Source organism: Balearica regulorum, chromosome 2, assembly GCF_011004875.1.
Source record: "Balearica regulorum gibbericeps isolate bBalReg1 chromosome 2, bBalReg1.pri, whole genome shotgun sequence".
NCBI lineage: Eukaryota > Metazoa > Chordata > Aves > Gruiformes > Gruidae > Balearica > Balearica regulorum.
The window spans coordinates 132636703-132780881 of NC_046185.1; the positions used below are offsets into that span (position 1 = coordinate 132636703).

At 41.0% G+C, this 144179-nt stretch overlaps 1 protein-coding gene and 2 long non-coding RNA genes across 4 annotated transcripts; all 3 read right to left on the reverse strand.

Annotated features, from left to right (window-relative positions):
• Positions 1-17294: 17294 nt before the first annotated feature.
• On the reverse strand, positions 17295-88615 carry LOC142600789 (uncharacterized). Of its 2 annotated transcripts, XR_012834350.1 has the most exons (6): positions 88308-88615; positions 23359-23396; positions 22949-23082; positions 21302-21451; positions 19097-19216; positions 17295-18387 (listed from the first exon to the last, which is right to left on the reverse strand). It is a non-coding gene; the product is annotated as an uncharacterized LOC142600789 (long non-coding RNA). The 2 variants fall into 2 exon arrangements; XR_012834349.1 differs by lacking the exons at positions 17295-18387; positions 19097-19216; positions 88308-88615 and adding exons at positions 20062-20568; positions 23596-23733.
• Positions 43191-46373, reverse strand: LOC142600788 (uncharacterized). Its single transcript, XR_012834348.1, has 3 exons — positions 45903-46373; positions 44858-45744; positions 43191-43224 (listed from the first exon to the last, which is right to left on the reverse strand). It is a non-coding gene; the product is annotated as an uncharacterized LOC142600788 (long non-coding RNA).
• An 8965-nt stretch (positions 88616-97580) lies between the features above and the next one.
• STK31 (serine/threonine kinase 31) lies at positions 97581-140216 on the reverse strand. Its single transcript, XM_075746013.1, is given in 25 exon segments — positions 97581-98108; positions 98110-98283; positions 103205-103273; positions 105204-105329; positions 108128-108277; positions 109087-109173; positions 109414-109539; positions 110144-110269; positions 110630-110710; positions 111652-111753; positions 112783-112914; positions 113401-113520; positions 114575-114691; positions 117191-117370; positions 122633-122755; positions 129252-129411; positions 130279-130394; positions 132390-132558; positions 134060-134409; positions 136120-136278; positions 137021-137095; positions 138090-138188; positions 139603-139655; positions 139741-139779; positions 140157-140216. Coding segments are annotated over 24 exon segments (2940 nt in total). The 5' UTR covers positions 139769-139779; positions 140157-140216; the 3' UTR covers positions 97581-98090.
• Positions 140217-144179: the final 3963 nt, after the last annotated feature.

Genomic DNA, 144179 nt, shown 5'->3' on the forward strand with positions numbered 1-144179 from the left:
TTCATTTATACCCTGATATGCATATTTGAAATGGCAGGCCTAAGGTTTAGGAGAGGGTCATACACTTAAAATAGTGTCGTACTGACTGTACTGGTCTCACGGAGCAGGGACACATGGGAATGTCTTGATACGCTCCTAAAAAAATGTCCAAATGGTTTTAGCTGTGCACTGGCCTGATGCAGTTTGACTGTATCTTAGCTAATGGCTGTTTGCTCCTGCTAAATGAATGAGTTCCATCAAATAAACTCCATGTTCAGCCATTAATTCAATAATTCTGACATTAGGAAAGAAATGTTTATCCATTGTTCCGTGGGTTTTTCTTTGCACACTGGTGCAGTTTGGAGCAAAAGAGTATGACAGCTGTAACAGTAAGGGCAGGCTTAGTTTGTATATGACAAGCATAACAAGAATATGGATTACAAACTCTGGCATTGAAACATACCTTCTAAAGTTCTTACACTGTTAAAACTAATTATCTATTTCATATTTTAGTTCTTATCATTTCCTGTTAATCTATTCACATAATTTTCTGTCAGGCACTAAGGTCCTGGTAAAGTAAATTAAAATACATCTTCAACAAACATGACTGAAAATTGATTCTGCCTGATTTAAGTACATTTATTCTTTTTTGCTTTGCTTGCATTTTGACAATATGTTCTTATTTACTAATATCATACATTATTTTATTAAAATTAGTGGTGATATTATTTATGCAAATAGAAGCAATTGAGCAAGATGTGATATGGTGCCCCTCATTCTACCGCTGTGCTATCTGTAGCCTCACCTGTTAATTGTTGCCTGCTGAGAGACTGCATAAGTAAATACGGAGTTACCTGCTTTGCAATCATCATGATTATATTTGAGTTTAAGATCTTGTGGAAATGCCTTTCTTTCTGCACTCTCCCATGAGACAAGGAACAGACTTAAATACTTTTGGCTCCCTCTATGCATTACGCTAACCTCCACCCAAGGCAGGAAAAGACAAAGGGCTTTATAAGAGCTGTAGTACTTGAATGGGAACCAAACTCTGGGAAGCGTCAGCGTGGGTCAGACGAAGGGATCAGCTGCAGGCTGGAAGCCAAAGGCAGCATGCTGCCAGCCGTGCTGCACCTACAGTACCAGGGCGGCTCTGCTGATAGCTGGAGGGATGGTCTACAGAGAAGACAGCAGATTAGGTGTTGACCCTGCTCAGATTGTCAAAAGCTTCAAGCAATAGCTTCACAGGAAAGTACTTTGGTACAGCTTTTGGCTTTTGCTCTGCTAAACGCACCCAGCAAAGCACAGGCTACACAGGCTGTCCACCCTTTGAATCTTGAAAGGTCTGGATGTGAGATAGCACTGTTGTTGTTTATATAGGCTTGATCCTTCCATTCCCATTTGTTGCCCATGTGTGTTTGAAGCAACTGATGTGATTAAGCTGCCATTTGCCAGCACTTTGCATTGCCCCCCGCCCCCCGCCCTCCCAATTTCCTGGCCACCTGCCAATGGGAGACTGTCACCTCACTGCTGAAGAGTCAGCACTCATTCACAACAAATGTATTGGCACTAAATTCATCATTTTTACATAGGGATCAAAGTATTATTAGTCAAATAAATGTAATCATAAATCAGTGCAGACTGGTATCCTTCACTGAGGAGGAGGAAAGACATCCAAGATACTCACAAGTCTCATTTTTCTAAGGTACCAATCCCCACAGTATTGTCTGCAACCAGATAAAGTATGCATGTCTGTGAAATTATCTGTACGTCTGTTTCTGGGCATATAAGAACATGCCAAACCTGTGATCATTTGCACACTTCAGTATGTTTAAACAGAACCAATAAAACATTGTTCTCAAGAAACAAAATCTCAACTGCACAGTGCAATTCCCCAAATCTTTTTTGTTTGTTTCATAGTGGACTTGATAGATATTGTAAAACCTGCTGAAATTTCTCCAGTTATAAGAATTGACATGATCACTAAATATATTGCAAAGATTTTCTAGCATTTGCTTGGATATCTGTTCTGCATTTTTCTTATGTTCTTAATTGTTCAGAGCAGTTCCCCATTTCTCAGAAGTTTCCAGACAATTATTTTTTTGTCAAGCAGAACAAAATCACATTCAAAAGATGATCCATTATTTAAAGGTGTTAGATCAAATCAGTCCCTACTGTAACTTTCTCAGACTCCACAGTGCTATTGAATTGTGGTAGCTTCACCATTGTAATGAATTACCAGATCTGCTTTTAATGTACTGACCTTGCAGTGCAAAACTAATATGACATTACTTTTGCATTGTCATGATGATATTATTATTGAGTTTATATTCCCAGGTTTTAGATATTTTTGTTCAGTACAGGTAACGGCAATATGTGAGCAAAAGTCAAAAAAATCTCCCCCAAACCCAACCAGATAGTTGGAAGCACACAGGAAAACCTTTGGTAACATTGGCTTATCTTGGAGTTATAGCTGCTTTCACTACTGGAAAAGACCATACTAATTCATCTGCCACCCAGGCTATATAGCTACTAATAGAAATAGATTTAAATATGTTGCAACAGGACATGGTAGCCTATTTAATTACAGCGTGCTCATCTGCTTAGCTCGTATCAGGGGCAGAACTCTGATCAGCTATGTTTGAAAAACAGTCTCATATATTTTCAGGAGAAGCTTTAATCTTAGTGCTTACCATGTTTGCAACCAGTGTTCTCAGCATGTTTCTGCCTCCAGAAGATCTTAACATGGCCACTCAGTCATGAGATGGATGATCGAAGTACAGTACAGGAAACAAACCAAAAGGAGACCCTTGGAAGCTGATTGCTCAGCTCTGCATATTTTCTAAAAGTTACACATTTATAGAATTGGTCCCTGCCTTTCTAGGGAGCGTGAAGAAGAGTAAGATAACCCAAATCCAGTGGGTTTGGATACTGAAGAGGATCCATCCAAAGGGGCAGTCTCATCACAGTGTGGCATCACCATATGACTGGGAACGTTTTTCAGCCCTGTGCAGCTTTTAGGGACATATTATTCCCATGATGGACTCCCAAAGTCTCATTTATCAGCAACTTTGCTGATATGATATAACAGTGCTAGTACGGGTCAGACTCAGTCTGGGTGTATTTCCCTGAAACTATGTTTGTCTGTGCTGCTCATTACCGAGCATCTCTTAAAAGGCAGTGAATTCACCTCCACAGTGCCCTGTGAAGTGGGAAAGTGCTGGTCTTGTGTTTCGCAGAGGAATGACTAAAACCAGCGGAGATGAAGAACCTTTGCCAATGGAGCCCTGGTGGGAGTGGGAACACTGAGTCGTTTAATTTGCCAGGGAAAAATTCCCCATTAAAAGCAAGTGCATCAGAAAAGTCAATGAGCAATGTCTTTCAGTCAAAAAAATATTTTGCAGTGTCTTCTGTAGGAGTTCAGTAGGCATCCCCTGCTATACCGCATTCTGCGTGGACTAGAAACTCCGCGCACATCCCCTGAAGCTATTGCTACATGAGCAAGTGGTCCCCCAGGAATCACACAGCCTCCAAATCTCACCCAGTGACTTTGGCACCCACATCCCACCTCAACTGCAGTTTAGGTCAAACTGAGACAGCATGACTTTTGCTTTTTTTAGTTTGCTAAATTAAAACTACTCCTGAGGTCAGCATGGGCGCCAGGATCAGATTGTGTCGCATGTCTCTGCAAGCACGGATGTTGAACAGACTAAATCTAAGATAAGATCACCTCAAATGAGGAGCTGCATCTTCATTGTAGCTCTGAGGGACATTCTGCAATTTCCGTGTAATTTCATATTTCTAGGGGACCAGGTTTACACTATAGTAGGGCTAGTGTAAGAATTGTACCTGTTGGCGATTCCAGAATTCCTTTCAGCTGACTTCAGCACTGCTGGTAAAGTTGTGATAACTCTTATCAAAAATACATTTCCATATGGAGGAAGTTGTGTCTACTAAATGCAAAAAAATAGTGCTACTGCAGAGCATGCTGTAAAAGAAATTATCCTCGCTTGGAAAGTGTCTGGATGTCAGTTTTACATCACTTTATGTGAATTACCTCTTTTGCAAGTTTTTTTAAAAAGCATAATGCATGCAGTTTACAATGGTTTACAAATTTATCATAGAACACATGTGAAAAAATATCTATGTGATAGTACAGATGAAGATAATTTTCTTCTCATTGTGTTCAGACTCCAACAGTATTGAGCTGAAACACAAGGGAGCATCCCAATGCGCCCTTCCCCAAGCCATGGCGTCTGCGCAAACAATCACTAGCATCTGGTCCAGCTTTCCTTGATCTTTTGTTTGGGTTCTCTAGTAATTTTTGACTCTATTTGCAATCCCAGGCTTTTCTAATCATTCTAACACAATTCAATAGGTTTGTGTTTCATTCTTAAAACTAAAACTGTTACTGCATCATTTATGCCGGCAAAAGTCTGTGCTGGGGCCTGCTTAGCAGTCCTCAGGAGGGTGCTGTCTTCACTGGGGTTTAGCCTGGGCTCATGTAATTTTTATTAAAGTATAACATCACCTACATGCATGCTCCCATGAAACACTGATGAAAGGGGAGAGGGCGGAGGAAGGCAAACCTCCATGTTCCTTTTTGTCTCTGCATTTACGTTGGTAGTTCAAATGATGTTGAGACATTGTCGAGAAGGACATTTCTGACAGTGAAACCGCAACAGAGTAAGTCTCAAAATTAACCTCATTTTACAAACAGGTAGAAAGAAAAAACACAGTAAGCTTTAAAAAAAAGCAACCCTGCTATTTAAAGTTATGCATGCATTTCCGGCGATAAATTCTGGCTGTCGTACTGGAACAGCAAGGCCACGGTTACCACAGAGTTTCTCCTCAGACATTAGCTAGCTTGGAGGTGTCCCTATGAATAAGTCAGGCCTTTTGAGATCCGCTGAGCTCATCTTTGAGAGCTGACTGCCCATGATTTGTGGAGGTGGGAACATGCAGGAAAATGACATACAACCACATAGTAGAAGTGGCCACATCTGTGTTAGCAACTGCAATGGTCTGGGGCAGTTCTCTGGTCCTGAAGGCAAGGTGCCAGCATAGACTTTTTCTACACAGCTAAACTTTTTTCTCCTTCCTAAAACAGAGTAGTCTAGTCTGAATAGCGTCTCTCTGTTCTGGTCATCTCTGACAAGTGCCACCTCTTGGAAGCTTACCATTTACAGAAGTCTTGGCTTTTATTTCATTCGTTGTTTCATTTATTCATTGGGATTATTTTTTAGGGAAGTTGCTAGCCCTCATGAGTCGGGATAAAAGGATCAATGGGCCAAATGTGAACGACCACTTGGAGATGTTCAAGACCACCAGCTACGAACCAATTCTTGCTTATTATAAAAGTGAAAGTCACATTAAAAAAAAAAAAAAGCCAAAAGAAATAAAATAGATGATGATATAGATATGAATATAGATTATGAGCTAGGAATTTTAACACAAGAAAACTGGTAAATGAAGCAAAAGGATGCAAATCTAAGGTAAATAGGGCTAACAATATTCAGAAAGACATGTTGAACATAAAGGGAACAAAAGGAATCCTAACAGTGGAACTGGAAATTATAAAATTGCCAAAAATAATCCAGAAAAGACAGAAGTGTTCAATAAATAACTGTTGTATATTTGGCCAAGGATCAGATGATGTGATCATTTCATAAGAAGATCATGAAACAATTTTTACTCCAACAGTGCATGAGAAGGACATCAAATAAGAGCTACTGCTTTTAGACATAAAAGTCCAAAACAAGCACATGATAATTTAAAAGGACTTACATGAAAACCCCTCCAGACCATAAGTGTTGATTTTTCAATAACTCTTGTAATATTGGGAAAGTTCTAGAAGATGACAAAAAGTAACATAACACTACTATTTAAAAAAAAAAATAATTAAGAGAGAATAAATGATACAACTCACATAATTACAAGATTGTCAGACTGACTAACATCAATCCCAGGCAAAATAAAGGAATGGCTGATACAGGACCCAATTAATAAGGAATAAAAGGGAGGCAGTATAATTATCGTCACTCAGTGGGGGTTTTTGGCAAATAGATCCTGTCAAACTAACTTGATATCTTTCTCTGATGAGATTACAAATTGGCTGATAGAGGTAATAGTGTCGCTATATTTGGGCTTCTACAAGACATTTTATGCAGTTAGTACCATATATTGCAAAAAAACGTTGATTAAGAACATTATGAATCAACGCTGCACACATTAAATGGATTAAAACTGGCAAGTGGTTACATACCAGAATGTCACTGTAAAAATGTGTGGGTTTAGTGAGGTTCAGTGGGGATCCAGTCCTACATGTTAACTTTTTTGCCTGGCATGCGGAAGAAAGCATAAAGTCATCATTGATGAGAACTGTAGATAACACAAAGAGAGGGTGAGAAGTATATAATTAAGATGATAGATGGCTGATGCAGAGGGATTTATGGAACTTTATGATGCATCAGAGGTGATGTATGATATTACAGCACATCAAAAATACACACACACACGCTTTCTCCCACATATACACAGACCAGCAGGAAGATGCATGAAATAGGGAACATAAAAGCAAACATTCAATGCTTAGCCAAATTTTACTACATGGCAAGGTGGACAGAATTAAAAAACATGGTGTTAAGACCAGCTGGTGGTCATATGTCTAGAAACAAAGGAAGGAGGGCATCTCTGGGGACTCAGTTTGGAGAAACATTGTCCCGTATGAATATGAGATCTCATCCAAGCAGGAACGTAACTCCCAGGAAGGAACATGTGTTCTCAGTTCAGTTCTGTGGCCAAAAAAGGAGCCCCAGATCTCCTAAAAAGATGAGGAGCTGGTCCTGGTTTTGCACTGAACATTGATGCAGTCATGACTAGAGTATCATGCCCTGGGAAGGACATTGATAACTGAGAGGGATCAAGGCAGCACTGGGAAAGATTAAGGAACAAGAGGAAGCATCTGTTAGTAACACTGCAGGAATTCAATCTATTTAGTTAATGAAAGAAAAGGTTAAAAGGTAATTTCATGAGTTTGTAAGTACCTGCAAGGGAATACAACTTTGCTAATGGGTTATTCAGTTCAGCAGACAAAGAAAAGCACGTAGATGAAAGTTAAGGCTGGAAATATTTACAATGGAAATGAGATGCAAAGTATGGTTTTGGTAGAAAGCAGTCTTTGGAGCACATTTTCTGGCAATGGCAATTTTTAAACAAAGACTGAATGTTGATCAAAAGCCAGTACTCTAGATCAAACACAGATCAACTTATGAGAGTCCTACTGCCTGTGGTACACAAGAGGTCCAGACTGTAGGACCTACTTCTGCCCTTACTACCTATTTATGGTGTAAAACTGAGTGTAACTTGCATAGGCATGTCTCCCTGAGTCTGCAGAGAGCCTGAAATAAGAAATCAAAGAGGTCAGCACTGCCACCAGGCTCAGTAATGTTAGTGCCATGGCTTGCTGAGCTGGAGTGCCCAGTACATCAGCAGAAGGGTGTAAATCTAATATTAGGAAAGAAAAGAAAACAACCACGCTCCTGCAGGTGTACTGCAGTTGGCTGTTGAAGCAGTGAGCTGCTGGAGACCAGTGACCTACCACCCCATTGAGGTGATATAGCATACTGGGGAAAGGAATAAAGCTATAAAATGGGATTCAGTGACTCCTAAGACCCTAAGATGGTTCAGCTCTCCCTGGAAAGTGATGCTACAATGGGGCACTCACCCTTACAAATTCCCTCACAAGAACTGTGAATTCTGGATGCTAAATCTTATGTCCTTACTTATCAACACTACTGTCATAGCACAGGTATATTAAGAAGGGAAAATACCATTAGCCCTGTAAGAATAACATGCAGCAGATAAACAAAGATGAAGAAATAAAAAACAGTCTATAAATTATGAAAACATTTTTTATATCTATTATCAAAAGGTACATGTACTGCAACTTATAGAGTGATGGTTGTAGAAAGGGTATGGACACAGGAATCACGGGAAGAGAAACGAAAAGAAGCAGTAAGAGGAGTAATTCTTAATAGAAGCAGTTTGTAATAAAAGGAAAAGCCATATCTAAGTCTGTGTTGTGTGGTATATAGTTCAAGATTTAATCTAAATGTACCAATTTTCTTCACAAAACAAGAGGTGATATTCTAAACTGTCAAATTAAATGGAAGGAAAATATTATCTGCCACCCACTGCTTCCTGCATTTTGATAGTTAAAAACCTTCACTTTACTTGCAGAGTACTTTAATTTGAGCCTTATGTTTTCAATGTCTCTCAGATCAAGCTCCTCATCTCCCTGAATTCTCCACAGATTTGAGGCTGGCGTGAGAATAAGAGAGGCAATCGCTCGTTGTTAACAATGGCAAATACAAAATAAGCAGGAAAGAGACACACTCCTTGCCAGGCCTTGTAATTACAAATTTGGCTTGGTTCATGCAAGTTCAACTCAATCCAGATTTTTCTGTAAATGTTGAGGGTCCAAATCCAACAGAGAAATATTGCTGGAATTGTACAAAGGATGAATTTAACCCAGATGGCTTAATGCCTGTGTGTTTCTCATGTGCATGTCTCTGTTTGGTTTTGTCATGCAGGAAATGAATGCACAGATTATAAACTATCAACAAAAGCATTTTATGAGGAGCAGCTGGAAATTTTTGCCAGTTCCAAACACATCGCAGGTATGGGTCTTTTCAGTCAACGCACAGACTTTTTCAGCTTTTGTGCTAAATGCTTCAGAGCATGGGCACAATCCAGTTATACTTTTTACTTCTTTCCTTTGGTTCTGCTTGATGAACTATTTTTTCTGCAGCCCCACCACAGGGAAAGCCTCCCGTGCTCAGTGGAATGGCTGACTGCGAGCAAAATGATCACTGAACTGGTGTTCACATGGAAGAATTTGATTCAAAAGTAGGTAGTAGATACTCTCAAAAAGGGATATTTCCAAAGCAGTACCAGACCCCAGAAACATACAGAGGATGAAGTGAGTCAGAGGGGTCCTCCAGCCCAAAAGTGTATGTCACCATGGCAGTTGACCTTTTTCAGCTTCAATTCAGGATGTTTGGTGTTGCAAATGCTTAGGTACATGCAAAAATACAGCATAGGTACACAGTGAATATAGGGTAAAATCAACTAGACTTTATCAATCATATGAAGGCAAAGCCAACTTTAGTCATGTTAAATTTGCCTACACCTTTTCTAGACTTGCACATTGCATAAGTGTGGGCTTATATGTGCACTTTTTAGCATAAACAGTTTAAAATTTTGGCTGGATGCACGAAAGTACCATGATTCCCTCCTATGCACAAGCTAGTTCTTTAGGTTCTTTCAGATCTGTTTTGACATTCTTTACTCTTTATCTTTGACCAAGAAGAAAAAGGTGTTGTGTTTTTTTTTTTCTTTGTAGCATTTATGCATTTGGTAGAAAGAAACTGATTTTTTTTTTCTAGCCCAATTAAGCATATAAATTACCTCCTGACTGAGAATTTTACAAAATCAATTACTGAATAATTATTTTTTGACTAATAGTACTGTCTCTTAAATGCTTAATGCAGGGGTAAGAGAGGCTATGATATTTAGGGAAGCGATCAATTTCCACAGTATTAACTGGTAATTCAAAGGTGTGGTTCAGCTCCTTCATAATCTGGACAGGTTTGTCAATGCTCTGAGAGTCTGAGGACTGATTCAGCTCTGCATACTAGTCTTTTTTTAGAACATATGCGGTCCTTGGCGGCAATTCTAATCCATTCAAACTTTGGAGAATTTCTTTATCAGTCCTTTTTTATGCTAAAAGTGTCTATAAACCTCTCTGTGGTCTGTTAAGTCTTAGAAAATATGAATGTGAAACAAGGAGGGGATTTTTTTTTCCTGTTTTTGCAGCGTACGAATCTCCTCATTTTAGTTCAATGTGGGTTAGTCAAACCTTCTCCCTCATTTTTAGGAAGAGAGTGATTTTGAGTAAGTCACATCCTTCAGGTCTCTTGCTACACCAAAGGCTGGGGAGCTGTAGATAAAGCTATAGTCTTCCCATAGGAGAAGTATCACTGCTCCTATAGCTCTACTGAGCTCCCCTATAGTGATGCCACTCTGGGACCTCATTATCCACCTGTGGCTGAAAGCAGCCCCACACTGAGGCAGACAATAAGCTAACATTACAGATTTCAGAGGCTGCAATCTCAAAAAAACAGGGCAGTGAGTACACAGACAGCTCCATCAATAGTCATTAAAATGAGGGTACCTAACTGATTCTGGGAAATTATATTCAAATATTTAAACAAGACTCTTACCATCCATAATGACCGTAAAAACCCCTACAATGAAGCACTACCCCCTTGTAATTGCTGATTATATGCTGGGGTATTCAACTGAGGCTTTTTCCTTATTTGCCTTATTATCACAAAATTGGGCAGAGATAGTTAATATAATGCACACAAAAAAATTAGACCTCGCACAGAGCAATCTGTACTTTCCTTCCTCATTTTTAGGTTTATTAGAGATAACACTAAGCAATTTCATGTTAAGGCAGAGTGAGGCATAATTGAATACATTTTCTCTCATGTTGTGCATTGTTTTATATAGCAAAAATACGAAGAACGGGTTTTCATTGAACAAAAATAAGGATCACTTCATTAACATCTTAAAGCCATTGCCAAACACAGAGGCATATGTGCACCTACCCAAATTCTCCAATTTTTGTTTGTTTGTTTGTTTCTGCTCATACCTCAGACACCCACATAGTTAAGAAATAGATGGGAAAACAGCTCTTGAAAAACATCTCCCCTTCTGGGGTAGAGAGTTGTTCACATTATAGCAATGTTTACCCAAAATTCTTGCGACACGTCATTAAGACATGCAGCGCATGAGCAGTGGTATCCTGCCATCTACCTGCAAGATGCATGAAGACAAGGCTGTGGTCCTGGTGCTGCAGGAACCCACTTTCACCCTTATCTTTACACGCGGGGTGTCCCCCTCAACATATCCTCAGTGGCTGACCTTCAAAGACAGCCTGCAAGAACAGGGGGGAGGGAGATTTAAAGTTTTTTTATATCTGCCCGCTCCCAGTCCTGGCCTAAAGAGTCTCCATGTTCTTTCTGAGACCTGTGGATTGGGAGGCTATGGTAGAAATCACAGGCTCCCCATGTACTTTCTTCCCTGGACTGAATGTTACCCTTTTTAATCAACTTCTTGACAACAGTTGGGTTCCAAGGTTGAAACTGGCAGCCTGCAAGCTCTTTCTGTTGCACAACAGCATCTGCAGGACAGATGTTTTTGGATATAATGATACCAGAACATATTTTTAGTGAGTGTTCATGAGCTGTTTGCTGGATGGTAGCCCAGTGTGCCTCCAGGTTCAGCTCAAATAAAAGAGAGAAATGGGGTGCTTCAGCAATGTCCACGGAAAAATACATGAATGGTCAAATCCTCAGCATGAGAAAAGAGAAGAAAACACAGGCATTTGATCTTAATCAAAGTGTTTCCATTGGGAGCTCTCTGCATCATTATCTTAGCTGTCCCCTTTCTACTTTGACCCCAAGCAAGTGGCTGGAGAGGAAAAACCTTCAACCCAAAGTCTCTGTGAAGCTTGGTCCAAGCCTGACACCAAGCACAGCCCGTGCTCTCTGGGTAGCCCTTTCTGAGAGCTGGCAAAGAGGTGCAGTCAGAAAGCAGGGAAGTACAGGTGCTGTTTCCCTCCAGTCGCTAGTCATGACGTAGGAGAGGAGTGGAAAGATCACCCTCACAAGGGCTGCACTAACTTGTTTTTCCTTCCTGCTGACTTGAGAAAGGAGGACCTGTGCCCGAGAGGAAAGGCTGAGACAAAATGGGTAGTGTTTGTTTGTGGAAGAATGGTAAATAGACACCTTTCCTCTTTAGGGTGGGCAGTCATTGTGCTGGCTTGTGTTGAGTGTCTTCACTGACAAAACAGTTATTTGAAAGGGATCCTCAGGCGCCACAACCAGATGCGCGCTGTGTGTGCATCTTCCTGAGCTATCAACTCGGCTGGTTTTCAGCCTCTTATCTACCTCTTCTTCTCTCTCACCTTTAGCTGCATAAACAAACATGCTTTGCCAAACACTAAGCGTGATTTCACTTCAAGGAAATATTTCTCATGTGCTTTCTATTGATTCTGCGGAGAAAAAGAAGAGACTTTATATTACTTAGTATCCATGCACTTAAAAAGTAACTGAATTCTTCTTACAAGTATAATTTTAGTCAAACAAGTATTCTGAAGGCTAGATAAAACTCTATTGTTTAAATTATTTAAACAATAATGCATTAGCATACTAGTATGTTTGCATTAATAGGAAAAATTAGTAGATTCAACAGTCAAATGTTCTAGTGCTGCTAATAAAAAATAAATTAGCATAATGTAGCCATTCTAATTTAATAATCTTCAGCTTTTTATGATATGCAGCAGAGTAACTAAGCCTCGTTTGTTGCTTACACATACACATATTATACATATAAATATATTTGACATCAGTTTATATGCACAGCTATGTTCTTTCCCAAGGATTCATACATCAAATGATATTCAAATTATATCTGGCTCCAAAAAACACCCTGCTGGGATATTCAGTAATAAAATTAGTTCATTCAGAACTATTAGTGATCATTTTCAAACAGGAGTTATAGAAATAAGGGAATACGCATATTTTGTGTGATTAATTGAGACATTTTATCTGCCAATGCTTCTTAGAATAGCTAATTGGTTTTCTGGCATCTGTGCATGGTAGATCTTGGTTAGCTGTGCATTAACAAAGGGCAACTCTCTGACCCTGCACAGTCAGACATCATTATTTTCAATCAGACCAGTCAGTTTCTTGGGTAAATTACAAATCCATCGAATATTTCTGTTTGTTGTGCCAGTCAGGGAGCTCATACATTTGACCCAAATGGAACCTCGCTCACTTTCTGGCATTAAGAGATAAAAACTGAATTGAATTTCTTGTTTGTTTGATGATGTCTTTTAGAAAAATTGCCACCTACCTTTTTGTTTAGAAAAAAGTCTTTTTTTCTTTTTTTTTTTTTTTTTTTTGGCTTAAAGTGAGAAGAAAATACACCTCTGATAATACCTGTGAGTATTGCCTTACCTCTCAAAAAGATACCACTAGAAAGGGCAAACTTAGCCTTGACTAGCTGGCATATTTAAAATAAAGTATTGCTGTAATCATCTCTTTAAAACTTGGTGTTGAGTGAAGTAGGTCAGGAATAGATTCTGGCTTGGAGCAGACGTGTCTGCCTGCAAAAGTGCGTGAAGTCACCCCTTCCACTTTCAGGTACAATTATCCTGGTATTTAGCCTCAAGTCAGTAAAAGTAAAAGGATTGTTTATGTTTGATCTCTTTGTAGGAGCAAACAAGCAGAGGAAATGAAAACATCCTTTAAAACTGTTCAAGTCAACAGCAAACCTCCTCTTTCCCTTCCTCTTCCCACTTTCCGCTCATTTCCTCTCTTAAAGAATAACCAGGGAAGAAATTACGATGACGGTGACTATTTGTTAGGCAAGAAATGACCAAAACCCTCTGTTTATAATGCTAACCTTGAAATAAAAATAATAGTAATCATGTGTTAAGTCAGCTATTTTTTCCTCAAGCACCTGGTATGCTTTATTCAACACTTGGTTTAAAGTATTTACAGATTGTCTTTGAGCATATCAAGTAACCCTTGGAAAGAAAATGCTACAGTATGAGGAAGATGATGTTGGTCAGCAATCGGAAGTCCAGGAACACCCAAGTGAAGGTTTTGCTCTCTCGGTTCAGGCACATACAAAGAGTTGCCTTCACTTTCTCCCATTTCACAATCAGTGTAATGCAGGCGTTTGTGGCAAGGTGCAATGCCTGTGTTCCCAGGAGTCAGGACACCAGCATCCTTGCTATTTATATGCCCCTTAGGACAGGACAATCAGAAACCTGAACTTTGAGTTCTCAAAGAGGAGACACCAAAGTATTTTGACTGTTTGTGGATGCTTCAGCCATGAGGTTACATGCAGCCACGTGCTGCTGCCATCTCTCCAGTTAGCATCCCAGAGAGCGCTACATAACACACCAGGGAAAGGAAGAACATATCACCGGCATCGAAACTTATGTAGACACCTAACTCAGCCACTGAGATGCCTGTGCTGCAGGAGCCTTGTCCTAGCCACGCAATGACAAAGAAAGGCCACATGGAGAAAGGTAGACACACCTCTGCAGATAGTCGGGGCCATCCAAGTTAAAGGTTCACCTCTCTCCAATGACTTCATAGTGAAGTTAGCCTTGAAGCCGTTATCTTCCAGCTTCAGGCAGAATTTAAGAAAACTGGACCATGCAGCTTATTTTTCTAATAAACCAATACTTCCCTCTCCTTCGCTCTCTTTGTTGAGATACATTTAGGATTAGCCACCTATGAGCAGGACACAAGGCTTCTTATGCCAGGGCAACCTCTTCCATGGTTCTTAGAATGTTTAATTTTCTTCAGACTCTGACTTCTCAGTGTAGGCCAGGAGAAGCTTAGAAATGGCTATTATTTGCTGTAATATGAATGAATTAGAACCAAAGGCCAGATCCAACAGTTTTCCAGGGAGACAGGATGGCCCAGTTGCCTGGGCATTTGCCTGGGGTTTAGGACAGCTGGTCTTCCCTCCCCACTTCGCCACAAACCTCCTCTGTGCCCTTAAGCAAGCTGCTTGATCCAAATCAAAGGGCTTAAGCTTCCTTGTTTTCAGATTCCCATTGGTAAGGTGAGAGTCATGGCTCTTCTCCACTTCAGAAGGATATTGCAAGCATATTACATGAAAAATTGTGAAGCACTACAAACATGAGTATTTAGGAAAACATCAGAAGGGTATAAATCTCTCCCTGCTCCCAGACTAGCCTGCTCTTTCATCTTTTTGTTGCTGATGAGTTGAAGTAAAAATTGTAGCTGACATATATTTCCCTCAACAAGGTGCTAAAGACATTTCTTTTAGAATGGTGATTCCTACACAAAACCCATTTCCAAGGTCCCAGCTCCAGATCCATGTGCAAGTCCTATTTTTGTGACTGAATTTCCTTTGGGCTTGCAAAGGCACTTGGAATTCACTAAGAGTTATAGCTCTGCAAAACCACTCTTACTGGAAAAGTTTCCTGTTCCTACAAAGAAAGGAAGTCTTGTTTAAATGCAAAAATTAATTTCCAATAACAATGGCAGTTAAAACATTGTGATATTATCACAATACCATGAAACTAACAATGTCACATTGTTTTTCGAGCAAGAAGATAGGCTAACAATAAATTTGGATTTTAAAATCATTTCCATCAGAATCTAAGTCATTGTTAATAAAAGATTAATCCATTTCATAAATAAAACATTTTTAACTTTTTCCTCCCTTTTTATCAATATTTAAAGTTGTGTTTACATTTCGATCCAGTTTTTTCAATCCAAGCATGTTCTCCCTGAACACTCGTAGGACTTCGCTCTTGTGTATGGTCTTACTCATCTTCGCCAGGGCTGTGCTTCCCTCCAGTGATGGAGAAGGTGGCCCACTCTTTCATACTGTTGTATATGTGCATTAAGTGAAATCAGATTGCTTTTATGACCTATTTTTAAAGCATTCAGCGTTACTTATGTTATGTTTATAAAATTGTGAGTAACAGGGCACATTTTGAAAGAGGACGAAGAATAAACAGGCTTGTTAGTGTATAATTATTGTGTATGAGTTTCTGGTTAGTTGTTTCTATTTCACAGGCAAATAGGATCCACTTGAAAGCTTCAGCATCAATTCAGCTCCACTATTGGTACAGCAGATGAATATTTTCAAGGAGGAGTAGAAATGTCAAGTCCACTAATGAATTTACAGTACAGCAAGAGGAAAACACCATTTATGGATTTCTTTCTCCAACATGGTAGTTTTTATCCTGCAGAATAACACTTTAAAAGCACATTGACAAAATGTTTCTCTTCTCAATGAACAGCCTTTATTTTTAGATTGGGTGCTTATTCTATACGTATATTTAGATTGCTCTAACAAAACTACGTAGCAAATTACATCGCAAAAGTGAGGGTACACTGAAGAAAGCCAAACAGAATCTCATCCTCTAAAACCAGTTTGTCCAAACCAAGGTTACCAGCTTGAGTTCTCTCTTAGCTGTCTGGTCACCCAGCTGCGTGTGGGTTTCCACATTGGCCACCACTCTCTAGAACAAGGGCTATCTGCTCAGACCTGGATGAGCAGGTTATCCATTCTGAAAGCTGGATAACTATATGTACCTGCTACGTCTCAGTCATGACGACGCATATTTGCTTGGGCACGGTGCTGCGCTCACAGAGTATGGCTCCTGCACCACCCAGCCCAGGTGGAGCACGGGCAGTGTTCAAAGAGGCTGAAGCCCGAGCCCAGGAATGTGCCCTTCCATCACACGGTACCTCTGGCTGCAGGGCTCCTGCTCGTGATCCAGGTTCCCAAACCAATGGTAAATTCTTCAAGCAGCAGCAAGTACAAAAACCAGAGGGTGGATGTACTTAGAAGAGAGGAGCATAAGTAAGCCCCTTGTTGGGAATGACAGCATCAGCCAGGTCTCTCCCTGCTCTACAGGGTAAGCGCCTGCATCTTCCTGCTCCATCAGCGAGTCATCACCTCAGCAAGCACCAGCACAGATGTGAGATTCATCATTTACCCCACAAAGACACTCAGAATCCAGAACAAGTTTGTCTTTGCAAGGAGCTGATGCAAAAAGCTGTTGCTCTTTCACCACACAGCCTACCTTATCCTGCATAAACTCGAAATTTGGACAATCACTTGGTAAACCAGCCATCTAGGTTTTGAACATAAAAGCGTGCTGGAGAAATAAAGCAAAGAAATTTAATCTTTTGAAGTCCTCATCACATTGAATTAGTTTAGCAGGCCACGCTTCTGTTCTGTTTGCATTTCACAAAGTGTTTGATTGACTTTGACATTAGAGTGAAATAGATAGATATTAATGAAAGCATACAGATAAGGAGCTAGAGAGACAGATACCAGGATCAGATTGTTCATGCTTTTACACTCACACTTTATACACATATCTATATATAAAAAATTGCTTTTGCAAACATCAGAATGTTCATTACACTATTCAGAAATGGAGGTTTTACTGTGACAATCTGCTGAAAACTGCCTCTGCGATGATAACAGGAAATCAGTCACTTATTTTGCTGGATTGTTCATAAAACTGACAGGCAGGCTCCGACTGAATCCAAGAAGCCTGCACCTGGTCAGAAAACTGTGAGATCCGATAACAGTCTCTCTGCTGCTAATAATTATGCACCAGTTTAATCACCAACCTCATGCTTAGCAAAATGAAAGCATAAAACGGGGTAAATGATGATGCTATAGGTATTTAAATCATACAGCATTTTTTGTTCAATTGGCATGGTGATGAGTTGCTCCTTTTTAAAAAAAATTCTAGATGATGCTGACAGTATTTAAAACTGAGGTTAGAAATTACAGCAGAAGAATCTGACTTGTGACACATGTCATAGAATATGTAATTTTGCTCCAAACCAAATATAGATTGTTGATCGCTTAAATCAATAGCTAAAAACACCTGCAATGCAAATAAGATTAAAACTCTACTTGTTCTTTCCTATGCACAACGGTCACTTCTTTGTTCCCTATTTTGCATTCAAATTAGTTCAGCTGAGAAACATGGAATACAGATGCAAGTTTGATTATATCATTAGTAAAGTTGTCCTGGATCAATTTAAATCTATTACTCTTCAGAAAGAATTGAGATCTCTCTCTGTGGGAAGATAAAAGGTATTTCCAGGCACAAATCTCATCTATTGTTATATGTGTGTGGGTTTTGATTTTGGTTCTTTGTTTGTTTTCCCCTACAAGGAAGATGTACTTTTTTTTTTTTTTTAATTTTATGTTCTCTTAACCATGCTATGCCATCACAGAAAACTCTCTTCACTAGCATCATGCCTCATATTTGACTGGCTTTTGGCACTGGCAAATAGTCATAAGTGAAAGCTTCACTTAAGTATGCTGAAAAAGAAAGTTAAAGGGGAAGAAACCAGGAGAACATGAGACTCTTTTAAGAGCAATAAGGACACTAATCTAACTTCAATCTTAATGCTGAGCTAACACTAGCAAGTGTCCAAGCACCACTTGTCAGCGGCTGATGGAGGTACCAGGTTGCTTTGGTGCATGGTACATAAATGCACTGTGAACTGCTCGTGCAATTCCTTTTACTGTAAAAGGCAGAGCTCTGCTAACGCAGGCTGGCCTACACTTGAACAGCAGCCTTCCTTTTACTGTCATGTACATGGTATTTCATGAATTCTGCAGGGTGCTCCGTATTTTACTCTTCTAGTGGCCTTGAAGGGCCAGGTTAAGCTCAGCGCAGCAGTTCCCGGGAAGGAAGGGGATGAGGAAGGGAAGACAGGAGACCTCCTGCGATGTTCACTGCTCCTGGAGAGGATCAGGGATCACCTGAGCCAGGCTCTTCCTGCACCAGACAAAGGAGAAATAAGGAATATCAGGCAATGTCTGCTGGTAGGACAGGTTGCCTCCAGCAATAGTCCCACTTCTCCCTCTCCAGCACACACACACACACAACTTCAAACAGCAGCAGCAAACCAGGCTCTGCTCTGGGCTGTAACAAGCTAGACAACATGTACAGCTGTTCTAGCAGCATTTTAAAATAATCTATCAAGTTGCTTAGTTTTATTCCCTCTCTTACTATAAGCTTGTCACATACGCAGAACTGGGGCTATTTAACACGTGTACAGAACTGGCGCTACTTGACGTTTGACAGCTAGACAGTTTGAAGTTTTGATCAGCTAAAATATGCACGTCAAAATGAGACTTGCTTTATTTACTTTAGGCCTTCAGAATACACAGAATAAAAACTTAAAATAAATGAAATTAAAATACATCTGTATTATGTGATAAAGGCCTAAGTTTGCCTGAAGGCAGCCTACTGAGCTGCCTTCCAGGTGACTACCCAGCTCAGAAAAGCTACTGGACACAGAAGGACTATTTTTAAGAGCAGCTGAGGTCCATCAATTACTTTAAATTACTCTCATTCCTCTGGAATATTTTTTCCCCCATGAAAAAGAGGTAGGAAATGGCTGGAGCTTTCCAGAGGAGCCCGTAAGAAAGACAGAGACCTGCTTACATGTGAGAATCCAGCCTGAGGTAGAAGGGCACACCATTGCCATACGTCAGAAGGATGCAGAGGTGAGATGCTGCCCAGGCACTCAGGAAATGAGGGATAATACTGCAGACCCTCCCATCTCTGGTTATTTACAAAGATGTATAATTGTCAGTGCTTTAAGCATAATGCTTTTGTAGCACAGATATATTTATTTGCATCCTTTCTGTTCTGTCATTACTAACTAGGTTAAACCAGCAGCATAGAGACTCCCCAGCCTAGAAAATTCCCCAAGTAGGTGTCTGGAGCGATGGATCTGCACACTGTAGGGTTTGGGAGCGGGATGCACTGGGAAATCTCTGATGAGGAACAAGTCCATGGTTGCTGAGTGTCTCCTGGTCTTAGGATGCCCAACACATACTCTGAGGTTGAGAGCAGATCCTGCAGTCTCAGTGTGGGAAATAAAATTAGATTAAGGAGGCTTCTCTGGTTTGGAAACATGTGAAACCAAGAAACCAGTCACATCAAGAGATGACTATTCAGAAGGGCAATGGACCATTTTTGACCTCACATCTGCAGTGAAGAGAAAGGTTGTGCTTAACTGCTAATGATTAATTTCTGTCTGGCTCATCCTTGTTAACCACATCATCTGCCACAATGCTAAATGTATCAGAACCAAAGAGCACTAAGAGATGTTTAACCCCATTTTAGTAAATACACATTTTTAGAACATGGGCAAGACCCGGTGAATTTTGCAGTATTCACTATACTTCATGTTATTACAATCTTCATTGTTTGGGGGGGAAATATATAATATATATAAATACCAACGTATAAAAGGGCAAGGTTAGGGAAAATCACAACAGTTCACGCAGTACATCATAGTACATTCTTAACAAATGTTACCACAGCAGGTTCAGCACAAGACTTTTCTAGATTTATAATGATTTATTAAAGACAAAGTTAATTATTCTTATCCATATTTTTTTCATTCTTATCCATACTGTTTACGACCTGTTCTAAAAGGGATGCTTTTGTTTTAAAATCAGGCTGCTCTCAGCCCTCTGCACTTCTATTTGAAAGTTATCATTAAATGGCCAAATAAAGTACAACAGTTAATTTTAAAGACTTGCTGTTCTATTAATTATATTGCAGTATATAACATTTCTGCACAGGGACCTTCTTCTAATATCTCCTAACCCACTACCTCATGAATTTTAATTATGTGTGGCAAAGAAAAGTCCACATCATTAAGACCATAAAAGATGTATTATATTAGCTCTTCCTACAATTGCCACCACAAACCAGGACCTTAGGAAAGCAACAAACCCTCCTCCAATTAATTAAACAATCAGTATCTCCAGGATTATTCTGTTATCATCTGGTGACAGATGATAACAAGCAAAGACAATGGAACAGCTGGACATGCACGTGAGAGATGTCACAGGCAACACTGCCCTTCATGATGTTGTTTTCAAATGATTTACGGACACCTCCTTTGAAAAAAAAAATGAGAAGAGGTTTACAGGAAACTTAAGTAAGAGAAAATATGCAATATACACTCTGAAATGGAAATGAAATAACAATACATTGAAATAATTCCTTTAGCTTTGTAAAACCCCCTCCAGAAGGCCGCACTGGCACCATCAAAACAAAAGAAGCCATTTTCTCCTTTAGGATGTTTACAGAACCTGCAGCATATGACAGAAAAACCTAACAAGAATGAAGAGTCCTTTCACTTTTCATCTGCAACTATATTAATTTATGTATTTTAATGTAAAATCTTTTATAATTTTAATAACCTTGCCCTTTTATACATTGGTATTTATATATATCTATATTATATATGCATCTAAAAATTTTTACGTATTACCCACAAAGTGCTACTGTCTTCCCTCCTGGGGATACTGCAGAGTAATAGCTTTGTGAGCTAGTTAAGACAAGTCCATACTTCCAGGAAATATTTTCCCCATTTTTATTCAGTCATATAAGCACAAATGTGTGTAACACAAAGGGGACAACAGCTTAAGCACAATCAACAGTATCATATGCAACTGCAAAATGCTGCACCACCATCTCATGGATGGAAGTTTAAACAGGGCTCTTAAAATTAGCACAGATTTATTTATACACACACACACACACACACTCTCTTTGGGGTTTTTTTACACTAATATATCTTTTGCCAGGTGTATTAGCACAGCACAGAGATGTCTTTTGGCCCCTTACCACTGACTTCTGCTGGTGTTGAAGAAGCTCTTCCAGAAATGGCAGTCAACAGCAAGGTAATTCAGTTCTGCCTTCCAGCCTTCACTCATCCATCATCGGTTTAACAGTCCGCTGCTTCGTTTGATGCTTATCAGATTTTTGCCTCTTGGCCTGAAAAAGGAAGCAGAGTTTGTGAAGACTCTTGAGAAGAACAGACCAACTCATATGTAGATACGCTGAGAGACAGATAAGCAACACAGCGAGTGTAAATCACTGTTATCAGAACAGTTGACGTGAGCTTGTCTTTACAAGCACAAATGTTTCACAGAAGGTGCTATGTAGGCAAGGTACACCGGAGGTTGCTAAAAGGTTTTTAAAACCTTAAAAAGCTATTGCTTTTCTTCTTATAATGGAGGCGTAATGTTTTCTACTAATAGTTCCACTTTGCAGTTCACAGAAATTAAGTGTATTCAAGTTCTGAATAATTAATTGTATGGCATATTATAACCTCTTCAAAAGAAATAGGTAGTAGATTTACTGTCTGGATGTTTAACGGATTACTATTTTGCCACATTACTAACCTTGGCATGCTTAAAGTTCATTGATTTAGTGTTTAATGAAACGAATGAGAAAGGGGCAATATGGAGCTCAGCTGGAAAGAATTGTACAGAGATAACATACAAAATTGCAAAAAATGAGATGGTACCCTGCAATTATGACAATTACTAACAAAGGTAGAGAGAAAAAGTGAGATATACTTTCACTCAAGCAGAAGCTGGAAACTGGCACTTTAAAATGTAGACATAATGAATGTTCATTATTTGAATTCATCTTTCGAAAGGTCTAAAACATTGCCTTTCTGAAAATGAAGGCATGTAAAAACAATCTGAAATTCACCCTTCTTTTACGTATCTGGAAGTACAAGGCTTTGAATAAAATCTTATCTGATGCATCAGTACCATTTGCTGTGCAATTACACAGAGCTGCACAGAGCCAGTGAGAAGCAGCCCTCCCAAGATGTTTCTGCTCCAAAGCTGGGTAACAGGAATCCTGGTCAGAGAAAACCCAGGGGTTAAATGTCTGCCCCATAAGTGATAGCTGTTATTTACAGAGCTCCGTAAGACCTGAAAATAAGGTCTTAATGTTCTTATATGGCTAAGAAATAAATGCCATCCCAAGAGTTCAGAATCAAAAAGACAAAATATTTATCATCTCCAGTTTTTAAATTAAGCCATGATTAAATGAGGCTGTAGCAGATCAAACTGGACTTTGAATCCCCCCAGCCCAAGCTCAATGCCTTAGCAGCACATCCATCTTTTCACAGGAATGAAAAAGGAGCCCAGCTGGAGAAATACAGGGGATGTGCAGAGATTTAGCTCCAATCTGGCAGCATTTTTCAGAGCATGATTAACATTAAGAAGTTTGCTTGATGGAGAATACAGCGCTCAGCACTTTGTAGGTTCCAGTCTGTAACTACTACTTTGAAGAAACAAAAAAACTAAGGAAGGAAAAAGATTAACAAGATGTAGATCTTAACAATTTAGGAGCTGAGTTAACGGATGAAACTTGCCATGAAAAGATTAGAGTGTGTTTCAAGGAAAATTTTGGTAATGCCCTTGGAAAATCATCTTCTTGTCTGTGATTACAGCTCCAAAGCAAACAACCTACCTTGGTGTGCTCAGCCCAGTTCACTCTGTAAAAGTTCCATGTTTGAACAACTCAGTTAAGCTACGAAATTCGTGGTTTATGACCTTGAGCATCTTTAAGTGCACCTTGAGCTTCTATGGAACGTAGCAGGATTTCTAAAGAAAAGGTCATTAAATGCCATTTTTATGCATCTAATTATATGATAAATAGGCAAGCTTGCAAATTACTACCTTCAGGAGCGTACGTAGCATAAACACAGTCAAGGCAGTGAAAAGCATAAGCCTTGGCGTGTGTGTCAAGACAGGTTCCAGTCAAGGAGCTCATTGTAAATGCATTGCGGGAGAATCAAGAAAGAGTAAAGTTAAAGACTTAAGTTAATAAAAACTGAGCAAATATCTGAACCATAAATTTTAAAGAAAAATCTGCATTACCAGGATAAAGATGGCACTGGACAGTTGCATAAATTCTCCTGACAATAAAAAAGGCCAAAATATTAAACAAGATTGTATTAATTTCCGTTCATTCTTTTGATTAAAAATACCATAGCATATTGGGAAAAAAATTAAGTATTTCACCATAATTATTTATATAACAACATTTATATTCAAGGATTGGTATCCTGGCTTCCCTCTTTAAATACAAAAGTCATATGTGAGAATGGTGCTTACTGTCAATGCAGGAGCAGCCAGTAGTTCTTAGGTCAAACATTCAGATTAAGTATTTTCTTATTTTGTCTGGTGCTTAAGCTTGGCACATGTGAAATTTCCAACAGGCTACAAACTCGGCAAGGTATACCTCAGGGGCCACAAGTTTCAGGACTGGAACAACAGAGTGATTAATTTTGCAGCATAAGTATTGTGCAGGCAGGACTATGCCAGGTGACAAATAGGAAACGCTTTACATATTTCCCTTCCTACAAACTACATTTCAGGTCCAATCTGCCAGTCCTTCCTCATGACAAATTCCCTGAGAATTCACCATTTTATCTGCAGACTGCAAAACTGGAGTTACTAATAAGAGCAGTAAATATAAAAATGCTATAAACCTCACAATTTTCATTTTCAGTTGTCTTCCCAAACAGCAATTAATCTCCACAAAAAGAAACTATGCTTTCTCCACATTATTAGGCTCCAGGAAGACTTACCATGGCAAAACTAACCTTAGGCATTGGAATGTTGTTTCTTTTACAGATTTCTGTCATGGTCAGGCTAAAAAAACCTACAAGTTTTGTTCAAGTGGCACAGAAAAAATCTTTTCAAACCTCCCATGGCAGATAACTGCAATATGATCATATCACAAAATAACAGATGGATCACAGAGCACACCTTGCCTCACATACAAAACACAATACACAGATTCACAGATTGGTAGGAGTTGGAAGGGACCTCTGGAGATCATCTAGTCCAACCCCCCTGCTAGAGCAGGATCACCTCGAGCAGGTTGCACAGGGTTGCGTCCAGGCAAGTTTTGAATATCTCCAGAGAAGGAGACTCCACAACCTCTCTGGGCAGCCCGTCCCAGTGCTCGGTCACCCTCAGAGTGAAGACGTTTTTCCACATATTCAGATGGAACTTTCTGTGTTCCAGTTTGTGCCCATTGCCCCTTGTCCTGTCACCAGGCACCATTGAGAAGAGTCTGGCCCCTTCCTCTAGACATCCACCCTTTAGATAGTTATAAGCATTAATGAGATCCCCTCTCAGTCTTCTCTTCTCCAGGCTAAACAGCCCCAGCTCTCTCAGCCTTTCCTCATGAAAGAGATGCTTCAGTCCCCTCATCATCCTTGTAGCCCTCCACTGGACTCTCTCCAGTAGTTCCCTGTCTGTCTTGAACTGGGGAGCCCAGAACTGGACACAATATTCCAGATGTGGCCTCACCACAATACATGCAAGTATATAGAGCTAACTTTAAAACAATGCTGGCTTCAGTAGAGAGTATTGCAAAATGAATGTTCCTAAATTTGAGGCAAATTGGGTTGCCAAGCAATTATCACTAAATGTTCATACTGCCACTAAATCTATCAGTGAAACAACAAGAAACTTGCATTTTTCTTTAAATGTACATGCCAGTAAAAATAGAAAGGTAATTTTAAAATATTTTCCAGACTCCGTAATCATTGGTTTCTATTCCAATGAAATAACCAGGCTTCTTTGACTGTTTATTTTGAGTGTTAAATTTGATCAATCAAAATCTCACTAGACATGAAACAAAAAGACCCTACAAACTACGCTAGTATTTGGGTTTGGCATACATGCATGTTGCCAAGTTCTGATTTAACTGCAACCATCCAAGAAAAATAAAAACAGTTCTCTCAGTACATTCATTTTGTAAAGCTTTGTTGTATTTCCAGATGCAAGAGAAGAGATGGCTATGGTCATTCAAGATAATCAAAGTTTAAATGAATTTTCAAATTTACCAGGTTAGAAGTGTTTGACCTAATATCATTTTGCACAAGGAATGACACCTGACTTTGAAGGGAAATGTAATTTTTTTGGAAGTACTTCACTTAATGACTGATAAAAGACTCTGAACATGTCTTTTGAAATATGCCTCTCGTATTGGATGGAATACAGACATCATCAAGGGTGAAATTATTATACTTTCTCATTTTAGCAGTGTTTGCAATTATCTGTATAAATTCTCTTCTGTGTTACATGGAGAAAACGACTCATGCTCACTGCACTGAGGTGGTGGCATTGGTTCACATGAGCAGTCCCAGGTCCTGCAGAGGTAACATCTGACTTCTCCCAGAAATCCCTCAATGCTGCCATGCGATGAATAATCATGTCTGAAGGTAGAGATAAGTTACCTACAAGTTCTCCCTGGGGCAAAATAAGGAGGAACATTTCATTTCTGGCAGGCTGCAACTCCCGAGTCCCTCTACACATCAAGATCTCACTTAAGGTTTATGAAGCAACAATGAGACGGTAGGAGAGACAGAAACCTCCCAGGATGCAATCATTCACTTCCACATGGACTGTTAATGAAGGGTCATTCAGAGCAAGTATCTGTAGAAACGAGGCAGAACAGAAATTCTTTCCAAACTTCCATAATCGATGCAATAGCAGTTTCAATTTAATCTCTCATCAAAGTAAATTGAATATAGAAAATTGGTCACACTCCCTGTCTTGAGATCTTTAGTATCACGTCCATCATTTATACGTCAGGAGGCTTCAGAAACAGAGATCCTGTGTTGCTCTTTAAGTGATGTATTCAGATTTAGTTTAATGGATTATGAGGAGTTCTTATTAAAATATCAGAATTATTGTGACAGCCTGCAACTGCTACAGTTGCTGTAGGAGTTGAGCAAAAGCAAAATATTATCACTTGTGTTAGCCCAGCATGCAGAGGCCCCAGTCAAGAGAGTCCCATTGTGCCAGGCACATCCATTCTTAGCGTGCACATCCTGAGCCACAAAGCAATTTCTGATGGAACCTGTCAGCAGTGCCAGGGAGATTTTGGAGCACAGGTAGGACCAGTGTCCTAAACTCTACGTTTTTGTGAAACCCCTTTTCTACAGAGCAAAGCCAAAAGGGTGGGAGAAAGCAACACCTTTTTACAGCTCTTCTCGCCCGCAGAGCAGTTTGAGTGAAGAGCAAATCAGACCATCTTCCACCCGGGTGCGAGCCCACCACCACTCACAGTCAATGGGAACAGCAGTTACAACGCCGCAGCCAAGCACTGCCTATCAAAGGCAGAGGTAATACCTCACCCAGGTTCCCCCACTACCCATAAAGAAAACTGGAATATGGCAGTGGAGAACAACAGTCCAGCTGAGCTGCTCCTCGCAGATGCCACAATGGTCCCAAAGCTCAATCTCACTTGCATCCCTAAGTGACTTCAGGAAATTCAAAGGGTGCCTGTGACAGGAATTCAGCACAGCCTTCAGTCCAGTGAGCAAATGGGGCTTGGGATGTTAAACATGGCTGCTAGTCATGCTTCCTTTAAATAGCAAATTTCCATGGTTTAGATTTTTATTTATCACATTAGTTCCTAGGGAACTTAGGAATCAATTTTCCCAGCCAATTCCTTATTCAACTTTAAGATTAGCTGCTGTTTCATGACTGCTGTTTCTATTGAACTGCTGTCCACAATTTGATGATTTTTTTTGTGAGTGATTACCATTAATTTAGATCCTTATCATTCACATGAGTAATACAGATCATAGCTTTGTCCTGTCTTTATCCAAAATAAATCTTCATCTACCATAAACTTTAACTGTCATTGTGATGCCCAAGCCACTCAGTCCTGGTTAGGTGTCTAGAATTCATCATATTCTTTTGTAAATTCTACCTAAATAATATTATATACTCTTCAAAATAATGGCAAATTAGCATTTACCCTCTTCTAAATTACAACGATATGAGCCATCAGTTTTAGTGCAGACTATTGCAGCTTTGCGCTGTCTCACTTATTGGAAAGCTGAACATTTTTTATATTCAGTCCTGTTCTTTTACTATTGCCCAGCATAGTCCGATTGACTCAAGATCTCTGTGGTCTAAGAGCTGTTCACAGAACAGTATTTTAATGTTTATTGAAAATAGTTTGAGGTATGTTGTATATACTCAAGCATACTGTTGGGTGGGAGGCCAATGACAACAGCATTCCTGCCCTAGCTAACAACACAGAAGTCACTAGTCCCACAAAATGCATTTTTGTTCCTTTAGGTCTTAATTGTTCTTATGCGAAGAGAGAAGTTACTTCTCTCTTTCCCCCCACTCTGTTCGGTGAAAACTGAGTTTAAAAGAAAGTTTACTGTATGTTTCTGAGAACACTTGGTTTTGAATGTTGGAGGTTCCTTTGTTTTTAGCATCAATAAAGGTCATCCACTCCGCACCGTCATTGACAGGCTCCTGTTCCATTTGGCTAATACGTTCCACTTAGCATCACACACAACAATCAGACATATTCTTAATAGTAGGAAGTTGCAGAAGAACAAAAGGCATGTGTGTGCTATCTAAGATTTCCTTGGAGTGAATTACACTGGATGAATTATTCGGAATTATTCTGAAAAAGAAATTGTTTACTATTCTATCATAACAGATGCTCCAGACAAAGACAAGAGGAAGCTGTTGCAGCCTCTGACTGAGCCATAGCTTTTCACAGCTGAACATGGTTGTGCAAATTAGCTGGTAAACTTTATGGAAGAACCCAGAAAGAAGCAATTAGAATTACAGTGCCGGTTAGAGAATCTGTAGTTTGTAATCAACCAAAATTGTGCAGTTTTCCATATTCTCTGCTGATAATGCAAATGTAACCTTTGAAGGAAACTGCTCTGTATGTAGCACATCCTGAAAGCAAGAAAAAACACTGGAGTCCAAGCAAAGAGCTTGGAGTACGGTAGGTTGTGTATGTCTTGGTCAAGTCATATATGGGCATTACACAGATTGTGAACAAACTCTACAAACTATGCGTTTTGGTCACCGGCACAAGTAACAGGGCAGGACAAGATCCTGAGAGCAAAGCAAGAACCATGAAACACAGACTGGCTTGAGACCGGGGACTCGAGAGCCCATGAGGAAAGACGACTAGAATCTGCATTGTTCAGTTTAGAGAAGACTCAAGGGAGACATGACAACAGCTTTCAAATATGCGAAAGAATGAAGTAAAAGAGGAATAAAACACCACCTCAGGACTCTGCAGACAAGACAGCAATGAACTTGAAATGCAAGCAGAGACAGTATGTTGATATTAGGAATAATCGGCTAATAGGAAGAATAGATAAGTGTCAGAATGGATTGTCTAGGATGATCATAAAATTTCAGGCAATGTGACCATACAGTGTGTCATATTTGCTAGTTCACGGTTATGTAGAGGAGGTCGTCTATGCCACCAAAATGCCATGGAGTAAGGGGATGTATGCATATCTTGCAGACCTTTTACAGATTTCCCTGTTCTATTTTCTTATGTTGCACCAGACAAGGGGAAGAGAAATCATTACTGAGCTCGTCTCATTTCCTAACTACTGAAAATACCCTACTGAAGTTTTATCTGAATTTTGGTTTTATGCAACATCTTTCTTGAAATTCAAGATGGAAAAATTGGCACGTGCTTAGGCTCTGTCTTGGAATATAAAGATGATATTTAAAGATAATTTTCAATATTTTCTAATAATTAAGCTCTACTTCCTTTTACACACACTGAAGACCAGTTATTGATCTGATGTTACACTGATCCAAAGCAAGTGGCTTCCCATCACAGGAAGCATTCCCACTCTTCAACCTCTTACTTTCAGCCACATGCTTCTGGCACATCTCTTGTGTAAAATCAGCTGATTACAAGATCCAGCCCAAGGCAAAGAGAAGGAATGGGTGGTTGATGGTGATCTGGTTAGTGGAACCATACCTTCTGCTATCATCTCAGCATGGCATGCAATTACATGTAACATGATGCTGCATCTCAGTATTAGCTGGTACTACTGCAAGATTATTCATTGAAATGCTGTCCAAGGCTACTGAAGTTCACAATCTTGTCCATTAAAGTATACTGCAGAATCTGGAGACTGGAAGTTCCCACAAGTACAACACAAGTCGTGCAGTATTGCTGCACACTAGCTAGGATTTCCAAACAGCTCCAACAGAGAAACCACATGGAGGTCTTGGACTGAGTCAGAGCAGTGCATGGCTGTGCTGCGTCATTTTAGCCACATAAAAAATTTTGACCTCTGCTACCTCCCAGGCCCATTCTGCAGCAATCAACATTTGACTGCTACTACTTACCTCGCAGGGATGAAGGCAGATTTAATTAGTGTTGTCATCTGCTTTGAAGCCCATTGCTCACTACAATGCATAATTACTCCATAAGTAATTATTATACAAAAGTAGTTTATTTGTCCATACTAAATAGCTTTCCAGGTCATTAAATTAATTGTCAGAGTTTTTCAAGACTCCACCTTACATCATTTAGGGGTTTGCTTTGCTTTACTGTAAATTAGTGGAATCCAAATTCCTGTCCTTCTTATACCAGGGACAGAACATACCATAATATTTATCTGTCCTCCTAAGATTTTGAGCTTGTTTGTTTTCTTTTTATATGATTGTTCTAAATACCAGTCCAGGGTTTGGTTTAGGTCCTATTTATTAATTTTTACAAGGTTTGTTCAGTTTCCTAGAGTACCAGTTAGAAACTTATAAAATGAAGTGAACATTCAGCTACATTATATGGCACAGAGATACAAGGTTCATTGATCCCTGAAGCAAATTAAATACCAATAGTTGCTTTCTCTTTCATTGCCACTGTAGCTTTTTCCCCTCCATGTCTTGATGTGCATTACAGGATGCAACAGAATTTCTCAAGATGAGGAAGGATAAACGTCAAACATATAACGATGAAAATACATAAAGATGTTCCACAGTATTAGTATGTGTCATTGCTTTGGCAAAGAAAGAATATTTGCTATGAAAGTATATTGCCAATACTCTGAAAAACTAGCTACTCACTAAAACTTTTTATTATTTTTGAGATATCTTCATTAATACTGTATACAGAAAAGTTGCAATAGGCAGCATATATCCATAATTCTAGCTCTATGATATGGATCAGAGAAACAGTCATGAAGAAAAATTTTCTGTAGTCTGGGGTTCCAAAGCTTAGAGACACATCAGCATAAACAGCAAAGGCTAAGCCAGCAAGTGGCAAACACTTTATGTTCATGTATAACTTTGTTTATTATATCCTACTACATATAGACCAGTTATCCTCGTAGAAACACAGGTATTTTTTTATCGGGATAGGTTTCAAGACAATCTTCAAAGGCTTTCTTTCCCATTCTTGCACTGGCTACAAAAAAAAGTCAAAACTATAGAATATGTCCAGCAATTAAGATACTTCAGTAGTTGGACCATTTTCAGAGGCAGGCTACTTACTGCTTCCTACACCTTAACATCTTTCTTGTTCCTGCTATTAAAACTGCAGCTGTGGGGTGGCGTATGAAGCTAATAACACTGAGTACCTCTTCTACAAATCTCTCCCATTTGCCTGCTCACCCACATTTCAGAAAAGCCTGCCCCTATTTACAGTGACTGGGCATTAAGATATCAAATGCCAGTAAGGGGAATAATCATTTCCTTCCCCACACTCTTTAAGCTCTCTTAATTAACATGTCTATTGTGCTCCTTATTCTGCACATCTCCTCTTCTCTGCCTGGCTTCTCCTGTTACAACCTGCAGAACACAGCATTAAAAACATCATAAATCATGCAACTTGGGGAACAATAATTTTGTAATCACCTCACTGCACTTGTAACATTAATTTTCCTGAGAGCTTAATTTAAAAGCTAAACATGACACAACAGATGTCGAAATTGGATTTAGATGTTTAAACCAAATAAACACAACCTAATGCCCCCACCATGTTTTGGTCATAAACACTGGTTGTCTTAGGGTGACCCCATCACACTGACGACACAAAGATAAGATCTGTGTTTGAACTGTCTTCTATAGCACTCGACACTTGGCATGAAGGAATGGAAATGGAAATAAAAATTTTAGTTACTTGACGTCTGATTTAAGGCAACTAGCACAGCATTATGAATAAATTTTGTAAAAAACCAATGTAAAAATCAAGGTTTTCTAAGAATTCTTGGATCATAATGTCCATTATCTTGTTAGCTCTGAGTTGTAGAGTGGAAAGCTTTAAAAACATGCAATTAATCAATATAAGCACATCTTTTAGCTCAATTCTAAAAGATCTGGAGGAAATACCGTAAGAGACACAGGGAATGTGCTGTGGCAGGGGCTGAAGCTAAACTGGGATATAGGAAACTTAGACACAAGTTTTGGTCAGGATTGAGGTCCAACCTTTTCCTCTCTTGTTCTAGACCAGCAGTTCCCAAGCAAGGAGGTGAATCCACGTCACAGGGGGTACCCAAGGAGGAATCAGTGATGCCAGTGACACAGGAGGAAGGCAGGCTCAGGGTATGCATTGCATCATATAGCTTCTACGACTCCATCCTCCCTCAGCTGGGAGAGGACCAGCACTGCCATGGTAGCCACACAGGGTCCCCAAGAGCCCTTTAGGCTCCCTGTCCCTGGACACCATAAGAGTTATTAGCACCAGGCACATGCTGACCCGGGGGGGCGGGGGGGTGTCCACTCCCCCTCATTAGCACAATGCACACTGGCACATCTCCCACACAAGAGTGTGTGATTCCCATGACAGAGTCATGATTATCCTTCCCCTGGCTGTTGGTGGTGAACCCACTCATACACGCAGTTGTACAGCTATGCCAACGCAGAGGTTGTCTCACAGGTAGCCATATCTAACGCATGTTTTCTCATGAAGTTCCCTTGTGGTTTTATGCACACAATTTAATGGAAAAATCTTAAATTCTAGCCAGAAATTTCCCTGCAGTCAGTGAATACCCCAGCACAGAAGTATTTCATAAGTCTGCCGCTGCACTCCATAGGAGTTGTGCTGTTGAACAGTCTCAGCATGTAGTCACATGCTTTACAACCTCCCATCCTGGGCTGGGCCCAGCTGGGACAACATCTGTACTGAAAAGAAGCATTTCAGCACTCGCTCCAAGCACTGCAGACAGCACTGTCTCTTCTGTTACTGCTACGACCACACACTTTTCCCATACCCAATTGTCGCCTTGCGTGACCAGTAGCCATATAAAAGTTGCTGTCTCTTCTGGCAGCTTCCTTCAGCCCACCAACAAGCGCTGGCATCTTGTCCAGATTATACTGCACCTAATGAGCTCAGTGTAAGCCATGAGATGCTGGTTCCTTCTCAGCCCCATTAGTCCCACAGGTGTGGGGCCACCATTCTCCTCAGTTTGTGGCGACTCATCTGTCTTGACAAACTTTCTATTCGGTGTCATATAACCCCCAATGAATAAAGGAGTAAGAAGAGAGAACCTCTAAATGCTCTTTAAGGGAGATTCACTGCTCACATCAACTGTCTTCACATCATGAGAAGAGGATCAACCACGACCTCCTGCATTCCACAGGGCTCATTGCTTGTGATACCCCAAGTCCAGAGAGATGAGCAGGGTCCAGGAAACCTAAGAACTTAAAAAAAAAAAAAAAATCAAAAAAGCACAGTATAGTTCTGTCACTACTCACTCAACAGGAGGTACTGATGACCAGGTAGCCAGATTGTCAGCATCAAGCACTGTTAGCCCAAATACTCCTCTCATGACAGTAGTCAGAAACCATTGGCATGGGTTCCCTTCCCTCACATATGGAAAATCTTAAGCAATAATGGGTGTACTAGCAAAAAATCTGAGGGTATAGGTCACATATCATTATGTCTTCCCACTGTATAACCACGGCCTCACTGAGAAATGGGCACGGCACAGGCAGAGTACATTCAATTCACCCCTGTGAGTGTATGGGGCTACTTCCACAACAGGAGGCAGCTCACCGGGAGCCCAAGCAACTTCATCAGCAAAGCAACATGAGCTTACCTCACCCTAAAGAAACCTTCACTCTGGAAGTCAGCAGAGACAGTGGGAAGTACCAAGCCTTCAACACCTGTAACTGTTCTGCTGTGACAGAAACTATGAGAGAGACTAAAAGATCTTTTATAATGTAGGATCCACAAAAAAAATACATGCACTTCAGAAGCAGTCAGTCTAAGGAAGAGGCTTTTATCTGTGCCTTTCTCTCTGCCTCCCTTTCTCATCTTCTCTGCTGTAGATCATGTGCAAATTGCTGTGACCTGTGAAGCAGATCAATGAAGAGGAAATTTAGAGGCCAGCATAAGGATAAAAGAGGACACAAAATTACGATGATGCCCTACTAAACCATCCAGAGAGGTCAAAGTGAGAAGAACAACTTCATCCTTTGAGGCTGCTTGTAACCACAGGAAGCTCCATTAACTCCTGACGGTGCATCATAAAACATTAGCTCTTGCGCTGTGGGATGGATGTAGAACAGGCTCCCGCCAGGAGAGACAACGGCCGTTCTGCGACAACAGCCACTGTGCAACAACCTCGGGACTGCCGCTGGGGCACAAAGATGCTCAAATTTATTGGCAGAATTTAGTCACCTGGGACTGTACAGGTTGCAGAGGCAGGCATGAAAGCCAAAGTTAATATCAAAGAACTGTCACAGGCAGCAAAACCTCCTGTCCCTCACAAGTGCTAATCTCAAACTCTTCACACGTGCTGTATATGGCATCATTACTTAACCTGGGTTTGGAGCTCAGGACTGCTGGGACTGGCTGCTAAGGTCTTCACAACTAACTCACCGAGACCCCTCATTACAAACCCTTCATTTTAAATCTAAGACATAAAAGAGACTGTAAACCCATCTTTTAGGAAAGGTATCACACAGGCTTCAGCCCACAGCTGTGACAGTTCACAACATGTGATTAAATAAATTCTCATTCTGGGAGAACTGATTATCATAAACTGCACCATAACTAAAAATTCACTGAGACAAACACATCCTTGGGTGCCTCAGGGTTTCTATGAAACTCCTCTAGGGGTTTTCTGAACCTAAGATCTTCCAATATTTCTGTTTAAAAGCTGAATACATGAAAAATATTTTGGAACAAACTGCACAAACAGGATACATCTAAATTACATCAATTTGTTTTGATGTTGAGCAATGACAGTTTCACAGAAATCTGTGTTACTGAATGTTTGGCAAGCTCTACAGGAGATACAGGTATATTAAGATAAATTTCTTTGCAACCACTTCCTTCAAACACATCACCTGCCGGGTTCAGGAAAAAACTGAGGCAGCTATGGTACAAAAACTCTCATTAAATGTATTGTATCACAAATGCCTGGAGATTTTGATCATGATCAAATTTTAATCACCCCTCTGGTATATTTCCCTCTAGCTCTAAAATAATGCAAACTGTCTTGTTAGCAGGCCACAAAATCAAGACACACTGCTTTTTTATTGGTGAAGTTTAACTGCAAATTCCATATAGGCCAGCCTTGCCTGTCTTCACAACGGGGTATTTGTCATGTGCCTCCTTTCAAACATTTCCTATTGACAATCATCATTTCCATATATGGGCTCAAGAACTAAAACAGCACTTCAGAAATTAAAAATTGATTTTAGGTCCAAAAATCTGACTGTGCATGAAAAAAAAAAAAAGAATAAAAGAAAACATCCTTATCTCTAAAAGCTTTTTTTTTTTTTTTTTTTTTGCTTGGTTGTTTTCACATGGTTTACATCTCTTCATGTTTCTTGGGATGACGACAGTCACTTTCTGAGACACAATTTGTCTCACACTGACTGCTGGGACTGGCTGCTAAGGTCTTCATAACTAACTCCCCATGACCTCTCATTACAAACCCTTTGGTTTAAATCTAGGACATAAAAGGAAATTAGTTAGGCAGATGCAAGATAGACGTTAGCCATAGCTTATTAGAAAAATATTTTTTAATAGTCTTGATAGGAATAAAGGTCATTATCTTCTAACCCACAGATGGCATTGGCACAAAGCATAAAGGATTATAGCAGGGTTACAACAGGCTTACTTTCAGGTTTTTAACTGGATTCAGTAAGTCTTTTTTTGGGGGGGGGGGGTGTCAGGGAAAAATTCAAGTGAGGTTTAACATATATTTGTACTGCCCATATGTTTTCATTATGATAATTAGCAAAACAGATTGGTTGGGCTACAAAAGTTGTTTAAATTAGATTTTATGATATAGTATTAATGAAAAATACACACCAGAAATAGGTCATTTTTGGTTTCTAATTCAAACAACATTAGAAGCAGGATTTAATTAGCTATTTTTCATATTTGATTTAAAAGGAAGCACAGTAATATGTTCACTTACTAATCAGGGGGTGAGGTTACTATTCACCCTGGCCTTACACCACTCCAGCTTAGGAGTCCCCAGACCCCGATTCCATATGAATCCTGCAGCGAGGACTCCTCGCACAGTGAGGTTGTCCCAGTCACGTGCAACCCAGATCTCCTGTCCTTCCATGCTCTCCTTCACAGACAACCACCAACTTATATGAAAACAAATAGTGATGACAAAAATTTTCAAATGTCCAGTATTTTTGGAGCCTGCATTTTCTGGGTGCCAGCAAAGTGTTTCAGATTGACCAACTAAAATTGGAGGCACCCAAAATTACTGGATGCCATCCAAAATGATGGTCTTACATATCTGGATCTAAATCCTGCAAAACTTTTGAGTCCCCTGCCCTCCCTTCATTTCCTGAGCCCTAACCCCAGACTCTGCAGGGTTTTACAAAACCTGGTACTTTCAGGCGTTTCTGTCTACCTGCTGCATTATCGGAGAGGGGACACTGAGATAGAAACACACGGGCCTCCTACCAGTAATCAAAGACCTGACTTCCCCTTGCAAAATCTCACCTTCACCTGCAACAGATCTTTATCCGTAAATATTAATTTCCTCTAACGGCTTCTTTCAAGTTACCTATGACTTTGTTGTAAAGCATACGTTTTCCTCTTCTTTCCAAAGAAAATGCCTCAGGAACTATGATGTCAGTTGAGGATTTATAGGTTATATATGCTCCGGCCTATGACATTGGGACAACTATTTTTTTCCTTACAGGCATTTCTTGGAAGCTACCTGTGTCCCTGAGGACTGTATGAAATCTTGTTAATACTAATGAGGCAGATGCCCTAATGGCAAAAGGGAATAAACAATACTACCTTAGAAGATTAAGGGCACCTTTCTTTCTTTTCACTGAGCCTCTTTGAAGCCCTATTGTTCAAAAAAGCCTGTAAGAAATTCATATATCTCTCCCACGAGAATTAGTCAACAATTATTCCGCTTCCAAGAGAAATTTATTTTGAGTCAATGTTTTTAAAATCTATCTGATCATCAGGCTTACTCATGCATTAAGGATGATTTTCAGTGTTCAGTAGAAACTCCTGAAACAAGGAGCAATTAGAAACATCTGATTTCATGATGCATTTTCCTTCCAGCAAACCGAGCAACTGTTTCCACAAGGAAAATGTAAAGACTCTCCGTCTCCCAAGCAGTTATTAAGTGTACAGCAGAAACAGCTAAATTTCAAAAGCTGAAATACAACAATAACTTGGCTCGCAATGAAAGTTGTCAAATGACTGAATTTAGTTGTACGATCGTAGAATAAACATAAACATTAACTCAGCTCAACTCAACTAAGTAAAAAATGGCTAACAATACAAGCAACAGCACCCAGCCAAGAGCACAGGTCACAAAGTCCTAGCTTTGCCCTGGGTTTCTTTCCTAAATTCAGGCAAGCTCTGCAATTGCTTTGCTCCTGTCCTGAAAACCAGTGACGGAGCCCATCGCGGCAGGCACAGCTTGCAAATTTACTAGATAAGCTCTGGGTTGTGTGAAATGATGTAAAGGGCTGCTGAGTGTTATTTAAGAATGAACATTAAGAAGTTAATGGTACCTTTTACAGGTGCTAAAAATTGAGCACATACTTAAGCGTTACACTGATGCAGGGACTTAGACCTGCCAGAGTGGATGGGCCGCTGCCATGAGCCCATTTTTTGCCTCCGATCCCCTCCTGTAACCTGTGCCCTGAGCACGACAGAAAAGGGAGAAACATGCAGGTATGTGGGAGTTCAAACAGCATCCTCCGATATGGATCTAAACATAGGAAATGCCCAGTCTCGATGACAGGAAAGCAATTTGTTTGGCCTTTTTCTTTTGCAGACAACAATCGGCCCACCAGCTTGCCATAGTTTATTAAAGATCAGAGGTTAAGGGCAATTTATAAACAGATTCTATCCCTAGCAAGAAAATAAAATGTTAAATAGTACTTTCACCAGTGTTTCAGCTGGTTAATAGTTAAAAAATAAGCAAAAGAGGTCTCAACAATATCCAGTCTTTTCTACATACTGGTTAATGGCTTCTGACACTATAATTTCTTAGACACGGTCTGTAACTAATAGTCACAAAAACACAGCTTTTCTTAGGAAAATTACACAGCACAGATGAAAGGGAGCTAATCCACAAGGCCACACAGATATTACATTGCACTTTTCATTGAAAACATGAAAGATGGCCTGGCTAGAAAAAGTGAAAAATTAAACACTATGCCTTGCTTATCTGTTATTTCTACTTGCCACAACAGGGAAAAAGACACACAAGGAACCAATCCGTAGTAGGGGTCTTAGAAAAGCAGTTCTTACTACTTCACCTTTTTGGCTCTGCCACACAAATAGATGCAGAAATATTATGCCACAAAATATATCTGCTTCTCCTATTTTCTCCTCCTTGCTTTCTTTTGTGATTTCATTTCATTTCTGTCCTTTCCAGATGCAGAGAATTGGCCCTGTGGACACATCGAGCCAGGTAATGTTCACAGGTGAACAGTCTGTCTTGCAGTAGCAGGGACAAGTTTTCTTGAGGGGAAAATGTCAGCATAATTCACCAGCAAGTAAACAAACAGGACTAACAGGCAAGGACTAAATGCAATATGTACTTCCTTCTCACCATCACTAAGAAAAAGAGCCAAAGAAAAGTAAGATGGAAACAAGCAGCAGCCTATGGTGCTAAAATAAATATAATACTTTAAAACAAAGAGAGATTGGAAAAGAGAGAGAGAGAAAGAAAGAAAGAAATTTCAAAAACTAAATTTGAAATGGAATTGGATTATCTTCACAGAGAATCCAGCACTGGGATGTGCCCCATCCAAACACACGAGCAGAGTATTAAGCTTCCTAAATTTAGTCTGGAAATGCTAAACAGCTCCATCAGCAAGGTGTAATTCTGCAACAGTTTCTGCAATGGGATCCGCAGGGGCAAACATCCTCATCAGCTGGTAAGTGGAGAATGAGACGCTTCCCAAAGCCTCCTGTGATAGGAGTACCAAGAGCAGCCGTGGACTGGACTCAAGACTCATGAAGAACTTTTCCATTCCTGCATCCTGGGACAGCAGCACTCAACTCCTCTGCATGTGTAGCGTCGTGGTTATCCATGTTTAGCATAGCAGCATCCAAAATGAACCCAGGCTTTCTTTGCAGGACAAAGAGGAAGAGAGAACCCTCCTGGACAGTTCACAATCTATACGTGTGAGTGGTCTCGTGGCTTCCCAGCATCAGCAAGGGAAGAGTCATCCAACACTCCACAGTGAGCACCACCTACCTTTCCAGCTGACATTCGCTGCTATTTCATCATATTCTTTATATTCTGGGAAAGTCTTAGTGAGCCTCAGGAGAGCCAATGCTTTGCCCCTTAATTAATGAAAAAGGCAGAAGGGGCTGTTTTGCCACCCAAATAAAGTCTTGGGTTCTGAATCTAAAACACATTATCACCTAGTCCTTCCCACTTGCTTGTACTGCTCTGTACATCACCGATTGGGCTAGTACCTGGGCATTTCACAAGAGTTTAACAACTTCACCATTGAAGCAGGGAACCCGACACATCTCCAAAGAGAAGTGGGACACAGAAGGATTAAAAGACTGGTTTTAAGATGCATGGGAGTATGTGGCAGAAGCCCAAGTCTCTTGAGTTATAGTCTCATGTGGTCATGGCACTACTGCCATGTAACAGCAACTAAGTAATGACATCAACGAGGTCATGATCTTCTAGTGATTTTTTCCATCTCCCACACATGGAGGCCCTTCCCTACTCTAGTCTTCAGCCTCTGTACATATCACCAACAACAACTCACTCTTCTGATAAGTTTCACAGAAAGGGAGTAAACAGCATTGTTAATCATTGAAAAAAATAAATATATACAATAATTTATTCTTACAGTATCACACTGTTGCTGTCTTATTTAGACTGTAAGCTTTTCAGAGCTGAACCAGACAATATTTTCTATCTTATTCAGCACATTGTGAGCACCAGTAGAGATGTTCAAAGCCTGTTGCAGTGTTCAACCAGATAGCAGCCACAGAAATTAAGGGGACTTATGCAGCTGAATCCCTTAGTCATCCATTTATGCTTCCCCTTCCTCATAAATCAAAGGACAGGAAAGCAATTTAATCAGAAATAAACACAGAATTAGCAGTACAATTTAGCTCCTTACACTCTTTCCTCATTGCTTTTGAGAAGTAGAGTCAGCAAACAACCAAAAAGCAAAAGAAAAAAGTAATGAAAAATTTAAAACCCTGCTAGTATCACTGTGCTGCAGATTTTATGAAGTCCTATTCCAGTCTGAAACGGGATATTCTTCTAGTTCGGTGCAGTCTGGTTAAATTACTGGATTTTCAATTTCTTAATAAGGATCTGATACTAGTTGTATTACTGCAAAGCTTTGAAATTGCAGACTATACTTAAATATTTGTTTTATACAAATATGCAGTCCAATCGCAATGATGTGGCTGGATCTCCTGTACTCAGCATTCTGTTCTGATGTGATATGTAAATGTGCTTGCTAAAGGACATGACCAGAAGGTCACAGCGATAGCTTCGTAAAAATATAATAGAAATGGGCACCGGCAACAAAGGGGGAAAAAAGCAAGCCAACTACAAAGAATATAGTAATTAATAACACATCAAGCATTACTGAAAAGGTTAAAGACTCCACTGCCTTTAAAAACAGTGCTTCTTTATGGCCCTCCCAGCTTGCAAAAAATGCAGTCAGGAGAGAAACCATCCCATAAGGGCAAATAGAACATTTAGGAGCACAGAAAGCCTATAACAAAAGGTTGGAAAGATTACAAATATTCAAAGAATAATTAGTGAGAGGATGAACAAGAGATATATGAAAACAGCAGACTCCATGAAATTAGCCCTTTCCCCTCTCTGAAAACATGAACAACAGGATATAGAAATACACTAATAAAAACTAATGTGTTCTATGGGGGTGGCAAAAGGTTTCCCATGGGATTATCTTGGTGAAGATGCTGTCAGAAGATCCCATAAAGGTTAAATATCTTTAAAGGATTCCCAAAAGACACCATTTTCACAAAAAAAAAACCCCACAGAAGCCTTTAAGTAACATTGGACATGCTAAAATACAGATGAGAGATTAAAATATTTTTTTAAAAGTATTTTACTGAATAAGCCAAATCGTAATTGCTCTGAATTAGAAGGCAACTTCTCCTCTAGGAAGATTACTCCATAGTGTCTATCAGTGGGACAAACTTTCCCCTTCAGCACCTGCCAATGGTCCCAGCCAAACGAAGAGCGCCATGCTGGTCTGAACCCTTCCAACACCTCCTATTTCATAGCAAGTCTTACTAACTGCCGCTGGCAATTCTACTCCTGGGTATGAAAAAATGATGAACCGGCCTCGGAGTTTACACCAATGAGAAGTTCTGAACATAACAACAGGCAAATTAACAAATACTTTGCAAGAGGCTTGCGAAGAAGAGCACATGTGCTGTGCTTTCCCCTGCGAACACCAGCCTGACCGGCCATGGGGTCTGGCTCCAGCACACGCGATGTCTCCAGCAAAAACCACCAAGAGAGTTGGCTGCTCCTAGAACAGCTCTTTGCTTTCCCCACAATACCTGATGCTGCTCCGCACTCCCTGAGAGTCAGTCTCCATTGTGCCCAACTCCACAGAACCTTCTCCTAAATTATCCTATTACACCTAATGCACTTAAAAATTAATTAATGTTCCTCTGCAGTAAGATGCCATAATTAAACTCTCTCTCTTTTCATTTAAGACTGAATTTAAATGAGGGCTTGATGGCATTGCAGTACAGTAACATTCACAAAGGCAACACTGACCTGAGAACTTTGTGATGGGTTTTGACCACATAATTGCCAAGGCCTTCCCACAACGTCAAGATTTTGGCCTTCAGCAGTATACATTTATAACCACCCCAGCTCTCGGCAATATTGGCTGAAACTCATGCATGCATGATGATAGCGATTCCCTCAAGGAGAAAATAGAAGTCTCCAGGATTTTTTTCCTCCAAACTGATCCTGTCTGTCTATCACACACACCAAGCAGAGACCCAGCCTTTACGACTGACAATGGAAAAGAATAAGATGACATTTCCCGACCTTTAAGAAGCGTTCACTGATCAGCAGTAGCTGCACCATTTCACTCATCTTGTTACTTACTAGCTTAGTTATAAAGAAAAAAAAAGAAAGCTGAAATTCAGAATATTTTGCTCTTTATGGAATATTACAAGCACTGTCCTGTTCTCAGTGCCATGACTACATGTCTTCAAAAGAAGGGGAAAGCCCTCATCTGCTGTTTGCATCCAGCTCCCACTGGACACAGGAGGGCTGAAAGTATCTGACATCAGATAGGACATTAAATGTACATATATGAGAGAAGTGGATTTATTAGCTAGGTTTAAAGAAAAAAGATCAGGTTTTCATCAGAATGGACAGCACCCTTTTTGGTTTTGTCTTTTTTATTTTTAATTAAAGCCTGAATAAAACAGCAGTTAAAAGCAGATAGTCCGAGAGTAAAAAGGGTTCAGTTTGACTCCATACATGCAGTGCAAACATATCTGTAGAGTCAGCCACACTAAGAAATTATGTCTTCAGTGCAGTCAGAGCATGGAACTGCAGTTTATGCACAGACATAAAGATAGCTCTGAACGACCTAGCATAGGTCCTGATCACGCTGTGGCCACAGCAACAAGGACGTCAGTACTAGCTGGCTCTCCAGGTATTCAGCCAGGACCTACACAAGCTTTGCAACTTGCATTAAACCCCACATAATCAGTTTATCCTTTCCACACACAAATTGGACAGGTCAGGGCCACTCAGTGCCTGCACTGACTGACTTGGACGTAAAAAACCATCCTGAATTCAGCATCCAAGAGGGCACTAACACCCTAAATCTCATTCAGGGCATTAGTATGCATTCAGCTCACTGCAAAGGAGTTTTTTGGCAGTTCAAAGAGGAAAGTCTCAGAGAAAGTAAATGACTAATTTCCTTCTCATGAAGACTAACTTCAGCTGAAGATGAAGCTGACTGGAGATTACTCCCAGTTGTTCCTGGTGAACGTCTGTTCTCACAACACTGCCCTTGGGCAAGTGAGGTCTTGTGATGGGTCTTTTAACGTCACCATGGTACTCACCATGCTCTAGGCGTCCTCTCAGCACTTCTTGACACAAACAAATGGGAAAGAATTTGTACAAAACACCAAGCTTTAACACAAACCTCCTCTGCGCCGCCACTCTCTGCCTGTATTATATGATGATTCTGAGCCCTGTGAATGGACTCACCCCGAGCCCTGGGAATGAACTCACCCCAAAGACAGCAATGCTTTCAGCCTGCAGGCCAGAGAAGGAGTTGGGGGAGAAAAGGTCCAGCTGGGAAGCTGGATGGAAGAACATGACCTCGTTTTTTTTGATAGGAGATACTGAGGGGGTGGGAAAAGGAAACAGGAAGGTCCTCCAGTCTCCTTGTCTGGCCAGCCATGGGAACAGTGCTTAAGGGAATGCATTTTGTCTTCTGTCCCCAGGTCTTCTCTCTCATGTGTATATCTGGATTCTGACAGAATAATTAGGGAGAATAATGTAAGAGTTTGGCTTGACCAGAATATTCAGCTCCTTTCCCTTTCTGGTGCCCACTACTACCAGTTTCCCATCATAACCCACTTCCATAGGCAGGGTCATTCACCCACAGGGCTCTCACAGAGATGCTGCAAGTGGTTTGCAGAGACAACTACTTACACAGGTCAGAAATAGGAGTTTCAGCTATCCCAGTAAGCATATGCTAGTGAGCTATCACTCCCGAGTATCAGTTATGTTATCAGGACCATTAATTCTAATTTTTCCATATTTTTAGGCCTTAATTACTCCACTCAGTTCCTTGAGTATAGACAGGCCCTTGTCTTTTACCTATATCATAAATTTATGCATATATATATACACACACATATATATTTACATATGTAGTATATTGATATATTTTGTATATCTACTGTTGTATTTTAACCAAGCAGCATGCCAGAAAAAACAATAATGGTGGATCTTTTAAAGTACAGAAGCAATGATATGAAAAATTGAGAAATAAGATTCAACTCCCAAGCGGTGGGCTGGAATACTTGGGAGTGGTATAACAAGTACCCCTGCCCAGGAACTCTCACAATGGGAGTATCACCTTGCAGTTAAAGACATGTTAGACTCTCATACTAGATTTGCAACATGAAACCCAAAACAATGACAAAATCTGTGGATTTACAATTAGTTTTCAGCAGTACTGTCCTCTTTTAGAATCTCTGCAGTTCCTTTTTATAAGTCTCTGTGGCCATTCCTAAGAATGTCCCCTTTATTCGCATTTTCAATGAAAACAAATTCTAATGGGATTTATTGCTGAGCAAGGGCACAAAGTCAGTAGCCTCAAGGAGCTAAAACCTTCTCTGGTGGTAGCCCTGTCAGAACAATCTTACACATTCTGACTGTTTTCCTAGACAGACACCTAGAGAGATGTATGTTTGGGGCTATGTTAGTCTTCAAAACCCAGTGGCTTCCCTGCTGAAGCTGTCAACACACCACCAGCAAATAAGCACCATTTGTGAAGGCCGTTTCAGTGACTATTCACTGGTTCATTAGGCAACAGACTGATCCAGTGAGGATTTCTCTTCCATGTCTGTAAGAAAATCACATCTACAGATTCATCCTCTTGTTTCATTGTTTCATTGTTTCCTTTCTGTTTTCCTCCTTCATCTAAAAGCTTATTAAATATCTTTCTCCATCTTCATCCCTTCATTCCATTAAATTCACTTCACCAAAGATTATTCTTACACTTCTCAGAGGCACTTAACAATACTTCACAATATTTCCATTACCTTGTGTCTTAACAAGATAGTTCACATCGTCAAAATTGGTTTTAATCAAGCAAATCAAGGAAACAATATTTGGAAAAAATCGAGAGTTTGCACTACCTGTTCAGTGGATGAATACTGCATGTATGTCTTAATATTTATGTTCACCTGTGCTGTGCAGGTTTATTGCCTCTTACATGTACTATTACTGAGGAAACAGGTATGCAAGACTTTGTTACTTTTTACACAAATCAGTAGAAACTCAGGTCCTAAATCAATACAGAACTAAGGGAGAAACTATATTCCTACTTCATCGTCACACTGACTGGAAGGTAAACAAAAAGTGGGATTCACAACCTTCAAACAAGAAGCTAGAGGCAGCACAAGTAGCACAGGTTTCAGACAGACTCCAAGTACCCGGTACATCACCTCTGACTTGTGACACCTCTCAGCATCCAGCGCTCTAAAAACACAACTGATGGGAGGGAACCGGAGAAGTGCCCTAGAAACATGACGAGGGAAAATTAACAGAGAAGGTGGCACAGAACACAGGTATATCCCCTGTGGAAAGGAAGGGGAAAAGGCCAATATCAAGAGACAACTATCGAGGGGATTTTCACCCCCAGTATAATTTGTGCATGAATTTCTGACTTCTGCAAGCCAGTATGGATACACAGCTTCCAGCAGAAACAGCAAAAATACCACCAAACTATAATGGTCAACACAGTCTTTAAGTCTGTGGTCAGAACCAGAGTGGTCATTCTGGAAAACAGACTGCAGGCATTCAGCAACTTCACCGCAAGGAGAGTTTGCCAGGAATTCTGCAGAAAACATTGTATCAAAACTATGTGAAGGCTCTCCATTCATTTTTCTCTGATTAAATTAGTTGTAGAGAATGATACACTTAAATATAGACGAGCCTTTCAGTTAGGTATGCTTTCCATATCCATGCTGACTACCTTTCAAACCCAGTTTGATCTAGGCTTAGACCCATTTCTGACTGCTCTCCTGATGCGTGCTCCAAACCACAGCAATGTGCGTCTGGCCGGCTGTAATCGAGTGGCCAGGCCCCAGGCTCCCTCACACTCTCTGTAAGGAAGCAAAAGTCCAGAAGACTTGCAGATGAACAGGGAGTGATGGATATGTCAGCCACGTGACATCTTCTGGGCATGACAAAGCCCCTCTGTTAGGTGGTGCTGGGAAGAAAGAGAGGACAGACTGCTCCAGGGGTGGACTGCGGATCACTGGGGTGAAAAACACAATGGAAGTGAAGGGCTATTGAAGCCTGTCCCAGACAGCACAGCCCAAAAGGAGGAAAGCTGTGGAATCAGTTCTTCAACAAAAGGGGAAAGCATTTGAGTGCAGAAGGACAAGGGAGAAGGAAACCTTTGGGAATACTCACCAGCAAGCTGCCAGCAAGCTTCCCATCTGAGGGTAAAAGGGCAACGAAATCTGGGGAAGAACAAAGGAGGAGCAATTTTGGTGGAAAAGGCCAAGAAGGTAGTGATACTCCCCTGTCCCCCCATCATGAAAAAGAAGAAGAATGAGGCTCAGCTCATTTCTGTGTTGAAGCCAATACACGATGCCAAGGGAGAGAAGAGGCTCCAGCCGCTACCCAGATGTGCACCCCATCGGCTGAGCACACGGGTGTTCTGGTTCCAGGGGCACTGGCTGGGAATGCAATAGCAAACCTCTTCAGGGATTCTTTGCATATCAGATACACTACGTTTACAGAGTCCTCCTCTTCAGATCAGGTGCAAGTTCTTTGACTCTGTAATTACATGAAAAAGCAGTTTTATGCACATCTAAACAAAGGGACTTAAAACTAATCACAAATACACCAATCAAAAGTTTATTCCCACCACTGTGACAATTACAGCCCATGACCAAGGAACAAACCAAGGCAACAGAACTTTGTAGCGTCATCAGCCTGCTAAACGCATGAAAGCCTAAATAACACATCTTACTTCACATTAGTGAGTGACCACTACTCCTTGGTCAGCTGCCATGACCCATCGGACACCACAGCACCGTGGCAAGTTAGAACAAAGTTTCTGAGAAGTTACTGCATTTCAACAGCAGAATTTAAAAGTTCCTTTTCCTCCATTCCTTGATTTCTCATGAAGACAAAGTATTCCAATTTAATTCTGCATTTATTTCTACCCTGCTTTGGGGTTTTATTGTTAAATAGCCACAAAGTAATCGTAACCACCAGTATCCTGATATGAAACTTTTGCATCACACTTCTCCATCTCCTGGCTTAGCTCAGCCTGATGGCCTTTCTCTGGCACTAAATATTTTTTCTCATTTTTTTCCTCATTTCCTTCATGGTATTTGTGCACAAAATTGTAAATCACTATTTTGAAATAGACTGCATTACTTTTGCAATACAGCTGGATCCCACAACTCCCCTTGAAATCAGTGGATCTACTCATTAAATAATGCACTTCTCAGCTGGAGCAAGCATACCATAGTCTGCCTCATTTGATGACTTTAACCAAAGTTTTCCAAATGGGATATGCAAACTGATTATCTGCTCTACAAACAGTGTTTCAGCAGAAGTAGAAGGCATTAAATCTCCTGAAATTAGACTTATTCGATCAAATGTCCAAAGTATCTTTAATTTCCCTTTTTTAAAAAATAAAAAAACCCATGGCTTGTATTTTGTTTTCTTGTCTTTTTTACAAGTTGGCTATCTTAATTTTTAACTATCTGTTCTACATAAATATTCAAATAGGGTTCTTAATCTTCTTCCCCTAAAAAAACCCAACAAAACATTAAAAAGAAAGGTTGGCCCCTATATACCATGTCAATTCCTACATTCACTCTCAAGGGAACTTGCCTTGCCATACTATTTTTCAGCACATCTCTTCCAAATTTTCAAGACCTGAATAAAAATGAGAAGCTATTATACAGCACAGAATAAAAAGAGATTGCTCTGTAAATTTTCTTAGAAATGACAATGTTTCATGCAAATCAGCACATTTTAACAAACAGATTTGTTCTTCAGCTTCAGTCTGTATAACTGGATTCCACATCAGCTTGTGGACATTTTTCAGATTAATCTCCCTTAATCTTTTGGCCACATAATTTCAGTGTACAGTAAAGATCACAGTAAAGCTTTGGTGCACTCTAAGGAGTCCCATGAGGTCATGGCTCTCCCTGAAGAGCATAATCCAGATCTAATTTCAGAAGGAACCAGGTAGGGTTTACATTTCTGAATGTGCATATGACAGATCTGTGGCCATACAAGAAAAATCCTGCAGACTCTTCCAGCAGTGTTTTATCCCAGTTGTGCTACAGCATCTTTATCGCTGAGAAATATAAGCAATCAAAAGGAAAGTTTACGGTTTGGAATTTATTTTTTTAAATTATTTGTTTTTTAGACACATAGTAAGTATTCAACCCACTGCACACTTCTAATACCTTAGGGGGAAAAGAAGTTTACTTTATTCTCTTTGGTTTCTACACTTTTTTCCTGGAATTTCTCAAGGAGAAACCTTTCCTCTGCTGGAGTAAGGACAGCTGCGGTTACTGCCTCAAGAGTGCTCCCTGTTTGCATGCATTACTGTAAAAGATAGCATCCCTTAAGAGAGATAAGACTCCAGGCTATGAATCTGATGCTTTTTAAAGCAGAGGGTATCATGCCTCTGATCCACAGCTTGATTTCAGCAACTTTTCCCTAGATCATAGATTAAAAGAAAAACACAGCGAACCACTAGCCTCTCAACAACAAATACATCAGTGCCTACAAAACACTTCACTGCTGCTGCCTTTCTCAGCTGCTACATTTCATAGCATTCCTACCATACGTATTCCTCCCCCCAGGCTCAGATATATCCCCCCGCAACTTCTAGCCCCACATCACAGCAGCTTTTGTTTGCTTGTCAGAGGAAAGCACTGGGTGAGGCAGAGTCAAACTTTTGTCCTTGTTTGATTGTAAAGGTCTGAAACCTTTGAGTTTTCCATTTCCTTAACTATATACTGATGAAATATTTTGACAAGGCCAAATTGAACTACGGTTCATAGGCTATGGTAAATTTAATCTTGATTCCATCACTGAACTCTCAAAAATTAATTTTCTTATCTCTAAACCACAGAAATATGAATTAACCAGATTGTGGAGCATCTGTCTTACGTCAAGATGAACTAGCGGTCTAAGCAACAATCTTTCTTCTTTTTCTACTAACACACACAAAGAAATCTGTTGACCTGGTATTTAGAGCATTCTTCATTTTCTACCCACCAGTCACAGCATTCCTCGGAGACTCTATTTGTCATTATCATTGAAAAGTGATTTAAAAGATCTCTGGAAAAAATGCCTGTGCAAAATCCACATGGATGAAATGATTCAATACACATATGTTTTTCACACAAAAGTAAAAAATTTTACTTATCTGTCATTATTCAGTTTTAATCAAGACTTCTTCAGGAGGCTGAATGAAGCCATTTTCTGTAAAACTGTTTTTGCACCTCCTCTTTAACAAAAGTTTTACATGACAATACATTCAAACACAGCTGAAAATGCGGTATTTTATTAGGACTAGATGTTCAAAGTTATGATTAGGGATGGACTTCCAGGGAATAGTAGGAGAGGGATGTTAGGCACCTTCATTAACACCTTCCAGTACAACACACCAAGACATATGAAAATGTATGACAGTGCAGGTATATAAGCACATCACTATTGCATAGACAAATTACTCCAGTTAAAAATGCAGAATTCAAGGGACTTAGCTAAATTATACATGCAATACCCACCTGCTACCTATTTGCATGTGTGGACACATCTGCATACGATGCACTTTAACAAAATCTTTTCCCTAAAGCTTTCCATTAGATTTGCTGCCAGAGAGCTGCAATGTGACTGCACTGCAGCCATCTGCTCATGCAAATGCAATCACTCCAACACTCATGGTTTAATGACACAATCTCTAAGGCAGGAAGACACCTCTTGATCATCTAGAACAACCTCCCGCTCAAAGCAACGTCAGCTAGAGCAGGATACTCAGGACCATATCCAGTCAGGTGTTGAGTATCTCCAAGGATCTCCTTACCCTCTCTGGGAGGGCTGACCACCCTTACAGTAAAAAAAGTTTTCCTTATGTTTCAGTGGAAGAATTTCCTGTATTTCACTTTGTGCCCACTGTTCCTTGTCCTGTGACAGGACAACATCAGAAGAGCCTGGTTCCATTTTCCTCTACTCCCTCCCTTGAGGTATTTATACACTGAGTCTTCTCTCCTCCAGGCTGAACAGTCCCAGCTCTCTCAGCCTCTCCTCACATGTCAAATACCTCAATCACGTCATCATCTTTGTGGCCCTTTGCAGGACCCCCAGGATCTTTTCTACAACCTGCTCGTTCATTCATGCAGGTCTCCTGCCACCTTTGCTTGATTTCCCACTTGTGAGGATGGACTGCTCAAGTTTGGAGGTGATCCTTGACAAATCAACCAGCTTTCCCGGACTGTTATATTAATAACCCATGGGTTATTAATGCCAGTGCTAGTCCAGATACACCTACTCCCCTGACCAAATCACCAAACACACTGGCAGCACAGACTGGCCTGCCATAAGTGCTGTCTTAGGAAGTGGTATCAAACTCAAGGTCCAGCCCTCTTGACCATCAGCATGCTGCTAGAACAAAGTCATTAACCCTCAGGTGTCCTGAGTTATTCTAAGAAAGCTGACAATAAAGCTGTTGTGAAACGTATCCCAAAGATACCACCAAATTTGCACAACAGGGTATATTCGAAGCCTAGATAACCTAAAATGAATCACGTATGATGTGAGGCAATCCTTTATTGCAACAGAAAACATAATTTCTGCATTGCTCGATGCATCCCTGAACTGTTTTCACATTGGACACAGAGCTAGCTGTAGTAATGGCTAGATTTGGTATAACGGCAGTTACACCGCATCAGACAAGAAGCCTGTTTAGCCTTCTATCTTCTCTTTGGCAGTCAAGAGCAGATACCGAAAGAACGTGAGAATATTCTGTATGTGTCCTGGTTCTGCCTGAAGATCTTCCCACTGCCTGCAGTCAGTACCTCAGGACCTTCTGATATCCATGCTCTTGAGAAACAACGAATAACCACTTGCCTTCTCCACCCCTTTATTATTCCATAGATTTTTCTCATGTCTTCCTTAGCCTCTTTACAAGCTGAAGTCCTAATCCAGTTAGTCTCACCTCAGGAAGCAGCTATTCCATGCCCTAGGTCATTCCTGTTTCCCTTTTCTGCACCGTCCCAGAGTGCAGATTGGTTTTAGATAAAGCAATATTCAAGGTATGAGGGCAGCATGTGCTTATACAATGGCAACAAGATGTATCCTCTTCAGTTCTCACCTTCCTCCTTAATTAATTTCTAACAGCTTATTTGCCTTTCTGACCACTGGAGAGCACTGAGTTGGTGTTTTACAAAACCTGTTTAGTATAATTGCTACTAATAAGAGACCATAATTGTCTAGGTACAATTTGTCTAGTGTGGATTTTTTTCCTCACATGAATTACTTGGCATTTAGAGACCCAGAGCTTCATCAGTCAGCCAGCACTTCTCAACTTTGCCCATGATCTGGCGATCCCGAATGACTATATTTGGCTGTTCTAATAAAAATATCTCGCGAGGTGCTCTGACATTATTGTAGCTATACGCTTGATGACCTCTAGCACCGGGGAACTAACAGTCCATTCTCGTCAATCCCCAGATTAAAACCGCCTCTTTACTACAGCCTCTGGTAGTTGGGGGAGACCATGACAGGGTTCAGGATGCTCTGGTTCACCACGGAAATCGCTCAATACCTACAGCTGAACTGGGATTACAGTGAGCATGACTTTGCAAAGATCAGTCTGATATGGCCTGTTGCCATCGTGATGTGGGAAGCCCCTCAGCCAGCTCTAACAACCCAGACTGTGTGCTCACTTGTATCTTTCCACAGACTCTGAGCCACTGGAAAACTAGAGCTGAATTAAATGGGACAATGTAAATATTACTCCTCTGGTATTGCAGCAGTGATTTATTTCCCAAATATTTTCATATGTCTTGTGTGCAGTTTAAATATATATATCTTCACCTATTTTTTTAAAGTATTCAATATTTTCTAGACCTCAGCAGACCTGCATTAATCTCATACTACCTCATCTTGTCCTACAGACTCCCCAAGTACCTGCCCTGTTAAATCAAGGATTTTCACAAAGAGGCTCTGGGAATACAAGTTCAGCTTCTTTACAGACAGACATTTCAAAATCAGACGTGCACCTGCACCCTCACAGACATACATGCACATATACCCCTGCACACAGCCATCACTATAACACTGCAGTGCTATATACACCTAACTATACAGCAAGTGCTAAAAACTTCAGTATTTAAAAATACATTCTTGTCTGCACAGTTTTTCTGAGTGCACCTTATGGAATGTAATTCTAAATGATCTGAACATGTAGGGAATATCTCCAAGATTTCTTCCACTTTCTCCTCCTTTTTTCCAATTAAGAAAATTCCATTGATGAAGATATTTTTTTCATGGTCTCTCCAACAAAACAAGATTGCATGGACTTCTGCTTATCTGAAAATCTGCTGAGGAAACCAGCAAGAAATTTCCCCCTAGAGCTATCACCAAAAAAAATTATCTCCATATGGGGAATTTCATGGTTTTGTGAGCTCATAAAAAACTACAACATTTACTCTTGTACTCCATAACATTTACAATTGCTTTAATTTTTTGCCCAAGTTTAAAATACCGGGTTTGACATTTTACCTCAAGAAAGCATTGCTTAGTCTGCCAAAAGGGAACCAGCATGAGCTCAGGCTTTATCGAGGAGGTGAAATTTTATTGTGCTTCTCCCACCTCTAAAAAATTCTGTGTTGTAAAATCTGGAATTGAATGCATTATTGTATATTCCAAATTCCGTATATACCCAGCAAGCTTATCTAAGACAATGCAGACCAGGGAGGCTTTTAAGCAAAAACTACTCCCAGAGCAAAATCTGACAGGTCTACACAGCTGGAACAGGTTTAAGCTCTGGCTCTAAAATATTTTGGAGTCCTTTTCTCTCTCCATATGAACCCTAAGGACAGAAATTCTCTGGAGTTGATCTAAGCTTCCAAGACCAAATCCCTGAAATTTCAGCAAAGATGATGAGAGCTAATAGCAAGAATTGTCATCCACAGTGAAAGGAGTTCTGTGGGACTCCTCTGGGATACATATATGTGTGTATATATATGTATCTCCCCATATCCATAAGTATGTGAAAAATATTCAGAATGGAATTTGTGGCCATTGCTTGTGGATCACATCACCAAGCTGGTTGTCTAAGGCCAGAGCCTATGTACCTAACCAGCTTTCTTCAGACAAATGTCTCATCATTTACTCTCTATCTCTCAGCATTCTGCATCACTTACTGTCTTTTGTAATGTATTTGTTTAGTATTCAGTAAACCTCTTACACTGCTTTGCTGCAACGAACAACTAGAGTCCTCCTGATTGTTTTGTGGCTAATGTAGTAAAAACAGCTCTTTTGGAGCTTAGGAGGTTTCACAACCTGACTACACAACCTGTATTAACACTGCTTGGAGTCTCCTGGTTTTGCCCAATGTAAAAATCTACCCATTCGTTAGTGTACATTATATTGTCTCTGAACACATCTCACTATAAAATACAAAGCTGTGAAAATCTGGAGTTTGTAAGACTGTAGACCCATATTGCTCTCCTTTTGCACAGATTCACTTGGCCTTCCCAGCATGTCATCTTCTGTGCTAACTCTTCTAGCTATCACGGAAAAAATACAGGGTGGAAAGCCTCTTGTGTTTCACTGTCTCCCCAGATGACCCATTACTCCTGCTTAGGAAAACACACCTTTAAGGAATGTGTTTCTTCAGAGAGCCTTGCATAAATAATCAGCAGTGTTGGCGTTTATCTGTGCAATCAGCCTGTAGCCTGGGCCAAAACTGGCAGTCTTTAAATGGTGGGGCTCCTTTTCTCCTACGAAAAATGTTAGTCTTCCAGGCAAGAATCAGAACATTTCAGATCTAAAGGACTACTGTAAACACTTCTCAAGAACTTCAGTTTGGGAGCCCAGTGCTCCTACTCTCCTTTACAAACAGCATCCTCTGGTCAAATGAACGCTCCAGACAGACACAAACCACCCATGAGTGCTGCATGGCCAAAATGCTCCATGGGAAGTAAAGTCCTGTTGGTTACTTCCACCTCCAGAGGAGACCCCAGAGAGCTATAACCAACAGGAAATATCATAGCTTTCAGCCAACGGTGTTTTTGACAGAGCATTTTTAACCCATCCTATGGGGATATCTGAGTCCTGCTGCCTTGCTGAGGCAAGCAACTTTGTTGACTCGCCCTAAGCAGCAAATACATGAGAAAAACCTTCTTGAGTGATAAATTGAGAGCCTGCAGCTGGGCAGTACCTGATGTGGAACATCTGGAAGAGTTCGCTAAGGCGAACGCTGGGAACAGAAAACATCCAAGCCAGCTTCCAACACAAGGGCACTCATAGTGCCAGCCCTCCAACAGTACAGAGTTAATGGAAAGCTGTTATATGCTGCCTCTGCCTCTTTTTTGGCAGTCCCCCAAATTCATAATTAAGAATGATACAAGTGTGATTAGAATATTCAGCAAAATCTGAATAGTTTATGGTTTCTACCAAGTTATTTCCCATGAATCCAAAGAGCTCATAAGATCATTCTGAATAATAAAATAAGTTATTCTTATAGGGACAAGGTATCATTATCTAATATTCATCATGACAGAATATAGTCATCTTACAATTTATGCTGCAGTATCCAAGATATTATCTAACATCCACTATCAGCTATGTCTTGAACAGCCTATATTACGTTTATTTAAAGAAATTCAGGCAGGTGAGATGTTCTAGAAAGACGCCATTTTCAAACAAGCAAATGGGAAAAAAGGCATTGACTGTTATAAATGTAATAAACTCCTACTGACGTCTGAAACTTGTTACAGTTCACTAACAAGTATAAAGGCTGATTACTATGATAAAAGATACAGAAATAGCTTCCTGTAAAGGAAAGGAAGTACAATATCTACTTTTCATTGTGCTGATCCACCTGACTGTTACTCTTGGCATCTGCCCAACATACTTCCCATCCTTTTTGTTAATACCACATTAATGAAATAACTCTTTCACCCCACCACCCACCTCTCCATTTTGTAATACCAGGCTTTGAACACAATTTAAGAAATAAGGGATGCAATTTGCAGAGCTATATTTACTATTTCTAGGGAAGTAATTTACCTGATTATTTCTTTTTCAAGTCCAAGAAGTTAAAGAAATGATGCAGCACAGCTGATACACCAGTTCCTTCCTCTGGCTTGCTGATAAGAAGATGCCAACAAGATGAAATTTAGCATCATGGAACTAGGCACCTGGGTGCCAAACAGGTTTTAAAAGATTTAATCCTGACAAAATCATGCATAGAAATATAAAATCCACCAGGTACGTAAATCAGTGGTAGAACAGCTAGATTCTTCTATTGTATCATCTTCTCAGCACAAACTAGCACTAGCCAAGAACACATGGCTTGTTTCCCCTGTGGAAAAAAAGCTATTTGGGAATAATAATGGTTAGTATTTGTCAGATAAAGCAGACAGGATCCTGATGTCAGAATATGTATCTGGCAAATAATACTTTTTTTTTTTTGGTGGTGACTTTTCCTGTGTTTTGTCCCTTGCACATCATCAGGATTTTAATCTTGCCTGAAATTTTCATAGCCACATTTTTACTGATGATGCTAAAAGTCAGACATGGTAGCACACAGGACAGGGTGAGGTTCCCCTGAAGCCTGTGAGGAGCTGGGGCAATTGCTCTTCAGAGCTGGCCATAGGTGAGCTTCAGCACCTGTACTGGGGCGACTGAAGCAGGCAGCAAGGCTGAGTCTTTCCTCCCTTCTCTCCTTGCTACTCTAAAACCCATCTAATGCCACTATAAAGCCCTATTTGCCAGTGATGTCAAGATGCCTGAAGAGCAAACAGGGCAGATGTCTCATACTGAGTGCATTTATTCAGGTGAAGTCTTTCTCTTTTTGTTGCTGCTTTTTTTTTCCTTAATTATTGAACAGCAGAGTGGAGTAAATGAAAAAGGGACCTGGAGACACTCTCAGCCATCATTTAATGCTTGTTTTCCTCAAGGTCAAATATATAGTTTGATAATACAGAATGCTGATATAAATCAATTAATAATTTTATATATAAATGATAATTTGCTCCTGTAAAGGTTAGTATTCCTTACTTTGATCCCAGTTTCATGGTGAGACATGTGCAGCAGATCCTTCTTAAACTCTAGCCACAGTCATGTCAGAAAAAAAATTTTCTAGCCTGGGATTTTTTCCTGGGATTTTCCTAAGCCAGAGCATATGAAGTCAAGGATCCAACACATGGATGACAATGCATCTCAGAGTAGTCTCATCTGAAGCCTTTTAGCCTTCTCCATTGAGTCTAAGAAAAGAAAAAGAATAATAGAAAACAAAACATAAATAAAAATTTATTTAAAAAAAATCACAAAAGTAAGAGTACTGGGGTCATTTGAAGCACTTCATCCCCTTAAATTTATCACAATGAAATAGGTCCACATGGTTTTATTGATGCATCCCAAAACTGACAATAAATGGTGCAGAGGAAACATAGGACTGAATTCTTGAAGTAGGTGTGAAAATCTCCACTGGTCTGTATTTTCCCCTATGGAAAACTAGTGTAGTATAGAAAAGAAAGGGCCTTGTGCAACTGTCCTTTTCTATTCTCAAATACAACATACAGGGCACACACAATCAGTTTACCCACCCGTGTGACACCGCCCGGTCAGTGGTGCCCCAGTGGTCCCGCTGGTGGCCTGGCAGCCCGTGACAACCCTTGGGAGGCCGCTGCCAGCTCCAGCCCCATCTGCGGCAGGTGCCTTAGGAGAAGACCTGGATGCTGTGGGCTCGGGGCTGCTGAAGAGTTGGGAGGTCAAAGGCAGACCTGTCCTGACTACAGCCGTCTCATGTGGTTTCCTGGACAGCCCTACTAACTGCTGCCGGTCCCACGCAGAAAGATGTAATTGCTTCAAAACCACTGGCTCCAAAAGGCTCCTGGCAGCTCCCCAAAACTGGCACCTGGCCCAACACCCTGGAAAGGCCACGGGGCTGCTGGGCTGCCAATGCCACCAGTGCCCCAAGCAGGGATGGTCCGTCACAGCTTCCAAGAGCCATCACCAGGGGTGAGGAGCAACAAAAATGCTGGTTCTGCTTCACCATGGGGTGAGGCTTCGCATGTATCACCGAACCGAAGAGAAAAAACACAAGGCCCCAGCCCCACAGAGCTTTACAAAGTGGAGGTCCTCTGTGCCTAAAGCAAAACGTAAAGGACTGAGGTCAAAAAACATTTAAAGAATCTCTTTTCCAATTAATTCAAGCCTTTTTGGTGCTGTTTGCAATTAAGGGATAATGCATTTAATTGCTAATTGCACCAATCAGTCTTGGCTTCCAAAAAGCCAAGGGAAAGTTACTTTTCCCTGAATTCCACTCATGTAATTGGCATGCACAAGCCAGTGTGCAGACTGAAATAGTAGAAGCAGTGGGGGTTTTTGTTGGAGTCTATAACCTCCTTCAATTCCAGGCTGCTTTGATGACGATTCTGGCTGGATTTCTGGTCTCTTGTTGCACAGTAGTTCTATATTGCAAAACAACTAAAAAAATAAAAATGGAGAAAACTTTGCAAAGCAAGGTTTTCTTTATGAAAATGTTCAATCTTCTAAATACAAGAACAAAATACCCAAATCCTAGGGTAAATCTGTAAATTGTTTTGAAAATATGTGACGTGGTTCAAGTTTGGCTATAGCACAGGAAACTAGTCACTCTGGAAGAGAGATGCCAACTATTTTGCAGTGAGCAATGTCATTCAAGTCTTCTGTGTGAGCTGCAAGCCTGACAAAAAAGCCTCACGGTGGTTCTGAGCTGTTGTTATTATTAGGCAACAGCATATGTATGCATCCTTGACACATTCAGCTTGTCAACACATTTCAATCTCAGGAGGAGTCTCAATAAAATCTTTGCCTCGCATGTTCAATAATGGTCTCAAGAGGCAAGAGGGAAAGGGCAGGGCAAGACTGCGGCATACAAACTGCGGAGATCTTGGATTTTGAGTCACCCAAAGCAATGAGAATCAGCAGTGGCTCGCTTAATCTTTTATTTCCTTTCCATAATGAGCCTGCCTCTATGAATACAGTTCTCTTGCCTCTCAGCTGTTATGTGCCACTTCATAAAGCAAACACAGCTTCAAATTTGACACTTTGCTTGTTGTTAGTCTTTGTTCTGAAACCAACTCTCTTGTTGATCTAAAAAGCCAGCGGCTCTCAGCCCCATCCTGACCTCGTCTCTCCAGTGCCAAGGCTTTCTCCAACTTGTTGTTTTTTCAATACTTTATCTCCCACCCCACAAACCAGAGCACCTCCACTAAACCCTACCACATTTGCATTTCTCCCTTAATCTTAATAAGGGAAACCAAACTAGAAATACTACAGGACAGTAACACTGGATCCTCTAAACCCTGGTCTACAGCTGATCAGATTTTTTTCTGACAAAACTTCAACTGTGAAAAATTTTGCAGGACAAGGACAGCCAGTAACAAATTCTACCAGTCACAGCAGCATTACAAACACCCATGGAAAAATTGCTTGCTTCTTCTATCAAATAACTTCTGGGGGAAGACACATTTTGGGAGTTGTCGCTTCTTAAAATCTGCAGCATATGAGCAATGTTAGCTAGGTTTGCAACATCTTGTTGGAACAGCTATATTTAATAAGAACAGCCGCTCTGGATCTGACAGAGGAGCCATCTACCCCACATCCAGGCTCCCACAGCGACGAGCAGCAGATGCCTCCAATACAGAACAAGAACTGGGCAAGTATACCATGATACCTCCCCCAGTGCAACTTCCTGCTTCAAACAGCGCAAAGTTTGGGCACTTCCTCAAACAAAAATATGATCTACTGCTTAGCAGGCAACAGATTTTTCTTCTTTTAATTTTTCTGGTTTTGGGCACAGATAAATCTTTAGGAATAAAGCCTTCCATAGCAGTGATTTTCCACTGTTGGCCAGATGGTGTGCAAGGACGGACCTCTTTTGGTTCATTAGCAGCCTTCACAGACCAGTTCAATACCATTTATTCCTGTAGTATAAAAAGTTGCAATGACAAACATTCCCTTTTACACTATACCATTGTGTTGTTTAAATCATGGGGTATGCGTCATTTCAGAACCTGAGCATTTTTTTCTTTTTACTCTTCAATTTCAGTTAATTTTCAAATTCATGCTACTAAGCTCGGTTGAGGGGTCCTAAATTTTCATTAAAATGGCAAAACAAGATGTACGGTCAGTTTCCAACTTTATCAAATTCATGAATAGTTTCATTTTAATCAAATCTTTCTTTTTTTTTTTTTTTTAAATAGATAGGAGGACGAAGATGAAGATATTTGTAACACTTACTTAAAAAAAAAATCATCTCTTTAAAAATCTTTTTACTGAAAAAACCTTCTAGATTCATGCCTAGAAGTCAGATAGTCAAGAAGGATCCAAATATAAGTATTTTAGCACTGGTGACTGGCCACCTCATTTCATGTAGATCTGCTTGGGTGCAAGACCACCATGAGAAAGTTTTCTGGCCGTTCCCCATTAATCAAGGCAGATGCTGATGTGGCCCATCAGCTCTTCCACACATCATGTCCTCTGCAGAACCTCGAACCGCAGTACTGGGTCCGCTCAAGACACAATCACATGTGTTGAAATGAAGGAAACATAAGAACATATGGAAGAATCACATTTAATTGTGGCAAAGTAATCAAAGGTGCTTTTAGACACTTAAGAAACCCAAGAAGTTTGTTTAGGGCAGTAGCATATTATGTAAAACCCAGAAAACATTACATACACTCAGAAGGATCCAGTCTATCCAGAGATGTAGACTGAAGTAAGGAGATGCAAACAGATCTTAAATGCCTGAAAGACTCCAATGTAAGGATTTTCCTTTATCACCTGCCACTCCTTCATGGTTTTGCTTCAAGCAAAGTGTTCGTTAGATTTAATTAACTGAAAAACACCTGAATATTCAATGCATGGCACCTCAGCCTTTTCATTCAACACTAAATGCTTCAGCAGACTTCATTTGCTATCACTGCCCTTGTCCATAACATGGAGATTCCAGTTAAGTATCTAAAAATATCTGTCAAAGTACAGTTACACTTTGTTTTTGATTCCAGCAGTTACAGTGAGAAACCTTAGGTGAACCCAGTGCTACAGCAAATCCCAAGCGCACATGAAATAAGCCACAATGACACAAACACGAGACACAGAGCAAGCTTTCCATGCGGATTTACTCGTCCACGCTTGGGGTTTGCTCTTTACCTCAGGGTAAAGTCCCAGTGAAGGCAGAGCCAGCATCACTTTTCCCTTGCTCCACTTCCCGGGTTACTCAGCATACATGTCTCGGTACACCAGAGTCAAACATCCTTACTCCCTAACGTGCTTGTCTATACGGTTGCTTCTAGCTCCAAGCAACTGTCACTAAAGCATGGTTAATAATGTATGTAGCCCATTTGTGAATATACACTCTGCAAAATGCTTCAAATATATCATCACTTGCTCACTTTTTAGTGAAGTAAGCAGAGCCATGCCAACTACTCCATTTGGTCGTGCAAGCGCACGGGGAGTGACAGGAAAAAAATGTTAAGAAATGCTCCTAATTCAAGGGTCTGATGATGAGACATTTCCCAGCAAATAGCATTTGGACTTCAAAATAGAAAAGCAAAAAAAGTCCCAACTTTAACAGTGTTAATTTCAGTAAGGTCTGGTAGAGAAGCATGACAAAAAACACTGGAGACATTCCAATATTTACAGATGCAACTTTCTCCTTTTAAATTAGCAAGTTAAGAAGAAAGCTAAAACACAAAGTGCAAAATCTTATTAAAAATATCACATAATGGGACTAATCAAAGCTTAATCGTGACTTGGTTAAATTCACTCGTAATCATTAAAACTGTAAAGCATGTTACTAGAGTGGCTCAGGTCTGGGATTTCCCCCCTGATGACAGTACCAGCAGAAACAGTTAAAAAGCACTCCACAGTAAAGCTAATTGGAAAAAAACCCACAACCAACCAACTTTCCAGTGGTATAGGAGGGGTGTTCAGAGGGAGAAAATTACTGGCTTACAGTCTTAATACGTAAAGGGCTATTTTGAGTGGCACTACCTGTTCCCTCTCTTTCTCCCACACAAAGCAATTGTTCTCACAACGAGCAGCGCTGCCAAAGTTAACAAGGCAGACCCAAACAAGCTTGTTTGTTACCTGACAAATCCCTCAGTCCAGCAGATCAGTCTATCCCCTCCTGGTGCCCTTTTATACCGTCGGATGAAGATGATCTAAACCCACATGGTCACCAGAAGGGGTAGAGCTGCCCCAAGGCACGCGCTCCTGCCCTGTGCCAGCGGTTGTGCTCACACAAACATCTGGTCGGCCAGATCCACGAGCTGACACACAGTTGAAAATTAACCCTGAAATAGAAGGTTGCTGGCTCACTGAAAACAGATTCAGCTTGCTGCACAGCTGCCCATAAGTCAATGCTGGCACAGGGGAAGGAGCAGAAACAGGTAGGCAGGCAAAGGGCAGCAGTGGCCATTTCAGAGGTGGCACAGACTTAGATGAACTTAACCTGTCACCAAGCTACACCCTGAAATGAATCCTTGCATTGCTCATGAGGCCCTGTCTTCCAGGCATGTCAGTTTGTGATGCATTTTGCATCAAAACATGTGGTTTTGGAACAGCCAGGGGCACCTGCCCAGGGAAGCGTGGGACAGACCTCCATCTTCCACCTGAGTATACCCTCGAGAAGTCCTATTCAATCTCCCCTGCTCTATGCCCCATCCATACATTGCAATGATACTTAAATTACCTGGATCCCTACAGATTAACACTTGCAATAAATCACTGCTGTAGAACTTCTCGGACTACACAAAAGCACAAATCCTCCTTTTCTTTTGGTGCAGTTTCTCTCGAGGACATTTCTCTTATGACCACATTCTGTAGGAAGAATCAAAGTTTTCCTTGCTCTTTCTTCTCTGATTTACCTGGTTAGAAGTAATTAATTGGGACATTCGATGCAAGTTACACAAATATGAGTATGTAAGATTAATGCCAAGAGACAATAAATTAAATGTGAAAAATTATCTGAGTTGCATTTATTATCAAAAGACTATCACTCAGTCATCAACTAACTAACTAACTAATGATTACTGTCTTCCACCCCAAAATCTCTTAAGGTTCTGCCTGAAGACCAGGGATCCCTCCTGGTTAGTAGATGACCTTTTTTTAAACTTAAAGATGACAAATAGCAGAATTTGGAAGAAAAGTGTAGCTCGAATCACAGACACTTCAACCACCTGGCTTCATCACAGTATGTAGCAGGTCGATCACAGTCAACTCCCACAGAATCTCACACCAGAGACACAATCACAACCTATACAAAATAAGGGACAGTGACTGTGGGACATCTAAACCACAGATTATCTACAAAACCGTTTCCTTCAAAGGTCTTTCTCAGTGCTCAGGGAAGAACCCTGGAAGTGAGTTACATGGGGTGAAGTTCACTCCAAGGAAGGGAAGGTCCCAGAACCAGACAATATAGGAATATGAGCAGTTTGTAAGCCATTTAAGTCCCATGTAAGCATCATTTTAGAGGCTTGATGAGAACAACCATTGTGTTGGTCCTTATGTCAATGCAACAGATAGAGAAGATGCAAATTAAGTTTAAGATCGTATTTTTATACAGGGCTGTAAGACTTCCACATTATGAGGTCCACAGGATATGCGTATTAGATAATTCAAACAAAAAGCCAGAGAAACATTATACTTTCCAATTTCTGAAAATAATCAGACAACAGTTATCAAAGTTTGAGTTACTTTTTCCCTTTGAAAATAGAACAAAGCAAGAGTTGATGAGTGAGTTGTAAAAATGAATGATTCAGGCTATAACATGCCTCAGAGGAGGTAAACCTGAATTTAAAAGAGTTTTACAAAAAAAAACCCATGAAGTTGCCAGCCAACCAGTAAGGGAGGTTTTGCCTCTTATTTGATTACTGGTATGAAAGTCACTAAATCCCAACTCTCCTGATGAATCACTGAGAGTGGGTTAACATAAGCCACCACTCTACATTTTTTGCTTCTTCAAAGTGATGTATTATGGTTCAATAATTTTTCTTGAGTCATGAAGTAGTCAGCTATCAGCATTAGATTTATTCTCATTTGCTGAAAAGCATTAAGGAAGAGCCACTGTTGCTTAAGCCAAACAATTCAGTTCATTTTTGCTAAAGCAGGCAAGAAATCTAACTTGTTCTAACAACAGAAAAGGAAAATTTACCACAACATGCCTGCTTGTGGTAAATAATCAATAAGCCAAGATCCTTTTCAAGTACCTTGTTCTCACAGCTTCCAGGAAAAGCAGTAAGTCATCAACGCAGTTGAATATCAGAGTTTGAATCTGAAGGGATCTGTTTCCTTGATGATATGATTTATAGCCATTTATTATCACAGTTTGTAATCTCTACCTGTTCATCCATGCCACTCATAGTGGTATATAGTGGACCAATAGTATCTAATAAGTTTTAGCTCTACAGGGGATTTTTGATAGCTGTCAATATCCTATATGATAATAGCATTTCCAAACAACTATATCCTAGACGGAAGCTATCACTAGGCCCTTGCTCGGAGGGAGAGATAGCTATTAAATATACATCAAACCAGCTGCCATGCAAACCTAAAATACAAGAAAAAAAATGATAAATTTATTTACAGAAAATGTCGGGGGGGGGGGGGGGGAACAAACCCCGCAACAGCTCAAGGCTAATGGCAAGCCTAGTTTTTCAAAGTACCTTCACATACAATAAACAACAGCCTTCACAACTGACAGCATCTGCTCTCTGGCCTTTCACAGTTCAAAAGGAAAGTAGGTCCTTCAGAGTGAATCAAGGCAAGGAGAGCAGAAACATAAAGGGAATAAAACAGTCTGTAGCTAACACTCTGTTAAGCACTACTAAAGTAGGAAAAGTGAAAAATTAGCCCTTTTGATCCTGGTACACTGACTACACTGGGGCCATTTTTATCAGATTTTGTCAGAACGTATAATATGACACAAGAAGTACACAACTGATTCGGGATCCAGTTCTCGAAAACGAAGATGCACCTTCACGTTCATGCAAGATGCATGTTGATGGGAATCAGGTGTATTCAGCACCTTTCAAGATTGGGAGCCTGACTGCAGTCAGACAAGAAACACTTCTCTCTTCCATTTCTCCTTTTGTCCAATTTACTCTGAGTGCTGTGTCAGAACTCAGCTTTGGTAGGAAACAGATGATCGGATCTTTGCAGATAGTACCATTTTTGCATTAGTCTGTTCTACCACTGATCACAGAAAGAACGTGAATTTCAGAAATGCTACAAGTGAGGGAGGTTGTGGAGTCTCCCTCCTTAGAGATATTCAAAATCCATCTGGACATGGCCCTGGGCAACCATCTCCAGCTGGCCCTGCCTGAGCAAGGGGGTTGGACCAGATGCCCTCCAGAGGTACCTTCCAACCTCAACCACTCTGTGATTCTGTGATGTGCAACCTCCTCTCAGGTGCCGGTAGAGGGATCTGTAGTTCTGAGTTACAGAGAAAGGCTCCCGGTACAGAGTTAACTTCAGAACAGCAGTCAGAACATTTGAGGGACCCATCTAAGGTACACAGCAAGGAAATTCTGTGTTCAGCCTCAGTCTTTCCCAGGGCTCAAACATCTGTGTCAGTTCGGGATTCATAGGTTTTCTAGATCACACCAGCTTATTTCCAAAGCAGAGTAGGAGCCATTTCAGATCTTGCCTGCAAGCAGCAACAGCCTCCAATCTTTGTACAGTAACATCACTGTCCAAACATCTCGGCTGCAATGCAGACAAGACTTCCGCACTCCTGGCAGTCAGAAGGGATTCAAATGCACACACCTCTGTTCCTAAAGCTACTGGGATTTTGCAGTTGTTTAGGGTGAGGAAGACTTTTAGCCTGCCAGAAGCCATGTTGTCGGACACAAGTTGTGCTTGTTCTAATGGGTGAAATAAACCAGCGATGTTTTTGCATAGAGAGAAAGAGCTGTCCCCACTTCAGCATCATTAGAGCACGGTGCTGAGAAGAAAATGGATGTCTGGTTCATGTCAGGTCTCTCATTTCACATAGATAAATGTCATAACCACCAACCAACAGACTTGGGGACAGGATACCATACAAATCAGAAAAGACAAGAATGAGAACAGAATATTATTAAACAAGCAATAGTAATACAGGACAATATTAATTATGTAATACCTGACAGTTTATTAACTCACTCTCTTTGGGATTCTGCAGTGATAAATCATGAGGAAAGATACAACAGACAAGACTGCTGGTAGCACTTGTGGGCCAAAAGTTTGAACAACTGAACAAGATTTGTTGTGCCTTTGTAGAAACAGGTATTTCTGCATGTCACTTCAAATTTGACAAATTTTGGTAGGTGAACCTACCAAAGAGAGGTATCTAGAGTACTGGACATTAAATAATGACATATTTTTGCAGTTTATAAACTCTATATTTAAAATCCACCTAAATGCAAGCAGAATACAATCTACCCAATGTATCAAGTCTTAGGTTTGTCACTAATAATGAACAGTATAAATTTAATCTTTACTCCATAAAATGTTCTTTCTTTTTCTTAGCACTGGCCATAAAGAAACACCATGCTAATAAAGGTAGCAAGATTTATTTTTGTGGATAGTAATACAAAGATGCTGCTCTAGAAACAACTGTAACATTTACCAAAGGCACCCATAGATTTTTATTTCCAGACAGGAAGATTACGAATATATAGTCTGGGCTGCTATGAAGCACCAATGACAGACAAAACAATTTCTGCATCAAAGCCCATAAATTCCTGTTCAGACACTTGCTTGCTTTCAGAGGGCTGTCTTGATTTACAGTTTTTATATCATATCACTAACGCTCTTGTGTGTCACAATGGCTATTAGCCCCTTCTGTTAAATATGTACCCCATGCGTAGAAACAGCATGTCTGTGTATACTCATATATGGATTATGAAAATGTCTATAAATTAAGAAATCTTACATCTTTGAGGGGAATTAACTGGGCTTACACTGAAAGCCTACTTGAAGATTACCCCTCCTCTTCTCTTCTCCTCCCCTCCTAAATGAAGAAATCAAACCCAAACTTCTTGTTATCTGATTGCAAGGATCTTATCATCTGGGCCAACATTTTGACTTCAATTTATTTGTAAAAGCTAGATCACATCTTCAGAACACGGGCCCAGCCCAAGTCCTGTATAAATATGTCTCCATTAGCACACTATACCCCATAAATCAGCATTTTCATTGCCATTAAGATATCTGAGTGTCTTAATACTTTAAAGGCCAAAAAAAGATTTATTTCCTAGAAATGTAACTGCAGAAGCAGTCTTTGCTTCGCTATGGCAGGAACTTACACTGAAACCAGCAGTGATCTTGCCACAAGTGGACTAGGTGTAGGCTTAGGGCTTGACTAACAGCCAACACACACCCCCCACCAGCTGCTCGTTCACTCCCTGCCCTCACAACAGGACCTATTTACAGGGGAGTAAGACAAAAAGACAAACACTGAAACACCACCTTTCCTCCCCCTTTCCCACACCCAACCTCCTTTCTTCCCTCCTGCCTCCTTCACCCACCCCAAGTGGCATGGTGGTAGGTGAGGATGGGAGATTATGGTCAGTACATATAAAGATGTATGATTATTTTTACATATAAAAATCTGAAGACTGGGTAATTTTCAGAAGTATGAAAATAATCTGTTGGTTGTCCATAGGCAAACTAGAGTTTAGATTTGGTAATCTTCAAACAAACAAACCCCCTAAAAAACCCAAACTAAAAAGGCCCTCCCCATTTTCTAGCTGTAGTCACTTTCTCTCAAGAAAATCCAAATGAAGTATTATTGTAGCAGTTTTCCAAAGGCATTACTCCTTGCTCTGCTCTACTTTTTATTTTTTCCCCCTCAAGTAATGCCCCCAGGTTTTTCTTCTTTATTCCCATCATGGCTTTGTTTATCAGCAGCCTTGCTACAGCAAATTCAAACAGTGCTCCTGTTTCTCAGTCAAAACTGTGCTGTGAGGAAAACTGTGAATAATCAGTGTCGGTGACGTTCTGGAGAGCACCCATGTGGCAGGTCATCTAAATGCAATCATACAGAATAAAATCTTTCCAGTCCTCCTCAGTGCAACTCCACAGTGATCAGTGTTCACAGAAACACACGTATGTCTTCTTCCAGTACTGTATGGCCTGATGGGAACCAAAGACACCCAACACTTGTATCAGCACTGAATCCTGACAATGTAATTTCAAGAATAAACACTCAGGACCATAACATTTGCATCTAAATACATTTCCTTTACTATCTGGTTGGAAGTTACAGTGTATTTTCTTTCTTCTTTTTTAAAATCATCAGTAGTATAAGCAAGTAGCTTCACAGCTTTGAGCTCAGCAAAAATGGAGTGAGCACTTGAAACAATTTCAGGATCTCTGTGGCATACATTTAATCTTCAATGTGTTGGTTTTGGCATCCAAAGTCAAACAACATTTCTGAGATTAGGCCCTAGAGAGAAGGAGCTGAAGAACAAGATAAAACAAGCTGAAGGTTTCATCAGCACAAAGCCAGCGGTGGGTGAAGGTGAGTTTTGAGCAGTGTGCTGGTTTCTTCTAAACATCTGCTAGGACCAAGGGCACTGATTGAACACAACTGTGTTCGAATGGCTGCTCTGACTACAGTAATTAGTCCGACAGTTGCTGCATGCAGGTGTTTAATTACCAAGGTCCTGCTAGCTACGTGTTTTTATTAGATTGGCTTTTTCCTTTTGTGGCCTTTCACTGATGTGTGGTCAGACCTGCTGGGGGTGGTAGCCTTGAGAGAGCATATTTTTGATCTTCAGGCTTTACTTCAGCCATGCAAAGGAAACGGAAACAGAAGCATCCCAGATGCACACAGCCCACGCTGAGCATCCCAATGAGAGTGAACAGATTGTGCAAGGAAAAGTTACTCACTAAGGTACGTCCCGAGGGAGATGGGGATCCCCGCTAACTCCTGTCTCCCAGGACACACGTCACCTTTAACCAGGCACACCAAGACTGGAATATAGTTTTTCCTCATTCAGGACAGCACCCAAACCACGTACACTCTGCCAAAGCCGTTTTAAAAATTTGGTTTATATTTCACACTTGATCGAAACCTCCAGAAGGACAAACTACACCAAAAAGTTCTTTGCTAGTTCCCATAAAACAAGCTTAAACATATAATCCTTTGTTTTATTGCTTTAAACAGTCTCTTAAGTGTCTTTAAAAATCTTGGAGCTCCTTCTTAACCATTTGTAGTCAGCTTCACATTTCTTTGCGGGAAGCACGAAATTCCTGTTTCGATGTTGTGAACAAAATAATCTTCACGCTGAGATGACGACTAAGTGGTTAAAGAATGGCACAACCACCTTCACTTCCACAGCAAAAACAACCAATTGTTTATGTGGTTCGTTACTCTCTCCTCAGGAAGGTAGGTGATTTGAAAGAAACAGAGCTTAGATTTCAGCCAATGGAGTAAGCAATTCTCTTAAACATTTCTGCAAATGAAATCCAATGTTCACTAGCATCTGTGACTGCTCTTTACTCACCTATTTCTTCTGCCTTCCTTTCTATAAATGATGCCAGTGACCACAACTGAACTTCTGAGAGCCCTTCTCAGGGATTTATTCCCAAGACCAGCAGGAGTACACTTCCCTGAAGACATTCACACCAGAAGTTCCAATGCTAAACTAATCACTTCCATCAGAAGTATATCACACATTTTATAAAGACATTTAGCCCTTCTTTAAATGATGGCAGATCCATCACATCCAACAGTAAATTGTCTCCTTAATGACCTTTGCTGTTAATCTTGCGCACCACACACACGCTCACTCCCAAAAATCTACCGCGAGAGATGGCACCTCAGCACGATGTTATCCCCTGAACCAGCCTCCTCACTGCTACAGGCTGAATGCTAATCTTCAGACCCAGTGCTCTCCGCCTTCTGCACAGATTTGGCAAAATTGAGCACCAGCATGGTAAGAAGCATTCAAGCTCTTTCACAGTTTGCAAGTTGGCCAAACAGCTATTCCTGCACTCCCACATGAAGGCAATAGATCAGATGGAAAAGTCCAGTGGATCAGATCTGGCTCAGCTCCATAAATAAGGGACAGAATAAAGTAGCTATCTTGCTGCTGGAGGTGCCACTGGTGTGACCATTCCCACAGGAGAAACAGCATGAGGAGTGAGATGCTCCCCAAGCACATCAGACATTAATGCTGACACTCAGCTGGCCCTTCCCCACCTTTAAAAGCATTTACAGCAAAGTTATGAACCCTCTCACTGTGTGCACAAGAACATCAGAGGCATTTTTATCAAAGGAAGGCTGCCAATCAAGACATGGTCTTTATCTACAGGATGTGATTTAATCAAATGGGAATTAATCCAGGGAAGCCTTAGGAACTGAGCTATGGAGGAGGCCAGACCTGACAACTTGGCACCTCTGTCACTGGTGTGAAGTTGGACGCAGAGTTCTGAGCACCTGAAGCCCATGAAGGATGGACACCTAACCTACACCCCATTCCTACTGCTGGCAGCTTCAGGGTGCCCTGGGATGCCAGGGACAGAAGGCTGTTCTCCTGGCTGCCACGGTTTGGTGCTCAGAGACCTCAGGGAGATGGTTAAGGAAGGCTGGGGTGTAGGTCTCCTCTCAACAGCCATGACGTTGTATGCAAAAGCCGTTCATTCAAAACCTTCTGCTAGAACTACCCTAACCATAAAATAAACAAAACCCGCAACCGTGTGCATAGTGTTTTCTTTACAAAACTGCAACAGAAGCACTGAAGGCTGCAGCTTCTATTTTACTCCTAGCAAAGCAGGAACATCACCTGGTGCTAGAAAGGGCAGAGTACATGTGCGTGAATACTCCCATAAGACTGAAGCACATGGTGACACAGGTTTGCTCCATCCTCGCTACCCAAATTTGTGTGCATACACAAGCTATATATGAAATGCATTTGTGGAAGTGTCAGGACTAATTCTGCAGAGTGCACAATAGTGCTGGGTTTACACCTCGGACCAGCCCAGAAGGTGCTTTTTGTCTCCTCTTGTTTCAGTGCCAGCCTCGGCCCAGAGAGGAATGCCCAGGCACAGTCTGTGGCCGGAGGAGTACGCTTGCAGAGGCCCAAAATGAGAGACCCTTACACCACCTCTGTACCCACAGAGCATACGCTGTCCACAGACAGGACTGAGAAGAGCGGTATCAGACAAAACGTGCCTGAAAATTGCTTTCCGTTACAATAAGCAGCACCACACGAAGAGATTTGCCAATGGAGCACAGTGGGAAATCTGAGATGTCAAAGGGCTGAGCAAGGCTCACTCCAACAATCTCTCATCCACAGACGTGGTCATTTCCTTAATGTAAGGATTTTACGTGACCTCTGTCTTTCCCAATGAAAGCAACATCCCTATCCACAAAGCAGGACCCTTGCTTTTATTCATCAAGGTTTCAGAAACAAAAATACAGGTCTGAGCAATTATCCTTGGAGAAAAAGCAACAGCAAAACTGGAATGCATTAGCCATAAATGAGGCAATTAAGTCTAACCTTTCCTAACCTGGCAGGTCAATGGTACAAACAGTATGCCAGGAGTTATTTGGGTCCTATAGATGCCCTTTAAAAAGCCAATTATCTGGAAATGAGTGACTCTGTCAGATGACAATATAGCAGTCCTTCAGAAAGTGCTGGGAGGGCGGTGGGGGGGTCTCTCCGCCCGGCCCACATGCAGCTTTCCAGTCTAATTGAACAGCTCTCACTGTTCAGAGGAAGGCAAAGGTTTCTTTCAGTGGAAGGTCTTTGGAATTAATTACACTGCTTCTTACTGGGGAACGGTAGGGCATGCTTGCTTGGATGCTACGTCAACATATGAGTAGGTTTTTAAGAGGTATGGAAAAAAAGTACAAAAGCAAAACAAAAAAGAGAGGGGATGCAGCAAGCTGTAGAAGAGTGCCAATTCTGTCAAACATGCCAGAATGAGATGAAACACAACTAACTGAGCTTGAGTTACTAAAAAAAGAAAGCATTGAAACGGCCATCAGGGCACATATGCAGATCATGGTTACAAAACAGGTAGGACAGGCATGCCCATCCTTGAGCAGGTGAGCAGGGGAAAAGAAGGGCCAGTTTGGCTTTCAAAACTGTAATACCCACCTACATGCTATTTCAGAAAGAGCCAGCACATGAATCACATCCCAGGGACTTCTCCAGGTGACATGGTTGGCCTCACAGCAAGTGTCTTAAGGGATTCTAGGTCCAAATATAGATTTAGGCTCAATTATTTTACCTTGGCCCTAATTTATTATTTTTTTTCTAAGTCTGTGAAACAAAGTAAACTCAGGGAAATGTTATGAATGGTTGTTCAGCTACAGCCCTTACCAAAACTATGCTGCCCCTCTCAGACTCAGCAAGAGGTAACCAGGAAAACATGAAACGAAGGCAAGAAAGGCCATTTACCTGCCATCTTGTGTCCTATCTATTGGTCTCTTCTCTCTCTGCTGACTTACCTCCATCTTGCCCCATTGCCTTGAGCATCCATCCCATTTGTCCTTCACTTTCACTTTCCAGTATCCTTAAGCAGCAGAGGCTGTAAAAATGCACCAGAAAGAATGACCATGCATCCACCAGCAGAAAAGGAACAGGACAAAAGTCACTACCTGCAGCCCCTGCCAGCAGGAAGCAAAACCCTGGAGATGAGCCAAAGCCTCACAAGGAGAGCCTTTTAAAGCTCAGCCTTCAGAATGGCCTGGCCAAAGGCTCTGGAAAGCAGATTTCTAAATATTACATCTGTGAATCAAGATAAGCCATACGGCCTACCCAGGCAAGCACTATTTCCACTGAACTGATGAGGCTGCTCAGAGTCATAAGCACTACAGTTATTCACACTGGGGCTGGCCACCTTCCTGCGCCTTCCCAGCTCCAAAGGGTGAGCAGTCTATAGACTATGGTCTCACCGAGGTATTCATCCCTGCTGCTCCGATTACGTCACTGCAACGCATAAAAACCAGCACTATTTTTAACCATTCCGATACAAAATGGATCTGCAAATAAGCAGTATAGATACCACCGGCAGGACACATGCTGCTTTAACGCAATATGCAAACATTGCAGGTGCAGTAACGTGCCTTCTGCACACATGCACAGAGACAGGCCCTGACTACCTGCGTTACGCACTGCTCTCAAGAACTCATCTTCTCCAGACCACTTCTCTTCTGTTTGTGCAGAATGACAGACTGGTTCACTCTGGCTTTACTGACACACAAGACCCACTGCACATGAAAACTTCTGAAGTGAGAAAAGCATGATGCTGTCTGGGGTTAGGAAATTACATTACAAAAGTACTGTTGCTAGTGTAGGCTCTTGCCATTGTGCATACTTGTCTTCACAGGCCAACAAGAATATGAAAATCCATAAAACATCAGCAGAGAGCAGGGAGCAATGGGAAAATATGAGATCATAAAGCAGCGAAGTACTGCAAAATCATTATATGCTTAATTTTGATACAGACTGTACGACTCCAGCTTTGGAAAACAAAACACAACTATCAAAGCACACAACGAAAGTAAAACAAACAGCAAAACCAACCACATCCATCAGGTCTGTAACTACCTGTGTTGGTTTTGCGTGGCAAGGTTTTGGTAGCGGGGGGGCTACAGGGGTGGCTTCTGTGAGAAGCTGCTAGAAGCTTCCCCTGTGTCTGACAGAGCCAATGCCAGCCGGCTCCAAGACGGACCCGCCGCTGGCCAAGGCCAAGCCAATCAGCGCCTCTGTGATAACATATTTAAGAAAGACAAAAACAGTTAGAGAGAGCTTTTGCAGCCAGAGAGAGGAGGGAGAAGATGTAAGAACATCTGCAGACACCAAGGTCAGTGAAGAAGGAGGGGGAGGAGGTGCTCCAGGCGCCGGAGCAAGATTCCCCTGCAGCCCGTGGTGAAGACCATGGTGAAGCAGGCTGTCCCCCTGCAGCCCATGGAGGGAGGATGAGGGGGTGTAGCGATTCCACCTGCAGCCCGTGGAGGACCCCACGCCGGAGCAGGTGGAGACACCTGAAGGAGGCTGTGGCCCCGTGGGAAGCCCGCGCTGGAGCAAGCTCCTGGCAGGACCTGTGGATCCGTGGAGAGAGGAGCCCACGCCAGAGCAGGTTTGCTGACAGGACTTGTGACCCCGTGGGGGACCCACGCTGGAGCAGTTTGCTCCTGAAGGTCTGCACCCCGTGGAGGAGACTCACGTTGGAGAAGGCCGTGAAGGACTGTCTCCCGTGAGAGGGACCCCACGCTGGAGCGGGGGAACAATGAGTCCTCCCCCTGAGGATGAAGAAGCGGCAGAAACACCGCGTGATGAACTGACCGTAACCCCCACTCCCCGTCCCCCTGTGCCGCTGGGGGGGGCGGAGGTTGAAGCCGGGAGTGAAGTTGAGCCCGGGAAGATGGGAGGGGTGGGGGGAGGTGTTTTTAAGATTTGGTTTTATTTCTCATTCCTCTACTCTGTTTTGCTTAGTAATAAATAAGATGAATTCCCTCTCTAAGTTCGGTCTGTTTTGCTCGTGATGATAATTAGAGAATGATCTCTCCCTGTCCTTATCTCGACCCGTACGTATTTTTTCATTGTACCTTTTCTCCCCTGTCTAATGAAAGAGGGGAGTGATAGAGCGGCTCTGGTGGGCACCTGGCCCTCAGCCAGGGTCAACCCACCACAGTCTTTTTGGCGCCCAACGTGGGGCACGAGAAAATCGAGATAAGGATAGTAATGGGAAGAGGTAACGGGCAAAACATTGACTGAACGTAACTTGAGAGTGATATAGTGGTGAAGGGACTAGAGGTAGATTTTGTGTGTAGATTGTCCACTCCTGTTTGGTGTTGTGATAGTGTTGTTTTGATGTTGGTGTGTGGAATTCTTTTTTCTTTTCCTTTGTTGATGTGATTAGTGTTTGTGAAGTTTTGTGTTGAATGTATATTTTAATGATAATTCTTAAATATGTGATTCACAGAGGCGAGGGGTGGAATGTGTTGGTTTTGCGTGGCAAGGTTTTGGTAGCGGGGGGGCTACAGGGGTGGCTTCTGTGAGAAGCTGCTAGAAGCTTCCCCTGTGTCTGACAGAGCCAATGCCAGCCGGCTCCAAGACGGACCCGCCGCTGGCCAAGGCCAAGCCAATCAGCGCCTCTGTGATAACATATTTAAGAAAGACAAAAACAGTTAGAGAGAGCTTTTGCAGCCAGAGAGAGGAGGGAGAAGATGTAAGAACATCTGCAGACACCAAGGTCAGTGAAGAAGGAGGGGGAGGAGGTGCTCCAGGCGCCGGAGCAAGATTCCCCTGCAGCCCGTGGTGAAGACCATGGTGAAGCAGGCTGTCCCCCTGCAGCCCATGGAGGGAGGATGAGGGGGTGTAGCGATTCCACCTGCAGCCCGTGGAGGACCCCACGCCGGAGCAGGTGGAGACACCTGAAGGAGGCTGTGGCCCCGTGGGAAGCCCGCGCTGGAGCAAGCTCCTGGCAGGACCTGTGGATCCGTGGAGAGAGGAGCCCACGCCAGAGCAGGTTTGCTGACAGGACTTGTGACCCCGTGGGGGACCCACGCTGGAGCAGTTTGCTCCTGAAGGTCTGCACCCCGTGGAGGAGACTCACGTTGGAGAAGGCCGTGAAGGACTGTCTCCCGTGAGAGGGACCCCACGCTGGAGCGGGGGAACAATGAGTCCTCCCCCTGAGGATGAAGAAGCGGCAGAAACACCGCGTGATGAACTGACCGTAACCCCCACTCCCCGTCCCCCTGTGCCGCTGGGGGGGGCGGAGGTTGAAGCCGGGAGTGAAGTTGAGCCCGGGAAGATGGGAGGGGTGGGGGGAGGTGTTTTTAAGATTTGGTTTTATTTCTCATTCCTCTACTCTGTTTTGCTTAGTAATAAATAAGATGAATTCCCTCTCTAAGTTCGGTCTGTTTTGCTCGTGATGATAATTAGAGAATGATCTCTCCCTGTCCTTATCTCGACCCGTACGTATTTTTTCATTGTACCTTTTCTCCCCTGTCTAATGAAAGAGGGGAGTGATAGAGCGGCTCTGGTGGGCACCTGGCCCTCAGCCAGGGTCAACCCACCACACTACCCCATACAGCCCCACCCCCCAAAACCCTCTAATAAACATTTATTAGTTTCTCACCCCAAATTCAGATTTACAACAGCAGACTGTTTTCTCCCAGGTGTCCTTTACAGCACCCTTCACTCACCTCCCATCAGCTACTGGTCTGGCTCTGCATGCCAGCCTGTTATACAGGTAAGCTGAACAAAAAGCATCTCCTGGGGTGTTGCACATTTAATGAGCTGGGATCTCCTAACAGAAGTAAATTTACAAATGTTATATTTATTAGAGCTCTCAGTATAAGCAACTGAAATGCATGGACCATTAGTTAAGCTGCTTTTTTGGTTGATTGCTCTATGTTATCAGAACTCCCTATGGTGATCTGTCTACACATTACCCTGTGTTTAATGGCAGTAACTGTCGGTGTACCTGATCTCACAATCACAGAGCTTTACAGTTTCTTTTCTAAGAAACAATATCTCCAGAAAAAGTGACCCTGTGGTCCTTTCAATGAATCGTAAGACAAAATGCACACTGAGCTCTTCTCAGCAACACCCGTCTCCTCTGTCATTAACTTCCCACTCAGTCCACTTAACGCATGCCCCACTGACACTGGACCTAGCAGCTTGTTTCTTACAAGTGCTTAAACAAAGTCCTACCAATTCATCTCTGTTCCCATTGCTTTTTTTTTTTTTCCATTTCATTAACTGCTTAGGTCCTTTTTTCCCCCCCATTTATGTTATCACGGTGGTAGTTTTCATACACCTCAAGCCACCTCCTGTTCAATAATCACCAAGGTCTCAATGCTGCTACCAGCTCCGTGTTGACTCAGCCCTGCTGAGACAGCCCAGGATTGGGTCTGCTTGCACTACGGCCTGGACACGTGCTGCCATCGACTTATAATGGGAAAAGCATTAGTACAGAGCAGCAGTACAAAGCATTACTACCATCTCTACTTAGCACTTTTGAAATCAATAAGAGCTCTCGCTTAGATCTGACCTTTAATCAAGCAACACAGGACAACAGAAAAAAAACCCAAAGCCCTAAGATTACTAACAAGCAGTGCTAGCAAATCTCAAAAGCCTAAGAGAGGACTCTTTGGAAAACAACATAAAGTGTGGAGGGTAGACCTAACCTAAGTATTTGGCATCACTATAACACTGTGCTGCAAGCTCAGCAGAGCACTTTCTTATTTGAGGATGACATGCTGTAAGTCAGCTTTCTGCCATTTAAGCTTTACCCATTTCAAGAAACTGGCTGAAGCTGGAAACCTAACATGAAAGGAAGAAACCTCATGGGTTTTCCTTGGAAAATAAAAATTGCCATTATCAATCCAAATCTTTTTTTACTCCTCCTTTTAAAGGTTTAAAATATTATTTGTTGTTTAATTGCATGTTGGTCTCAGTTGCTTTTGGCCAAAGACTCAAATAACAGGCCAGAACCAGCACATTATAATATCGTAGCCTACCCCCTCTTTCCGAGCTTGTTAACAGGACTTACCACCACCACCACCTCTTCAGTGTACCAACGCCATTCCCCACGGCAATCAATGCCCATTGGGGAAGCACTCCTATTGCTTAAACTCCAGGAGGACCACATGTGCGGTCAGTGCAAATGAATCCTTCAATCCAACTGCGCACAAGTATGTCAGAAGGTGCATGGACACTGGCGTTAAAAACTCTCAGGAGTGAACAGGTTTGACCTCTCTCTGGAAACCCCGCAGCTTCAGGGGAACAGGTACCCAGCTGTCCAGTCACTTGAAAGTGTTACATCACGGCGATGGGTAGCAGGAGGTACCTCAAGTACGAGGAGGGAGAAAACTGGGACGAAGAACAGCACCAAAAATAGAAAACACTTTATCTGAAAGACTCTTAATCAAAAGCAACCCTTAATAGTAATCCTCACAAAACACAATGTTCCTTCAATATAATGTCCATGTAGACTGAAGGGAAATTCTTGATACAACATTTGAGTTTGGAATTGTAACAAACCTTTGCATTTAGGTCTATGCTAAACCCAGTTTGCCTGCGTTCATACAGAAAAAGTAATCAAGGAATTACTTCTATTCATCTGTTTGGGTTATTCTTGCCTCACAGTGCTGGAACAGCCATTGAACTCCCTAATCATTTTTCCTAACAAAACAAAATGATTGCTAATTTGTTTCCATGCTCAAACCTGAAATAAAACCAAGGATCCCACACACTCCTTGTGCAGCCTCTACAAAGTGACTCTTTTTCTTGGAACAAGCTACAGTAACACGGACATTCTTAGGCAGAGACTCAGCAAATAAAAAAAGCAAGAATTATCATTTCCTTTTCTATTTTATATCCTGGAAAGGCAGTCCAAAGGGTTTGTTTTCTTCACTGTAAAACTTCTTGTTTAGCACTTTTGTCAACAATATTTAGGGATGTCAGAAATGTTCCATCTTTTCTCCATAACAACCCAGAAATACCAGGTAGAAAATAGGGTTCTGAATGTTTAGCACCAACAGTTTTTCTTCCATTTGCCAGGATTTTAAAGATTAATCTATTTTATAGACAACCTACAAAAGAGAACTGTAAATGATCTTAAAACAAAGAATCATGCTGCCTCAGTTAACCAGATTCATTTGCTTATAATGTATGATCCTACTAGTACTCTAGTCTTTCATAAAAAATGGGGTAGGCAAGGTAATTTTGCAATATGAAAGCAAACAGAAGCGAAAATTCTAGATGCCATTCTAATACATCTTAGAAGAGTAGTAAAAAGTACAACTCTTTTTCCCTTCTGCAAATGATTATATCAGTCACTTAGAAGCTGCACCATCATTTCCAAATGCCTTCACCACCACAGGAAGTTTCAATTAAATTAGTTATTAAACCAAATTAATTAAAGTTGCACGGTTTCTATATAGATGCACTTGTTTTTGTTCAAGGGAGTCTTACTTGCTTTTGGTCCTCTTTCTAATCATCCTAAGCAAAATCAATATATGAGAGTTGACACAGCCTGTTGGTACTTGAAGGATGAATTCCAATCCATTTAGTTACAGTTAATTTGGAAAAACTTTCTCTATTACACAAAGCCTACCTAAATTGCCATTTTCTCTTGTCTGAGAATCGATCGTTTGACTTGATGACGAGGAGTGGAGGGGGGGATATATCCCTTCACTCTACAGTATTAAATAACTAATTAATGTTTTCCAGGCAACATTTTAAGTGAAGAAAAGGAGAACTTCAGACAATAACAACTTGTCAGAGCTTGAGGAAAACTTCTTGTCACATAACGTGGCCACAGCACTTTAGCCAACACTATGAGCTCCCACAAGCTGCTCCACACAAGGCCTAACACGAAAAGGTTTGCTGTAGTCTTGACTCATCTTCCCTCTCTTCCCACTCCCATCCCACTAGCTTTTCTAAGTGTTTTTCATTTGGTTCTTCCATTCAACAGTTCCTTCAGGTTTTTGTCATGTCTCCTACATTCATTCCTTGTCCCCTCAAATCCTCTCTTGTCCTTCTCTCCCTTTGTCTCCTGCCTTCTCCCAGGTCACTCCTCCTGTTTTTTCTTCTCCAAGTCCCTTCCCAGGCACTCATAAACGTGACTGCTCAGCAGTCAAGCAGAAAGGGAAAACCCAGGCATCAAGGGAACCTTACTGCTTAGGCCTGACCTGAAATAGACTGACACAGGAGCAATTAGAATGCAATTTTATGTAATAAGATGATTTATTCATTAGTACAAGGCAGGGATAAAAGCTTACAGCTGATGAGAGAAGCAGGTTTGTTTCAGCTGTCAGTTCCACCAGCAAAATGTATTAGTCATTTAATTTCTTTTCTTTTTAAACACCAAAAGCATCCTATAATTACGTGTATGTGCCCTTCCTTATAGAAGGAAGCTTTGCACAGAGTTCTTTATTTTCATAATGAAACAGCAACAATTAAAGTGTCATGAGATGATTGGTCTGTCAGTGAGTGACTGACCCACGTATTAGCAAAAAACATTTTAAAAAAAATCTATAATAGTAAGATATTGGACTCAAAATATCTATCTACTCCTCCACAGTAGGAAGGTTAATAAGCATCAGGTACTTCAAGCACACTCTTAGCCAAGAGATCTATAAAAAAATTCAGATGGTTTCGTTCCAAGGACAGCTGCATTAAGAGGAATCAGCTCTCATTTCTTTCCTGCTTTCAAAGCAATTTCAGCACAGACGTCTGAGTACCAACACCTAAAGCACTTCTGAAGCTGGCCTTCCAACCAGTACTGATATAAGTCCCAGCAAAAGATCACCATGAGTAACATCTGCACTGTTGATGGGCGTGTGGAAGAGAATGAGAACCTCAAGGCTTTGGTTCATCACCTCACACACTAGTCACAAAGCCTGAGACTCCGTAGAAAATAAAGAGCACTTCACTTTATCTCTCAGCAATAGCGACAGGAGAGCACACTTCACCCTTTGCAGTAGCTCCTAGGTAGAATTCACATTGCACGGGAGCACATAAAGCCTGTCCCATTCCTATCTGCTGGAGAACAATGGGAACACTTAGACCTCAGCAAAACCATACCTGAACACAGACTCAGCACATAGTAGGACTGAACTGGCAGGAAAAACATGCAGAAAGGACCCTTGCCCAGTACCAAGTCTCCTGGGTCATTTCACCCTCCCCCTACTTATCACAGAAACACTGGTGATAGTTCACTTTAAGCAAGATTCTCAACCTGTATGAACCAGATCCTGCTCCTGCTATTCACCACCCAGCAGTGGAGAGCATGAGCACCACCATCGCACTATTATGGGGGGTTTTGTTTGTTTTTACATGTCAGACCTCAGTAATTATATTAGCATGCATGGCCCTGTTGACATTTCAGACAGTGAGATTAAACCCCTAAAATCCAAATTGCAGGAAGGTAACTGGTGATTTGCGGAACTGACTAAGGCTGGTAGAAACACATCACACACTGAATAGAGTGAGGCTTCAGACCAAAAAAAGTGAAGTATGACAACAGAAAGGTCCCCTGGGAAACGAGGGAAAACAAGGAAGATTATGTTCTGTCCATGCATTTCTCAGTACAAGAAGGACAAGTTGGTAACCCCATCTTGGATAGGTTTTGGACTGCTTTGATGCCTGACTTAGGTAAATTGCTAAGAACATAATTTCATCTTCAAAGGAAGAGTATGAAGTCTAACTTAATCTGCAGAGCAGGTGCTGTGTTTGCATGAAGAGCTGTGATAGGTGGGTTATATCTAAAAAAAAATCTGCAAAGAACTTAAGCATCTCCTTGACTTTGTTTAAAACAACTCAAATTATTAAGTTATGTCATTAAATACACTTTCTTCATGCTCCTTTTGATACAGGTGTCAGAAAAACAAACCCTTTTAAAAATATATACTAACATCTTCCCAGTGTTACAAATCCCATTCATAGCAGCCCTTCCTCCAAGGACACCTCATTCCTCACTGGAAGGAAATAATCCACCACTATCACATACTGACCTTGTGACTCTATTCCAGCAGGAGGCACACACCATGGTGGAAGGGGTGTCGGCCTCTATTTAAACTGCAGAAGTACTACATAGAAGGAAATAATGAGGACTAGTCATACAGCACACAAGACACTTCGTTCTGTACTTTATGGAAAGCATCAATTACAGAAGGGAAGACAGCAGCATCACATGGGAATAGACCGACGCTTTGCACAGACCACAGTGAGCAATGTGACCAACAGCTCGGACTGTTGGCTACAGGGAAGAGATTTCTCAGAAAAATTCCCACTCATTTCAGTCTGGATATACCTTTCATCGTGGCTGACTCTACACTCGTCACTTAGGACAGCACATCCATTGCATTCTCACGGTACACTGTACTAGTTAGAAATGCAAAAGCGTTCCTTCACGTAGGTCACCACAGGCTTTGTCCTGAAACAAGTTACACTCCCTAGAGATTCATCCAGGCACATCCTAAAACCCCTTGCCATTGGATGGATGACATTTCCCTTGCAGCAGCTGTCAGATGTCTTCCACTCCTCTGTGCAGACTCTACACCAGTCTCCCAGTTACAAGGAAAACAGCAGCTCCTTTTCAGTAAATAGGCAATGAGATTTTAACTTTAAAATAATAGCAGGTCTGCCCTCTGTTTTGCTACTTGCTTACACTCTCTAACTTGCCTTAATCTCTCATTTTTCCTCCCAATTTGCTTGTTTTCAGTTTACAGTGACGTACCTTTCTAAACAATTCCCAGACACATTTTCTAGTTCCTACATTCTTCTCCAAAAACCTCTATTTTACACTAAGTCTCACAGTGCACTGGCCAGGAGAGAATACTGCCATCCAGAAGTGATTACACAAGACCCATACACAAACATGCCCACATCCCTCAAATACTAAATGACAGTTTAGTACCTTAATCTCGGTTTCAGATCCTCCTTAGCATGTGCTCCTCGCCTTCTAAAGAGGAAAGTGCTGGGGATGTGCGCAGGCTGGAAGAGTGGAAAGGCTGGGGGTCTTCACCTGAGAACACCAACTGATGTCTGTAAGTAACATACTACAGAAAATGTAAGTGGGAAGTATCTGCTCCACTGCCTCACAGCGCACAGCAAAGGCAATACTTGGATTCAGAGTTAGAACTTCAGAAGTGGTAGGAATGTTTTGCCATCCAATCTCAGCTTTTACCAAAGATAACCAAGTCAGGTACAGAACTAGATACAACTCCTTGTGAGCTGAAAACCAGAAATTAAGTGCCTGCTGTTTCCACAACTCTTGAATAAGTTTCATTAGGATGCCATGGGATCCCCATTCCACAACCAGTTATGACTGGGGTTTTTTTGCTCTTTCCTTTAAGACCAGGGCTCTAGATTCAAGATTTGTCACCCAAGACTTGAGTGTTTCAACTGGAAGTCAACGTGTTTCCATTGGTTCGGTACAGAAATGAGAGATGCCTTCAAAGCAGTCCCTCAGGCAAAAGCATTCTGCTTCTCAAAATATTTCAGAAACCTTCATCTGCTCTATAAGGTGCAAAGTATCTGGCTTCTATGTCAGCAGGTTCTGTGGCAATAAACTGACAAGTCACCTCTGGGGTCAGCAGTGCTGGTGCCTTTCTGCAAAGATTAGCTGTGCATGCCTGACAGTGAAGGACAATTAGTGAGTTTACAGCAGCCTTCAGCATGTTAGCCTGAAGATACAGATACATGAATCATAAACAGGCTCTTTCAGGAAAACATCAGTACAAACATTTCTGCTCTCTATATAAAAAGCACTGCTGTTTAAACGCAGTGCTGTTTAAACGCACAAGGTGCTGATAAGCACCTTAACTGATAAAATACTGCACTGAGGGTGTACTGTAAGAAATAGAAAAGATACTCTGCAAACTTTTGTGCCAAAACATCCAAAAATCAAAGAAAAATCCCACAAAAGCAGGACCATGTCATGCTGGTTCCATAAACAAATTAATAAAGAGAATTAAGTGATATACGCCTTTGGAGAGACTTGGTTTATTAGAAATCTTTGTTCCAACCTGAAAAAGTCATCTCCACTTCTCTCACAGGTGGTAGGAACCAGCATGAAAGCAAACATTGCTCCTGAAGCAAACAGGTGACATGCTGAATTACACTGAGAATGAACAGCCTCCTCCAGCCAGCAGGCAAGGGGAGGCCTTGTACAGTTACGGATTCCACTACACAGAGATTTGCCGTACCTGTGCAATAGGCAAGTGACCGCCCGGGCTGAGGCAGCATCCTGAGGCTCCTCTTGGGCTCTGGGCTTTGATATGCTGCAGAAGTTCACACAAGAAAACCATGTCCTCTGATTTTTCAAAACCAGGTGGAACAGACTATCTGGAGAGGTTTGCAGTCTCCATCCTTGGAGATATTCAACATGCAATCGGGCCTGATTCTGAGAAACTCGCTGTAGTTGATCCTGCTTTGGGCAGCAGGTAGGACTAGACAACCTCCAGATGCCCCTTCCAACCTCATCCCCTCTGTGATTCTGTGATACGCTGGTTCTAAGTGTCTGTTGTTAGCCTAATATTCAAACAAGCAAGCAGTACCTAAGTCAGGGAGAGTAAGTACATCAAGCTAAATCAATTTATCACAAACTTGTTTTGTTTTTTACTTTTTTCTTTTCATAGCATGTGTACATCATATCTGTCTACCCACACACTTGTGACAGTTGTGAGGTCTGCTTTGGCATGCCCTGAGCTGTTCACATCTTGGGGAATTTTAAAATGAAAATGTCAGCTTTCAGATTAGATACATTTGAGTGCCTTTCTGTAACTTTGTCAGCAGCAGAGTTAGGAGATGAAGATCTTGGTTGCAAACAGGCTTTGCCCTAGCATTTACTGGCTCCTGGACAAGAGTAACCAAGATGAATCTGAGCACAAAAAAGAAGTGCACATGCACGTGCACACACACGTGTTTTTCAATCATCACCTCCCAGGAGGTTGCACTTATTTTACACAGCAATGCTTTGAGAAAGTATGAGGATGCAAGCCCCTCCTTCTGCATGAAAATCAACAACTACAAAAAAGATACAGTTTTCAACAGGCATTTTACACAGTTGTAGAAAAAAATTTAAAGGCATCAGCATCTGGAGAAGTTGAATCGCTAACTGTGGTTTGATCTCTGTCAAACAGTACAGATGAACCGTGGATCAGGGTGCCAAGCTAAAGGCCTCATGCTGTAACGAGAATGTTCTGCATCCTTTAGTGACCTGTTAAAGAAAGTAAGGCTTGAGCAGACACCTGAACATGAACAGAGAAGGCTTCTGTGCCACTAGCTAGCATATGATACTCTGTCCTGGTTTTGGTAGTGATGGAGTTAATTTTCTTCCTAGCAGCTGGCATAGTGCTGTGTTTTGGATTCCGGATGACAATAATGCTGATAACACACTGATGTTTTTAGTTGTTGCCAAGCAGTCAAGGACTTTTCAGCTTCTCATACTGGCCTGCCAACCAGAAGGCAAGGGGTGCCCAAGAAGGCAGGAGAGGACACAGCCAGGACAGCTGACCCAAACTGGCCAAAGGGATATTCCATACCATATAATGTCATGTTCAATGTGGGGGAGTTGGCTGGGAGGCAGCACAGCTCAGGAACTAGCTGAGCATCGGTTCTGAGTGGTGAGCAATTGTGCTGTGCATCTTTTGTTTTGTATATTCTTTTGTCATCAGTATTATTATTGTCTTCCTTTTCTGTCCTATTAAACTGTCTTTATCTCAACCCACAAGTTTTGCCTTTTTCTTTTCAAGTCTCTCTCCTGTCCCACTGCATGGGGGAGTGAGCGAACAGCTGTGTGGTTGTTTTAGCTGCCTGCCAGCTTAAACCACGACACACCCAAAGACATGCAGTGGGGGCAAGGGATTCAGTGCAGAGGAAGACAAGATTAAGCGAGACAAGATGCACAAATTGCAGACTGGAAATGAGATGGAGATAAATCATTAAATTAAAGAAAGTGGAACAACTCCTTTTCCACCCTGCTCCTGCATGAGGCAGAATGTTCCTTCGCATGGAAGAAACTGCATGGCTGATGTGAACTGATTCATTAACTTCATCTGGAGAGGACACTGAAACTTATCCGAAATACATCAGGCCAACACCACCTCCTTTTGCACCCATAGATGGTCATGGGACACACATCAAATTTAAGTGGTGTTAATGAACTAAAGCTAATCTGCAGAAAACACTGACACTGATCTCTAAATGATCATTTTCCATGCCAGTACAGAACATTGTTAATGGGAAAAGACAAACCTTGAAATTAAAAAGGTGTCAGTAATACAATGGAAACTCATTCCGAACAAACTAATTTGGATATTTTAGCATGGTATTGCAGTATGAAACTTGGCACCTCACTCTGGAATTCAAAAGAATTTTCTCAAGAATCCAAAGGGTAAAAGTGAGTGAACCTGTGGGGTGAGATGAAGGCAGTTTCACAGGTAAAGCAAAAGCTGCGCACACATGCAAAGCCAAATAAGGAATTCATTCACCACTTCCTAGCAGCAGGCAGGGGTTTAGCCCTGTGCAGGAAAACAGGACTTCATCAGGAGTAACAGTTGCTTGGCAAGACAGAAGCCATCTTGCAAACGTATCCCCTTTCCTCCTTCTTCTCCACAGCTGTTTTTTGCTGAGCATGACGTCATGTGGTCTGGAATATCCCTTTGGTCATTTGGGGTCACATTTAAACCAGCTCAGGAAAAGAACATGGAACGTGTTTAAAAACAAAACAACAAAATAACCAAAAAACCCCCAACCAAACCCAAAACAAACCTACTGTCAAAACATCAGCAACTTTCAACTTTTTACATCGTTCTAAGTGATTAAAGGTGAGATTTATTTTTTTTTAACTGTTTGGTTTTTTCTCAGGATTGTCTGGCATATGAGGTGTAAACTGTGAGGTGAGATTTCACTCCAGTGCTGGAGAACACTATAAGGAAAATATGGACTATACAAAAATTATTTAACAGGAAACTTAGTTTTTTACACATTTTTAGTTGTAAGAGAACTAAACCCCATATTTTAAAAGCTGACAGTGTTTCATCAAATCTTTTAATAATAATTTCAGAAGTCAACATTCCTAGATATTTTCTTCTGATCTTTCCTTAGTCCCATAAAGTGATGATTATTAAATGTTTGAAAGTAGTTTCAACTAATCATTTGAACAGTGAACTTTAGAAAATAATCTCCAAAACCCCCAAGTATTACCTTGCTTTAAAAAAAAAAAAAAAAGGTCTGTATTTCAATAGGTGTTCCTGCCTCTAGCACAACTCAGATTTGTCACAGATAATCCTAGATCAATACTAGCTTAGTAAAAGACATCCTTGTCTCCAACTCCTTTAGTGGAAGGCAAAAGGGAAGAATCTGTAGGCATGGCAGGACAGGTAAGAACTTCCAGAAGACACAATGCAGAACTACATTGCTGAAATAACAGCTAACTGGTTACCTTCCTTACTGGCGCTGGCAAGCCTCAAAAAGACACAGCACAGATGGGGAGAGGGAAAAGGACACAACTGAAGGAGGCAACGGGAAGACCCCGAGCACTTCCCCTTCTACCCACTGCACCATTTCACGCTTCTGTTGGACAGAAACCCTGGCATGGCTAACAAACTCTGACAAATGTTTGACTTATCTCAAAAGATCTTTTTTCATACCGTGTAATAACACAGAATTCCTCTCCATGCCTGTGGAAGGCTGCCTTATTTCAACACATACCTCACAGTAACAGATCAGTAGTAACGTTAGAGAAGGAGTCTTTCAGTCCTGAACATGATGCCCCCTGCCTCTCACTCCAAACATATACTTTTCCTTCTGTTTTACATTAATGGCATATAATTTTCCATCACCATTCCAGTTACACTTTGTAACATTTCTTGAAGTCTTTTTTTAAAAGAATATCATTTCAGCTTTAGTTCCCACCAAGAAATACTAGATGAGTAACAAAAAGCCACAAAATTCACATGACACGTTGCCCAGATATTGCCTAGATGTATCTATGCTAGACCAACATCTTTCTTATATGTTCAGGAGAAATTGATTTAAATATTTTCCAGGAAATTACAAAGTCCTTCCAGTGCACATGTACTTTGGGAATTAGTACAGGAGCCACACGTTAATGCTGTAGCCTAAAAGAAAACGCATGTGCTTTCATCCACGCTGCTCCATTCCAGGTCAGCAACAAAGCATGCATACCACTCCTGTGCAGAAATCAAAACACTCCCAACACTTTTATCTTCAACCAAACTTATATGTTGTAGGTCAACACATTGATTTTAAAAGCAGATCAGAAGCTAGCTAGGCATTAGACCTCCTCGTCACACAGGAGTTGCAAAGCTTTGAGTACACAGCAGGGGAAAGTGACACTGGTCCAAGTTCATCAAACCACTAAAGACAGCTGTTCCAATCCACCTCCACTCAACAAAGCATTTAGACACAGACTTAAGCACTTTCTTGAAGTAAAATCTTTCTGACGAAGTAGGAAAATACTGCACATTCAGAAACAGAGAAGTGGTCGACATGGGAGGGATTAATCTACACCTTGAGCTCACTGGCTGTGGTGGGCTTAGAGCAGCAGCACATACTCTAACTAAACTCAGAACAATTTGTAGGGTCACATCAGATGACTGAAAACTCTTCAAAGATAAATGCTATGCTGATTGCATGGATACAGTGAACAGAAGAACGCTCACTGCCAAGACCGTCTCAACAAGGAAACTGTGAGATAAAGGACACTTTGGTTTCCATTTACTCAATTTAATCAGTGCAAAGATTAAGGTGGGTTTCTTTACCTTCTCCTGGTTCAGGATTCCCCCTCAACCTTTGATTTTCAGGCTTCCTGAGAAAGAGGCTAATAGCAAAAATTCAGTATGAGCTAATGGTCTAAAACATTCTACAAATTGAATCTCTTCTGGACCACTTGGCACATGGCTCCCTTTAAAAAACAAGTCTGCTTGCATCATACTCTGTGTATTATTATTTTTTAATATTACTCCTACCAAGGACAGCTGAACAAAAGCAAGTGTATTTCTCAGAAGTTCACCTCTTTCTGCTGCTTATTCCTCCACCTGAAGGCAGCTGTGACTAGATCATCGTAACTACCTCTGCAGCAGATATGCCAAACAAGCACAGCAGATGGGGAATCAACAGCAGATGACAACCTGTATAGAAAGATCCTGTTTTCACCATCAGGTACCATTTGTAAAAACAAGAAGAGGTATAAAAACAGCGGATAGGATTTTGGTAACCTCTCTCAAGAGACAAAGTCAGTCCCACTTTGAAGCAGATTATTAAGGAGGTGGGGGGGTCCGCTATGAATACTGATGTAAATGCAGCTTCCTGCCCAGCCCGATGACAATTTACCAGCGGGCGGTGTGTTATCTGGCAATTCTCCCCTCATGGCGGATTACACATATAGGCAGTATACTCTAAATAGAATGTTTCCTGACAGGATGAGACATCCGTGGGTGTTTTCAGCCTTGTATCCAAACAAGGCTCGGTATCTTACTAATCATATACCCATAACATTCCGGCCACAAAAGACAGTTACTGCTTGCAGCAATGCATGTGGTAACTAGCTAAGGACAAAAAGGCCTTTGTATAAAATAAATTAAAATGCTTTAAAACTGATTTAGAGATGTACTGAACAAGACTTTACAATTGATAAAGCCTTTGCTGAAGTCATCCTTGCAGGCAGAACCTATTACTTCAAGTGCTGCAGGTCTCTGCAAATGTCAAGCTGCCTTTGGTACAGAGCAAGTCATGTGTGCAGCTTCCCATAAAGAAAGGCCAGCCACTTTTTAAGCATCTTAGGGCTGGAACTGCAGACAGATCTCAATTGCATGCAGTTAACCTAGGTCTCCTTTCCCTACCATCTGCAAAGGAGAGATTCTGACCCAGGTTTCTGCCTTTTCATCTACCCAATTCAAGGTAATCCAAGTTCACACATTTTTTCTTGATGAAACCAATGTACCTAATAGTGATGGCTTAAGGCAAAGTGATAAATTAAAAAAAAAATTACAAAAGACAGAGCCAAGTAGAAGAGTAAAAGAGTTATCAAGCCCATCTTCTACGCCATAGTAGTTATACATACCTATATCAGTCCTGCCAGGCAGCTGCCTTATCTCACTGCCATACTGGAGGCTTCAAGCTTCCTTAAGGCATACATTCCAGTGCTTAACTATGCTGAATTAGAGTGCTTCTTTCCTAATGTCTAACCTTAACTTCCTTTCCTGTAAAAAACAACCCATTAATCCCCAAAGGGCAGAAGTAGTAATAACTACATTTTGTTCATCTCTTGTTCTAGGCTTTTACCTCTCTGAAGACATAAAAATCTCACCCTTTCTTTACTCAAGTCTTTTTTTCTAGTGCATAGACCCTGGTTTGTAGACCTTTAACTTTCTCATGCTCCTCCCTGAACTGTCTCTTATGAGTGATCACTCCTCTTTGATGTGTGATGACCAAGTCTGGAAAGAGTAACTCAGCCAAGGAAAAGGGTATCAAGGAATCCCCATTATTTTACCAAAGAGACAGATTGCAGCACTGAGGTCACTGGAGATGTTTTAAGTCTCCAAAAATCCTGTCTTCTCCAACTGATTTACTCTGACTTTGCTTGGCATTTAACTTGCTAAAGCTAGTGTAACCTGCTTTTGAGGTTATTAGGATAATCAGTGCCTGGTCAAAAGACATCATTTCACATATTCTTTAGAAGGGACCTAATTTTGCAAAGCAACTTATGCAAATGAAAGTGAGTTATTATACTAAGATTTATCAAAACAATTGAAAAAGCAGAGATATTAAACAGTGGTTGATGATTTATGGATCATTCCAGAATTAACATAGCTCTTCTTAATGGCACAGCTCAACCACTTATTCAGAGAGCCCCTCAGAAAACATGAGTGAATGAAATGAAAGCTGGGAAGCAGCAGTCCCAGAGGAATCTAAATACAAACATCAGAATGCATACAGGAATGCATACATGTACAGGACAGTTTCATCTGTCCTGAACACTGGACAGACATGTGGCAGAAGGGGAGCCTGCAAGCATTTTATAAAAATAAGGTTTGTTTCAGTGAAAAGTGCCACCTTTTAGAGACATGCTAGGATTATATTGTTACTTTGTCAAGCCCAGGCCCAGAGCCAATATCCCAGCACTTTAAGCTTATATGATGTTTACCTTAGCATAAGCTCAGAAGCTTAACGAAACCTGAGGGTACTGATTTTATAATGAATGATCATGGTACAACGATGTTGGTCATATATTTACACATCCATAACTTGTTTCTCCTCACCACACTGGCTCCTGAAAAAAAACCAAAACAAACATTACTAGAGCAAATTGATTCTCCCGAATAATTCAAGTTCTGATTTAGTAATGTATATCTACCTACCTATCTATCTAAAGACTGATCATTTCAGTAGAGCTTTTCAAACTTCAAAATGAAGTTAGTAGGTGGCAGGTACTGTTGCTGGCACAGGACCTAAAAAGAAGGGAAGAAATCATGCCACTTGAGGATTTTAAACTGGAAGTGAACTCATAGGGAGTAATGAAATGATTACATTTTGTCTAATTAAATTAGAGACGTCAACCATTCAAGGGCCTGACAGTACTTTTGTAGTAGCACTGACTTAACATTAAGCAAATACTGATTGCTTCCTGCTCAAGTCAGCCCAGGATCACTCTCTAAGTGTCTGTGTGCTGATCTATGGTAGTAGGTCACCTTCAACAAATGAACAAATGTATTTCAAAACAATCTGAACAAAGTATAAATTTTAGGTTGAGGTAGCAGTCATTTGATAATCTGAATGGCTTAATAAGCAAGTGCTCCAGTGAAGGACAGGAAGTTGTTTCGCAGATTTAAGAGGTCAGAGGGACAGATTTACTACGTGTATGCAGAAACCATCAAACCTGCATTCTCTCCTAAGGCTAAGGTGAGACAAGACAATTCTGCCACCTTACTGTTGAGCTATTTATCTGATGACACACTAAAAAAAGAAACGAATAGACTTATGAATCATAAAATGATACTAACCGCAGCAGATGATGAAATTCATGACTCAGGCTACTAAGATTATCATGTTCCAAATTACACTACTTGTATTTCTTTTATGTATTCCTTTGCAGCTAGTATAATTTGTAGTTACCATCAATTAAATGACAGTCATAAATGGAGCTTCTAAAAGATAAAAATGAATCATGATGCTAAGCCAAAAAGCAAATAAAAATGTCAAAAGATTAACTTTATAAATGCCCTGAGGCATAGTATTAAAACATTAACACAACATGCCGGTCTGTCAGTATGCTCTGACTAGAAAATGTTTTACATTTTCAATAAACCAAGTTCAGCATTTTGGCCCGTCTAACAGCAGGAACAGGTTGTTTCCTGCCACTGTGTTCTTGCAAAAGACTAAAGCAGTAACTTCTTGTAGAGTTTTCTCATCAGGAAATAATACTGCTACCCATGCTTTGAAATAGCATATAGATGGTAGGTATAGGTGCTATCATGGACTCCTCGGACGTACTGCTTAGCACAAGTTTCAGTGCACATTTCTTAAGCTTCCCATCAAAACCTGTCTTTTTTTAGAGAGACTTTCACTGAAACACCCAGGAAGGAAAAAGTGGTGTTCAAAAACCAAGTCATTGGTATCTCCTTGAGTTCCCCCCACCATTTCTGTCTCCAGCAGTGGGAGCAGATGACTATAAATGAGGATTTTGATTCTATCTTTAAAGACTAGCTGCTTCCTTAGTAAAATAGTGGGACAGCATGCAGCACACATCCCAGTGAGGCTGGAAGCCTATTATTAAGTTGGAGGAAAAAAGGCTGCTCCATGACAAATCACCCCAGCATACCAAAATGATCTGTCTCACAGTTTATGCACATTAGCAGCCCCATTACTTGCAAATGGCACCATGAAGTAAAGCATCTCCAAGAGAACACCAGCACCAAACCATTCTCGTTCTCTACAATAGTGATGTTTGTAGAGACAATGTAAGGAATTAAGTACTGAAATGCAAAGGCTGTTGAGTCATAACAACTGAACTATGAGGCTGTGATAGCAAAAGACATCCCAAGAATTTAACAGCTGTGCAGATATATCACTGTAATACAACAAAGTCAAGCTCTGGTTAACAAAATATTTCAAGAGTATTAAGAAAAGACCATTAATGTAAACATACTGTTGTCCAACCACAGCAACAACTGTGAGATCTATGTTTCTTCATGTGATGTGTCGGAAACTGTGGCCCCAGCAGCACCTGAAAGTCACACACACATTTTCTCCTGCTTCTTCAGTATACTGTGTGAGCAGGTACAAATGGCAGAGCCTGCCCAAACAAGCCTCAATTCTTCAACACTCTCCAGTATTAAGAGGAGGAGGAAGAGTGTCTGGGAAGGTATTGACTGTGCATGTCCTCTCCCGAAGAGAGGTTCACAGAACATTCTAGTCAAAAAACTTGCGCTATATTCTGTGTGAAACCATTGGAAAGGAGATGGCATGCAAGAACTACCAGAGGCTTGCCTCTCCCCCACTCCCCTGACAGAACTTACTACTAAAAGAAGTATCTTGCATGGGTAACAGTTGGGAGAGTTGAGCAGCCCTGTGGAGAAGGACTTGGGGGTACTAGTGGATGAAAAACTGGGCATGAGCCAGCAATGCACACTCACAGCCTACAAAGCCAACTGTATCCTGGGCTGCATAAACAGCACTGTGGCCAGCAGGTCGAGGGAAGTGATTCTCTCCCTCCACTCTGCTCTGGTGAGACCCCACCTGGAGTACTGCGTCCAGCTCTGGGGGCCCCAGTACAGGAGAGACATGGAGCTGTTGGAGCGAGTCCAGAGGAGGGCCACAAAAATGATCAGAGGGCTGGAGCACCTCTCCTGTAAAGACAGGCTGAGAGAGTTGGGGCTGTTCAGCCTGGAAAAGAGAAGGCTCCAGAAAGATCTTTTATTGGGGCCTTTCAATACCTAAAGGGGGCATATAAAAAAAGATGGGGACAAACTTTTTGTAGGGCCTGTAGTGACAGGAGAAGGAATAATGCTCTTAAACTAAAGAAGGGTAGATTCAGACTAGATATGAGGAAGAAATTTTTTACCCAGAGAGGTGGTAGATACGCCATCCCTAGAAACGTTCAAGGTCAGGTTGGATGGGACTTTGAGCAACCTGATCTAGTTGAAGATGTCCCTGCTCATGGCAGAGAGCTTGGACTGGATGACTTTTAAAGGTGCCTTCCAATCCAAACCATTCTGTGATTCTATGATAACTGGAAGCATATCCAGATGCTATTAAATTCAATATGTAAGTATAAAAATTTATCATTTCACACAAAAAAATTATACAAAGGTGCAGAAAAAACAAGTAGCCACAGTTGCCAATCACTGGGCCAATGGAGAAGTTAAAATAGACAAACAAAAGGTTCCAACTAGATTAAAAAAAAAGAAAAACAAGTTTACAGGGGAAAGGTGACAGCTGAAAGAACAAATGAACAACAGCTCCACCTCCTCTTGCTGGCCAGGACAGAGGATAAAAATTACAGGCAGACAACTGCACACCCGCAACATGAACACTGGCAACAACCAGCCTTCAAAAAGGTGTTGGCATTGCTTTTGAGGAATCGTAATTTTGACAGTCTTACATCTTACATTAGGAGAAGGAAGAAAAGTTGCTATGGATCAGATCTGCATTTCCCAGCAACAGGCTTCAACTTTAAACAAAGTCCTATGAGGTGGAAAAAAAAAAGGGGGGAGAGGGGTTCAAATAAAACCACTTCCAATTCCAGCAGCCGCCACCTGCATCTCCTGATACCAAGGTCAGCAGGCTTTTACTTTGAAGTATTCATCCAGCTTTCATCACAGTAGCTGAACCAAAGCATCTTCACTCTATTTGCTCCAAAGGAATTCTCCTGCTTTGCCTCCTGAGGGAGACCGAATTGATTCTGTAAACTGAGATACTTGTACACTAAGAAATCCTCTGAGTTGTGCTGGCTATACACACTTATGTTGTACATGACTTTCATGCTGCACAAGGCTTCTTGAGTGTTTGTTCAGTGTTTCAGCTGGTAGGACTTGCACAGCTCACAGGTACCCTGCAATTTACCATGGTTCATGCAAACAGAGTGTAAGTGTGCAAATTACCACTTAAGATCCTTCTACTGAATCTCAAGACTCCTGAAAGACAGTCAACTGGGTACATATTTCTTATATTCTCCTTCAAGAATTGCCTGTATCCACTCCTGCCTTGGCAGCCCAAGATGGGAGAGCAGGCAATAACAACTGACCACAGGGTACATAAGGCAACGCTATTAAGAACTTGCATTTCACAGATTTTTCAGGTTCCAGTAACACCACAACAGACTGTCTTTGAGAGCAACAGAGAAACCTTATTACCAGAGTGAGGACAGGGAACAGAAGATAAGCTCAAGAAGTTAGTTAGAAGCTGCAGCAATGCATGCAGGACTCTGTAAGTGATGGAGAGGCCATTATAAATGTTCCCTCAGCCCTTGGAACTAACTACCTGCAACCATGTACTAATTGCAAGGCCCTAACATGCACTGTAACAGCACAGGCATCCTAGGCCACATCTGGAAGAACAAATAATCCAAGACACAACACCTGGTAATGGCAAAACCTGCTGTTGAGACATCTAGAGGAGTATCTTGCATATCAAAGCCCCCAGGGTTCACAACCACCATCATCTCCACTTCAAACAAGGACTCTCTCTCCAGAGCTGTCGAATCTGCCAGTATGCAGTATACTGACACCAGGTGGTATGGCTCCTCAACTATATAGTTGAAAAAAGGAGATCATAAAGAAGCCAGAGAATTGCTAAATTGACAGATTAAACTCATACTACCATACTCAGGATACAAAAAAATTCTAGTCCACACTGGGACTGTCAAGATGAGACAGAACAGATCCAGTCTGCTTGACAACAGTACCAATCATTAAGGTTGCAGGAAAGTTGAATAGCTGGAGTTCACAAGTGAAGAAACGCATATCAGGGAGTTTTGGAAAGCTTTCCCAGCTCTGCTGTACAGCAAGTGGAAGAGGGTCCTACCCACAGGCCTCAGGCAACTAACTAGCTACTGGTAACCCAGGGGGGTAACAAATACAAACCAACACCATGCCTTCACACAGCAGGGCAAATCTTGTTTCTCCCCACCTACAGGTAATATACCTTGCAGCTGTAACACACAGATGACAGACAAAAGGGATAACAAAATATATTTTAAAAAATCATTCCCATTCAAATGGTTTTAACTTATGAAGATGCTTCTACACAGTGTGATCTTGATGTACTGCAAGCCCCTGAAGCTGCCAAAACCCAATTCCACCATCAGAGCCCACGCACCCCCACCACAGTGCAGGCTGGCACTAACAGAACAGAATTCCATGTTGTAACAGCAGATCTGCCCATAATCCTAAAGGACAGGACAATCTGACAGTTGTTTTCAGTCCATCTACCCACGGCGTGTCTGCTGGAAAAAACGCATGTTTCAAGCTAACTGCTGCAGGAGCTGCAAGGGAAGCATGGTGGGGCACATAACCTTAGTGCCTGTCAGTGCACACCCACAAATGTGAGGAAAGTTTTCACCAGTTTTAAGTTGCATGAATGAAGATCTGGCTCTCAAACATCCACCATGGTCTTGAATGCCACAAACCTGCAAGCTACTAGACTCCCGATTTGAAATCGGGATGAATTCATACCAATTCCCTTGTAAATTGGGGAAATGAAGTGACTGCAGATGAAATAACTCTTTGTCCATTTAGGATAAGTCCTTGAGGCAGTTGCCTATGAAGAAATATAATTTAACCTGCAGGTTGTACAAACTCACAGCCACCCTCAGGAAAAGAATTGTTAAAATATTAGTGGGTGCTACTAAGGAGGACTCTGTACTAGCAGAAAGCTATTTTGAAGTACAAAAAAACCTCTTCTCTAAACCACACAGGCAGAAGTGTTAAATACTAATAGAGCGAGCAGCAAACTATATGGAAAGATGTAGTAATGTTACTATGGATGTTACGGTGGGCATGAAGAGTAAGAGGCAGCGAACACAACAGCAGAACTCCAGAAGTGACAGGAGGTGCAGCATTCAGAAAGGAATAGCTCCCACAGCTCCACCCAAACTATATAAATGATGATGTTCTCCCAATCTGCTGAAAGAAGTCCTCTTCCCGAAGAAAAACAGCCGTACCCCAGATCTGTAGGTGATGTCAGGTAGAGCCAGAGGAAGTGGTTGTTTCCAGGTGCCTGAAGAAAGCACTTCCCCTTAGGTGACTTTGGTAACAGATCTACAGCCTAGAAGGCTATTGTAGCTGCCTTGCATACGATGTCCTCAGCAAAAGCTGAGGCTGACATCGACACATGACTGGAGGACACCAAGGTGAGGAGTGTGGAGAGAACACAAATCTGAACAAGTAACAAAGGTAACAGTCCTCATGAAAGGAAGTTGTTGGCACCAAGACCTGGCTTACCCTTCGAGGCCATAAGAAGACATGAATGTCTCAGGCCTATGACAGCAACTGCACTACTTACTTCCCAGCGAAGCAGTACTCAGCCCCTGAAGGTCCCCCACAGACCTGGTCTGTGCAAGGACACTGCTCAGAGCTGCAGAATGCTGGTACCAAGAAGAGTGAAGCAAGTTCCATTTGGGTTTCTTACAAGTAGCAGCAAGTGAGTAAGGAGACAGACTGTTCCTACAGGATCATTTCAAGCTCCCTTCTCTATCCTCCACATTCTAGCCAGCAGAGATGCAGTTGAAAAAAAAAAACCGTCTCTCAAACTAAACAGCAGGCAGTCCATTACCATGGATTAGTATTCAGCTTTGGCAGGATAGCTGTGAAAAATGACCCTGAACCAACCTATTCTCTTAAGGCCTCCAGCAAGTAAGAGACAAAAAGAAAGCCACAGCTACAAAATTACCATAGAAAAGGTTGAAATAGAAACAAACAGAACTGGTGACACTAAGACTGTAATCAACACCTAATTCAAATGGAAAGACTGTCTCATACCCTGACACTCACATGTACCAAAAGGTTTCAAAAGTTTTATTGCACTTTTTCTTTTTTTTTTTTTTAATAATCCATCTCATGTGCTAGGTTCCACATGTAAAAATCATATTACAGCTGGTGAAGAGATTTTTCGAAGAGACTGCAATTTTTTTAATCAAGCATACACAGAGACTTCTGGTTTCAGAAAACCAAAGGTTAGCAGTTTGGGGATTTAAGAAGTACACTTCAGGTTGCACGGACTCTGCAGCAAGAAAACTGGGTAAAAATTTATTCTAATATACATGACGCAGCACAACACAAACCATTGGGTTAGTCTTCCAACCTCTATTCAGTGTTTAACAAATTAAAGTTAGCTTTTTTATTAACACTGAAAGACTGCAATCACATGAAATAGCTAAACTGTTTATTTTCATTGCTAAACTGTTTGTTTTCATTGACAAAAACCCAAGGTATTATTCTTCTGTGATTTCTGAAATGAAAATATTTATCACACTAACAAAAAATTCTACATAAAAAAATATTTTAACAAAGCTTTTGCTATCATTGGTTACATACAAATTAGAGAAATCAAAAAATCATTATCATTTAATGAAAAAAGGATGAAGCATCTTACATGCTATTCCATATAAAATAACAAATTGGTTTAAAGATGGAAAACCAAGTCTAATATCAGAGGCGGATCTGCCAAGGTGGCATCTTCTATCCACTGTGGACTGTATTATTGTACCTGAGAGCTCCCCAACTCCCATGGTGCTGCTTCTTGCCCATTACATTCTGCATTTTTACATTCTTCATCTGACAACATGCAACTTCAATAATTCTTCTACATAATACTCTCTGGCAACAGCACTGTCCAAGAGCAACACCCAGAGGCTAAATATACTGTTACAGCAACTCTGCACATTTCGATCTGTTTCTTTCTGAGAAGAAAGGAAAACCTTCATCAAGATAAGCAACAATTTCCTGTAGAAATAAAGAGCTGACAAAACTCTTTCAATGGTAACATTAACAGCAAAGCATTGCAGGCATACAAACCCGCTCATGAAAAATCATACCTTTATAGTTACTGCAAACAACGTTTAAGAACAAATGATACATACACACACTTCTGTAAAACAAAGCAGCAGCAGTTTTTGCAAATATGTGCATACAGTATTTTGGTTGGCAGCAGCACTGCAAAGGAGCAAGAAGGATGCCTGCTCCCTAGAAAGCCAATCATATTTTTTAAATGCAGAAACACAGAAAAAAGCCAGGCTGCTCTCCACTTCCTTTACCAGTTGTCAAAGCAGGGTGGGTTTTTTTGTTTGTTTTTGTTTGGTTGGTTTTGGTGGGTTTTTTGTTGTTGTTTGTTTGGTTGGTTGGTTTGTTTTTAAACCTTAAATCTTGAAGGCAGTTACTGTAGGGACATCTTGGCTATGCAGTAACAAAAAAGCTCCAGCAAAAAGGTAATAACCTAGAGCATCTTTAAAAGGAACGTGTTATCTGGAATCACAGCAAGAAGAGGGATATAAAACTGGATACAAAACAGGTCACTAAAGATTCATCTTAAAGATCTCTAGCATCTAACAAGACTATTCTCTGTAAATTTAAAGCCTATATAATGGACAAAGAAAAAGGCTGACAAACTAAGAACACAATCAGTAACACCACACTTACACCCCTGAACACTTATTTAGAATAGAATGCACTTGAAAGAAAAGGCAGTGAAGATTGTGTAATCACAAAACATGACTGCATCTATCAAACCTTTTATATGTTGAGATTTCAGATCAGGACAATGATTTCAAAACCAAATAAAACCAGAAGTCTCAATCAAACACCTGATGGAAAAGTTCCTCATCTATTGAGTAGGGTTTGCTCCACTCTCCTCAGTTAATCACATTTTCTTTTTCCATCTATCTTCTCAGAATCATGTTCTTCACATGGCTCATACTTTTCACCTGGTTGTGGTGAAACTGGAATGGCGTCAGCTATGAGGAAGCAATCATCCTTCAGCACCTGCTCAGCTGTCAGTCTGTTACAGCAGAACAAATTCAGGAGAAGAGATTTAACTTTATCATCCTACAAACAGAGGGAGAAAGATTTCATCAGTAAGCAAAACAAGCTCAAGTACAAACAACAACCAAGTATTCGATGAACACATCCTGTAAGTGCTTAGGGCCTGAAGCCCTCACAAAAGGTTGTACCATAGCATTGCCAATGGTCAGCAACACTTCATAGTGCTCATTAATAACAAAATAAGAGCAAGCATTTGGCAGAAGGTCTGTCAACCTAGTGCCAGCAGATTTCACAGAACGGCATGAGTTACTGTATTTTAAAACATCAATTCACTGAACTACTACAGAGAAATACTGCAATTGGTCTTTCTACTGAGAAGGAACCGAACAGGTGCCTTTCACCTACAACTTCATCTTTTAATTTTTGTCATATTGCTTTATCTCTCTACAAGAGCACAGGGAAAAAAGAAAACCAAAGTAATGGGCTCTAAATCAACAGCAGCTATTTTGCTAATAACTCATCACTTACACTTAGGCTCTCTGGATATATCGGAAGGGATTATGTGCCTAAATACTTAGCACATTAACAGTGCTAGTCTCCATACATGAAAAACACAGCTGCTACACATATGCACAAACATCAGCTGTTGAGGGAGGAAGAGCACACACAGGATTTGGACAAGGGGACTGCAAGAAAGACAATCTCAAATGCTGATCCAGAGATCTAGATTACCAAAACTCAATGGGAACAGAATCCTTCCATAAGAAGCCTTGCTTGTTCACAGTCTCCAAGCCAGCAACACCTCTAACTAGAGTCAACAAAACAGCAAAGCACAAGATACCTCTACACCTCTCACCTATCCCTATTTCACCCACACAGAAGAATCACTCTGATGCAAAGGAATGTACACAAATAGTCAAAAACTTGAAGACAGAAACAAGCACACAATTTCCAACTCTTCCACTAATTATCAGAGTGGCTCTAGAGAATCAGCCACTCCCCAAATAATCTGAAATCTTAGTGAAAAGATGCAATCTGAACACTGTTGATCTTATAGGCATAAAGGACTGTTAAATGTTTATAAATCATTTAAAATACTCAAGAGAAAATCTCTAGTTAAGAAGATCCAAATGTGTGCAATGAAATACAGGAGTTAACCACTTCCTCTGCAAAATTAAAAGTGAAGAAAGTCTGAGTATTTAAAGAGCTTGAAAAGCTTCGTGTACTTGCGTATTTGCATTTCATGATACTATCAAATATCTGTCAACAACAAATACCCCCTTCTCACCATGTTCTCACACTAAGGAAACTGAAAATTGATTCCCCGAGGAATACTGCTGTAGAGTAAACATGATGAAGCGTTATCCTATTTCATTATGTTTGCTCTTATTTACCTTTTTTTTTTGAAAACTGGATGCTGAAACACACTGAAGACCGAAGCTCAGCATAGCTAGATGAGTGGCTACAAGATCTTATCTCTAAGCTCTGCTTTTTCTCAACAGTTACCTAACATTAATATCCTTGTTTTAAAGCTTAACATTATTTTACATTTGCTGAAAACAAAAAAAATTTTACTAGTTGCAAGTGTGCAATTCCTCTGGGCACGAGACTGAGATGGAGGGGAATTTACCAGCCTGTCAAGAGCCTGCAGATGGGCATGGAGATTAATTCCAAGTAAGCTGATTATAGATAAAGCACTTAAAAAACAAAATAGATTTTCCCCAAGAACTGGGACAAGGATTAACAGCCCAGAGGTCTAAAAGATTCCCCAAGACACAGCTGAATAATATTTATTAGTATTACATTTCTTAATAAAACCCTCTTGTGTGTTTCTGTGCACCACAGGCAGCACAGATGGCTTTCCAGCGGACTTTGGTGGTTGGTGCACGTGCATGCACACAAATCCAGGATGAATCTTTAAAAACTGCCAACAATGATACATTGATTAGGGTTGTATCATGGACAAGGTCAAAATCAAATGCTGCTTCTTTTTATCAGGGGGAAAAAGTTAAAGAAACTTGCCCTTATTAAAAGCTGTACAATTAATTAATCCTTGCTAAGAACAATAATGGTTAAATTCATTAACTGTCCTTGAGCTAAAGGCAGCTGTTTGCATTTTAGAAGATACCTGCTACGGAACACAGAAGTATAATATCCTGAAACTGGCCATTTAAACTTTGATTTGCATACTTCAGACCTTATTTGTAAAACATTACAGCAGAAATTTTATGGACAACAGAAGTGAACCATTTCCTATTTTTAATGCCCCAAGAAATCTTTTCTATTTCCTTGCATAATTAAGCTTCCCTTATGCATGACAGAAAGTTAGGTTTTTCAGTATCTACGGATTATTATGCATAGTCCTGAATGACACACCGGGCAGACAGTTCTGTACAAGTTTTGTGGCATTCATTTAAAACCCCTAGTTAGCCCTAATGGTGAATCATCAAGTACTGAATCTTCTTTCCTATAGTATTGTGTTTCGAGATTAATCTAATTTTTAATAAGAAACCAAGCAACTACAATGAGCAATAAGAAACTGTCCTGGTTTCAGCTGCAATCAAGTTAGTTCTCTTTCTACTAGCCAGTATAGTGCCCTGTTTTGGATTTAGTATGAGAATAACGTCGATAACACACTGAGGTTTTTAGTTGTTGCTAGGTAGTTGTATTGTCTGCACTATGTCAAGGACTTTTCAGCTTCTCATGCCCTGCCAGGATGCACAAGAAGCTGGAAGAGCACAGCCAGGACAGCCGGCCCAGACTGGCCAAAGGGATAGTCCCTACCACATAGCGCCATGCTCCGTGTGGAACTGGGAAAGCTAGCTGGGAGGCAGAATTGCTGCTTGGAAACACAATGGGCATCAGGTTTTGGGGTTTTTCTTCCACATATGGTGAGCAATTGCATTTGTGCATCACTTGGGTTTTCTTATTTTTATGTATATATATATAAGTTCTCTTATATATATAGAGAAAGCAGCTGCGTGGTGCTCAGTTACTGGCTGGGGTTAAACCACAACAGAAATACTATTTACAGGATCACCTCCCTGCTCAAATGCTACATGTTTTAGTGTTTTATTTTCCATGGTAGTGTCACACTGGAAATAATTTTGCAGGGAGATTTGGTAGACAGTCCTGTGCTTTATCAGTAATGCTTTCATCACTAGAGAACATTGCTGAAATGAAGTTATTAAAAGACATACTGTAGAGGATAAGAGTTATCTAATAAAACACGATTATTTACAGCATTGTGTTATGCAGTGATATACAAGCTACCCTGCCCGGACACTGAACCACTACAGCTGTGTTAGTCTGGTACTGTATCATAACAGTTTCTTAACCTACACATAGTAAACAGGATACACTAAGTCCATAATGAACACAACTTCAGCAGTTTAGCCCCATGCCTTAATAGATTTCTCCACAAAGCAGGCAAATCATTAATACACAAATATAATCAATAAAGAGGGATTTATTATTTGGGTTTCTTTTTTTTTTTTTCCTTGACAAAACAACGCAAGTTTATCTGATCAACAGCAACTCCACTGCTTTGTTTTCTACTTTTCAATTTAAAGTATTTTTCTAGTTTTCTGGAAAATATGGGGATTAACCTCTAACTCTTCCCTATGTTCCTTATAAAAATTCTATCCATAACCTAAGACTTCATTCAAAAACTAAACAGAGTCACTTGCAGGTTTTTAATAACAGTATAAGGCTTGATTTAAGGAGCTTCATGGCCTTCTCAAATCTAGAAAACGCAATAAACTCTCAATTTAAGATCAACAGAATTAAGCATGATATGAGTGGTAGTCCATACAGATTAAAAAACACAAGGGCAATCCACTCAAGGGAGATGGGAGGGACACAGGGCAAGAACAAAGCAGTCAGTAAGTAGACAGGCAAAAGTACAGCAAAAAGTATGAAGCAGAAACTAATCTGGGAAGGCTAATGATTTGAAAAAGGTCCATAAGCCTCACAATAAATTTCTTTAAACTACGTATGGTGACATGCCTTTTGTTATTCCAACTTCTACAAGGAGGAAAAGGAATCACCTGTAGCAAAAGGTAGAAGAGGTTGAAAGCAGGCAAGAAAAAAGGTCTTAACTCTGGGCCAGAAGGCCGAAAGCTTTAGGGAAAGAGAGTTACACAAGAAAATAAACTCAAGGAAAGACAGGCACTCAGGTAACTAAGGAACACAGAGAGGCGGCCATAAAATTATCTGCTTATCAATAACAAGAGATAGGTAAGTTTGAGAAGGATCAAAGTTGGAGACCTAAATTGGGAAACATGAATGCACACAGGTCTACTCAGAGTCACTGAGGCACTGGGCAAGGATAAGCTTCAAAAAAGGGACTGAAAATAGAGTTCAAGGTGACAGCAGTTGCTGGCATAGTCAGAGAACAACAGTTCAGAGTAGAACGAATGAAAGCAGCCACACGGATTTTATCATGCAGGATCCACTTTTATCTGTGAATTTCTTTCAGAGGCTTAGGAAAGTTTCACACACTAAGAAAAAAACAAAAACAAAGAATAAAGGCCACAATACACTTTTACAACTGCATTTAAGTGATTAAAATGGAATTTGGCTTTTTTATTAATGCTTAAGTACTGTGCAATCATTATGTAGGAAGACAGATGAACAAAGCCAACTTCCCTGACTTCAGAAAAGATAAGTTCCTAATTCAAATACCTCCTTTGAGGCTGAATCTCAATGACTTATTCCCCAAGTCTGTAACTTGGTGTCATTCAATTAATAGTTATCTGTGAAAAAGCTGCTCCTTCTGAGGTCAGAGTTAAATATTAAGAAAACTCTGGGGTTTCCTACCTTCTCAAACATCATTTTATTTGTGCAGACTATTCAGAATTATCCAAACAGTCAATTAAACATTTTCTCAATCCAGCACTTACAACTAAATGTTTGACTAAATAATAATAAACTACGTCTAAACAAAAGCAGTCTAATCTTCCTCATCTGACAATTAACATACCATGACAACCACATTCACCTCAGGTGTTCCATCTTCTTTTATGCCAAACTCCTGGTTTTGAACACAAAGCTGTAAATGAAAAGATACATAATGCATAACACTGGAGGCTTTTTTCCCTTTAGTTTAACAAAAGCAAACATCAGTTAAGAAGATTCCAGGTTTCAAGTGAAAATGGATTGTTGTGGGAAAATGGCAAGGAAAGGCTTTTTTCCTAATTTCATAGTAGGGTAAAACACACAAGAGGCTTAAGTTCCCCCTACATAGAAACACGGGGAAAAAAATTTAGTATCAGTAGAAACTTTTAGAGGTCAAAAAAAATAGACTTTCAAAAATATGACTCAAAGTCCATGCCCAAGCTGTAAGTTTAATTATATAATCCTCTTTAAGAAATACTGAAGGGTAAGTACACTAACAGGCAACCATGAACCCTGTACCCAGAAACAAAGTAAAATTTCCCCAGTCTTTACTATTGCCTAGAACCATGCCAGAGTACAGCATTTTTCAAAATCCTGCCTGCAGATTAAGCTGAAAATGCCTCTCTCCAGAACAATTACCTAGACAGCAAAAGGAAGCGTATGTTTGGTCAGTGCTGGGCTCTTGTGACGTAGATCAGCAGAGAACTCTGAAAACCACTGCCTCAGTTTTGAAAGTGGCACTGCTGTTTAATGAGGGAGAACACAATTTCAGATGCCCAACATGAAACTGGCAACTGTCAAGCATAATACTAACACTTGAGCTAGAATCTTCCATCAAATGATCAATACAACACCAACTCCGAGCTGAAGATTAGTTACATGTGGATTAATCCAAAATTCAGCTGGCAAACCTGGATGAGGTTTCAGAAGAATGCCAATCTTGCTGCACCTCAGATATTCTCTCCAAGCAGAGCCAGCTATTTGTAAGACTGTCTTGGGTTCCCCCCCCCCCCCCCGTCACTTCTACTTGTAAAAAACCTTTCTTTTAGAACAGGTGAAGTTCTGAATAGTGGTACTGAAAGTGTTCTAACTAAACTGTGCATCTATGATATTCAACTAAACTTTAGCTCATCTATTTCAGTAGAAAAGACACTTGATTTTAAGCAACTGCTTCCTAAATTGGGAATAAAACACAATGAAGAGTGACTTCTATGTGAACCAGCTTCATCTTCTCAGCACAGGTAACTGACAGTGGTTAGCTATCAACTTGCAGTTTACCCCTCTGTTAGGAAGTGCTTTTAAGACACTCCGGCACAGAAGGGATTCCTGATGCCATCGCTGTGCAGCTGATGGAACTGCCAGTATTTCCCAGGAAGACCCCCAAGTAACTGGAGCTCCAACTGGTATTCAGTGAACTAGTTCCAATGTATCAAGTGCTCATGTGCAATCACTGCCTGGGAACATCAGCACTTGCTGGGTAGCTTGCAGCTTTTCAAGTCCAGGAGATTTGAAGTTTTCCCATTCATAACACATGGCACTGAGCCTGAGTCAGTGAGGCAGCGATACAGTGCCAGAAGACAAAAAAGGAGATGCCATGCAACATACCACCTAACAGGGGAAAGTAGATTGCTTTCTCCTCCCTGGCATAACACGAAGTAAGAAACAAAACATCTAAGCACTGCTGCCAGCAACAAAACATATGACAGTCCCCATCTTTGCCTTCATCTTCCCTCTCTTTTGATTTGGGTAATTCCTCAGGGGCAAGGTCACAAAAAAAAAAAAGGCTCACAAGACATGAATAGGAAGTGCAGCAAGAACTGACAACCCACAGCATGAGGAACAAAAGCATAATTTTTGTTCATATTACTATACAAATTACATTGTATATTTACAGAAAAATGCACTGTCTTCAGCCTGTAATCATAACACCCATTCATTCCACACTTACCACTCAGATGAAAATAGGAACACTTATTTCACCAAAATAATTCAAAGTAGAAGTTGGAGATAACATTTACTGCTCTTTATAAGCCCGCTACAGTTCCATAATATTACTAGAAACTCTTCTACAAGCCATAACATACCCAGAACAGAAGGCAGCCATAAGCATACATGTCAGAGGCTGGAGAAGCTGGCTGTCCCATCTTCAGTTCAGGAGAAACTAAGCTCAGAGTACTGACAACCATACTGTTTGCAGCAGCACGTTGTTCCTATGGGAAAAAATATTGTACCTGTAATTTCAAGTAAGACCAATAGCACATTGAAGCAGATGATTCTCCCTCTCCCTTTTAATCTGTCAGACAACTTTACCATAAAGTTCCGTGCTGTACCAGACTGAAATGTAAAATCCTCCTTTACTGATCAAAAAAAGTGGTAAGGAGGAAAAAAAGAGATAACATCACACATCTATTAACTGAAACTGTAATAGAAAAATAGAGATGGCAGATTTTATTCCATGCTAGAACTACTAAAGCTCATAAAGTGGTAAAGAATACAAATTGCAAAAAACTTCTCAAATTAGAAAAAAATTAAAATCGCAATTAAGAGACATTCAGTACTGTTTTGAAGAACTTTAAAGTTCAGTTCTGCCAGCTTTCCTATTTTTTCTTCTCTGCTTTTCTGGCCTTCACATGAAACAGCATATTTTTGGACTCTCTACTGTCAAAATAGAAGCTAGACCATGAAGTCTCTCTCCCCCTCCATGACAGCAGCCAGCATCAGCTATAGCGAGACCAGAGAAGACTAGTCTTCAGATTGGCAAGAGTACTACTCAGTAACACATCAGTTACCAGCCCCACTCATGCATTTGGGATCATGCAGAAAGTACAAGCACTGAGCAGTACTGACACCCCTCTAAAGGCGGCACAAACTGGATCCAGGCTGTGAACCATGGGTGGAACTTTCCTGTTCTATCACACACAAGCGGCTTGCTCATTTTGGCACAGCCCATACCTGCAGGGAGGAATAAAGAGAGGGATAGTCTCCCTCAGCTCTTGCAATTTTCACAATGACACCATCTGTATTGAGTATGACCCTTCAGAAAATTCAGCTGTCAAAAGGTTTTAAAGCATCTCTCTTTAGCATGTTGAAAACCGAAGTTTATTTCAAGGGAAGCACACTTTGCTGTCCAAACATTTGACACTCTTCATGAGATGCACAGATAACCCATTTCCAAAGCAGAAGTAAGAGTTCTCAACAAAACCTACTTTTATTTCTATTACATTTATTATAGTAATATAATAACATACTATCATAATGCATATTATTATTTTAAAAAGTTAAATAAGCATGAAGCAGACCTCTAGCTCAAAAATGTTTTAGCTCAAACAACCTGAGTTTAGAAAGTCAAAAGGTAACTACAGAAGACATACCATTATTGGAGAATTTGCTATGTAACCACACTGAATTGTAAGCCAATAGCTTGTGTTCTTAAAGAATATTACATTTTCCCCAAGAACAACTATGAAATTCTTTATGTCCTGGTTCTGGCAAGGATAGAGTTAATTTTACAAGGAGCCAGGACAGGTGACCCAAGCTGGCCAGGGGCTAGTCCATGCCATGTGACATCATGCTCACCATAACAGGGGGGCTAGTCGGGGAGGGGAAGGGCAGCGCGGTTCCGGGACAGGCTGAGTGTCTGGTCGGTCGGCCGGCAGGGGCTTGGGCAGCTGCAGCGCCTGTGGGTCCGCTCTCTCCCTCTGGATGGTGCTGTCTACTGTCAAGCAGTGTTTGATAGATTGTGGCCAGGGCCCAGCACAGCGCAGCAAGTTGTGTCTCCTTAGAATCCCCACAGCATTTTCCTTTCAAATATTCTACCATTTTATCAGGGTGTCCTGGTTTCAGCTGAGAGGGTTGATTTTCTTCATAGTAGCTAGTGTGGGGATATGTTTTGGATTTGTGCTGGAGACAGCATTGATAATAGAGAGATGTTTTTGTTCTATGGACCTATTGTTGAGCAGTGTTTACACGGGGCCAAGGCCTTTTCTGCTTCTTGCACTGCCCTGCCAGCAGGACGGCTGGGGGTGGACAAGAAGTTGGGAGGAGACACAGACAGGACAGGTGACCCAAACTGACCAAAGGGATATTCCATACTATATGACGTCATGCTCAGTTTATAAGGAGCTTGGGGGAAGAGGGGGGGGGGGGGGGGGGCGGCGGCGTTCAGAGTGATGGCATTTGTCTTCCCAAGTAACCGCTACGCGTGACGGAGCCCTGCTTTCCTGGGGATGGCTGAACACCTGCCTGCCCATGGGAAGTGGTGAATGAATTCCTTGCTTTGCTTTGCTTGTGCGCGCGGCTTTTGCTTTACCTATTAAACTGTCTTTATCTCAACCCACAAGTTTTCTCACTTTAACTCTTCCAATTCTCTCCCCCATCCCGATGCGGGGGGCAGTGAACGAGCGGCTGCGTGGTGCTCAGCTGCCCGCTGGGGTAAAACCACGACACAGGGGCTTGCAATTGTTCAGGAGTGAAGCTCCAAACCATTGGGGGTGAAAAGGTCTCTAGATACACGCCCATACTCTCCCACATGCCATGCCAGCCCTGACCATTCAGTCTTAATCCTGTTAATTTACCAACTACTGTGACAGATAAAAACATGTACTAGAACCCCATTACCTATCAAACAGAAAGGCAAAGACTTCGCAAGAGCTTGACTAGCCTTTTTTCAAACACGAGTTCCCACTCTCACCTCTGATGATGCTGATTACCATTAAATATACAAGGCAGACAGCCAACAAACAACTACTGCAACTTCTCTATCATTTCTATTCCAGTGTTTTGCTTAATCAGAGGCCACCCTCAGTAATTTTTTTCCCCTCCAACATTAGTTTGTGTTTAGAAAAAATTCAACAAGACTTAAACTGCTCAACCCTATTCAGAATATAAAACAGAAGTCATCACTGCTAAGCACAATGTTTATCAATAAATTTTTAAATTGCAGACAAAGTTGTCTGTTTTGATACATAATTACGACTTAAAGTCATTAGAGGACGACTTTATTTTTTACCTCTGATTTCGTGAAATCAAAGTCTCCAACGATTCCTTGTTTTCGATTCACAGCAAAAACATTATTTCCATGCAGAGATCCATGTACTATATTAGCTCCATGCAATGTTTGTAGACCTTGGGCCACTCCTTTCATCACTTTCAATGCCTCCTAATGATTTAATTTGGGTGTTTATTACAAAGATAGATATGGAAAAAGCAAAGCACAGTATCAAATAAATTTCTATCCAGAACTAAGACTTTTTTTTTCTTTTAAGGTTTGTACACATTCAAAGTTCATGCCAATTCCAGTTTACGAAGTATGGATTAATTCCCAGTAAGATTATTACGACTTGCACAGCCAGGAAAAAAAAAATGCAGTCACTGATTAACAAATTACTAACATGAAAAAATATGAGAGGAAAAACCCCAACAAAATCCCATGCAAATTGGACCTTTACAAGTAGTTCCAAGTCATCAAACAGAACCAGAGAAAAGACTGTATTGACTTCTAGCTACTGCTTGAGAAGGGATGATTACACAAACTGCCTATACACTGTGTGTGGAGGAGGGAAAGGAAAAGGAGGGGGATGAAGTGAGGGAAGAGAGAAAAAAAGAAAAAAGTTATATACACAGGAGTGCTCTTAAACTCCAATATGGAAATGCCTGCCCCTGAACATCTAACATGTTCAACTCCAGTACTTTTAAAATGTATTAGTAATACAACTGAGGCATTAATTTCAATAAAAGAAATAAGTGTTTCCAAGCAAAATCTCTTTTAGAAAGTTCTAAACTACTGGCTGACCAGATGCTAAGAATGCCAGCCAAGCTATCCTGTGCAACTCTGTACAGTCACTGTCAGTCACCAATGGAAGTACACTGGTGAAACACCATCAGCACGGTAAAATACGGCAAAACAATAAGATTTCTGTTCAAAAACATACAAAATAAAATGCTGATAGTCTAAGTAGTTATACTTACTTCTAAAGTTAAAGGTGTATCAGCCTGTAAAGCTCCCAGACTTGCTCCTGGGTAGTACGGGACCATTAAATATACCAAAGGATCAGACTTCAACAACAACAAAAAAAGTAGATTGTATCAAATATCAGGAATATTGGGAAGTTTAACATGCACTAGATGTGTGACAAATCAATTCATTATGTTTACTAAGTAGACAGTTTATCTAATCTCAGAAAGGAAGTATTTTTCTGATTCAATGCTTCAACTTAAAATATGTTAAAGCTTTAAGGTCCAACTGCAAGTCTTTCAGCTTAAACCAGAAATCAAGATAATTAATTTGAATCTTGCCTTGCAGAAAAGAAGGAACAACAGTTGTAGTAATCCAGATTTCTCCTTCTGCTGATCCCAAGCTCTGTGATACTTGGCAACTCTTTCTATCACTTTTGCTTCTGAGCTTACATCTACAGAGTATCCCTTAAAAACAAAACAGATACCCAAGCTATTACTCCTAATGCCTATAGCATTATTACATTAACCTTTTTTTTTTTAATTACAGAAATGCGTGTTGTTAGATGCCACCATATAACTTCCTCTTCTACTTAACACAAAACTCAATTCCAACAGTCATAGACTGTTCCCATATTTTCTAATTAACTCTTACAAAGTCTGCACCAACAAAATAGGGAACGTGTCTCTAACTTAACATTTAAGCCAATTCAAAGGCAAGAAGAATCTTTACAACTATGTCTCTCATAATACTACATCCCCTGGTTTCCCAATTGCTAGCAGATTGGTAGAAGGAAAGTAGGGGAAAAACAGCAGTTCCTGAAATTTCTTAGTGAAATCATCAGGAAGACAAACCAGAATCTGCAAAAAGAGACGGGAGTAATGAAAAGAAAAAAAGAGGCCCACCAGATGCCAGAAAGAACAGACAGTAGAGGAGAAGCACTGTTCACTACAGCAGTCCTTAAAAGAAGTGGAAAAAAATAAAATAAAAAAATAAATCAGTTCACTCGGAATCAGCACATAAGCCAAGGCCTCACCTGCAGCACTAACGGAAAGCTGGTGTCAACATTACCTTTAAAAGAACCTTCTGGCCCTGAATTTCTGAACATACTAAAGGTCGCTTTGTGCTCAGTTCCTTCATGGGCTCAGCATCCAAAAGGTCTCGCTCCAGGCTGCTTGTCAGAAGTCCACCAGAGTTCTGAAGCACACGCACACGCAGATATCAAGGGTAAGCGCACAGCATTTAACAGCTGGTGAGATTCAGAGACTTCAACTACCTCTCCTCTTCCTCAATCAACTTAGCAAAGCAAAGCCACTTGGGACACACTAAAAAGTTACAGCATCTGTTACTGAGAGGCTGGCCATGATGAGGAAGCTAACGAAATGCATTCCTTGAACTTCCCTCAGAAGAGGGGAACGAGGAGGAAGACCACAACAAACAATGCTGAGGGTGTACGTCCCCCAAACGGCAGAGACCGTGGAAAACACTGTTGGTGCAGAGCCTTGATAGTGCCCAAAACAATAACTGACAGTGCATTCAGACACAATCTCTGCTTACCATATAGTTCAGAATTCCTGCTTCTGGATAAAGAAGTGGTAACTCAGGGAACCATTTCTGTACCAAACACGTAAGCTTCTCCTACATGGAGGAAACAAGGCCCACAGCTTCAGGTCACTAGTGTCTGATATATATATGTAAATATACACTGATATTTGCAATGTCTACCCAGGACATTCAAATGCACATTGACCATGACCGTACCTCCTTCAACAACATCATTCACAGTAACACTGCCATTTGCTTTTAAAAAACAAAACAAACAAAAAACCCAACACACATAACATGAATATGGACAGATGTTCAATATGGACAGATTTTTGAAAGCTCTGAGGGTGGGTAGCGTTAAGGCCCCAAACAGTTCATGCATTATCAGGGAAAACATTTCATCTTCTCTGCAAGAGGCTTTAGTAGGCCTAAACAAAAAAGTAACTTCACTATGGGTTAAGTGGAGGAAGATAAATCAAGTAGTAACACAGACCAGGTCAGCATCTCATTCACCCTGCACAGCTGCAATGCTGCAAGGTAACTATTACACACAAACCTTACACCTGCAGAGGTATCACCCTTCTACTCACAAGGCAATGGTTTCTGATTCTTCCCTCCATATAGAGAAGTCAGAGAAAGGGTGATCTCCTTCACTTCCGGATAAAAGCATGTTTTAACCTAGTCATAAGGAAACAGTTCCCCTTCTTGCAAGAAATACAGTCTTTCTTCAGCAACTGAGCTTACACTTTAACCTGTAGCTCTTCTGGGTTGAGAACTACAGCTCACATTTTCTTCTCACCTCACCCCCTTATGGAGGGGGGAAAGGTATGAGGAAACTATGTTCACACAGAGATAACACTGATCAGCCTCCATGCCTTCTCCCACAGGTTTCACCAAAAAAAGAGGCCATCTTAATATTAAAAAAAGTGTGATTTTTATAGTGTTATTTTACTCAGAGCACACATTAAAGCAACCGAAATGCAGATGTACCTCATACAGGTTTGTTTTAGTTGCTTAAGTAGTTAAATACTCACGTATTCTTCTTGTTCCTTGGATATTTCCTGAAGAACCCTATTGCGCAGATCAGCAATTTCCTCTTTTATTCTTGTCATTTCAAACTCACTGTAATCATCAGACTGCATCAGGAATAACAAAGTTAGTGTATAATTCTCATTCTGCTATTATACCAAAGAACAGTAACCTACTGTATCAGGATTGAAAAAAGACTCCATATCAGAGTTCTGGAGTTAAACACATTCTCAAATGCATACGTTAGTCTCCTTCCTGGAAACCCAAGAGAATCTCTTAAAACCTAATCACTGAGAAAGGTGTTCCCTTTATTTATGTGACAGACCAAATGTTCATGCCCTTTGCCTACTTGTTTCCTAAGTCAGAGTGCTTTTTTTTTTTTTAATTAGTTGATCACATATAATCATAACAGCAACATCATTCATCTACCAGCACTGTCAAGTTCTATAATTCATTCACTTTCTCTCCCATAAGCAGGGATTTTGCTCATGCCACCTCATTATTCAGGAATCCTTTTCCCAATGGGTTTCACTAGTATGTCTCATTTTAAATCTCTCTTGGAAGTTTTCCACGCGTTTACAATGCTTAGAGAGACACACATGCAGGTTCTTTTTTACCTCAAGCATCACCAGAATAAGTAATGTGCGATCAAACAAACAGCACTGAAGCTGGGGTAATATTTACATTCTCGGGATTTCTCTGGGGGGCAGTGGGGAACCCTGAAAACTAGAACAGACATTGACTTCTGTCACCAAAGGGGAAGTATGTGCATTATTAACAAAGTAAAAACTTAAAGTAAATCACACAACTAGCACGGTAAAAAGAGCTGGACAAAACTGTTCATGCTGTGAACAGTGACTGTCACCAGAGGGACTTAGTTAAAAGCACAGTGCCATGGCTGGGGACTGAAACAGAAGAGTGGCTATGTACCAACTTTTTCTTTTTTTTTTTTTTTTGTTAAGCCATTTAGGGTTGGTCTCAGGGGCCTGTAAAACTTCCACAGTTAACAGCAAAACTGAGGTCAGAAAACACATACTGTTTTATATAGTTATCACTTACTTGGAATAGATGACATTAATGTTTCTAAACCAATTTTAAAAACAGACAAAAACACCAACACTATAAGATTTTCATACTTCCTCAAAGTTGTTCTTTTCAACCAGCTTCCACCTTAACTGGGCCTTTAAGTTTTTCACAGTTTTCTTAATTGATAGTAAGTTGTTAATATCAGGTCTTCTATTTAGCCATTGCTCAGCCTGTTTTTTGAACTAGGAGGAAAAGAAAGAAAAAAACTTCACACCAGATACTGTTCAAGCATTCTATTTTAATATGCTACAGTCCAATGCATTACAGAAACTGCCTGAAGCCTATTTGAATTCAGGTTTTCAAGTCCTTTCCCCACAAAAGAGGGTTTTTATTGTGTTTCATTTTAATTACATTACCAACCTTCTGGAAAACTAACATTCTACTTAAAGCTCAATCATCTTAAGTTACATACCACTGATTTGTAATGAATCTAGAGATTCCAGCTTCCACTGCTTTATTTTAAAAAAAGTATCTTTGTATTTAACTAAAATGAAGCATTGGCTGAGGTAATGCATAACTGCAGTTCTTAAGCTTTAATCCAACCAATCTCTCATCACCAATATATTCCTAGAATTTCCTTATAAAAAGGGGACATCTTTCAAAAAGAAGTTATGTCAGAAAGGGTTGCTAGTAGAGATCAGCGTGATAGAAATAAGGCATAAACTCACCTCAACGCTGGCCATGTATCTGTTCTGTATGACAGCAATCATACTTTGTTCTTGACGAATGTTACGTATAACTTCATTGTAAGCACTCACAATTATTCCCTTTTCTGCTTCGTCATGCTCCTGGATTGAATTACACAGAGGGAGATTAAAGATTGAGAATCGTTCTTCATTTATACACACCAACATTTAAGATGTCAAACCTTTACTGAGAAATTCCATTGTTAATGGAAAAAATGAAGCATTTATCAGACTTTTCTCTCTCTTCTTAAAGAGATTCTAAAAAGTTAGCAAGTCTAAGACTTCATCGAATAGTTTCAAGAGAATAAAACTGCTTGGCACCTCTATGTGGAAGTCCAATTTCCTATTCCACATGCTATGAAAGAGAGTGGGGTTTTTTTAAGGATAGTACAGTTAAACAGATACAAAGCATTAAACCATTCTTCTAAGAGACAGTCACTGGTTCTACCAGAGAGAGCAGTCCCAAGCGGACTAAACTACTCATTTGTTGTTAGTATCACGCTACATCAAAGGACAGGTTCAACTTTTGCTGCGTATCCATTCTCTGGCACAGCAGGGACTCTCATTGCAGAGACAATGCAAGTACCTCAAAGAGTTAGCAAAACAGAATGGAGGAAATGCTTATCAGAAAAAGTAACTAACTGTGAAAAAGGCTAAAACAAGCGCAGAAGATTACCAGTAAGACAAGAACACTTGTCCCTTGCAAAATGAAAGTGATGAAAAACTACTCATCTCTTAAGACTAGAAAAAGTAAGTTTATCCATATACATTCACCCAGATAGGCAATCACATTATTTTCATTAGAAACTTACTTTTCATCACCTGTATTTTCAGCACAAGCACCAAAACTCAGTACAGCTCAAAGAAAGCTTCTCTGCACATAGACAGGGAACAAGTTTTCCCAGTATTTTTTAGTTAAGCCACTCATACATACAGCCAAGTTCCTGTAACCCAAAGCCATCCTCTGTCTGTTATCTGGAAAACACATTCTCTTCTCTCTGGAGAAGAATCTGAGTGACTTGCTATCACATTTTCACAAAAAAAGATGCTTTGTAGTGAATAAACTCATCTGATACATTAAGAAAAGCTTTAAAATGAAATAAAAGATGTATAAAAATATAGAAGTCATGACACAGTAGGCATGATTAGAACTTACATTTAAGTCTGTATTCAGTTCTTCACAAATAGCCAGCTCAACCTTTTTGAGAATTTCATCTGCATTGCCAACCATTTCCTCTAAACCTGAAGAAGCTTCTGACATCAGGTCAAAACACTTCAAAGAGGAAAAAAAAACCCAACAATCAGCCATGCAATTGAAGGTAAGATGTTAGCAATCAGACAGCAAAAACAAGCAAGAATACAAAGAGTTAGCACTACTGGAAATCTAATCAGGCTTTCTGTCAGATCTCACCTTTAACTGCCTCACACTTGAGTGATATAACGATTTCTAGAACTAACAAGAGTTAAGATTCACCAGGCAAGAAGAAAGTTGATTCTTGCCTTGATTAGGTTTTATTTTCCTAATCTCATTTTGATTTTTACAAAAAATGTAACAGTAGAAGAAGCCAAATCCTTCTTCTATTGAGTTTCATGTCAAAAATCAACATGTGCTGCCCACAGTGATAGACAAGATGCTCAATATGGCAGTTTCACTATTGAATGGGCTTTCCATTCCTACATCATATTACCTGAGATAAAGACAGATCCTGGGATCTATTTCAGTTTATCCAGTGTGAAATAAGGTTAAAGATTTCACCAGGAAACCCTAAGTGTTTTTATAGAAGTCAGAAATAACTTAAAGATCTAAAATACAGAAGGTGCCAGAGAAAAATCAGTAAGATCAGCTTATAATTACATTAAATGTTCTTTTCAGCAAAGTTTTGTTACCCATCTCTGCAGAAGAGAGATTATACTGGCAAGCAGAACTAGAATGAAAATATGGTCCTGTATTTAACATGCAAGATAGAGAGTCATAACAGAAACCTGCAAATCCACCTTGTTCATTTACCTATCTAGCATGAGTATTCCACTAAAGACTGTGAAAATATTTTATTGCCTTAAAGGAACTAAAAATAAAAACTTTAGCAGTGCAAGTTCAAACAATACATTGCTCCCCAAAGCCTGGAGTTGCATACTGGAAAGGAGCCATCCAGTCTCTGAAAATATCCTTGTCTGTCATTGACCCATTTCCTAATGTAGCTTCTGATCGATGCTACATGAGATTAATTTGGATTCAGAAAGAGAGGAAGAGGCGTATCAGTTAGGAAGGGAAACACTTCAAAGAAGCATTTCCTTTACAGAATTGCTCACACTTTTTTTTTTTAAAAAAAAAGAGCTAGAAGTTACACTGCAACAGAATAATCACGCATCAAAACCTGAAACAATTAAGATCAGTAAATGAAAATTTCTTCCTTGGTCTACCTACATGCCACAAGTCTGTACATTTTCTGTGTCTCTGAACTGTTTGTGGAAAAGTTCATATTTGAAACAGGTAAACCAGAAGTTTATTACGCTAACAAACTTTAGTCACTTTCATACATGCAGAATAGCACTCTGAATTGCATCCAGCAATCGCAGAAACCCATTTGCGGGTTTGTTTGCCCTCTCTAATAACTGACACGATTGTAAACATCTGCAAGTAATTATATTCATTAACATTATACTGCACATGACATGCACCAAGACTACATTGCTGCTGAACAACATTGATTGTCAGGTCAGGGAACACTATTATTCATAACAGTGTCTGGCCACAGTAAATGCTCTGGGTACAATGAAATGCAATGGCAGAAAACCTATTCACTATGAAAGGGGACAACCCTTGTGGATTATGCACAATTCACATGGGAAGGAAGGTTATGCTGACACAAACTGAGAACATTTACACACAAGTGCAACAAGGAGGAGGTCAAGGAAGCTGGGCCTGCAGGAATGGTAGGAGAGCAGTTTACAGTCTTCCCAGGAAGATTAACAGTCCTAAACTGAGCAAGAACATAGATATTAAGCACAGAGACAGGAAAGCCACAAAGCTACCTCCCTACTTTGCACTTGCTTTACAAGCAGAACTCAATGGATGGTAACCCACTTCCACCATCCATCTCATTTTAAGATAAATAAAACCCATTTAACTTCAATGCTCCAAACCTCCTACAGCTCAGAGTGAGACAATGCAAATAGAATGGTATTCCAGAAAAATATTGCAGGACATGCAAATGGCAGTGGACAATTTATTTGTATAAATTCTCCACACTCAGCATTTCAATGAGTTAAAAGTCTATTATGTATTTGTCTGCAACCTCTACCTAGATCATGTCAAATCAGATTAGTTTCTTCTTAGCAGTGATCTTTCATCACCTCTTTCAGCAGCACTGATGAACTCAAGCCTTTTAAAATCTGAAGTCTTTCTATCCAAAGGCTGCTGGAAAGGATTAAAGCATTTCAGTCACACAATGAGTGATAGAGCACACCCATACAAAATTTATACTTGCATAAAGGTACTGATCTTTACACAAAAGATGTCCTTTCATAAGAAAGCATAAACTCTGACTCACCGCAAAGGTACACTAAGAATAAAGGTAAATCAACACTCCGTTCCTCAGTGCATTACCCTTCCCTCTGCATTGAGACACTGTCATTTAGAGCCACTGCTCACATGCACAATCTCCCTGCCACAGGTAGTCATCCCTACTAATGCCTACTGCTCACAAGCCCAGTTAGACAGTGTCATACCTCATCTTTTTCACCAACAGGAAAGACTGGCTGTTCACCTTACCTTTAAGATGCCACTGAACCAGTCAGCAAGAATTTGCAGAGCTGTGTCCGTATCATTTCTGACACAAATAAATTTCTTCATTTTAACACTCTTCCACTTAAAGAACTGTTGAAATACCTCCTCAGAATCATCTGCTTCGGAACCTTGACCATACACCATCTCCAGAGAAGTAGACAGCTCCTGTACATCAAATGCATCAAACAAAAACAGGTTTGCAAACCAGAACAACTTTGGGACAGTGTACTATCTATAAAAATCAAGACATTTAACACAGAAAAAGTTAGCGCTACCTGCTGGCATAAAATTATTTCTACTACAAAAGCCTCTTTCTATACCCAGCAAAGTATATTTTATATTCCACTTTCAGATCTAAAGGTAGCATGTCTACCAGAAAATGCAACAGAAAAAAGGATCTCACACAGAGATCATACAGTCTGATTTCTCCCTCCAAAACATGGAGGGAAAAGACACCACAAAAAAGCTTAACAGCTCATAAAAAGTCATTTGTATTCTCGTTTCATCTTCCCTACGGATTGGGCTTTAAAGTCATACTCATCAGAATAAAGAGGAAAATGGCGTTCAGTTTATAATGCTCCTCATAGAGCTGCTCAAATTTAGAAAACAAAATGAACTTGTGCTAAGAAACAAGGTGAGCAGCCAGATACCTAAGGAATGCTTCTGGACTGACACCTCCCTTCAAAAGTCACGAGTCAAATCTCTTCTGATACACCGTTGTCATCACAACGATTCCTAGATGGAACAGCAATTACTTATGTCTGACAGCTGAAGGCCCTCTGAAATGAGTTTTATAGTCCAGAAACTTCTATTTCCATCTAAAAGCCAAATATTCTGCAATATATAAAGCACAGGGTCCATCTCCTTTTGACTTGTATTGGAAAACAAACTGAAGTGCTACATATAAGGGAAAGGCATCAAGGTTAAAGCTCAGGGCAAACATAAATCACTTTTCAAAGGGTGTTCTGTCAAACAACCTGAAGAACAAGCAGAGTCAGGGAGGAGTGTATCAGTCAAATACCAATGGAGACAACATCCTGATAGAAAGCAGCCTTCCGTGCTCCTGGGTGGAAAGTCCCATGCTGAAAAATACTTGAGAGCTACATTGGTGTTCGCAGTTCGAAAGAGAAAATTCTCCCTCATCAGTGGGATTTGGCTGGATGAACGTGTGCTTTTGTAATAAATAGCATCCTTCAGCTTTCAAAATCCATCCACATAATGCCCACCAAGATGGCTAAAGAAACCCTAATAAAGGCTGCTGACAGTTTGCTTATATATATAGCTTTTTTCTTTTCTCCAATCCCAGAACATTTGAGGGATACTGGAGTTAATTTAAGTTGAGGGATATTTGATACTTGAGTTAAATATCACAGACCTTCCCAAACAACCCCTAGCTCATGTAGATGAAGAAAAACACCAGAACACGTCTCTCTCCTACTCTTGAAGTTCTCATTTTTGCAACCTTTCAGACTCAACAGCCAGTACTATGGAAAAAGCAATATGACAGAACTTAAGTCACTTGTCAGGAGCCTTTCAGACACTTGAAACGGGTCATATGAACAACCAAACGTAACAGAGTAGAACGGAGTGTCTGACACTAACACCACAGGCCAGAACGTGGCAGCAATGAACTTCCCTTGCTGAGGGCTGCAGGTACAACAGAGGCGAGGAAGTGAGCTCGACCAATTTTGTAGAACTACACAAGATGATGCTACGTCTTTAACTGTGCAGCAAAAGTTCAAACTGGGGCCAAATGCATAAGTTGTTCCTCACATAACAACTAGCTAAATACAGTCACCACAAAACCCACCCAAAACAAAACAAACACCACCACATAACCCCCCAAAACTCCAAACCAAACAAAAAACCAAACCACCAAACAGTATTTTATAAAATTCTAAAACTAATTTCATGAAAATGGTTACTATAATGAACAGCATTCATTTAGTACAACAGATTAACACAGCAATTTCCAATTGAACCACGTGACATGAGCTTTGCACAAACACGTTTGTCTATAAGCAAATACAAAGAAGGAGGTTTCTGCTAAATTTATGTAGGCTATTTAAATTATTCAAGTGCACAACAGATTTTTCTCACATTCTTTTTTGAACAGCTGGATTTTAATACACGAAGATACACATGGACAGAAAACGGCATGGCAAAGCAGAAGTCAGGTTCAAACAGCGCAGTCTGAAGGAAGGAGAGAAAAGTCAGCCCATTTCACAGCAGTCAAAAGTAAGTAATAGAACTGAGAAAAGTGCTCAGTAGCAGTTTCACATCCAATATCACACCCTGGTTACAAAAATAATAGCACTCGTCACACCAAAAGGATGCACGCATTCCATCAGGCTGTCCTCAAGGAAAGAATTCTGTAAGTCAAGTCCTATTTCTTCCCATTTATTTTTCGTACCATAAACACATTTCCCTAGAACATTAGCAACTTCACCAGCATATGGATACAGAAGCAGGCTCCCGAAGGATAACAAGTTACCATATGAAGACGGCTCAGGGGCCTACATGCACTTGTCCTAGTCACTATCTCTAAGTGCAGTAACTCAAAGGGAGCAGAACAAGCTACTACATGCTATGCATGGGCTCATTTGAGAGTAACTTAGTGTACACCCACACTCTCGGCTTTCCTCTTCACCAATGCAGTATTATCACTTGGAAAGCATGGAGTTCACCAACTGTATATTTCGGTCCCAGTCAGTTGGGCCAGCTGCAGCTGAAGCTGTTTTGAATTTGTCTGTGGTTGAGGCCAACAACAGTTCTCACCAGAAGGTATAAAACATAAGTCAGATGAGAAGTATGCAATACACAGCCTCAATGAAAGGGGCATTAGCTCCCAAGCTCCTGTTCTGAGAGACACTAGAAAAATATTCATTTCTCTAGGACAGCACAGCATGACCTCTTCAGCTCTATAAAACTGCAAACTAGGTGCTCAGTGATATTTGGTAAAAACTTATTTCTGCTTCCCTACTTGGGAAAACTATTTTGATCTTCTAGCTCCAAATACAAGAGAGGACCACCAATTTTTGGCAAAAGCCCAAAATTCACTTAACACATCTAGCAGCATTTCAGTACCCCTTCAAATATTTTCAAAACACTATTAAAATTTCACTGTAGTACAACTATCTAGAAGATGCTTAATGCCTACCACCTAGTGGATTAGCAAAGCATAACCTTTAAAACACACACACACACACAAAAAACACCCAACTACAAAATAGAAAAGAAAAAAAAAAAATCCACACAGCACAACACCACACCACAACTTTCCTCTGTCTGAAGGAGCAGGATCCACACAGGGCCTCCAGTGATAGAAAGCCATGAAGTGCTACCATTCAATACCTTTTCTAATTAGACATCAATCTGCATATCAGAATAGAACCAAAACATAAGTGTATCAAAACATTTTTTTGAATGGCATTGAAAAATAATTCTATTAGAAATTGAGTTAGTAATTCCATGAAAATGTGAATGCTTTGATTTATTAATGCTGCTCAAACCTTATACAAAGTTACGTGCAGCCTGTAATCTTGGTGATTTTTCGTAAGAATGTAATCTCATACACGTGCGGTCAAATGCATCTCGGGAAATTTGTACAGACAAGCCGTCAAACTACAGCCAATCTCTTCCCCTCTCCACACAGACTTGCACAGTCAAAATAAAAGCAAGTAATATTTCTGAAGTTAAAAAGAAGAAAATAAATTATTTCTAATAGCAAAGGCCAGTAACACCAGATTGGTATTATTTCTATCGGAAAAGTCATCTTCAAAAGTTCTTACTGCCTCTACAGAGCTTATTTCCCCATCTATTTCCCCACTTTCTGCTGTTGGGTTGGCTGAGAGGGAAGGCTGGCTGAGAGGGAAAGAGAATTTTTGCGTAAATATGTGCTTCTGTAGTGTTTAACTCTCACCTTAAAAAAAGTGCTTTAAGCATTTTACACTTTGCTACACTAGTCCAGAATACACAGCCAACTTAACAGAAAGGGCTAGGAAAGCACATAATCCAACCAGAGGGTTGTGATAAGCGGCGCAGAGTCTATTTGGAGACCTCTATCTAGTGGTGTGCCCCAAGGGTCAGTTCTTGGTCCAGTCCTAGTCAGCATATTCATCAATGACCTGGACAAGGGGACAGAGTGTACCTTCAGCAAATTCGCTGATGATACTAAGCTAGGAGCAGTGGCCAACACACCAGAAGGCTGCGCTGCCATTCATTGAGACCTGGACAGGCTAGAGAGCTGGGCAGAGAGGATCCATATGAAATTCAGTAAGGGCAAGTGTAGGGTCCTGCACCTAGGAAGGAATAACCCCAAGCATCAATACAGGTTAGGGGTTGAGCTGCTGGGAAGCAGAGCTGCAGAGAAGGACCTGGGAGTCCTGGTGGACAACAAGCTCTCTATGAGCCAGCAGTGTGCCCTCATGGCCAAGGCGGCCAACGGTATCCTGGGGTGCATTCAGAAGACCGTAGCCAGCAGGTCCAGGGAAGTTATCCTCCCCCTCTACTCTGCCCTGGTGAGGCCACATTGGAATACTGTGTCCAGTTCTGGGCTCCCCAGTTCAAGACAGACAGGGAACTACTGGAGAGAGTCCAGCGGAGGGCTACAAGGATGATGAGGGGACTGAAGCATCTCTCGTATGAGGAAAGGCTGAGAGAGCTGGGGCTGTTTAGCCTGGAGAAGACTGAGAGGGGATCTCATTAATGCTTATAACTATCTAAAGGGTGGATGTCTAGAGGAAGGGGCCAGACTCTTCTCAATGGTGCCCGGTGACAGGACAAGGGGCAATGGGCACAAACTGGAACACAGGAAGTTCCATCCGAACATGAGGAAAAACTTCTTCACTCTGAGGGTGACCGAGCACTGGGACGGGCTGCCCAGAGAGGTTGTGGAGTCTCCTTCTCTGGAGATATTCAAAACTTGCCTGGACGCCACCCTGTGGAACCTGTGGAACCTTCAGCAGGAAGGTGATCCTGCTGTAGCAGGGAGGTTGGACTAGATGATCTCCAGAGGTCCCTTCCAAGCCCTACCAATCTGTGAACAGCAAAACCCACTGCCACAATTTACAGCATAAATGCACTGACTTTTTAATTGTAGGTTCTCTCATTAACACCCATCATCTACTAAATATTCTCTGCTTTGTGAAGTCTTGCTAGTCACCAAACACGGTACCATAAGAGAAAAGCTGTTGGTCTAATCCAGTATCTAGTTAATAATTTGCCTCTAGAAACAAAACATCTAGGAGACCAGGATCACAATTAACACTGGAGAACTACAGGTGTCAGATGTACAACTTAACTCGGAAGTGTTATCTAAAGCTTCATCTGCTGCTGTTGAGGTCTCCAACTATAAAACATTTAAGAAATATCCTCCACAGGTCCTCAGTGTTTCAGAATCAATACTGATAAAAGCAATCTCCTTACCTGTAATGTTCTTGAGCGCTCAGAGAGGGGCAGTTGATCCACTTCCAAAATTAATTCTTCCGCTGCCAAATACAAGTTCTGCTGCACCTCATTTCTCTTAGTAATCAATTCATCTCTTTCATTCTATGCGAAAGGAAAAGTCAGTCAGCAACTCACACCCCAACACCACACACACAACATGGAAAGTGATACAAAAAAAGCATTAATCCTTGCAAAGTATGAATAGCACAACACATGCCTGATTAGGAATTAATTAAAAAGCAAATTTTGTTTTTAACCTCTACTCCTATGACGTGACCACCTTGCATAAAAACTGCATCCTTCACAGTTTAAAAATATGACTACATTATCAGAAAACTAAAGAAACAGTTTCTGCATGACTGTTGATAACAGTGGGAGTACTAACTGCCACTGTAATCTTAAAATGTCCTAGCTGTCCTGCAGTTTTTATTGTATTACAGAAATTAGAATTTGGATTATCCACACTTCCATACATGCCACATTACATCCACAAAGGCAGATTGCAAAAGATTTCTTGCTGGAAAAGAATAATCTAGAATAAAAATAATCCTTTTAACAATTTTTTTTCCTTGCCTTCTAGCAGGAGAGACAGGTGACCTGTAAACTCCCTCCTGATTATCCGCAGTAAGATCATTAAACCAAAGATAATTTTCTAGAAACAAAGTTTCTCTTCAATGACTGGCAGGATTAGTTCTGCTAATGGGAAAGGAACCCCACATTCATATCAGCCAAGGTATCTAATAGCCTCACAAAAAACAAACCTTTCAAAATGGATGAAGGAAGCTAGAAATCTCTACTCGGAAGATGTTTGCACTGTTATTTTCAGTGATTTAACCCAACATGCCCATAGAGATATGAAAATATATATGAACATAGAAGACCAAACTACAGCTTTACAGACCCACTGTAAATATTTGCCATTCCCTTCTACGTTCCTCTCAAAAAATAAAAAAGATGATTGAACTAGCTGTAACACACTGTCCTGACGTGTTCTTCACCCCAAGGAAAAAAAAAAAATCTGGAAAAGTCTGGTGTGGAATGCAATTAGTAAAGAAACAGAAAACTAATACCAGTTTCACATGGAGCCAAAGAACAGTCAAATGAACACTTCCTACTATCAAGCAATATATATCTGTAATATACATATGTATACACAAACACAGGTTCAGGAGTGGTTTTGAATTCAGTTTATCCAGTGAAATCTTTGAAGTTTGTAAATGTCCACAGAAGACAGACTAGAAACCTTTTGCCTGTAACAAACAAGGGCAGAATGAGATCCAATGGTTGGAAACTGAAAGATGGACAAACTCCAACTAAAAATAAAACCCCAAGTTACAGCATACACTGCTTTAAAACTTAGATTAACAATTGAACAGGTGTTGTAATTCAGCTAGACATTAGTGGGCTGGATAATAAAAATTAGTGGATTAAGTTGTCCTATAGAAGGTGAACACAACATATTGCTTCAGCACTTAAAAACATGAAACAACAACAAAATATTTAATAGGCGCTTCTGCACTTTTGGGGCATCTCTGGTGACCCAAAGCACAAACTATTTTTACAGACTTCCTGCTGTTTTTCCTGTATAAGACAGGAGCCAGTACATAAAAGACTACTATAATGCACTGCAAAAAAGGAATAAGGACCTCTTGTCATAAAGAACACTTTCCAAAACAAGATTTCTACAGAATATTACTTCAAAAACTAGAGCAAAAGTGACTTAACATAGTAGAAGATTCAACCAGACAACCAAACTCCAGTTAATACCAGTTCAAGCACTAGAGTAAATTTAAGAGTCTATACATGACTAAATGACGATCCAGGAACTCAAGAGACAGCTCAGGAGCCCCACAGGCCAAGTCTCCTTCCAATGTCTGCCATTTGAGTACATGCAACAGTTCAGGGGTCTGATACAGCCTGTTAGATAACTTCACAGAGGATTAAGTACACAGAATTTTAATAGTCTGCTTTTGTATTGAGTTTGCATGGCAAGGTTTTGGTAGTGGGGAGGCTACAGGGGGGATTTCTGTGAAAAGCTACTAGAAGCTTCCCCTGTGTCTGACAGAGCCAATGCCAGCCAGCTCCACGACAGACCCGCCACCGGCCAAGGCCAAGCCCATCAGCGATGGTGGTAGCGTCTCTGGGATAACTTATTTAAGAAGGGGAAAAACTGCTGCAGAAACAGCAGTTTAACAGTTCCCTTTAATGCAAGTTACTGCTTTGCGATATATGGAATGGCTAAAGCTAGCTCTGGCACCAGCATCCTCATTAAATGGCTCTGCTCTTTTTATCCCACCCTCCTCCTTTTTTTTTTTTTTTTTTAAATGAGCAACTGAGTTCCCCTTTTTTAAACACTGGCATGATTATTTTTGCATCTTTCCCACAAAAAAATACCAAATATGTACACTACAGTCTCCAATAAGTTTCTAAATCAAAATCATAAATTAAGCAACACATCCATAAAACACTATGTACAGTGTCTGAAAGTCAGTATTTGTATTACACCCTATTGCTATGATTATCTGCCTACACTGCAATCAGAGGAACTTCTAATTCTCCCTGGTTTTTCATCTGTAAAGCTGCCATCCTCTCAGTAACATTCCATAGGAAAGCTAGTTAAGTGATCAGCACCACTACCTTCCTATTTGGACACAAAATTTACATCAAATTCTATGATTAGTTTTGAATATATTTTTAAGCATTTCCACTCCAGAAGAACCATCTTTGTTATTTTCATATACACCATGACCCAGTACTACCTCAGGTCACTGATTATCATCTTATGTTTCCAAGATATACATTACATAAATACCTTATTAAGAACAAATGCTCCAGTTGCCCATCTTCATTTTTGTGACAGTATCCAGGAGAGACCCAGTTAAACCAGCATAAACCAACTAAGAAAGCATAGACAATGAAAACTGAAGTAATGCCTTTTACACTACACTCAAACTTTACTGCGTTTACTCGTGCCTGTGATATTTCATAGAATCATAAAATGGTTAGGGTTGGAAGGGACCTCAAAGATCATCTAGTTCCAACCCTCCTGCTGTGGGCAGGGACACCCTCCACTAGACCACATTGCCCAAAGCCCCATCCAACCTGGCCTTGAACACTTCCAGGGAGGGGGCATCCACAACCTCTCTGGGCAACCTGTTCCAGTACCTCACCACCGTAACAATAAAGAATTTATTTATAACATCTCATCTAAATCGACCCTCCTTCAGCTTAAACCCATTACCCCTTGTCCTGTCACTACACTCCCTCATAAACAGTCCCCTCACCAGCTTTCCTCTGTAGGCCCCCTTCAGAAACCGGTAAGCCGCCCCCTTCAGAAACTGATCTCCCTGGAGCTGCCTTTTCTCCAGGCTGAACAACCCCAACTCTCGCAGCCTGTCTTCATAGGAGAGGTGCTCCATCCCTCCCATCAGCTTCGTGGCCCTCCTCTGGACTTGCTCCAACAGCTCCATGTCTCTCCTGTACTGGGGCCCCCAGAGCTGGACGCAGTACTCCAGGTGGGGTCTCACAAGAGCAGAGTAGAGGGGCAGGATCACCTCCCTTGACCTGCTGGTCACACCTCTTTTGATGCAGCCCAGAAAGCCAACCGTGTCCTGGGCTGCAAGCGCACGCTGCTGGCTCATGTTGAGCTTCTCATCAATCAATACCCCCAAGTCTTTCTCCTCGGGGCTGCTTTCAATCCATTCCTCACCCAGCCTATAGTCGTGCTTGGGATTGCACCGACCCACATGCAGGACCTTGCACTTGGCCTTGTTGAACTTCATGCAGTTCGCAGGGGCCCACCTCTCCAGCCTGTCAAGGTCCCTCTGGATGGCATCCCTTCCCTCCAGCGTGTTGACCACACCACACAGCTCGGTGTCGTCAGCAAACTTGCTGAGGGTGCACTTGATCCACTGTCCACGTCGCCGACAAAGATGTTGAACAGCGCCAGTCCCAGTACTGACCCTGAGGGACACTACTCGTCACCATTCTCCACTTGGACATTGAGCCATTGACCACAACTCTGAGTGTGATCATCCAGCCAATTCCTTATCCCCATGTGGTCCATTCATCGAATCCACGTCTCTTCAATTTAGAGACAAGGATGTCATGCGGGACAGTGTCAAATGCCTTGCACAAGTCCAGGTAGATGACGTCAGTTGCCCTTCCCTTATCCATGGACGCTGTAACCCCATCATAGAAGGCCACCAAGTTTTCAGGCATGATTTGCCCTTAGTGAAGCTGTGTTGGCTGTCACCAGTCACCTCCTTATCTTCCATGTGCCTGAGCATAGTCTCCAGGAGGGTCTGCTCCATAATCTTGCCAGGCACGGAGGTGAGACTGACCAGCCTGTAGTTCCCTGGGTCTTCCTTTTTACCCCTCTTAAAAATGGGGGTTATGTTCCCCTTCTTCCAGTCAGCGGGAACTTCGCCAGACTGCCAGGACTTCTCAAATATGATGGAGAGTGGCCTGGCCACTTCATCTGCCAGCTCCCTCAAGACCTGCGGATGCACCTCATCAGGTCCCATGGACTTGTGCACCTTCAGGTTCCTTAGATATTCTCAAACCTGATCTTCTCCACCAGTGGGTGGTTCTGCATTCTCCCAGTCCCTGCCTTCTGCGACCTGGGGAGTGTGGCTCAAGGATTTGCCAGTGAAGACTGAGGCAAAGAAGTCATTGAGTACCTCAGCCTTCTCCATATCCTGGGTAACCAGGTCACCCATTTCATTCCAGAGGGGACCCACATTTTCCCTCATCCTCCTCTTATCACTGACATACTGCATTTAAGATGCATTAGGTTTCCCCCAAAGCAAGACAAGATGTTCACCCCCAGGAGCTTACAAACAAATGAGGCTTGTGACAGTGAGAGAGGGCATCAGCACTCCAGGGCGGTTAAAGAAAGAGCACATTGTTTAGGCAACTGAACAGAAAAAAATAACTTAGTAAAACCATTTTTGACAGCTAAGTTGACAGATTAAGCAGAGTTAAACAGTCTGCTATAGAGCAGTACTTCAAATATTTTGGCAGGGTAACACACTACAACACATCATGCAGATGTTACTTCATTGTTAGCCGTTCATGACTGAAACGGATGACAACGTTCAGATTGTCTAACATATTCCAAATTAGTCCATCAGAAAAACCTCAAGCACTCTTCAAGAATGAAATTTCTTTTCATGATGTTTCTCATGGAAGAATGCTGCTTGCTGGGGTTGGCAACTCAAAAAAAAAACAAACCCACAAAAAACCTCATACACACTGCCCCCTGAATGACACCAAAGCAATCATCTCTACTGAATAAACACTGAGACTCCACAGTCACACCACTGTGTCTGCACCTGTCCTAACACTTGTCCACGTTAAGAGATTTCTTTCCCTCTGAGTCAAAGCACAACTGGATGATGGGGTGAAAACAAGTTCTAAGATGGTTTTGCTTTACTTGCTGAACTACAGCAGACACGGCTTGTGGACGCACTTGAGCTCAATCATCCCATGCAATCTCCAGAAAACTGCAACTGCTGCTATTTTACGTGGGATCAGGAATTCACCCAAGGAAAGTTTGTACAAGTGAATCCCTAAGCAGCGCTGCCTCCTGGGTACCTCACAACCTAGCTATTCTTCTACACGTTACTGTCTTATACAAGATGCAACACTAAAGTATCATCTGCTTATTAACACTTAACTTACTGTTGTCAAGTTTAAACATTTGACTTAGTTTTTGTAAACAAAATAATTTCTTTTCACCTATGGCAAACATATGCCATGCTATAGATGTTTTAATACTTTTCCCTGCACAAGCAACGAAAACAGAACTTGCCTTCTCCTCATGGCTCATTAACTTCTAGTCCATTTCATGAGCTGTTAAATTCAGCGTAACACAGTGATACTTCTTATGCAAAGGTGTTTGAAATGTTTTAGGTCATACTTGAAAATAGTCACAACATATTTGCTGTCATTCTCCCAGACACACAACTGCCACCCCTTCCCTGCCTTACCACATGCCCACCACACACTGGGGAACCCTCCCGTTCCCAAAAGCATCGCCACACATGAGGGACACAGTACATCACCAGCCTCATCAACACAGCCATGTCTGCACACTGAGGCAGGCTTTTTCAGATCTGTGGTTGCACAGAAGTTGCACTAGATGGCAGCTTTCCCCTATACAAGTCCATCTTCCTATACCACTGCATTTGCACACGGCTCTCCCTACACCTCCCCATATGAGGGAAGCATGTACTAAGTAGTGACATGCTGCTTTAGTAAAAGGTTTTAGAGACAGACATTGCAGCTGCACAGCTGAAGCCATTTCTAACTATTACAAAACAGAAATCTTTTAGCTACCATGTTCTTATTTCCTCATACTTCTTTACAAAAAATCAAGGGCATCAAAAAGTCTAGGTTTAACACAAAAAAAAAAATAACACTCCACAAATACATCAGTTGTGGCAAAGGCAGCAAAGCCTCTGACATTATCTAGCAAAGGATAGATGTTTCCATGCTGTATTCATGCTATCCAGCTACACTTGTAAGACTAAAACACTCTGTCAATAGCTGTTAAGTTATAGCTCTTGAGAAAAAAAGAATCATTCTAACCTACCACATTTCTGCACAACTGAATCCTCTCTTGAGCCAAGTCATACTCTGTCCAAATCTTCTGCAATTTGCCCAAGGAACACGGAACAGCGAGACATCCTTCTGTAACCACATTTATGGCTTGTGAGAGCTGCTCCCCAAAACAACTGTTCTTATTTGTGTGCCTAAGTTGTAAGGCGGAAACAACACTTTATCAGGACTTTTTTCCAGAACTCAAGCAGTCTAAAAATCAATGCTATTCAGACCCCCTGAACATAAGAATTTTGGGATAGCACCTGCCAGGTTAATAATTTAGTTTCTTTCAAAAGGTAGCAGAAGCAGTTTGTCTCATTCAGCTGTTATTTTGGGGGTTTTTTTTTTGGGGGGGGGGGGTGTTTTGTTTTTTTGAGAAAGGAGGAAGGACCAAGAATACATTTATTATACCTCAGTATTGATGAGGCTGTACATGGAAATTCCCTCCTGCTCTTTATTTCCCTTTTGTCCTATTTCCTTCCTTGCTTGTGTTTGTTTTTTTTTTTTACTCATCTTCCACAAACACATATACCAATATATACATTCCTTCTTAAAGGAGCTGATGGTCATTTCTATTTCAAGTCTTCTTCCCACTACAGCTTTATCTCTTCTTTTAAAATTAGAAGGGTAATTTGGACTACCCAAAGAGATATACACCTCTCACAGCAAGACAGATATCCAAGGAACTCTGACTACCCAGTTACTTTGAACAACCACCTCCATTTACTAATTAGCATCTTCTTGAAGATGGCATTGAAAGCTCTTTTTCCAACAGCTATGGTAAAGGAGCAGAAGTGAATAAACACTGAGAAGCAGGGAACACAAACTGCAATGTGAGCTTCCAAAAAGCTCAGGTTTCAGCCCTGCTTTTGGGAAGTGCTCTCCCCTCTGTATACAAAACTGTTTTTCTTAGAAAATTAACAAAACAAAACTTTTGGGAAACAAAAAAGTATGCAAGACTTCAAAAGATAAACAGAGCAATGATAAATAGTACTATTTTAGAAAAAAAAAATACATACCTAACTTCTTTCAATGCCTTCACCTTAGCAGCCAAACTTCTCATTTTCGTTCCAATGCAAGTACGTAGGGTTTCCTCAAAACTTTCGGCAGTTTTCCTAGATGCTTCCTTCTGTCTCTGAATTATTTACCATTTTTGGAGCAGTGTTTCAGCAAAGAGAAGTAAAGATAGATCACCAGTCACAACAGACAGCCAGGGTTACTAACATGCAGTGTAATTTAGACTTCTGAAAACTAGAGGTGAAAACACACACACAGAGCTGGCCCTCTTCAAAACACTAACAAAATGCCTAGAAAAACATACAAACCAAAGAGAATAATTTTATTTAATAGCTTCTTAGAGGTTAATGGTTCATTTCCTTCCTCTCATTTCAGTAGTGATGTGTTGAAGTGTATTTCTTCGATTACTCCCCATTTGCTAGCAAGTCTTTAGACAACGTGGAATTTTTTCTTTCCTTGCTGAAAAATTTCTACCCATTAGTTCAGAGAAATGAAGTCCAGGACCTCATAAAACTCCTTACTCTCATAACTACCACACCTCAAAATGGTACAGCAAAACAAGAACTGTATGTACAATCATCCTGACCTTCCTACAAGGAATGTTCTTAAGACAAAATAAGGAATATTCTTGACCCAAAAAAAAGCCCACACATCACATCAGGCTATATTCCCTGAGGGGCAACCTAAATTTAAAAGCTCTTGCTCTCATACCACAAAGATGCTTTTATAAACACCACTTTAGGTAATGAAACACAGTCTTGCCTTTCAGACTTGCTACGTATTATATTAAAAAAACCCAAAACACTAACAAACAAAAAACAAACACAGAAGGATTTACATAGTTTCGTATTTGCAGATAAGCATCCAAAGTCTCATGACTGCAGGGTGTTTAAGTACCCCTCAAAGCCACCACCACACATCACCCTTCTAGAACAAATCATTGCCTACCATATTGTTTTTAGCACGGAGCAATTATTTTCTTACTTAAAAGAATATCCACCACTTTTTCTTTTAAAGCAATTTACTTGCATTCAACACAAAAAAGTAATTAAAATTTGTAGAAAACAGGTTTTTAAAAAAATCTTCAGACTATAGACAAGAAATGCTTCTAAAAATTCCTTGCATTCAAGTATTTTTTCTTCGCTGCAGATGTGTATTCTGTTGCTTGTTAATTTATTTTGCATAGAAGTGCACAAATATCCTATCTTCAGTTAATTGAGAATCTGTGCCATGACAGGTTAGTCCATGTAGAAACACGAGTGTTCTAGATAGGGGTAACTGAGTAGCGAAGTATGAGTAGTTGATGAGCAGTTTTATTCCACAAAAAAAGAAAAAGGAAACAGCTGTGTGCAAGTTCAGGTTTGGGGGGTGTGGGGTGTGGTGTGGTGTGTGTGTGTCAAAGGTATTTACACAATGGGAGATTTTCCTTTCATATCTGTAGATAAGAGTTTGCACAACATTTTTCTGAATTCATGCAAACATAACATCCTTCCTCACAATCTCTTCTTACTACTGCTGTTTACCACCCTTAAAAACTGTTCACAGCATTTTTAAGCCTATCAGTAACTTCTCAGATAGTGCTAGAAACTTCCCCTGGAAATAACAACAAGTATCTTTTCTATTAAGCAGCAATTAAGGAAACAATCATTTTTACCCAGTTTAAAAATTCCACAGCCGCTATGATTCTGCAATGCTTAGGAGTTTTCAGCCCAACGCACAGAAAGCTGGCTTTCCCTTACTAAGTTAGTGTGGGAAAAGAGGCAAGGATTACATCCTTATACACAAAGCATGTTTTTAATCACAAAGTGCAAAATTCCGCATCCAAATTGAACACCTAGATCCAAACCAGCAGATGCACCAAGCACGGTGGCAAGCCAGTACGTACACCAAGGGGAGCGAGAGTCCAACCTGGGCTGCAAAACACATGCTGACACACACTGACAGCATCTCCCTGCACCAGGGCAAGACAAGTCCCCACTCAACCAGTTTAATCCTTCTGTATTCCAAACAACAGTGCACAGTTGAACTGCAGTATGATGAAACCCTAAGACAGAAGCACTGTCAGAAACACTTGCAATGAGGAGAGAAGCATCCTCTTCGCATTGCCACATACCTGAAGTTCACGTTTCAGCTGTTGAACCTTCAGTTCTAGTTCCTTTTGCCTCTGCAAGAGATTTATATTCTCCCTTCTGAGAACTTCTTTCTGTTCAGACAGCTTCTGATCTGGTCTTATTTGTGCCAAGCTGGTGTCCGGCACTGAGGTAGAAGCTAGCATCTTTTCCCTTTTAAAAATGAATTAAGAGGAAGTAATTTAAAAAAACAAACCTCAGCAAACAAAACACACCACCAAAAACCACAACGTGCATTCTTTCCTGCTATTGTAATTTCCATAATAACTACAGAATGCCACATCTAAAAGACTGCGGAAGCACCTACACGATCATGCTTTACTTCTTCAGAATTTGTATTCCTCTCCATGCCAGTCTTTACAAAGACTGTTAGACAACACCAAGGAAAAAAATACATCATTTGAAGACAACACTTTATGTTTTCACAGTCTTTCAAGTCTTTCCCATCCAAAACCATCTTACAATACCACACTGCAGACCCAGAAAAGTCAAGGTGTAATTCAAATCTTCTATCTACTAAATAAGCCAAAACACTTTAAGGTTAGTGTTTTGGATCAATACCCTAAAAGTTATTTTTCTAAAGACAAGGAGTGATGTGAAGCCATCTGTCTCAGAGTACTGTGACAGCACTGTACAGTAACAAAGCTCCACTACACCCCACATCAACTTCATTCTCACCTGCATGGCTTTGGTTACATACTAGCTTCTTTCTTTCTCAATTTTGTTCCCGGGCATACCACCCTAAAAATACCTGTGATGTGCAAAAAAAGGCTATTTCTTTTTTAAAATCAAATTCAGAGCATATCTGTAACTCAGAAAACAGGGCAGATCAGAGTATCTAAATGATTCAGGATGAGGCATTTTATAATAAATCTAGACTTTTTTGAAAAGCACCTCATTTCATATTAGTATTTGTTAACAGAATAGACTTGCCTAAATGATCTAATTGTAAAACAGATTTAGATACCATGCTGATATGCGGAAAGGCGTACCCTCAGGTGATTCATTAAAATGTTTGAGAAGCTCAAATTATGGAACATTAGCAAATTCTGAACAAGTTTTTTTGGAGAACATTACTTCTTACACCATCTCAACTTTCTGAATGCCAAGTACCATCTTTCCCACCCACAAACATTTTTCTCAGCAGCCTGTTGTCATGGCAATCCTAGCAACTGTAGGACAAGCCTCTTTAAAAAGATTTCTGACAACAACTGTAACTGCCAACTTACCACCACCTCTTGTCAATGTAATTATGAGTTGCAGAGACACCATTATCCCTAAAGCTTACTTGAAACTGATTACTGGCTTTATTTCTTATATGCACACATTGTTACATTCATACAGAAATAAACCACCAAAATATGTTTGTCCTGCTAGGTAAGTGTACTTTCACATTCCATGTTTGTGCCCAGTGAGTTTTTAGTAGAGGTAAATAATGAACAGTTTTCTACAGATAAACATCTTAATTCCCACCACCACAGCATGCACACACAGACTTCCCTTCCATTCAGCACCAGTATTATTTGATGCTGGAGACAGAAACTGAACTTTTTATTTTAGATACTCAATTCCATCTTCTCATACACCCACATCCCAGCAACTAAGCTAACCAGATCACTCATACAAAGTTTCCTATGACATCCCACTGCCTTACTTTGGGGCAAACATAGGGTTTCCAGTAAAATTCTGATTCCTTGAGCTGGCAGCTATTTGGTCAAAGCGCCCTCTTGGGATGCTATACAGCACGTGATCAGACCTGTTCACCCACAGTGGAACTTTTATCTTCTGATTTTGGTTTTGCATGACATCTACTTTTCTCTCTTCCGCATCTTTACTGCTTCCTGAAGACATGCATTTTTCAGCGAACCCTGCCTTGGTCACCTCTTCTCCAATATCTATTTTTTCATATTCTGCCTGGACAATAACAGTACCATCTTTGTGCCTGGCTTTGTGACGTATTTTTATTTCTTTTTCAAAAACTAGGCTGCTCAAGAACTTCTTCCCCTGTAAAATAAAAATACAATTAAATTGTGTTCTGTACCCTCTGAATAATTTTAGCTGAAATCAGCCATCTTTCTTCTAAGAAAAAGAGGGCATGTTTAAGACCAAAACCCAAAGAGTTGTACAGGTAAAGCTTATGTTTAACACATTTATTCTGAAACAATGCTGTATCTGTACAACTACAGCTGTACCTGATCTAATCAGTGTCAATGCCAGATTGGACTTCAACACCAGTAGTTCTCCCTCAATGTTCAGCTTTGAAGAATTCAGTATCATTTATGCAACACAAGTCCAAAGTCCCATCAACTCTCAATAGTAGGCAATCAGGTTATCCAAGTCTTTTAGAGGATACTAGATCAACTATTTAACAGTATTATACAAAATAAAGTGAAAAAATATTTTAATTATTACATTAACAGCCTTTCAATAAGTGGTCCAGAAGTTGAAATAGAACATAGCAACAAATGAATTACATGTATCTACCTAGTGGAACTCTACCTTACTGAAAGTACTCGTTTAGAAATCAGGAAATGCCAGAATTGGCAGTTATCAATTTCCTTAGTAATATCAAAGAAAAACAGCTTTGAAAGACTCGGGAATGCACTCAAGACCTTCACAAGACACCTGGGAGAAAATTATCTTTTATTAACAGGTTGGTTTTTTTCCTTTTTGCCCCACCACTTCTGAAAACAAACTGGTTTTGCTGAAAATTAAGAGCCAAAGGGGTGAGGCAGAAAAGCTACACAGAGTAAGCAAATAAAGCTTTACCTCAAGCAACAAGAACTGTTTAAAAAAAAAAAAAAAGGAACACACACACCAACACACACACAAAAAAAAAACCCCACCAAAAAAATCAGACACCAAACCCCAAGGGAACAGAGATTTTCGCCTGTCTTAAGCAGTCACATTAAGCAACGTCAGTAAGATGACAGGGATAAGACCATACACAAGGGGTCTCAGGATCTCCGCTAAATGATGGAGGGACGTGGACAAGGCAGCCGCTTCCTGCCTCCTCTGGCAACTGCTGCTCCCAAGCCACAGGCTGGTTTATCACGGGCAGTGCCAGTGACAGCCTTGAAGCAGCATGGTATTAAGACTGTAAGTGAAGTCCTGGAAAGGGAGACCACCACCAGTAAAACTCAACTGATGGTCACCAGTGCCACTTAAGCAGGACTCAAAGCTTTTACCAGTCCTGTTGGCATCAGCTCCTGAGTCTTTCACATTCATTGCTGGCCAGGGACAACAGGGTTCCTACTACCACTCACATTCACCTGCTATTCTCCCTCCTGATCAAGTCTGTACAGTACCCAGGCACACAGTATTCAAGCAGCTCACTGACATAACTGAATTTATTGCAGGTTCTGTGACCAAGGGATGTATTTCTCCCTCTGAAGGGTGAGAAGCAGAAGTACTTTGTTTCCTCAGTGCCAGGAAGAACTCTGGTCAGTCAGAAATAGACCTAAGGCTCTGAAGATGGCAAAAGTGTACTCTAAAAAGCAGCCCCGGCACAATCTGAACTGTTTTTTTAGACAAAATCATTTTAGTTTCTGGAGTATATTCAAGGTAACAGATCAGACAGTCCTTCCCAGTGTGCCCTGGCTCCACAGTTAAACATCCAGCTCTTAGAAGACTCCTCCTGGTGACACTGTGCTGATATTGGGCAGCATCTCTTAGAGATCCCAGCACCTGAATGCTTCAAAATCTGTTGCTCACCTGGTCAAACATGTTTAAATTCTGATCAGTTGGTATCTGCAGTCCCCAGAGGCTGTACTTCTTGGCAACATTTGGACATTGCAAGTTTGGTGGAATTTCAACTATGTCCGATCTATTTAAAACCTCAGAATTTCCATAGTCAATGTACAATACCTGACACTGCAACAATAATATTAAATATATATCAGCAGAGGTTACACAAACCTCCCACAGAAACGTGCAGACAACTACTAGAATACAAGCATTTTAACACACATGCATGTGGCAGAGATCAGAATCTTCCCTATTAAGCCTAGACATCCTTGAAAGGAAGAAACTGAGTTAGAGAAATCTCTTATGTTGGCATCTGTCTAAAAGCTTAGCAACAAAACTTGAAGTAACAAAACAGATCTTTGCTGGCTTTTTTTTCCCTCCAAGGGCTACAATTAAGAAGCAATATAAAAGACTTTCTTCAATGGACAGACATGCAATCTAATGTTTCCATGCCAACCAACCTGTCCAGAAATTATCATTTTAAATAGGAACTACTAGCCTTCTGTATCAGTCATCTAATGCTGATTAGCTCCTCTAGGTGATTTGCATCAGTGCTAACATGTCACACAAAGGTTGCCATTTTCACCAGTCAGAAGTTTTGAAATTAAATTACATTGCTTAATAACGTTAACTACCACTCTTGAATCTCTTTATCAAGATACAAACAGCACTTTGCAAGTACATCATGTTTTGCCAGTCTTCTCATCAAAGATCTTTTCAACATTACTTGAATTTGTGTCCCACATGTACATTCACTGTTTTTAAATGCATTCACACAGCAAGTTTCAAAAAGAGGAGTTGCATTTATTGTTTCATCCTGCATGTAGAACTGATATATGATTCAAGACTTAAAAAAAAAGGTTCCTGCCTTTTCATTGTTGATCACTTGCTGTACCATACATCTGTACCAACATCTATCTTCAGAAAAACAGCCACCATAAATCTGAAATTAGGAAAAAAATATCAAGAATAGCATTCTGAAAATATAAGCATACCTCAAAATGGTATTTGTAATATATTACAAATCTTAATTTCACTCTCCTACAGATATTCCAACAGCAGTATGAAAACAAAGTAATACATTTGATATCCTATCTCTCATAACAATATATCCTAATGCTTCAAAAACATAATGCTCTACTCCAAAAACAGTAGCACAAAGAAAATTTTGCTACTAGAAAAACACCAACATTTTACACATTTTAAACATGGCTTTTCTGTTAATGTGTTGCTATGACATTTTATTGACACTGATAGCTTAGTATGCCTGATAAAGGAACTGGCCAATCACACCACAAACATGCTGGGTTTGCTGTTGGTGCGTTTTCTTCCTTTTCAAGAGGAATGTTAAAGGTCATTTACCTGCACACACAGTTCAGAAAAATAATTTTATTTAAACTTTACTTTGCAATAAGCCATCAGTAGTTCACACACAAAACCAGAAGTTGCCATCACTCTTCATATGCTTGTCATAGAACTGCTATTAACTATGCCCTTGTTATCTCCTTAAGAGGACTTTGTCCAGCACATTGAACATTACAGGTTTTTATAACATCTTCCACATTTCTTGAAATGGAGCAGAGAATCACTTCTCTGAAAAAGCATTGCTCTCTTGTTGAAGACAACCCATAATGTACACTGGACAACAAAAGAGGATTCAGCGTTCTGTGTATTACCTTCTTGTAGTATTTCCTGAGTGTTATAAAAGCCTATGGTTGCATAATTTAACTGAAGTCTGAAGTGCAGAAAGATTTAAACTTGCTCTCGCAAAACAAGTGTTTTCTTTAAGAAAGCCAGCATTTCTTAAAGAGATCTTAAGAGAATATAACCCACAGCATAATCAAAGATCAAGAAAATACCTAAGAAAATGGTTGCATATAATTAAGGCTTTTACATCCAGGTGAAAAACAAACTCCACATATACACAACCTTCTTACCTTACTAAAATCAGGTTTGCCAAAAACTGCATTAGCTCGAGGACAAGCTTCGGCCAGCGCACAACTTAATTTCAAGAGGTCATTACATCTACTGACATTCTAAGAAATGTGGGGAGAGGGTACAAGTTATTAACTGTCCCTTTTAATAGATGCTTGATGGCTTATAACAGCCAAAAAATAAATCAAAACAGTTGTACTGCTGTTGAGACAAGTAATGCTCACCTTAAGCTTTCAATCTTCATGGTTTTAGTTGCATTTGTATGCCTGCTCTCATTTTCTTCCAAAAATTAACAAAATGGATCAGGGGCAGGTAATGTACCCCAGAGTAAGTTTGCTACGAATGTTTTTAACAGTTTAATTACCAGCTGCTGCAAGCAGTATGCAGATCTTATCAGTCCTTCCTCACATATTTTAGTATTTGGTATTCTTTTTCTTTCTCTCCTTAATACAATGAGACAACAGCTCTGTTCCCTTGTTCCCTTTACATGCAAGACTGGGGATTTGGTTTGGCTGACAGAAGCAGAGTCTTTCCCATTACAACTTGGCATCTGAACCACTGTAAAACTGGGTCAATTCCAGTAATATGGCATTTTTTTAAGACAACATTCTACTCATAATTCCAAGGAAAGGATCCAGAGTTCAGAGCAGCAAGTACTAGTCCAACAAAACATCTTGTTAACCTTAGAAGTACACTCCTAACTTTTGTACCTTACAATATTAAAACCACTGTGTCTGAGTCTCAGAATGCCAGGGTAAGAACGTAAAGGAGAATTACCTATGACTATTATATCTAAAAATCCCTTTATTAGAAGAAGCTATTCCATGAACAGAATGACTAAAGTTTGGTCCCCCTCCTGAAATTCCTATTAGGGACGTGACAAGCAGCATTACCTCCTCCAACTGGCTCAAAGCTACACAGCTGTTGACTAACACACACACACCAATTAGCCAGCAGACCACACAGAAAAGACAAGTTTTGGTACTCCTTCTGGATTTTCCCCTCTCCCTGCTGTACGTTCCAGATTAAGGAAAACTCCTCATTGTTTTGGGGTTTTTACTTTTCCTTACTCCCCCTCCAACACCCTCCTGCCCATCTACACAAAATTCGAAAGGACCAAGCATCTTGGAACCATCTCCATGTCAAGCTTCATTGAAACTGCCCCACACACTCCACTGCTGGGCGGGGGGCAGAAATCCAGCCCCAGCAGGGCTCCAACTGCCTCCTACAGTAGTCTTCAGTCAACAGCAAATATTTTTAACCCCCAATTTATTTACTTTTTGGCATAGGGTCTACCAAATACTGAAGAAAACCCAGCTACAATTCAAATGGATGAATAAACAATTCTTTTTGACATTTCAGAAAAGAATAACTGATTTGAAATCTAAAGTAACTTTTTTTTTCCCCAACATCAAATGCTATAATTTATGCTCACTTCTATAGAAACTTGCTGAGGGTAGGGGGGGGATAAGATTTAAAACCACTGTTAAAAATAAAATAGTTCTCTGAATTCACCTGTGCCCAAAATGTTACAGCATCTTCAACATGGCTGCCCACCACATCTTCAACTTGAAGGAGGGGAAAGAAAAAAAAAAAATTATTCTCAAGTGTAAAATTATGTGTTTTTTTGTTTTAAAAGCCACCTCACATTACCTTTATCATACTCTGTGTCTCCATCCATGACAACAGACTCTGAAACATTACAAGATATCTATAGTTAAAATAGAAATTAAGGTATTCTTCCTCCCCTCCATGAGAAGGTACATGCACCCGCCTCACAGGCCCCCAGGACTTCACGGGTTCACTGCTTAACAGGCTCCTGCTCTCCTACCGCCTCACCCCCTCGTTTCTCCTCAGCCTTTCCCCCCGCCAAGTGAGGGCCACCCAGTTCTTTAGCAAAAAAACCCTTTTTTTTACACGAGGAAGCGCCATAATGCTGGCACGTCTGCGACTTCCCGCCTCCAGAGAAGAGCCCCCTCCTCACCGCGCAAACCCGCGCCCCTGGGAACCTCCGGGAGCGAGGGTCGGGTACCAGCCTTCCCCCCGCCACGGAGCGGCCCCGGCGCTACCTGAGGCGGCCGCACCGGCTCGGGACAACGGGAGGGACCCCGCCGCAGCCACACGTGCTCCCGCTCCCGCCCAACACCCGCCACCGGCCCTGCGCATGCGGCACCGCGCCCGCCTGCCCAGCCCCCGGCGGGGCCTTCAGCCCTGCCCCCGCCGACCCGCACAGCGGCTGCCCGCCCGGGCGGTGCCGTGCCGTGCCGTGGCGTGCCTTCCCCCCTTCCCTCCCTGGGCGACGTGGGAGTGCAGCACTCGTGCGCCCGCCGCTGCGGCCAGCCCCTAACCGCAGCCGGAACAACCCTACGCGGCCCGGGAGCAAGCCATGCCCCAGGCTTTTTCTGCAAATCAGTAACTGTACGCCCAGGTGCGTCCTTCACCACACAAAAGGGTGGCGATCAGTGCATGCTGATCCTGGTTTTGCAACATAAACGAAGTAGCAGCAGGGAGGCTCCTGGGCTGCTGGTATCTATAAAGTAGAATTTTCCACTTTATAGGGGCAGAAATATGTTTGGGTCGGTGCTTAGACACTGTTTAGTTTAAGGCTAAATACGCTGCATTGCTTTGCTAGCAACTATACCCTCGAAGAAGAGGCAAAAGATGGATAAAAGGGAAACACCTGGCCCCAGAACGCACCCAGGGCTGGGTGATGGTGGCCAAAGAGACCTCGAGTCAAAAATCGGCAGTAACCGGGGAAGGTGAAGGCTGCAGGGGGGATCACAACCACCCACCCAATTAAAGGACACTGCAAATTACCCCCACACCCTCCAGGAGGATGCATGCTAATTTAAATATCTTTAACCGATAGCAGATAATGTGGTAATTACTAATTAGTGTCAATTTAGGCAGGTTTTTCTAATCCTGTAACAAGATAAGTATGTTGTAGTTTCTTTGCGTAGCGTGCTGGCTTTGTGGAGTTACCATTGAACATCTCTCTCTGCACGGGTAGGAAATAAATAAATAATATACCTCTGCTCTGTGCGTATATTGGCGTACTGCACACCGGGTGAACAATCCTGCTTTTGGGACAACAGGTTTTTTTGGTGACCTAGGTGGGACTGTGCTGACAGCCTGGCCCAGATCAATGGGGAGAAGCGGGGCTGACCGGGCTCCAGCAGCCCCTCTCCCGCAGCCGGGTGGGAAGCAACACCATGGTGCAAGGCTATTGGAAAAAGAGGTATTTGAGAGGAAAAGGGGGGGAAGCAACACCTCTTAAGGAAACAGTTGGAGTTGTTCTTTGCTTAAGCTCTGCGTAACGCATCAGAAAAGATACGCTGCAGCATGGGTTTGTTTCTATGTGTTGTATTAGTAATGTAGGAAAGAGATTCCCTTGTTTTGTATCTGGAATTTTGGTTTATGAAATGTTGGGTTAAGAAATTCTTTTTTCAGTACTGAAATGGGTTCCACTGCTTCCAAGGAGGTTCCTCTTTGTGCTCTCTTAGGATGCATCCTGAAGAATTGGACTAAATTTGAAAGGCTCCCCATGACTAGGGGACCTTTAATTAAACTGGTATTGTCATCAATGGTGGCCACAATACCAATTGGAGGATGGTGAAAGATGGCCTGAAAACAGGTCTTTGAAATATCATACTATGTTACAATTATGGTCTTTTGTCAAAGAAATGAGAAATGGGATGAGATACCATATGCAGATTTGTCCTTTGCATTAAGAAATGATTGGGACTTTAGAAAGAAATGTGGTTTGATGGATTCAAAATGCCAGAATAGAATATATTCTTTAACTGAGAAAAAGAAGAGGGAAAAAAAAAAAGGAAAAGAGAGTTTGTGTTGTACTGACTGAGATGGGAAAAAATAGGTCAGAAGACACAGAGGAAGATGCTCAGCTATTGGAGGCCCCCCTTGAAACAGAACTGGATTCCACAAGTGAGGAGGAAAAGGAAATTCCTGGTCCTGTATCTGGAAGAACTAGGGGACAGAGATGGAGAGCTGTACTCACGGCCCCCTTTAGACAGACTGTAGGACCTGAAGGAGCCCCAGTATATGTTCATATACCATTTACCACTTCTGACTTATTAAATTGGAAACAGGCAGTTGGGTCTTACCAGAATAATCCAGAGGGAATGTATAGCACTGTTAAGACCAAAGGAACACATGGGCTTAGTGCCCAGCCAGGGCTGACCGGCACAGGGACAGTGAATGTAAAATTAGAGCTAAAACCAGTGCAAAGCGAATAATGATTACTCTACCAGAAAACAAATGCTAAGAACTCCAAAGCAAGAATAGACTTCTAGACAAAAGCAGTATCTTTTGTTATGGAAAAAAACCCCAAACCTGTGCAAGGTCTTTTAGCCTGGAAACCCTTTGTTGTTGTTTTCCATTATATGTGTGCTAAGAAAAAATACCATCACTACCTGCAAAATTGTCTCTTTCCTTTAGGCTACGTGGCTACCACAAAACTACTGCTAGAGACTCCAGGGACATACAGACGCAAGACCTGCGAACCGTTTAATATGCACAACACGCTGTAAAGACACTGACAACTTGACAAAGTAATTCTGCATGAATGCCGTTACTGGCTGTGAATTCACACGACATCCTCCTTCCTCCCAAACTGAGACAGATGCCTTTTATATTTAGTATCAGAGCAGTGTAGAAGGGGAGGGACCCCCTTGCCCTCCACTTAGCAGAAACTGGGCAGTGATCTATGATAAATAACCAAGGTACATCTAAGCCATTTCATAGGATAATTAAAACTAGTGAAAAAAATTATGTTCTGCACTCTAGGAGTGTTTTTAATAATGGCAAAATACTGATTTGAAAGACAGCTATTTAAAAAAGAAGGGCTTAAGCATCACCTAAGACCTATGCAATTAGGCTTTCCCAGCTCAGAGCACTCTGGATGACAACAAACCATTCCTCCCATGCCAGATTCCTTGGATTAGAGTCAGAAACAGTTAATGGGTCTAGCTGAACGACAGATACATGCCTGCAAATAAATCATACAGATGAACTGATAACTTATCTGTCCCATGATGGTATGTGCAAAGTTCATGACTGCTCCCAGGAACCATCCACAAGTACATGTTAAACTGAGCTCTTCATTTAATGACCACTGCTAATGGCAAACATACTAGCATTTGGACTCTGCTTTTCATAGAATCATAGAATGGTTTCTGTTGGAAGGGACCTCAAAGATCATCTAGTTCCAACCCCCCTGCTGTGGGCAGGGACACCCTCCACTAGACCACATTGCCCAAAGCCCCATCCAACCTGGCCTTGAACACTTCCAGGGAGGGGGCATCCACAACCTCTCTGGGCAACCTCTTCCAGTACCTCACCACTCTTAACAATAAAGAATTTCTAACATCTAATCTAAATTGACCCTCCTTCAGCTTAAACCCATTACCCCTTGTCCTGTCACTACACTCCCTCATAAACAGTCCCCTCACCAGCTTTCCTCTGTAGGCCCCCTTCGGAAACCGGTAAGCCGCCCCCTTCAGAAACTGATCTCCCTGGAGCCGCCTTTTCTCCAGGCTGAACAACCCCAACTCTCTCAGCCTGTCCTCACAGGAGAGGTGCTCCATCCCTCCCATCAGCTTCGTGGCCCTCCTCTGGACTCACTCCAATAGCTCCATGTCTCTCCTGTACTGGGGCCCCCAGAGCTGGACACAGTACTCCAGGTGGGGTCTCACAAGAGCTGAGTAGAGGGTCAGGATCACCTCCCTTGACCTGCTGGTCACACCTCTTTTGATGCAGCCCAGGACACGGTTGGCTTTCTGGGCTGCAAGCGCACGCTGCTGGCTCATGTTGAGCTTCTCATCAATCAATACCCCCAAGTCCTTCTCCTCAGGGCTGCTTTCAATCCATTCCTCGCCCAGCCTATAGTCGTGCTTGGGATTGCGTTGACCCACGTGCAGGACCTTGCACTTGGCCTTGTTGAACTTCATGCGGTTCGCAGGGGCCCACCTCTCCAGCCTGTCAAGGTCCCTCTGGATGGCATCCCTTCCCTCCAGCATGTTGACCACACCACACAGCTCAGTGTCGTCGGCAAACTTGCTGAGGGTGCACTT